Consider the following 141,148-nt stretch of genomic DNA (forward strand, 5'->3'; position numbering starts at 1 on the left):
TCTTTATCCTGCTGACACAATTGCTCCTTTGATCAAGAATTTGGCGATTGGTTAAAGCCACATCACACTTTAACACTTATATATATATATATATATATATATATATATATATATATATATATATATATATATATATATATATATATATATATATGTATATATATGTATATATATATATATATATATATATATATATATATATATATATATATATATATATATATATATATATATAATATGAATTTATATGAATTTTCTATTAAATTTAGGATTTTAAAAAAATGTGAGGAGAAGGCTTGTTGCAAAGGGCATCCTCACAAAACAAGACAAGATTTAGATTGAGCACCAATTTAGGGCGGCTGTAAAATATTCAAACTCTTACTTACTAAAACAACGTCTAAAATCCAAGTTCTACAGTATACATTGCACAATTGTACTTTCATCACACATTTCAGGTTGAGTTAAAAAAGCAAATATGAGAATGAAGCATGCAAAAGCATGATATCCAACACAAAAGCTTGTGTACCTACCAGCTCAAGAAAGGTATTCTCCAGGGATTTATACTCTGGGGAGCTCTTGTTGAACAGGCCATCAGAAAACATCATGTTAGTGACCCTCAAGCTAAAGAAAACCACTAACTCTTTGCCCTTATCCACTGCGGTTATCAGAGGGGTGCTGACTTGTCTCATAGCCGGTGCAGCCGTGGATTCATACGGGCCTTCGTCAGACTCTGAGGGGAATCCGCTTCCGCTCTCCTCTTCCAGAGGATTGATCACTTCCGTCGGGGTTGACCCTACATCATCTTGAATGTTTGGGTTCCCAGGAGGTAAGTCTGTTGAAAGCGGGGCTGCTCCACTGGTCCCTCCACTGGACTCATCTCTGTCTTCATGGGCTTTCCCGCTCTTCACAGAAGATTCACTCACATTTGATTCTGGTTCGAAGCCCTGGAACACATCCTCGTGAGATGATATTGTAGCGACTGGGACGTCCGCTTGTATTACCGATATCTCAGTCGCTGTGGGATCGTCAGACCCCGGCAGGTCCAGGTTAACCTCAACAGGTGCATCAGGAAGTACATCTTCTGGTTGGAAGCCGGAGGTTGCTAAAGGAAGGTCCTCGTTCTGTTGCTTTGGATGTTCCTCAGTCACCCCGTCAGCTGATACTTGTAAAATAAAACATATACAAAAACGTTATGACCAGACGGAGTTACACATTTTCGTGAGGGTACGGGCCTCATATAAGAATTTGAGTATTGTTGTTGTTCAGTACAGAGGTTGGGTCAGATTAGCCTGGAAGAAGAGGGAAACAGCCAGACAACAAGCGTCTCTGATACAAATTTACCCCCAACTCAGCTTGACAAACCGGGTACATTTCATCTACCTGGAAACACCACTCGACTTTCAAATGAAGGTCTGCAGGTTTGAACAAAGTTGGACTGCACAGCATGAGTTTGTAATGACTCGACCACCAGCAGGCGCTGCTCATATTGGATTTTAATATGGTGTATTGCCTCAGCAGGGAGCGTCTCCATGAGCAAAACCAAACCATCAAGTCTAATTGTACTTCCATTTCCATTTCCCATGAGAGATGAGCGTTTTGTGCACATAATGTATGTGTTAGTGAAAGTAAAAGTAAAAAATTGCATAGTTTAAGTTCAATCAATCAGATACATATAATTTAATTAATTAATTAATAATGTAATTGTTTCTCCATTCCCAATAAGTCACTTGGATCTTTTGTATTTTAGAGCTTTCTATTCAGACAATTAATAATTTATTTGGCATCAACAATTAAGATTAAGATATATTTCTCCCTCATACCTTGCTAGCCTGAGGATGTTTTTTTTTAATAAATCCTGAGTTCCTGATGCTGTGTCTCTACAGTCTCGACCGTAACAGCATCCTCCAACCACTTTCCCAGATCCTCAGAAGAATCCAGATTTAGAAACCAGAGTATGACAACAAAGTGTCGGCGAAGTTGTGGTTCGCTCATGAGATTCTTCTAGTTTTCTGTAAATAGCTCTAAATGGAGTCCAAACCTCAGTCTAACGTTTTGCAACTCAATAAAGCTTTGAAATAAAAAAAAAATGTGTCTCTGATTGAACTTCAACATCCTGTTTTGAAAACAACTTGTAGCCTGAAGTAGCCTTACTGTCTGTCACCGGTCCTTCAGGTTCAGCCTCACCTCCGTCCTCCTGCTCCGCTGGTACCTCCTCCACCTCGGGCTCTGTGACGGTTTCCAGTTTTGTGTCTGATTGTGTGACGTCACCGGGCTCCTCAGCAGAATCTTCTGTGGATTCTTCCTCTGCTGACGACATCAAAGGAGTTTCATCAGTGATGGCAGATGTGCTTTCTGGGAGGACATTCGGGATGAAAGGCACAAAGGTGTGTGTTTCTGGTTTGGTTGTCGAAGCTCCCAAAGAGTTTTCTAACACTGCCACAGTGGGGAGAAAACTTTGGGTGGGAGCGTTGTCCGCTGGCGGCGCCAGCGTGCCGTCGTCCCCAGAGACGGCTCCCTCGACCGGGTTTATGCCGAGCTCGGCAACTGAATACACCGTGGTTACTGAAAAGGAAGTTGAAACATTCCTACAGCTTTAAAATCGTATTCCGAGCACTTTGCTCCAATTTTTATTCAGTTATTGTGATATTATGCTCACCGGCCTCGAAGCTGAGCGTCTGTATGTCCAGCGGTAGTGACAGTCCCTGTTTTAAGGCCGTTGCAATAATGTGCTTCAGTTTAGGGGCATTTACATCCTCGTCTTCCTCCGGCTCCACGAGGCCGTCAGGTTGATCGTTGAGCTCCGTTGCTCCATTAAAGACCACAGCGCAACGCACAGACACGTCCTCTGAGCTGATGAACACAACAGATCATGTGAGAAACCCTCGTGACAGACACACCTGACTGGTAATGGACGTCTGAGTCGTATCCCAATGGAGGACATTTTTGGGGGTCTTATGGTTTCTCTAGAGACTTAATGATAAAACCAAAAAAAAGATTCAATTATAGTTACTTCAAGGGAAATGTAAATCATTTGTCTTTTTAAAAATCAAAATCAATCATTATTACAAAGCAAAATTACTGTCCCAAACCTTTAAGGAACCCTTCAATAAAACTAAACCCACCGAAATCCAAGAACACGAATCTCTTTAAATCCTGCGACGTTTTCAAACACACGAACCATCTAAAGAAATGAAAAACAAGAAATATGAAAGACAAATGAGCATTTATCCTCAATGTTCAGTAAAAAAAAAAATCAATATTTAAGGATCATTTAAGAATGAAAAAGCTGACATTTTACAGATGTGTTTTCATTGGACATTCACATATCAGCCAATAAAATCAGAAATCGACAGAAAATGAATGGCGATTATTCTAAGCAAATTGTCAAACATTTCCTTGTCCCATTGTCTCAAACAGGATTTTTTTAAAAATCTTTATGAATAATTGTTAAAAGGCAAGACACTTATAAATGCAGATACTCATGTTTCTTAGTCCAGCAAGCTGAGCAACAACAAAAATAAAAAAATAAAAAATAATGTTGTTTTCACACGTGACAATGAAGTTGAACCTGAACCTGAGGACTATCAGAGCACACTGTTCACATTTCTCAACATCAATTCATAGTGACATATTTTTGCCTTTTTGTAGTAGCGCGACCAACATTCAGTTCTTCATAAAAATATATAATCTACTAATGACTTTACACCAGTAGAAGTGATTCTTAACAGCTGTGTTTCGACTCCCAGTCGATGCCTTCTTAGTCAAAGATAATCTACATGATTAGATCTTACTATTTCAGGCTCGTGGTCATTTAGAAGTCTTAACTAAAGTCCCTTAAACATGTTACAATCAATCAGGGAGAGATTTACACGAAACAATACTATGCCGTAAAAGCTGTAAGTGAAATTGATCTCGTTGTAAGACATCCAAACTACGGCGACAGACAGGCAGAATAGTGGAATAGTCGTTTAGGCTGAGATAGAAAAGGTTTTAGTCCAACAGGTTGAAGGTGACTAAATATACAATGCAAATATCTAATTTGCTATTTCCCCAATATAATTTTGCCCTCAGAAATCTTTTGAAACACAGCGCTGCTATCGTGGGGCATTTTGTGTTTGTGGAGGGAAAACAGGCAGACCTCTAACGTTGGCTGTCGGCCTAGACTCACACTCTGCTCTCACCTTCTCTGTGAGCTCTCGTGTGATGTCGCTGTACCGCGCTGCCGGGTCCCTGAGCAGCTTGCTGAATCTCGGATCCACGATGGTGACACTGAACTCCACAATGTACTCCTCATAGTTCTCTTTTATCATATTCTGGTCTTCTTGGTTCTGGCAAAGAAAATGCAAACGGTATTGTTCGGCTGAAGCGCTTGAACTGTGAATGAATCCAAACGGTACATGTGAGTCTGAAAATTTGTGGGTGAACTTACGACGTCATCCTCCGTTGGTAGCAGAATCAATGGAGGTGTCCAGGTGCCTGAGACAAAACCAGGACTCACTATTCAATTTATAATGTTGTTATGATAATGTATTGATAGCTTTTAAGTTCATTAAGTCATTTAATTGCTTTCATTCAACAATATTTGTGCGGTAGTGTTCGACTCACAATCCCTTCCTGCCTCCGTGGTTTCAGCAATGACTCTAGAAATAAAACATCTTTGTTACAAATTCATTTGGATAGTTATCAATATTTGCTGAACTAAATGTGTGTGTTAGTCAGGAATCCTTACACTTTAAACCAATATTTATTTAGCCTAATATCCCAAATATACAATGTTCTGGCTATAGGCTGGCCATGGCTTAGTTGATCTGAATATCTTTTGAGCATGTTGAGCAGAGGTGCTAACAGTTCCTCTGATGTTTTTATTGCCTTCGGAGATGAAAACACTAATAATCATTTCCCACTTTGCTCTGTTGAAACCAGACAAAACAATTTTCCTTTGATCATACTTTAAATCACAGGAAACTCACATTTAACACAAAATGTAAGAAGAAAGTTTGAATATACCCTTCAATTTCAGCTTGCTCGGCGACTCTCTAGAAATAGGAAACAAGATAGAAACTATTACAGATTTACACCTAAAGATCTCAGTATGAACATTTGGCCATACGAGTGGTCGATAAGCTGTGTTCGGGGTGCTGGACTCACTCGGGCCACCATGTCCAGATGCTCCTGAGAGCTGCTGAAGTTCTGGGCCAAGTCGTCCATGCAGAGGTTCTCATGCTGGCAGGTGTAAAGCCAGGCACCGTACTCCTCTGAGTTTGGGACTCTGTCCAAGAAGATCCGAAACGCTTCCCATATCGCTTCCTGACAAACTGAAGAGATGTCCCATCATCAGCAGTTTTGTTTTTCTCAGAAAACGTGAAATTGGTATGAACACCATCTAATCATGTATTTAAAATAAGCCATAAAGAATAATTAGACATGGCATTATATATATATATATATTTGCAACACGGGCAGGATGGAAATTACAGCGTGGCAAACTCAAATGACTGAGGATAAAGACGATTACTGGTATTGATCTTGGCATCTCCGCATGTGGGGTTTGCTTTGATGGAGCGATTCAGGATTATTGTTCCCCTCAGAGAAACATTTCAGTGCAGCTTTGTGAATACACAGCACATAACAGTCTACAAAGGCACAGTGTTACAATGAATCATACAATATATTTAGCATTGTATAATTGGGAGAGCACAAAAAAATAGGGATGCCTGTTTTAGTAAATGTCAAACGGTACATTTAAATCTTCGCTTGTCCATGACCATTTTGTGAATATTAAAGTCATGAGCACAAAGACCCCCTGAAGCTTCAATATGTTTTATTTGCCTCTGTGGGGAAAAACACGCTGCACATTGTCTAATATCAAGATGCCTGTGGGAAATTTATTCTCTGACAAACTCATTTCTGGATCGAAGCGATTACCTTGGATACATCAAATTAATCTGCCTCATTTTAAAATCCTGCGTCGGAGCAGCTGTTGTGGAACAAGTTGTATTACTTTGCCATTGTAGCAACCAAGGTGGCTCTCTTCTCCTCTTAAATCATCCATAATTCATCTCTCTTGGACAAAGGATATTTGCATATAACTTCATTATGTCAAGTGCTTTACTTTGTGTATCCCTAAAACTGTAACAGTCGGTGGCGTTATGTAAATGTCACCAGGGAAATAACAAACACGTATATTGTCTCATATATGCTTATGCACATAAATTGCTCATATATAGAGAATCTGTTCAAGTGCTGTATTCAGATTTGACACAGAGTCAAATGTTTTGGCAAGCGTTAGATGTCATTATCCTGCATAAAGTTACACATCAAACAGTTTACCTCTGAGCTTGTAATACGCCCGATGGCTGCCGATGGCTGCTTTTATCGTCTCCTGGGGACACACACGGACCCCCGTGGAGAGGAGCGCCGACCTCTTCGTCCGGTGACCGTCTTGCTCGGCTCTGACATTTGTGGTGTGTCTGATTGGTCTGGAGGCTTCGAGAAAGTGTCGGTACTTCACATCCCTGAGTCCAGAAAAACCGTGGTCGTGCAGCTCTGCAAGAAAAAGTCAGTGACGTTGTAAGTTCAGGATGAAATGTAATCATTGGCACAGTATTCAGCACATATATCATATGTGGGAATGCGTCTCTTGTCATTTCTTGTTGGTGTGTCGCAGTTTGTGTAACAGACACGCAGTTCGCAATACTGCACATGCGAGGGCTTTCATCAGTGGGCCATAGGTTCCATCCCTACGGTGTTATCTCATTCTGCGATAGATTGTGACTTAACATTATGCAGATGTTTCCCTCGTCTTTCAGGTTCACATGTTCCTGCCACACTGAGTCAGTTCATGCTGCGGGAGGATAGTGTTGAATAATATAGACTGTAATCACGCGTAGTCATATGCTACCTCATCTCTGGCACTGCCATTCAATAATCCCATTGTTTTTACAAATCTGCTACTTTTGTAATGTATGTTATTGTATTGTGTTTTATTGTACTGTACATTGTTGTACTGTAGTGTTTTCTGTAGCGTTGTTCTGATATTAGGCCAGTAAATTGTAAAAACCTGCTCAGGGACTACAGAAGAAAATTGTTGATTAATGTTCACTGTCCCTGCTAAATGAAGGAAGCTATAAAAACAAACACATATATTTAAATCAAAATCTTGGAGATTATTAGTTTGTGTATGAAAAAATGTATTTTTTAAAGGTAAATTGTTTGTATTGGGAGATAGATGTTTGTTTTTAAAGCAACAGCAACATTAACAACTTCACAATTCAATTACTTGTTGTATAAATAAAGCAAACGTAAAATTGTGCAACTCATCTAAGACATTTGACCTTATGGACGAAAGCAAAACCACAATTGCAAATATTATTTGCTGGCAATATAACACACACAATGTGTATTGTAACGAGCAAAATAAAGAGTCTTTTTCAAACAGGGCACTTTACCAACTTTGCACACACACACACACACATCAGTTTAATTGTCGCAGGGAGTTGTACTTACTATGTGAAAAAGGCACATAGGCCCGAACTTGGCCGTGCATTAGTATGTATAATAAAACATTGCTAAGACACTACCTGTGTCAGTCTTCAGGCCGTTAACACCAACTACCACAGAGGAGCATTCAATTTGACAAGTTACCCAATGGCATCTGTCCAGCCTTCTTACTGTCAGCTAACTACTATCTGCTCTGCTGCTGCCAATCCTGTTAAGTAGCATCTGGTTTTGCAGTAAAACCTATATTATACCGAGGGTCCCTAGCAGTCTATTTTAGGACATCTTAACGAAATAAATATGAAAGCCTCTGTATAGGATATGTTCTTTCCCTTTAAGGTGCAATTTGTTACTTGAGGAGCTGGTTTGTGACTGAAAGGCTGTCCTATTGAAGGCAATGGAAGTGCACAGATGTGTAGAGAAAGCAAATAAGTAACACTCTTCTCCCGAAGGAGTATTGCCAAGATGCCCTTGGGCGACTTGCCCCATGTTGCATCACTGAAACTGCTCGGTGGTGAGGTTGTGCTGGGCAGCATCCAGCTGTGGATGTGCAGAAGTGCACGCATGAGGATTACAATTGAAAAAAGGAGGTGCGTGCAAAACAAAGAGATGTAAACAAAATACAGGTGGATACCCAGCTGATTTGAGTGGGTAACAATCACGCCACACAAACTAATTCAGGCTATATCAGCCGCAGACAGGACTATTTCCATGCATTGTGTCACTTTGATGCTGCAGCTATTATGAGGAAAACTGCCCAAATCACCTTAGTGAAAAAAACAAGCTCAGCCGCCCACATTACAGGAAGTAATTCCACACCACAAGCCAGTGTGCCAGTCAAATGTTTCATTCACAGTCAGTCCATTGAAGAAAACTATTTTAGAAGAAAGGAGCACATTGTGATGCCAGGTGGCAAACCTCAGAGGACTCTCTAAGACAATAAGCCAGGATTTATGAGCCCAAACACACAGATTTAGGGTCATCGGACCAATTAATGGGCTGTGCCTCCTCTAGATTAGGGAAGAGAAGAAAAGTAAAATATATATACAGCATATATAAATATATAAAAGCAAGTGAGTGTGATTAATATAATTACTATTACTTTTGCTTCTGACAGAGCTTCTGACTGCACTTTCATGAAGATAAACAAGACAAGTGGGGAATCTTTGTGTATTAATAACGCACCTTTAAGAGCCATTAGCCGTGCTTACCAAAGGTAGTATTGGTAGCATCCTGAACACTGGACCACAAGCAGAGGAAGAACAAAACAAAAAGAGCATGCTACGTGCATGTTCCATAAGTAGACACAATATTATTAACACTTGTATACAAGCTAATGCAACACATTGGCTCAGCTGCAACAACATTCATAGTGTATTTGGCTGTAAAACAAGAATGAAAATACAATATTGAATTAAATTAGGAAACCTTGAGCTATGGGATGGTGCTTTTTTAATTATATTTTAATCAAACAAAAAATAATCAACAACTAAAGTGATAATTTGTTGCAGACATTACACCAATGATATTAAAATAATAATTTTGATGATTGCTCCAGTTGAACAGATTGAATCTCCTGTTTGTGTCGTCATATTTGTTTTGACGTTACACGTCATTGGACTATGTTTATTATAAGACAACTGTTGTACCTCTCACACATTGTATTTTCATAATGTCGTGAATATGTGTTGCGGTGGAGGAGTTGACGTGAACGCTAACAAACGAACAACCTTTAAGAAGCTTAAAATGTGTCTCTGACAGAAACGTGTGTTCAACCCCGTGGCAAATTCTATACATGTATAGGTCAGAGGTTGTGGTGGTTGTTGCATTGTATTATACATGTAGGAATGTGTTGTTGCCATAACGTCCACCTCCTGTATGTTGTGTGGGATAACTGAAGTACGACTGTGCATGCCTCTGTACTACTTGTCATTGTTCAGGAATTAGAATTACACTTAGAATTAAAAAATATAAATACACAGCCATTCATTGATATTTTGCGTGACATAAATGGTAGCGCAAGAAAAGAAAAGAAAAACGGTTTTCACAGCATTACACGCATATAATAACTTCTACAATGACCAATATTGTTTTTCTCAAATCCAAATTTGGCTCAGCACCAAGAACATTCAAAGACTGCATGGGTGTTGACATTGCCGCCTGTAGCTTTGTGGGCAATATCCCCAGTTTAGTGTTTGACAGCCAGACTCATTCACCTGGCTAAGCTCCCACTTCCAAACATGTTAACAAGTCACAAGGTGGTCTGAAATGTAGTCGAATACATCGTGTGGGTTCCCATTATTAGCCACACCGGAAAAACAACATATAAATGTTTTTCGGGGATTCTGTAGGCTTGAAGCCTGACTTGCACATGCAGAGACACGAGGGCCTGAGTGAGAGAAGGGAGTGCTTGAACGGGCTTTAATGCCCAGTGCAGCCGCAAAAAGGCCTCACAGCAGAATTACAAGCCAGAAAAGATTAGCGTCCTGCGACACTGGGAACAGAATGGCTTTTGTTTCCTTCGGGATAATGAGCTCACCCGGGCACATCACACTGAACAAGACAACCAGTGCGGACGCATTTGCTATGACTGGTGAAATGATGCTATCTTTCTCTATTTATGACTATGCCCATTAAATTCATAGTGAATATGCATGACCTTAAAAGCGGCCCTCTGGTTGCTTGACATTTTTCAACAACAAAAAATATGAAAGATCTGTCTAAGGATGAGGTAACCCTTTATAGTTTGCAGAGAGAGCAACATAAATACATCCTATCACAAAAGATAAATAACAAAGTCACACACAAACTGTTGACCTTGAATAACCACCTTCAAGTCCCCTCATGCAGGACTGCATCGATAGGAAACCTGCAGGAAGATCTCCACGTCAAAGAATTATTTACAATTAACTAAACATAAAGTAATGTGAACAGTGATGTTTTTAATTGTTTCCTTCTTAACGGAGGTCTGTTGTGGAAATGAATTATTGCCTGACTACGTCATTTACAGATTTGCATCTGTATTTACTAAAAACGTCATTTTAAAAGAAGTTAGATTATAAAAACCTGCAAACCTTTCTCCAATCCCAAGACAAAGTCAAATTACTGAAAGAAAAATCTCAACTGCATTATCAGGAAGACCAGCCTCCCAACTGGATTCTTACCTTTGATTCGACTTGCTTGAAGGGTAAACAGACACAAAGTGAAGAATAGTCCCGACTTCAAAAGCATGATGGGCTAATTTATGTGGCTTTCAAACCCAAAGTTGTCATTTGTAAAGACAATCTCTTTATCTTGAGTCCAGAGTGTGCAAGAGTCTCCTCATCTGTGCTGACAAGGTCTTTAACTTGTTAGCACGTTCCAGAGGAGGGTGTCCAGTCCACTCCTATCAGTGCTGCAGCTCAGTTCTTCAGCAGCCGCTTAGTTTTTGGATACCGCTGGAGCCCTGTTGACAGCTGAGGTGGCTGCATGGGTGGATGAGCCGAGGGAGCGAGGAGAGATAGAGGAAGGACGGACAGTGCACGGGTGGTATTCCTGGCGAAAGAGTTTCCTTGTACACCGTCAGTGTGACAACAGTGACGAGGTTAAAAAAGCAGGCTCTGTTTTGAGTCTAATCCCTTTACCTTCTTCTTGCTGCTTGTAATCCCTGTGTGGCCACGTGGCCGCCTGGCCTCATCCTGTTAACCACCTTCTGGACCCTCATCCGCCAGCTAAACAAACTTGGGGATCCGCCAACCAGCATAGACCAGATAACTAGTTCCCAGAGTGGCCCCACGTTAATCACCCAAACACTTTGTGAGTTCTTATTGGCCTCGACATATCACTGACTGCCTAGCTCGTCCCCTTCTCTCTCTCGGTTCCTCCTTCTTGGTCACACAGCAAATCCCTGCCTCGCAGGCCAGCAATTTGGGGTGCCAATTGGGGTGAGAGTTGTAGTTTTGTTTGGTATTTTTCAGCCAGCTACCAGTCAAACAATGTGCGTCAGTCCTGCTCTTGTTGCACGGCCAAGTTCAGGCCTCTCTTCCTACTGTAAAGAGCAGTGTCTTACTCTAACCCTGCATTTGCCTTGTCTGTTGGAGATGCACCGGTTTGATCCTTCTCCTCTGTTACCTGTGAGATGACGGAACCAATTAACCCATCTGCACTTCCTGAGGTGTCTTTTTGATGCCCACTTATTCCATATTTGTCCTATACAAAGATATGTTTAATGTTGCTTCACAGAAAAAAAGAAGAAGAAAAAAAAATCAGGATAGTCTCTGTTCTTTTACATGTTCTCTTGTTCTCTCTGCAAGTTTGGGTGCTGGAGCTGCTGGCTGCGCTGACTGAAGCGAGTAGAGACAGTGAAGGCATGTGTGGCCTCTCCTGTTATGGTGTGTCAGGGTGGGAAGGCTCCATGTTGTTAGTCTCCACCCTCGCCTCATTCTGTGAAGAGGATTAGCTGCCCTTGTTGGTTGTTAACAATTTGCTGCAGTAAATAAGCCTCTTCAAGAGCAACATAATCCACCTAGGCTGTTTTCTGACACAGTAATCTAAACCTTTAACTAATGATTGAAGTGACACAATTTGGAGTAGCATTATTCATTTTTTGGCCACATGGAGGCAGAAGTTTTAAGTTGTCACCGTGTTTCTGCTGGTTTGTAATAATAATAAGTTATTATTATTACAAACCCTCTTGCAAAAATGACAAATCTCATTTCCCTACAGTTTAGCTTTAAAACTAGACACAAGCACTGATTCGAGATTGTGTGGTTATATTTCAAAGTCATATTCAATATCTAGGTGTGGTACTGTGTTTACTATTGGAGGATACATTTTGCTCACCTCTCTCCAATGCTTGGTCAGAGGTCAGGGTAATTACTGTCTGAAATTAATAGAATACCACCTTGATGATATACTGCTCCACTCATTGTCAAAAACTCCTTAAAGTACCTCTAGATGTGCTTTCATTAAGCAAAAAGTGCTGTAAACACATTTCATTTTGGACATGTATTTCAGTTGGAATTAAAAATGGATGATCAAAATGTAATATTTAAAACTGTTGTTACATGCAAGACCTTGACATTTTCAAATAATCAAACCCGACTGTTCCAGGTGACCCTGAACTAAATCCTTCGGCTTTGGGTCAGGGTCACAGATCAAGTCTTTGTCAAGCTGAAGTCAAACACTTTTGGCTCAGGGTGAGGATTAAGAATAAACTTCACGTTCACCCCAAAACAAAGTTTAAATCTAAAAAAAAGATGCCACTAATGCAACATCCTTGTTCAATGTTAGCATCATATATGCTTAAAAGCAGCCTAATCGTGTCGCTGAGGCTTGTAGATTAATAATGTATTCTCTGATTCGCTGTACATTCATGAGTCACTATCATATTTTTCCCATGGTAAACAAATCCTTGTCAGTCTTAAGGATTTCGGTCAGACAAGCTTGACCTTCTGCCGCTGGCTGATGACTTGAATCATTGTCCAATTAGAGGGGTCAGTTTAAATTATGCAGCAGAGGGAAAGTGGTACTTGCAATCTGTCAGGAGGGGTTATCTCATTAGGGACAGAGGCTAGGTGTTCCTGGCTGATGGCAGAGTCGGGCACAGCAAAAGACAACTCTGCTGTTCTATCTAGCTAGTACAGCACATATGTGTGCAGTAACATTTGAATTACTTTAGACAGATGCAAAACCCAAAAATGACTATTTGATATCAAGCGCTATTTCACCTTTCCACACTATTTAACACAGGTTCAAATCCCACTGGGCACACGTCGGTTCTCTTCAATTTTCTGTGATAACAATATTACGCAATTACTTGTTTGTATGCCATGTCAGTTTGGGCAGTTTTAGCTGTGTGAGCTTTGCAACAAGCCCAGATGTCATGCTTGGTAATCCATTTAGAAAAAACATAAAACACTATGGCAAACTGTTTTGGAGTGTAGGTGTATGATATTGTTGAAGAAACTCCTTATGAATAAATAAAATAACAGCTACCTTGAAAAATATCTGCTGTGTTCAATGTATTGTTCCATTGCTATGGCGGTGCAGTGAAAATAGTGCTTGTATATCACACCATGCTTGTTTGTAGAAGTTAGAAACACGATTTTATGTGTGAAAATTGCACACCGACAGAAATTTCATTTTCTAATTTCCCCCAATTATAAATGAGCAGTACATCCTTTTTAGGTTTTGGAAAATTTGAGAAATATATGTCTAAGCGTGGGAGATTCAGTAGAAATTATTGGTCTCATGGGAATAATCCTGTATGATTCAAAGATTTACAGTAATGATATGTGTACTGCATACTGCTGCATAAACTAGAACAATATGTAGAAATTTGTTTTGGGTCATCACTTACATCTTTGCCAGATGTTGTTGATATTCAGAGTTTATTTTTCATTCATTAAAAGACTCTCAGGCGATTTGATGATTGATGTGACGACCTCTTCATGTGCCCTCCTTGACTTTGATAGATCAGTTTCAGCTTCATTCCAGCAGGGTTGAATCAGTCTCTTTATTTCAAGGTTTACACTATTAATTTTCAATCGAGCCACAGAATTATATAATAATAATAATTAACAGCAGAAACCCAGGATATTTGATGTCATGCATCGCATTAATCCATAATTAGATGATTTTCAAAATTACTCAGCACCACGAAAGTCTCCCTTTATTCTGCTGCCAGAAGATGGGGACTCTACTTCTTATGTAATCAAAGCTGTAAATGAGAAATAAAATGCATGAATCTCTGAATGTCGGAAATGTAATTTGTAATTGTATTCTACAAAAATAAAATCCTGAGCTGTCCTCACAAAGCCAGCATGAAGCAAATAACTTCCACCCCAACTTTTGACTCTATTGAAATCCAAGCAATTTGGTGTGGTAAAGCTATATCATTAAATCACATACATGTATTTAATTATATTATTGTATATATGTTAAATATATAGGCCTACTTTAAAAAAAAAATCTAAAACCCTCTATTAATTTACAGTGAGGTCCCAGCTTTTAACCTTCCCTGGGAGAAGTACCAGAGACGAGCACCTCAGGGCTACAGTCTAATATTAGAGTCATGTTTGTCGTACCAAATCCACTCTGGGCTGATTATCGGTGTGATCCACTCTACTAGACCTGCAGCAGTGAAAGTGCCATTGCCAATGTGAAGTTTAAGGGTATGTGCCAACATCAACCCTGTGACCTGGTACTGCAGTTCATGCGAGAGGATGTTCTTATTCATCCATCATCTGTGACTTGTGAAGCCTTTGATCCCGTTCACATCATCAGATTGTACAGTGTACAGTGCCAGTGAAATGTGGAGGCTGAGATTCTCTTTGAGAAAAAGAGTGAGAAAATAATGTGTGATGTGTTTGCGTTTGGCAGGCAATTCCACTATCTTGCCCTGTCCTTTGGGAAGGTCAAGGTCATGCTGAGCAGATGGATTGAACCATTAAGCATGGCCCCTTGGCCACCAAATATCCCCTTTAGGAGGCCCACTGTGACCACCGAGATTAATCAGGCATCTATTGAGCATGAGGCTGTGTCTCAATGAGTGTACGCCGTCCGTGTCCTAACTGAATGTGACACAAGCTGGCGTCCGCTTCAAAATCTGTTTGATTGTATTATTTTCTATTGAAGTATCCTAACTGGCCGCGAGTGAAGCGGCGCTGCACAGTGTGCCGAAGCTTGATGCCCCGTTTGGATTTATTGTTGTCGCACACTTTGAAAGCACTGCAATGGAAGAGGAAAGCCTCTTTCGTGAATTGGAATAAGGAGTCTTCTTTGAGATAAATGCTTTCTTGTCGCCGATCCCTTAACGTTAGCTGTCAGACACCGATGAGTAGCATAGTCCTGCTTGGCTAGATGACAAGAGCTAACCGCTAACTTTAACAGAGGATGCATTGAGTCACATTCTGCGTTCAGGCTCTTGAGCAAAGACACATTCTACCATTATCACAATGGGTTCAATTGTTATCTTGTACATTTTAGTTTTTTCGAGAAACTAAAATAAATACAGTTTGAAGATGTTTACACAGCAATATAAAATAGATATTAAAGAGGGAATTTAATCTTTTAACTTGAACTAGCTCTAACAAGCCTATGATACAAAATGAAACTACTGATGATTGTTTATAATCAAAGAAAATGTTTATGTAAAAACTTTTAAATTGTATCTTTTGTAGTGCACGCTAAAGAGACTAAGAATATGTGTTTACAATTTAAATAACATATTTTCACACTGTTTCTGTCACAGTTTACAAGCAATTTCACATAAGATTACATCTGAGAATTCATATTCAGAAATAAACCTCCTATAAGCTATTTTTGATGAAAACACATGACCCACTCCCTTATCTAAACACTTGAGAAATGACATATTTTAGGAAAATTTGGAAATCAATGTTGTTTTTTTCAATTCATTTCATTGGATGGATTATGTAAAGGGAAAATCTGAAAGCACATGCGGGGATGAGGTAGTCAGGAACTTGAAGCAATGCATTTCAGTATTTCAATTCTCATGTAGTAAATTGCTTTTGGTATTATGGTGATTAATGATACGCATATACAATACATCCGTCCTTATCTTTCTGCTTGTTTTTCTTTCCTTTGAGAGTTAGTAATGGTTGACTCTCTTCCAGGGAAAGAGTGGGGAAATGACACGCAACAAAGGTGCATGTCTGGGAACATCACATATTTAGCATCTTACCCGGATCACCAGGATGTCCAAAGTTGCATCCATTCGGATGACCTAATGATTAACGGGTGTACTATAAACTATAATCACTTTTAAGGACCGCCATTTTACAAGGCCCACTCAAAATGTGTTTTGTATGTATTTTACTGAGCCATTTAAAAGCCACCGTTCACAACATTCTAATAATTCAAGTGATTATTTTGTCAGCATTACATTATTATTGTGAGGTAAAGCAGTGTGGACAAGTCAAACTGCACTCAGTGTACAGCACGGCCATGAAAACAAGTCTGACATAATGGTTATTGTGATGGATTACAAAGTGTGCAATAACGGCTGATTTTTATAATCAGAAATGTAATGGGAACCGAATGTTCTCCGGGATGTGAAATACACCCCACGCTTTGATTTGGAAAATCCTCAACACTATCAAAAGAGTATTTAATCAGAAGTAAACACTGTTAAACCTGCACTATAAATGACTGCCTGACCTGATACAACATTCAAATCCCTCCTAAAATGACTCTTCATGCAGGTAGTCTCAGTGTAAATAATGAATGCAATATATTCCATTTCACCACTTCGAACTGACAACTATGAGGGTCCTGCCATTCACGACACTTCCTCACAATGTTCTGCACATTTTATTGGAGGAACGAAAGAGTATCTCTGTGAACTAGTGGTTTAAGATGCTCACCATGTACATGCATACAGGGACACGGAGCAAAACAGATCCAGTTAAACTAAATCATTCATTGTATTGGCAAAATGCCATGTCAGTTTTGATTTGTCTCACTAAGCACTAATTTTATCTAAATGCATCCATGTGCATGTTTCATAACCCAAAACTCACTTATAGGTCCCATCACATCAAACCATTATCAAAAGGCATACCTGTTTAAAGCAACAGGGAACACCAAACGCTCATATGACAATGTCGCAGCAGGACATATCTTATAGGGGGAGACGTCAACCTGGCAGCTGGAGAACAACAATCACTGATTAGATTAAATATTGAAAGGCTGCAGTCCTGAAAAGACGTTGATGACTGAAGTCGTATCGCTCTCCTGAGAAGATATCTGCATATCATACATATGATTGACATTAGATTGAAGCAGATTTAAGATCAGTTTCAAAATGTCCTATTATAGATGTCACATTCAATCAGAGCTTAAAAAGAACCATCGTCTTGAGAGAAATGATAACCAAAGCTCTCTATAGTTGACAGGAAGTAAAGATTAATCGCTCATGTCTTTCTTCTGCGTGAGATGAGGAGGTGTAGATGCCCAGGAGGGTTTCCTCCAGCTGTCCAAGCTGAAGTGAAGTTAAAAGGCTGCGTTCCCATGCTGGTAGAAAGAAGATGGAACCGTGACTGCTGGTCTCCATTGAAATAGAGCCTGTTTGTCATGTTCCTCATGGGCAGGATTCATTTTATCTGGTAGGAATGGAGTAAAGCAGCATGAGAGACAGTGATAGAGGGCAGGAGCGGGAGGGAAGCTGAGAAAGACATGATGGAGGGGAGGCCGAGTGTGAGACAGACATGGAGGGAGGAGAAGATGGGAAAATAGTGAGATGAACCTGTAGAAACAGCACTGCATGGCAAGGGAACAAAGAGGGTGAGAATCTGAGAATGAGGTCAGGTCAATTGACAGGCCATCAGGGACGCGTTTGAATCCCGGCCATATTAATCCACACCTGTTTACAGCCCACAGCAGCACAGAGAGCACGGCTAAACCCACTGCAGAATATATACCTGTCAATAATACTTCAACCGCAGGCCGACACATGCATTACTGTCATGTTGCTGTGATTCTTCCCTGATGTTGTCCCCTCATATTTTTAGATTAGTCAAAGCAGACCATGGAGCACATACAAGATATAATGCCATGAAGGTTATCCACACTTTTGTTCATTTGCCTGTTTGTGTGTTTACTTTGAGACTAAGTGGATCAGACATTTTTAATCACGTCAGGGCGGCTTTGCTGAGAGTGGAGAGCTCTTGCTTTGTCTGAAGATTCAAAGCTTTCTCACTGCATTTAAATTCTGAAAGATGGAACGACAAATGTGGTTTTCCTCATTTATGGAAACCTGCAGATAAGCAAGAAAACACACGTACCTGTCAGAATGCAAAACTAACGGTGGCCCACGTCGTAACCTCTCACTGAACATTTAAACCATGTTTCATCGAAGCTTGCTGATTATCCACAGGGAGACTTAAGCTTTGTGACGAAAAGAGACCTTTTTTATATTTAGCTTTGGACAAAGATGACCAATCTTGCTCGTCTGCATATTTGGTTGTCAAAACTTGTTGGTTTTTCTGGTCGATTTGGAAGTCGTGTGGCTTGAATAATGACCGGGACCATTCAGTCAGGCGTCACAGAAGGAGTCACATGTTGACCTCAAACTGTTACAAGATATGCAACTCTACTTCAACTCAAGCCCCCAGGAGGAGTACAACCTTCAGAGGAATGAAGAGGAGCCTGATCCCAATGCTGGATCCAGTCTCTTAACACATCCATGCTTCTACTTCCTTCAAGGTCATTTCTTCTCGGCCAACCGGTTCACCCTGTCTATTTTAATAATGACAAATTGATTACCTAGTCACCAGTCATAGTCAGAAAATGTGTTATGTGGAGGAGCACCGGGGTCGGCCAGTTAAGATTGCAGCCATGCTGGCAACACCTCCGACCCCCCAGGACACCACCCTTGCTGGTAAATTGGGCTGAAATTAGTTTTCTCTGCAAGGTGAGCTCAACTCATTCTAATATGGAGTGACCTGCACCTCGAAAGTGAGACATATCAGTTAAGATGTTGTGGCGTCTGTTGGGATGATATTTATGGACTTTGTAAATGAGAGGAGGAAGTTGACCTGTACATGCAGCTGCAGATGGAGAGTAAATAAACCAGACAGATTTTATGCACACCCACCGAAGACACTGACATGATGTTTTTATATTACAATAGAGCATTTGAGGTGGTTGTATGGTCACCTCAGGTGTGCAGTGAGGGTGGGTTGTGAAATCTGTGGTTCAGTCACAGTCACCACAGTTTGAAATCCAGATTTAATGCGACTCTGAGTTCATGCAGCTGCACTTGCCTCAATAGATGCACAATTTCCATATGATCTCACACTGACAGCTATAAATCATGCTTCATTTAATGATTTTCCCAATAGAGCATTCAGTTGGCACCACGTGGAATAGCTGCAGGGAAACCGACTCAATTCTTATGATTTGATCCATGCAGGCTAAAAGAAATGGACTACATCGCTCAGAAAAGGGTCAATATTACAACTTCCTATTATAGCTGCATCTCCAGTAATGTCATACAGTTATTTTTGCCTTGAAAGAGACGTGTACAACATACATTGTATTGTGTTGCATTACATTAAATGTCAATATCAAATAGTAGTATTTTACATAAATCCCATTGTACGCTTACTAAAGGGGAATCCAATGCAAACAAGTTCATCAGCTGTCATACAAATGATGTGTCTCCATTGGACACAATAATGCATGCAACTCCTTCACATTACAAATAATGTAATCATATTCTCTGTGACTGGATTCATCTGCTTCCTTGTTTATTTTTTAGGAAAACAATAATTACCAAAAAGGTTTAGCAGAGGGTATAATTCAACTTCAGGAACCAGTTTGAGGGAAAAAGTTAGTAAATTCTAACTAACTGGATGTGGCTCTGTTGCTTTAACTGTGATTAGTTTGAGTTTGGATTTTAGTTGTGTTTTGTTTGTCTTTTCCTTGGAATCATACTATGGCATGAAAAAAAAAGTGAATAGACCAATAGCAAAAATCAATGTCAACCAGGCAGATTGTGGTCTCCATTTAATTTTGACTGAATGTGCTGCATTTTGTCTCTGTAGGCAAGATATTTCTGCCTAACTGTGGAGAACTGGATTTTCTTGAAGGGGACGATATGCTCAGCAATGTTCACCTTGAAGCATTGTTTTGAAAAGTGTGGACGCATTGCTCAACATCTTGACTGAGAAGAAAAATAAATGTTGCTCTTCCCTTTTACATCCCAGGAATTGTGACTGCCGCTTTAGAGCCTGTCTGCACCCTTTCCGGATCAAGACTTTAGCGGTGAATGTTAAAGGTTAACGTTAGCATACTCAAGATAAATTATTCCTGATCCTAAACACTAAACCTCTGCTGAAATGAGTGACATGAGCAGGAAGCTTGTTTAAAACGAGGTGGAGGTAAGCGAGGAGAAAGCTTCTTCTTAGAGTGACAAGAAGCTCGGGGGTTTGTAGACGAGGAAAAAAAAGACTGAATTAGGTTGTGTCAGGCAAATTTCATGCTAATAGCTTCAGTGACATTTTGTGTTGTTATTGCTTGTGAAAATAGAAAATTACAAACATGCTAGTCGTGTTTCCGTCTCATTGCACTTTCTCATGCTTAATATCAAAAGGTTAATAGACAATATGTAAATTATCCCTGAGGTGAGGTAAAAACCTCATTTATATTCGTCAAGGCTGTTAATGAAACATAAATCCATCTATGTGTGATGTTTTTATTCATGTGTATGTCACTTTATCGCAGAAATTGTACTTCCGACAAATTTTCCCATTGGTTCAGCCAAAGAGTTGTAACTCAAAAAACTACTTGTGTGTGACTGCATGTGCAACAATCACTTAGAAAACTCTTTTCATAGGAAACTAATGTATCATTTAATGAAAATATATTTGAGTGAGTGCTGGAGAAGGTGAGATAAACAGAAAAAAATGGCCTTGTGTTGAAATGTCATCTTCTCTGTTGTAGAAATCTCTGCACTTTGCCTTTTAACGAGGACTGGATAAAGTTTAGTGCACTTAACCTCTGAGTGGACATCTCAAATTCAGTCTAAATGTCAGCCAAGAACAAGACAACCCACACCCACTACCTGTTTATCGGACCACAGTTTTATTTATTTTTTATTACTTTTGATTTTGTGTGGGTTGAAAGTCTCACTAATGAAAAGCACAATTATTGACAGGGAATTTGTTAAAGGTAGCAAAATAAGCTTGGTAAAGATGTTCAGAGTAATTACGCGAATCAGACCTAATTTTGTCATGTTTTGTTGCTTGAAGGATTTTTTTTCCCTTGAAAGGAATATGCCATTATTTTAAAAAAAAAAGAGCTCAAACTGTTTGTCAGCCAATCACAAGCAGGTAGTTTGATAAGCTGGCAAGTTGCCCGAGTGGTCCTTCTTTCCAGTCACCGTCTGATCTTGAATCCAGCGGCAGTGTTCAAGCTCACACTCACATTCCTTCATTTTTTTTTTTACTTGTCATACAAGCTAATTCAAGAAACTGCTGCTTACCGTTGCTACCAATCCAGTTATGTAGCAGCATTGGCTGAGTAGTTAGCGTCTTTCCTCTTGCTAGCTTAGCGGCTAACTGCTACGCGATTGCAGGCTTGTGCAAACAAACAGAAATGTTCAGGCTCATTAACAGACATGCTTAAAGAGACGTGCATGTTGGTGCCTTCTGCTAATATTTGTTCGTCCTTTGCTCGACCTCCTTCTTGTGTCCAGCTCTGTTTTTGTTTTTTTTTTCTACCGGCCTCTTCCTGACCAATGACCAATTACGGCAGGTGGCACTGAGTGATGACCGGTACCCGCAGCAACCATCCAACACTGAAAGTCACAATTTGTTTTTACTGTTTATTTGAACTACTTTTACACCTTACTTTGTTTATGACTGAATGTTCCTTATCCCTCAGTAAACAATTGTCTTTCTTTATCTAACTAAATCTCTTGCAAACTGATTACTTCACAAAATAATTTTCATCGAACTTTATTTGAAAAAATGTCTGATTTCTAGAAAATACTGTAAAAAGACTTGTTTGCAGGATCAGTTTTAATGGAGTTTAGCAAGTCAAAGTAATCAAATGTTCTCTGTTGATTCATGATTAAACACAAAAAGACAAGGTACTCTGAGTTGTGAGGTTTTTCCATGACCAATATGCGGTTAAATGAAGGTCATTGTTCTTTCTTTATCTCGTATTTCATAATTTAATTGACCTGAATGCACATGCAGTATGGATAGATGGATCATTTAGAAGCATGCACACGTTCTCTCCCACCACTACATACGGTATATGCCTAATCTGGTGATATATTGCTTGTCAGGCCTGATTGGATGCTAAGTGTGATAGATTCACCAAAACCCAGTGACAGTCCCACAGGTGTAAACACAGTCAATTGGAGAGCCAGTATGGTGAGATGATTTTACTCAATTATTATGATTTTCTAGCAAAAGGCAAATACTACAGCATGCATTTTATTTGGTTTGCTGGGAAATCCCATTGTACGATTCAAATAAAGATATTAATAGACATGCAGGTGAGCTGAAGGAGAAGCTAATGCAAACTGCTGTAAGCCTTCAATCTAACCTACTTCAGAGAAACTGCTTGTGGCGATGGATCTGCTGCGAAGCACAGAAAGAACACGCATGGCTAAATGCTGTGGTTTAACAAAGTAACACATAGTGTGCACTTCTCAGTGAAAACCTCATTTACACATGAGCTGAGGTGCGTTTAGTGTTTGTGTATGAATAAGCACTGTCTTCAACTCCACTAACCAATTTAGCTCCATACATCTTGTTATCGCCAGGTATTGATGCAAGTAGAAGATGGATTTTTGGTTCTGCCAATTGGAAAGGATTACAATAGTTTTTATATAATGCATTGCCCCAATGTATCGGCTGTTATGTCAATTAACATGCCTACAATGCAAGTGGAGGGTCTTAGCCATAGAGGGCTATTCCTGATTAAAACTGTAATTAAATGGCCAATATTTTTAAATTACACATAATGTAAGAAAGTAAATCTCAAAAAGTTAATTTTTACAAAAGAAAACATACTGGCTATTATTTGTACCAACAGACGTTAGAAAATAGATGTAAATGATAAAAAGCTACATAATGCCACAACACCAGATCGGCTGTTTACAAGGGGATTGGTGACAGAATAAGAAAACTGACATCTAAATGTTATTCAACCTCAATTACCTTACCGCATTACGTTGCCTATTATGGGATTTGCTGACTTGTTTTTCTACCTGTCAAAGGCCAATTGTTATCACCTTGGTACGGTAATTCATCAAGAGCAGATGGGCCCTCGCGCCTCTATTTTTCAGATGATGAATCTGAGCCTTCTTCAACCAGAAAGGGTGAAACAATAAAGCTGTTAACCAAAACTACATTCAGCCACAGAATATTTTATAGGTTCATTATCCATGTGTTCAGCCTCACTAGTTGTTACATTAGCAATGTCCTTCAGTCCACAGCAGACCTGTGGCAGACCAGTAAAGCTGCACATTCAGCTAGCAGAAGAAAAGTGGTTGTATAATTGATGTATTTGCTCGCACAATGCAATCATCCCGTGTCAACAAAAAGATAATGTATACTGTTTTGCAGCTGGAGGTAAGACAGCAGTACGTACATGAGCCATGCAACACTTCTTTGGATACACAACATCCATAAACCCTATTGTTAAACATCAACAGTCTCTCTGCATTATCAATCTCTGCATGCATTTAGGAGGACTGTGTGACATCTACAGTACAAACACCTGTGCTATCCTGTTTGTGTAATGACATGGAATAAGATATTGAAGCTCAACACATCTTTAAGGGGAACTCCACCCCTAAAAATCTGTGTACAGGTCTTGAGGAGTTTAAAACTCTGTCTAAAGAATTTTGCCGCTCCAGAGGGAGCTGCATGAAATCTGACAAATTGCTCCGGTGATGTTAATTGAGTCATAAATCTAGTTAGCATTCAATAAAACGGTATGGCACACTTGTAACTTTCACACATGGACTGCTTTTGGCTTTTTGCTTCTCCGTTTCCTCGGAAAGAGTGCACAGATTTTGCTCTGCTGCGCTGAGAGAGGGGTGCTCTAAATAACCAAATGATGCATTCCAACAGCGCTACGGATTTACCAACGGTCCAGCTTGCAGACAGACAGCTCCGCCTACAATTAAGACATTAGATCACACAAGACATCATCCATTACCCCCAAAATAATTCACCATGCACAAATAAAACACATGATGTCCCAAAGAAATGACTGTGGACCATTAGTGCCACATTCATTTAGTATTTATAAACGGTATAAACTTTTAATAAATGCTTTGTGCTGTAGTTGTAAGCAGATGCAAGTGTTTATTTAGCTTAGTTTATTAAGCTAATAATGGAGACCACTTTCTAATTTGTATCACGTCGTGTATCATCTCAACATTGTAGCCATTTTTCCTCTCTTCTACAATAACCTGTCCATCACATTTGGCCGATATAGGCTACAGTGCTAACATGTTACATTATGTATTGTGAGCAAGTTCTATCTCAGACGGATGTTTGCCTGAAAAAGACCTTGGACCGCAGGTCAAAACATTGCATTAAAATTGTGTGAGCTTGAAAGTTTCAGTGTGCAGACACCCTCTTATTTTCCTTTGTTTGCTGGGTTTTATCTGCAACTGAATGTGCGCCTCACAATCCACCTTCTTTACACAAAAAAAGCAAAATATGAACTTAATATGAAGGGAGGAGGTCAGACACAGCTGAGCATTGTGTCACAGTTTGGTATGGCAACTGCTCTGCCGCAGACCGGAAAGCTCTGCAGAGGGCGGTGAAAACCGCCCAACGCATCACCGGTACTCCACTCCCTGCCATTGAGTCCATCCACCTCAAGCGTTGCCTGCGGACAGCGCACAGCATCGTCAAGGACCCACTCACCCCAGCCACGGACTGTTTGCCCTCCTCCTCTCTGGGAGGCGCTACAGAAACCTCCGTTCCAGGACTAGCAGGCTGAGGAACAGTTTCTTCTGGACAGATGCAAAGTACATTACGTTGTCACAGTGCTGCAATGACAATAAAGTTAAATTTGAATCTGAATCTGTGTTTTGTCAGGTGGCTGTAATTTGTTTTATTTTGTAGTGTCATTTAGGGAAAATATGTTTCTTTGTGAGCCTTTACAAATATTGTTCTCAGTAATACATTCTTTCTTAATGCAGATAACTAAGCATAAACTGTGTAATTATGTTCAAGAGCTCCTGTTTGCATACATATATACGTAAATGAGTTTAACCCTGAAATTCAAAATTCAACGTGTTAATAACTGCTGCAGAGAATGCAGGAAACGCTTTGAATGCCGACTCAGGTGCGCTCATATTTCATGCATGACGAGCCATATGAACATTCATATATGGAACGTGTGTGTGTTTGCATGCGTGCTGACAATATAAGTGGCCCCTGCAGTGTGTGTGAAGTACACCAGAAGAGCATATATAGCCCACCGTCACTCTCATGACTTATTGAACTGCGACAGCCGTTCACTAAGCAAAACGTGCCCTCCTCTGTCTGCAGGAAGGCCACAGAGAGACGGAGAGGACAGGAAGATGGCAGAAAGTTCAAACCTTAGTGAGAACCTCAGTCGGAACAGACTCTGGTCATGACATTAGAGGAACGTCAAGTGGAACTCATGTGAAATGACGCACATTCATCCAAATGAATTTGCATTGTTTAATGCTCTGCCACGTTCTCCAAGTGCCTCAAGAGGTTGTTGGATTTCGTTGTGGCATCATTGTGATACGCTGGGACCATTAAAGTCTTATTTCATTTCAAGGTAACACTTTTCAAAACAAGTAGTCTGGCAGAATCTGTGCTGCTTTCAACATGCCAACAATAATGAAAGACATTTTTTCACTGCTGACTTGGAGGTTTTGAAGAGACTTTAATTAAAACTGCATTAAAACTCCCACTCATAGGACAAAATAAATACTGTAAAGCCTTTATTGCACAGCGTCTCTGAATGTGAACAGATCAAATCTTAGAACAACATACTTTTATTTTATATAACGCTGACACATCCTCAGCATTATTTTTGGAGCTCCGCAGGCCAGTCTCTGTAGCCAGGAGGTGGCAAACCATTTCACACATGAACATTACATGCTGTAGATACAGATTTAATGTAGCAGCAAACAGACACACACAGTAAAACAAGGTGGTGTTTGTTCAGCAAAATTGAACTATAATCAGTTTCAGCTCTGCTGGGTAAATATTAGCTGCAGTTTCTTTGTTTGACACTGATATGAATCTTTTGTCTTTTTTTCAACTGCGAGTGTGCCTTTGTAAAGAACAAAAGACACCCATATAGGGTGGCAGCAAGCAGCCCATAATAGAAATGTATGCCACTGCTATCATTTCTCACAATACATAGATATATTGATGTAGTTTTCAAAATAAAACCACCATTTTTGAACACATAATTGTTTAATATATTCTTTACTTATCATGGCAAGATGTTATGATCTCTGCTGCTCCTCACATTAATCTGTCAGTCGTCGAAAAATAAGCACCGGTAAATACAAACAGGAATATACAGATGCAAACAACCATCACTGAATCAGCAGCACTGTATCACATTTGCTCTGAAGAGGAGCTTTATGGCACGTTTTAGTGACTGTGTGAGGTGCATAAAGTTTAATTTCTTCTCCTGCACTCTTTCAAAATAAAATCTTGTTTTATAATTGTAATAAGTTTGAGCTTTAAATCCATAGGGAACAATTTACTTTCTTTTTTACTAAAATGTGTCATTTTAAATCCGGACCAAATGAGAAAGATGGATGGTTGTTTGTTTTTTACTTTTTCCGACAGCTCTTATATACGAATCCCACCAGTTATAGTGTTTATTGCACTCTTACTATTCTATATTCTCATACATTTTTTGAACTTCATATCCAAAAATACATCAATCAAGCTTATTGGAGACTGAAGGAACATTCGTTTACGACCGGCAGCATCTGAAGCGCACAAGTTTATGGAAAGCTTTCTTGAAGTCCTCATTGGACATTGTGTATATGATCGGGTTGATAAGGGAGTTCAGATAGCCCAACCAGTTGAAAAAGTCAAACAACTCGGGGTTAAAACACGTGTCACACATGGCCACCACCAATGTGTAAATGAAAAACGGCAGCCAGCAAACGATATAAGCACCGAGGATTATCCCCAAAGTCTTGGTCGCTTTTCTCTCTCTGGCTGCTGAAATGCGTTTTTTCTCCAAAAGCGCATCCGACACCGTAACTTTCACCTGGTTCTCGCTCGTCGAAGACCCGGTGTCGCTGGACTGGGTGTCGTGTCTCCCGCACTGCAGAGAGGTTGTGGACGCCACGGATCCAGGGGAGTTGGTGACCAGGTGCGCCGAGGTGAGTCTCTTCCCCAACTTCTTGGGGGACTGCTTCAGGATCCGTTTCCGGGCCTCGACGTATATCCGTCCGTAGAGGACAATAAGCAGCAAGGTGGGGATGTAGAAAGCCCCGAAGGTGGAGTAGATGGTGTAGAAAATATGATCCGTGTTGACGCTGCAGCTGGTCAGCTCATCCGCCTTCACCTGCCTCCAGAAGAGAGGCGGCAGGGAGATGGAGATGGCGATGACCCAGGCTGTGGCCACCATCCCGGCTGCGCGCCCCGGCGTGCGCTTTTTGCAGTACTCCACCGCGTCCGTAATGGCCCAGTACCTATCCAAAGCAATTACGCACAGGTGCAGGATAGACGCCGTGCAACACGTTATGTCCGAGGAGAGCCAGATGTCGCAGACGATTTGCCCCAGCGTCCAGGTGTGGATGACCGTGTATAAGACGCAAATGGGCATCACCAGAATGGACACGAGCAGGTCGGTGATAGCCAGAGAGGCGATCAGAAAGTTCGCAGGAGTTTGCAATTTCTTCGACTGGGAGATAGTTGCTATGACGAACGCGTTGGATAAAGTTGTGGCGAGTGTAATAACGGAGAGAATCCCCGCCACACTGATCTGAAAGGCGAGACTCTCTGCGCTGAGATGCTCAATCGATGAATCTGTTATGAAACTGCCGTTCGTGGTGTTCACCGGCGGAGTTGGCTCGACTTGATCGGAGCGCTCCATCACTTTTAGTCACTTTTTCTCATATTTTGTGTCGCCCTCTGAGATGTCTGGCATTCAGGGTGTCGTTCCTCCTAATAGAAGTCTTCTTAACCGTTCCATCTGGTCAGATGACTGTCATAATCAGTCTGAAACATAAAAATAGATTCCTTTCAAGCTCATTGTGTTCTGCTGCATCAGGTTTGGGTGTGCAGATGCCACATTGTGGAAGCAGATATCCATTCCCCGCTATTTAAACTTTTCCTTTTTGTAGCCATAAAAGAAAACTTCTCAACTGTTGTAGACAAAATATAAAACAGAAAAGGTTTGTGTGTAAATATAAATGATGAGCAGAGCGTTCTGATGTCCCAACATCTGGGCAGATGTCACAGATAATCCGCATGTAGGGCAGAAGTTCTCCAGAGCTGTTTTTCCCCAGACCCCCTGTGGTTGAATGGTGAGCCAACCCCAAGTCTCACTTTTATACAGACTCTGACATCAACAAGCGCCACTGATCATCGCAGCCTTGTTTTTCCTCTCTCTGTGAAGAGTAGGCTATCTGCTGGGTCATAGTGCCCAGTGGCTCCTGTTTGTCACATGCACACCATAAAATACCGTTTTTTATGACACAGAATGCAGAATATACTTTCAAATAAGTCAACCTTTATAAATGGTTTGTGTAACTCCTGGTTTTGTTGCTGATGCTGGAGATTATTCATTATTAATCCTTGGGGGGATTAACTATTGAGTCTTTAACAGTCAAGTCATTAATAAAGTGTCACAACTTTCTACCTTTTCAATAAGCCATTAAGTCTCTGATTATTAATGTTAGTAAAGGATTAATAAAGGATGATAACATGTTTAATAACAGCATTATAAGGAATATATTAACATTCAATAAATTATTCATAACACAGTGATGTTGTTGTGCAAAGCATTGCGTAAAGAGGAATTGTTTAATAATGTACAGATTTTGTCAAAAAGTAAAACTTATCTAAAAGTGAAATATTCCATATGTGTGACTCATTACTTATTTATACAACGTCCTCAATTTATCGGTACCCACAGGAGTTGTTATTCACTCCTGTCTGCTTACAACTCATATTGTCTTTGTGTTTATATGTGTATATGTGCATTAATGCTAAATGAAGTGTTGCCATATTTTTTTACGAAAGCAGTTGGTACAGTTGTGTCAGTTTTCCATAATGAAAAGGTCTGAATTTAGAACATGATAAAGCATAATGCCATGAATTATGTCAACCTTTATAATGAGTGCTTTATGGAGAAGTGGAGCCACCATACTTGTGTATTAATTACATCATAGCAGTTAAACTTTGGCCAACCATCAAGGGAATCGCATCCCTGTATGATGGACTGCAGGTAAAAAACACAAAGACAGCCAACAACCACTAAGCAGCACGTTGAATGCACAAAATGCACACGACAAAAACAAGAGGCTGATCACACCGGAGCAAAACTTTGGCCAGACACCAAAAATGAATTAGTTTTGATTATTCCATTTATTGGGTTCATTGACCAGGAAATGCTTCAAATCCTTTTACATAATTATGTTGGGGGAAAGACTGAAAAATAATAAAAATTTAACTCCATAAAGTAAATATAATAAAATGTAAATAAAAAAAATACTGCAATAAGAGCCCATAAAGTACCCGCCAAGCATCAGCAGTTACATTAACCTTTGTTGTGAACTCCAGACAGCACTTAAAAAAAACAAAAACGGCAAGAGCATTTGTGTCGAACGGTTAGGCATTATTTAGAGTTTCATGTAGCTTGAAGGTATCTCACTGAGGTGCAAATTAACGACGCATTCATCTGCACTGGTTGGAGTTTAAACGAACAATCTGTAACACAAAAAGGTGGCGGTCCATTATAATCTCTAAACAAGGCGTGCTGCTGGACGGATCGAGTAATGTCACCCTGGAATAACAGCAGCAAGGGCTTTTTGAGGGAACAGATGCACGTCTTTGACCGATGTCTGTAACAGTGCATTCATGTGCAATTCAGTTTTCCTGCATTTCATTTTTACTTTATAAGCAGCTTACACCTGCACTCATACACACAGAAACACATTACAGACTTTTTTATTGACTCATATGTGACATAAATACCTTTGAAAGTCACATAAGCAATGAGCTTTCTCTCTGTTCCCAGATCATTGCTTTTGAGGGGAGACGGCCACCATCAACTTTGCATTTGAAATTGATCATATTGTATATTTTGGTCACGTTGGCCATCCCAAATTGCCAAGTCAGCAAAAACATAAGTAGAGTTATTTTATGTTTTGCGCTTGAATTCGAGTGACAGTGACAAACAGACATTTCTCTGCATCCGAGCTCAGCAGAGAGCACCGAGAGGCAGTGCTCAGTGAAACGGACCCTGCGAGGTCACGAGTGTCCCTTGACTGACCGTGACCGCCTGGCCCCGCTAATGCATTAATGCATGAAAACACAGCCCCCATTATCGCCGCTTACACAAAAACACACACTCTTTTTTTGGCCATTCTAATGTGATACTATGTTTTGGTTCCTAGTTGTGGTTTCCTGTGTGAAAAGGTGGCAGTGTGAGTGACCCAGTTCAGTGGCAGCAGCAGCAGCATGGGGACAATTTCTGTGAGTCTGTTTCTGTTATCTCCCCTCATCACACAACACGCTGCAGCGCAGCACAGTAGCTGTTCGGGGCCATATCCAATCTCCCACTGGCCCCGAACGTCCTATTTTTACTCCGGTAATAAGGTATCCAGCACGCCTTAAAGGCGATATAATACACCACATACAAGCACTGGACGATGTGGATGTTTTCAAGACAGTTTGTTTTTGTATGTGATGAATGTTGCTTGAATATTAAAACAAATGGGTACTCAAAGCTTTCGAGTAGGAGTATGCGTGCACATTTTAACTGAAGAGAGCAGGTGCCGAGCCAAAAGTTATTATGAAATAAACACATAATTAGCTAGATGTAATAAACGAGTTGGAGCCCTGCGGTGTGCAAACGAGTTATTTGTTTATGTCATCTGAGTTCCCCAGATAGTGAAATACAAAAAATATGTTTGTTTTATAATGAAACCATACATTTGTGTAAATTGATGTAATTTAGAAATGATAATCTGATTTTAAGAAGCTCACTTGTACTTCAGTTTACCCTCTTGATCTGACTCAAATTATAACTAAAACATAGTTTATACCTGACAGGGGAAATACGGTGTTATTTAAATACAAAATGTGTTTGGTCGGTTCATAAATGGATCAAGCCAAGAAGCTTCCACAAGAGAATAGTGGTATTCAATATAAACTGTAGTAGGTCTCCATTGTCCGCGATCCAAACCAAAACAATGAGTTGAAAGATGAGCTGAGAAAAACTGCAGAGTCAGGTGAGAAATATTTCACATGAAGTTACAGCAGCAAGAAATTAAGATTCACACACTTCACTTATTTACACTATTAAACTCTCTGACGGAAGTTTAATCAGCACCATGTGTCAGTGACCTTTTTGTTATTGTGGTCATCTATTTCTAGACCAAATAGGGCAAACCCAAAATCAGGGCAGATCCCTTGTTAAGAGATTCAACTGTCGCTCTCCACCAACCCAAATCCATCGCTGTAGGGAACGACTCCTTCTTATCCGAGTGTTTACGTGATGAGACACGGTAGAAATGACCAAGCGGAGCAGATCAGCCATGTAGTATTTCATGTGTACAGCCGTGTCTGCAGGAAATCTGCATTTAAAAAGCATTGAATCTATTTCTCTGTTTATTTACAATATTCTTAAGTTGTCCATTACAGTTAAAATGCTAGAATTATTTTCAAGAGAGTTAAATTATAGAGGTGAAGGGATCGGGACAATGAAAATATTCTGGTGTTCAAAATTGAGAAAGCACTGAGTTTACCAAACCTCTGTAGCCTCTAAAAAGTCAAATTGCATTGTGGGAAATGTAAGCACCTGGTTTCGAGAAGGAAGAGGAATAAATAAGATTTTGATCCTAGCTATAGCAACGCTAAATCAGTGAAGTAGACTAGTCTTTTAAATTGCTGCTTACACATCAATGAATGGTAATAACCATCCCATAATATACAACTGACACGGCTGTGCACCTGTTCCCCCCCTCCGCCCCTCCCCCGTCTGTTTGTATGTGTTGTGGTCACTCTCCCAGCTCCTGATTATTACGGCTCTCTCCCCTCACCTGTCCAGACGGCACAGCTGCGTTCCACCTGCTCATCAGCGCCGCGTCTACTGCGGCTCAACGTCCTCTCATCCCCAGATTGTTGTTTCAACTCTAGTGCTGGCGACTTGGGCTCAGGCCACTTAGTGATAGTTGTAACTGTAACGTATCCTTGTCTGTGCTTTGTTATTCACCTTTTTCTCCTTTTCTGCATCTGGTTGTATGCATTCGGTTGTATGCTTCTATTCTGACCCACAATCCGGATATATAGTCCGAGCAAAATGGTCTAAGTCGAAGGTGCAACGTAATGAGGAAGTATGATGTCCCAATTGAATGCAAACTGCATGCGACATGTTACTTTGTAAGGGCAGCTGCAGTATGTACAGAAAGTAAAGTGAAAAAAGATGTGATACGCAGTCCCTTTCTCTTAAAACCTCACTCCCTGTGTCTGGGTTTGAATCCTCACTTACTGAACACAACAATGACTTTTACTTCCTATACTTAAATACATTTTACAGTTAACACTTCTGTACTATTTTGTGGCATTTTAATGCCATCTGAAGGCTGCCTGACAATGAAAGAATCAAATATAGGCCACATCTTGAGTTGAATAACCGTCCCACTGCAGCGTGCCCCAGCCTGGGCTGGTGGCATATGGTGCCTCCTGCTCTGCCAATCAGCCCTCCAAGGCCCGCTGCTAAAAATGAATCGGGAGAGACATGCGCTCCTACTTACAACTGGAGGCTTTTTGGGGTTCTAACTTTCCCAAATGTGATGATCATATAAGGGAGCTGGTGGCACCACATGGGGAAGGGACTGTGCCACTGTTTGGGAGCTCCTTTCCTGTAAGTACTGTGTGGGTCACAGGGCTGCTCACGCATTTCAGCACACAGCTACCGGGAAGTAGAGGAGGGGAAAGTGTATCCTTAAATGCACTATATAGGTCAGAATGATATTCCCCGAAAGAAATCATGTGACAGGAAATGAATTAAGTGGTGATGATGGAAAACGGGTCTGTTTTTACTGCGGTCAGACTCATTTTGGCTTGAGTGGAAGTAGACGAGTCCATTTGGAGACTGCATGGTCAGATGGGAGACTGACTGCAGGCAGTTATGAGTTTTATCAGCATTTTTTTTAGAGCTGGAACCGGTCTACGCTTTGAATAGGAAAAGACGAAGCGTAGAATTGATTTATTAAGCCCTGCCGATGATGCTGCAGTGATTCCATTGTGTCAGTCACTGAGGTTTTGTTGCATAATGCATACCATTCACTCTCTAAATATTCACAGCATGCTGCTACAGTATCACAGATGGCCTCATTTGAACAATCAAAGGAAGATTACCCGCCGGTATAGATTGCAAACATTGTAATTGATATGGTCCTCTGTGATATGAGGAGAATAGGATTTGATTATGTGAGCATGAGATTGTGGCTCCTGGAGGTGCAAGCTGTCTGTCTATGTGTGTGAGCGTGTGTGTTTACTTATATACTGTATGTGTGAGGTTTGTGTGCAGGAAGAGACACAGGGCGCTAGTGAGAGGAGGCGACCAGCCTACTCCTGAGTGGGCGCACTAGTGCTAACAGAGCACATGGAGGTGGTGTGGGTGAGGGCTGGTGGAGTTTGAAAAGAAGAGGTTATTAAGCAGGACAGGCACCTGGTGGAAGTCAGGAACAAGCATCACTGAACTACATCACCCTGTCAGCAATATGGGAAAAATCCAGGCTGTGGATAATCCCTGAGAAACATTGATATGTAAGTAATGCACATGTGAATGCATACGTTAGAAATTAAAGGTTTAAAGAATGAAGCAGTGCAAGAACAGATGTTTTATTGACTTATTGGGTACACTTCTTGCCTCACTTCCCATGGAGAGATGAAATGAAAATGTTTTCTGTAGGCTTAAATTCAGAATACAGATGTATCCAAGCAGATTAAGTGCTTTGAGGAACCTGAGGCATGGAACAATGTCTACTATTACAGAGCCTGAGTTCATTGTAATGAAGGAACATTCAGTGCAACAGTGTAGCTCCTTGATGGCTCCAAAAATGACTACGCAAATGAAAATGTGTGTGTATGTGTGTGTGTGTGTGTGTGTGTGTGTGTGTGTGTGTGTGTGTGTGTGTGTGTGTGTGTGTGTGTGTGTGTGCGTGTGTGTGTGTGTAGTCAACCAGACAATCACAACATCACAGGTGTGTGTGTGTGTGTGCGTGTGTCTGTGTGTGTAGTCAACCAGACAATCACAACATCACAGGTGTGTGTGTGTGTGTGTGTGTGTGTGTGTGTGTGTGTGTGTGTGTGTGTGTGTGCATGTGTGTGTGTGTGTGTGTGTGTGTGTGTGTGTGTACACAATCGCCTCACAAGTACGAAGCCATCTGTGTAACTGTGTCAACTCCTGTGTCGTACTGCACCAGATGCAACCTTTAGCAGTTGATATGCACCAAACACCTTTTTCTTTTTTAATAGAGACTTTTAATATTTAATTCATGAGGAGAACACATTTCAAAGTCACAATGCTTCTCTTTGAGTAACCTTTTATTGGTTTAGTCCCAGTCTCTCCACTAAGGGGTGCTGCTGGGTGATGGTCACAAAGACATCGATCTCAAGGAATTTTCTCTTCAGATATTTTAGATATTACTACTTGGTAGCAAATATACAGACAATACTATACTGGATCAAGCTCCCTCAAGGAGGCTGGTGTCTAAATGACGCTAAATCTCGTCCATCTTATTCTCTTTTGGCATTGCTCACCTCTCGCTGACATATTAATCCAGAGAAAAACACCAAGAATACTTTTGTTCAAAATCAATTAAACACTGTTTTGTCATCACATCCAAGTCAAAGTCAACTTTCAAGTTCTTTTATATATTGCAAATTGTTGTTTTTTACACATTGATTAAGTAAATGGCATTGTGGAAACAACTAATCAAATGGGTTATAATAAATTAGGATGATGGTTCTATATATATATATATATATATATATATATATATATATATATATATATATATATATATATATATATATATATATATATATATATATTCTGACCGGTTTAGAATATGAAATGAAAGGCTGCCATTTCTTAGTGAATTGGTCATTACAGTTTTTTTAAGACTCAAGATAAACATTACATCCTAAAGCCAGGCAGACTGAGATGGTGAGTTTTGAGACTTTCAAGCAAGAAGTATTCTACGATGCGCCAGAAGAGCGGGAGAGGCAGTAATATCGTTCTCTTTGGTATGGGATGTGCTTGGCTGTGATTCCAAAGATTGCCAGAAGAGGGCATCGTTGTAATTTAAGTTAAGATATTAAAAACATAGCACTGTCCAAGTTTAGCACACGCCCAAAACATGTGTCATAAATCTGCTTGAAGATCACAACAGTTACATCCTGCGTCATGGCCCGGGAACATTTAGCTAGTCTGCTGTTACTACGACAATGTATTATTACATTGCTGAAATGATTGCTGAGATTATGACATATCAGATTATTTGGACTTTCTATCTCATAATTGTGGCTTTCTTATCTCATAATTATGACTTTTTATCTGATCATTTTTTCTTTTAGTGATGTAAATGGACTTCCATATGTGTGCATTCTATTGAACTAAATAAGATTAGTGTTCATTTACTCTGTAAAAGCTTTTATGTATTAAATGAAACATTCCCACATGCAGTCGCTCTAAATCATGAAAGCAGTTTGATTTGGACATCCACATTCTTTCAAATGTCTCTTATCAGCCTTTATCACCCAATAATCGCACAGTCAGCTAGCTATCGATGACTTAATAGATTATAGATCTTTCAAAACTTAAACAACATTGTGCCTGGACTCGGAAGCAGATCAAAGTATTTTCACAGTGACTCTTTTTCAAACTCGAGGTGTGGGAAGCTATAATGTGAGGCGAGCATATCCCAGTGGGAAATAGAAGAAACAAGTAACTCATCTTAAGTGTACTCTGTCAAACAGATGCAAACGTTGACATTGTTGACATTGATAGTGAAGACATTACACTGTTGTGTCATTTTTTTATTTCTATAATTTATTTTTGCTAAATAAATGATACATAAAGCATGAGAAGCCTTGTGTTCTGGCTCTGGCATCCAAGACAGTTACTGTACATGTGATCTATATATTAGTTTCAGGCAACCAAGTCTCTTCAGGCTTAGTTTTATTCCTAGAAAGCACGTCAGCTCATGTCCACTGAAGTCCATTTTACATCCACGGAGCCATCACAGACGCCTCCTTCTGCACCTGCTGAGGAAACAGACACAGCGTAAGCGCTAATAGGCGTTCCATTATATCAGTATGACTTTTTGAAGACAAATATACAATACAATGCATGTTCATATTATTCTGCTATTATTACGCAATACTTATGTTGAGAAATATCTAATTAATACAAACATTAACACTGTACATCAAAAAAGTGTTACATTTCAACAGCCACAAATATATCCAAACAATATACATTTTGAACCTCATAAATGTATAACTGAAGTATCGCATATACACTGACACAAATAAAATATGAAAGAAGATTTTAATCTATTGAATCACAAACTTTTTCCGTTGCCATTAGTTTCTGATTTATAGTAAGACACATTAAACAAATAACTCCCTGGTTGAAAAAACAGAACTCTATAACTCCATACGACCGTCTTCTGGCAAAAATATGCAAATATTGAATCACTTCAAGCTTATAATCGCAGTTAACTGCAGTCAATTATAATCTGAGTTATACAGACTTTAATTATTATTACCAAGTATACTTTTTATTATAACAATAATAATCTCTAAAAGTATGTCTGTCATTAGTCAGACATCATCATACATAGATAGATTTAGCTTATTCATTAATTCCAGGTGTGAAAAATGACCTTTACAGACATAATACAATTAATAATGTTTTGTCCAGAAATATTCCCCCTGCAACGCTGCAACCCTGCAAACATTAATCCAGCATAGATAATGTTTGGATGGGTGGATGTTCAGACTCTATCTTTCTGTAGAAACCAAGGCTAACATCTGTTTACCTTGTTTAGCTCGGGGAAAAGTTCTTGAATGGCGATGTCCAACAGCACATATGTCAGCTGGGGAGATATAAAGCATTAAAGGAATACTTTACCTACATTATTACCATTTGTAAATCATTTACTCAGCCTTTGTTACCTTTAATTGTTGAACAAAATACATTTTCTCGCATGCCTCCATCCAAATATGGAGATAATTCTTGATGAATTGAAGTAAATTGGGGTCAGATTTAACAACAGCAGAACTATATCAAAATATTCTTTGACAAACTTGTGCAGTCTAAGTTCCCGAACACATTTTATAACACGTCCACATCAACAGGTTTTGGCGAAGATGCATGTGTTTGGTCAGAACTGGGCCCTTTACTTTACTTCAATTCATCTATTTTTGTGTTTTTAGATTCCACCTACACTGCACGGCAATGCAAGAAAATTTAAAAAAAGAACTACAAACATGCTGGAAAAACAAAGACTGTCTTTTACATATCCACATAGAAGCATTCATTCTGCTTGATTAAAAACTTGGAAGAGTTATGTACCTGACTCTAAGAGTCATGTACCTGACTCTAAGAGTCATGTACCTGAATTCCCAAAAGGTTTGCAAAAAGTGTAATTGTCGCTACGCAGACCCTTTCATTGAGGAGGCTACATAACTTTCACTGAAAGTTAGTGAAGGATACTGCGTGTGTGTGTGTGTGTGTGTGTGTGTGTGTGTGTGTGTGTGTGTGTGTGTGTGTGTGTGTGTGTGTGTGCGTGTGTGTGTGTGTCCTTGTGTACCTGTTTGTTAAGAACTGGCTGTTGTAGTCCATCAAAGAGAAGACGCACCCCTTCATACTTGGCTTCTTCTCCAATACATTTCCCCAGAATGTCTGCAGATAAGTGGCTTGTGAGTTTCTTGCGAGTCCGCATGTTCTCAAAGCCGAACATTTGTGTCGTGAATTGAAATGTCAACAGTAAGTTGGTCTACAAATTACAAAACACTGCCTTGAAGAGCTGAATGCATACCTGGAATGTAGGTCTTCATCTCCTCGAACGTCTTCTTGGCCCTCCTCTGCTTGTCTTGGGGCGAGCGGGGTGTACTGCTCTCACAGAACACGGTGTCTGAAAGGGAAAAGATTTTGTAAATAAATTCACCTCATTAAATTAGCATGTTTGGAAAATACACGTCTTGAAAAGAAAATCCCCCCGCCCCCACCACCATTATACCTCTTAACAGGGTGATGAGCGAGACGAGCCGGTGCTCCTGGACCACCAGGTTTAGTTTGAGCTGGAGGTAATAATCTGTGTAGGCTTCCAGCGTGTTCTTGAACAGGATCCTGCCCGCCATCAGCAGGTGGTGCAGCCAGTCAGGAACGTGGAAGACAACTCGGCCTGACAATCGTAGAGAAAAAGGATAAGCGAGAGGAAGAAGTGAGTATCAGGGCTCCAGGGGAACATGAACAAAGCAACATTTGTCCTGTTTTATTTTGTTTTTGAACAGTGCTATATGGATATAGAAAGTATTACTAGATTAAACAAGTCTAAGTAATGTTCTAATACACATATAAAACACGTCATTATTACAATACAACTGACAAACAAACAAAATATCATAATAAAACTACATTTCATTGCCCTCGTACTAGTACCGTTCAATGACTATAAAATGTAATCTGAATAATCCCATTGCAGATGTCCCTTAAGGCTGGTTGTATAAATTGTGTCTTTGTGAAATCTGCTTATGTTTTTGTTGTAATGGTGGTGATATACTACATATATTCAAACTGCTCATAAAAGCTCCAGGTAAAGTTACTTACCCAAAAACATTAAGTAGTCATACAGCCCTTCAACAGTGATCATTTCCAGGAAATAGTTCTGATTGTGTCTCTTCTCCGTCATCTCCGATCGGTTGGCGTTGTTTTTGAAGAGGTCGTTGAAGAGCTGGGGAATTTGAGGATTTAGATCAGATTGAAGTCAATTCAAAACAATATGATCACAATCCTGAAAAAATCTTTCTTGATTTTAAAATGAATGACAGTCGGTTTCGCCCTGCATTTTGAGACAATGACACATTTGTTCTGAAGCTTAAGTTCAGTGCACGTTAATATTAAATCGGGCATAAATGGGCTGAATTGCTCTTAAGCAGGTCAAAACTTATGAAGCCTTTTATGATCTGATAGATTCAGCCTCTGGCAAGTTTTTATATTGAATACTCACAGCCTCTCTTTGCCAAAGTAGGTGGGATGCAGAGATGCCAGAGCAGATCACAATTTTGAGACCAATTTTAAATAGAAACTGTATTGAATGACTTGATTCTTTCCCGTGTGAATATGATAGAATACCATGTGCATAAAGCTCAAGTGGCAAGATGTCTCAAACTAAAACAACCACACTGGCTGTAAAGTTGAATTTCCATCTTTACTTCTTTAAAGTATTTCAGACTTTTATTTAAAAACAACCAGGCGAATGGACTGCATTTCAAAACAATTGTAAACGTGTTATTATCAATGACAATAAAGAAAAAGAACAACAGTTCCTACAGTGATGTGCAGCGGCCGATGCAAACCATAACTGTGTTCTGAAAACTCTCTAAAACATGGAACTGTACTCAATTGGATAGTGGGATTATCAACCAGAAAGTTGAGTATAAAATTAGAGGAAGGATAAACATTTGAATTCCCAACCTTTTTATCATTTTCCGAGGTGGGGCTGAGGATAGTGAGCTCAGGGCGGCTCGGTTTGGGTTTGGGAGATTCACAGGAGTTGAAGAAGGACTGGATGAAAGGCTCCAGATGCTGCCCTTTCTGACAGAGAGAGCACAGGATACAATATATCATACACAAGAAGTATTCACATGCTTTGGAGAAAATTTGGAGCGCTTCATTACAATGACAGTTTCTCTTATGTATCTGTTATATAACATGTTTTAATGCACGATTGAGATGAATAAATCTGGCCACACACTCACACCTGAGTAAATGCATTTCTTACCTCTTTTATGAGTTTGCTGGGAACTGACTTAATGATTTTCCCTGTGAAACATAAATACTTTATCTTAGTGATGCACGGGTCTGTCACATTTAGCCTCCGTCTGAAACTCAAATATATTTTCACTGCAAGCCAACGTCAGGCTCTCTTTTTAACATGTTCTGCTGTCCGAACATAATGCATCTCACTTTGTCACGGTCATACTGTACCCAGGTTCACATCCGGTAACATCTTGTCCAGGAACTGAGACTCCATACTATAAGGGGACAGGAAGTCGGCGAGAAGCTGACTGTTACTCAGCTCTGGGTGCTGCAGAAGTTTCTGCAAGAAAAACACATGTAAATATATTCTGTTGTTAATTTGTGTTCTTCTAAAATGGAACAACGGAGGATCTTAAATCAGTGCTGTGGCTTTTAAATATATGAAACATTAGAAGCAAAATTGAGTCAAAGCAGGGACAGTATATTGTTCAGGTTGCCGTGTGGACACAAAGTTTCTAGTTTTGTGCAGTTAGAAAGTCTTCCTGCTCCTCTTCAGGCGGTCCTTACAGTTTAATTCTGCATCCTCTTTCTTTGCACCTCACATTCCTGAGTGTGTCTCCGACTTTCTACCTCACTTTCAATCCCTCTGGAATAAACTCATGCATTACATTCAGTGTTTTTCAATAGTATACTTAAATACATTCTGTGTTACTTATTTGGCTTGACCTTTAGCCTGTAAACTCATAGTAATACTTAATAGCCAACACTAGGAGCACTGTTTAAACCTAGTTTTTTGTCTCACAGTAGCTTCTTCTGTCCATTCATGTATCTACCTGAAGGTACTCCTGAAACTCCTCCCGCTTCGATGTGAGGAACTCGTAATTCTTGGGACCGATGATTCTCTTCGAAGGCAACTGCGCATCTGGAAATGAGCCTGAAATAAATGAAAGAACAAGCTTCCTGTTACTTTGACAGGGGAAACAGTTGTGTGGTTTCCTAAAGGAGTTCCTAAATGATGCAGGGCCCTTAAACATACTTGACCCCTAAAGCTAAGGTTCACATGGAGGTAATGTTGTGTGAATCCTCTGGAATCTGTGAGAACATTTGGGTTTATTTCCACATAACAATAAATGTAAAAGAGATTAGTGCTCAGGCCCTCTAATGCAAACAGAAACCTTACCGTGAAACTCAGTGAGCTTTGATTCAAAGACATAAAACTCCAGATATCTTCTGTACATGGACCAGTGCTCAGTCTCATGTCCCACTGCAGAAAAGACAAACAGGGATAACAAACAGTACGTTTAATACGTTGGACGGGCAGTGAGGGGTAACTGCAGTCACTTATAGTTCACTCTTGTGTTTTTGGCAATAAGTTTGAGCAAGTAAACAAGTTCTGTCCAAGTAAAACTAAATCTTACCTGCCATCCTCAAAGATCACTGATTAGCGCGCCATTTGTTTAACGTGATAAAAATTGAATACAATTTTCTTTTAGTGTCTTTGATTATTTCTTTAAACAATAACTGACAATACTATCACACTTTATTGATAATCTTTATTATTATTGATCACACCCCCCCCACCCCCCCTCCTCAACGCCCTCCCCTCAGGTAACAGTGAGTCTGTCCCGCCTCACCTGCCTTCCGGTCGTTGCGTTCTACATCGATGCAGAACACAGGAATCCTCTCCCTCTTCACATCGTCGTCATAGAAATCAATGTACGGGATGGTGATGTTCCAGGCGGAGAGGTTTCGGGGGGTGCTTGGGGTGGAGGCCGCCTCCATGGGGGAGTCATCCTCCAGCACCATCATGGCTTCCTCCACCTTTAATGGAAGTAAGTGAGGTCAGGTAGAGTAAGCGTCTTCAGAAGAAATAGGTCATGGTAAAAACAGCTCCTGTTAGGGTGCAAAACACTGTGAACAATCTTAAGAGCTGAACTGGCTGGAGGCCTCACTCATTAATTCTCAGATGTTTTAGTTTTTTGTTCATTTTGTTCTGAATTGAATGGGGGAAAAAAGTTGGGACCGAGGAATTGCAGAAGCAAACACAGCAAATCCCCCATTAGGTCATTATTTAAGTTAATGTGTTGATTTTCCGATACATAATAATGTGTAAAACAGTAAGACACTTTCTACACAGAAAAAGGAGTCAGAACTGAGATAAGAAAACACACCGGTTACTCTCAACCAAAGCAGATGCTTAGTGAGTGTCATGAATCTTGTGTGTTTTCATGGGGATATACTTGCTCTTTGAAATCCACACAACCTTTTGTGAATTGAACATGCAAACTCATGCTGTGCAGACGAGCAATTGAATATATTGGAAAAGCTCCAGCGGAGCTTTAGATAACTAGATACTGTGTACTTCATGTATTTGACTGTGTGCAATCACTTTCTGAAAGAATGCAAATGTCTTGGGAATCTAGACAGCAGTGATCCAAGACTAAAACCTCTGATATCATCAAAACAGAAAACTCTACAGTTCACACAAGGGAGGCATATTCGGTGAGCCGTTTGGCTCATTTCTGTGCTCCCTAGCGTTGCTGTAGAGCGGCTCGTCTCTGGGCCAGGGCTCATTGTTGGGGCTCAGAGTGCCATCTAGTGGGCCACGAACATACTGCCAAATGGTTTGTATACATTTGACAATTTATAAAACTAGTTATTTTTTATATAAAGAATACTTCACATTTAAAATAAATACATATTAATTACAACAAAGCATAATTTCGATAAAGTTTGAATATCACAACTCAATCACAACACATCAGATAGACAAACGTTTTGCCACAGTTTGCTAGCCAACGTCCCCTCGGATACAGTGACATAAAATGGATCGTTTTTTTTAACAAAAAAGTGATGTTGGACCTTGTGATGAAGACATATGACCCTGAATACATTTCAGTTGGATTCATTAGGGCAGGCAGAGGTGAGTGAGGGGACGCAGGACATTTATTTTTGCACATTACGGGTGACAGTGACGCATATTTAAAGCACAGGGGTTGTTTTTTTTGTCTTTTTCATGATTCATTTGGGAAGGTGATCCTCAGAAGTAGTTTAACAGAAGTGGGCCTTAAGTTACAAAAGGCTGTGAACCCCTGTTGTACAGGACTGCTTTTGTCCTATTACTTTTGTAACTACTATTCGTTTGTTAGACTGTTTACACGAATCAGAGACATCTGAAACACACACAGGAAAATAGAATTTGTGTTTTAATCTAAACAATTATTGTGTTCGTATAATAACAAACACATTACATCATCTCAATGAAAAGAAAGAATCTTTTTAGCTCAGCCTCACCATATCATCCTCTCCCTCCACCAGCCCATAGGATGGCAGCATGGCTCCCTCCATTGTTGTGCTCTTGAAAACTCCTTTGATCTTACTGCCGATGCGGCTGATCCCGAAGGACTCGCCCCTCTTTGATGTGCTCCTACAGGACAAACAGCGAGGTTATTAAACGACGTGTGGCGCAGGAGATGTGCATGGCTTCAGCAAAAGCGAATGCAGCTTGAGAGGAGTGACATGGAAGGAACCGTAGCGGACAGGAGGCGAAGCACGGAGCAACGTATGGCATCGGTCTCACAACTGTACAACGGGGGGAGAAAAAAGCAACGGGAGCCAAAGCCACAGGCAAGATGGTCACTTCACAGCCATCTCACAGTGAAATGCCTGGTTTGTTGTAAAAGTGCTACGGGGCCAAAAGCAAACACGGCACGCCACAGTGATTTCATGAACAGGTGTCGAGTTTGATGGTGGATCACAAATTGGAATGATTTCAAAATATATTGTATAATCAGCTGCTACTGAACCAGACAATCACAACATCACAGGTGTGTGTGCAAATGCCTGTTATATTACGTTAAATAAAAAAAACAACATATAACACAACCCAATACACAAGAAACTGAACACTGAAAAGTCACTGCATTGTGAAAAACCACAGACGAGTCTTCAGCCTGAACAACACAACACAGTTGGAGGAAGGACAAATAAAAACAGGATTCCATGCATCAATCCCACCATGCAGGCGTCTGGCTGGGACTGGGGTCACGTAGGGGAAGGTGGACAGCATGACATCACACTGAGCGACCTGGGACACACGGATGGACCCCGACTTACTTGGGTGATGAGTGGCGGTGGGATAGCGAGCCGTATGGGAAAGTTGTGAACGTGGGCTGGGCATGGAGAGAGTTAAAGGATGCAGGTGAAGAGCTGCCAGAGGCGGTGAACAGTGAGGACGGGGACTCAGGGCTCCAGTCCCAGGAACTATAAGCAGAACAAGGTCACGTCCCCACAGGCAAGTGGAGGGAGAGGACCGTGGATCATACCGGGGCAGGCAGGATGGTAGTTACAGAATCAGATTGGACACACAGTCACAGACACAGCATGGAGGTAGCAATACATATATGGAGAAACAGGCGGACAGACAGGCAGAGTGGAAGGGGGTTACTGAATTGGAGACATGGAAGGAGTTCAGGCTCTTATGAGAATGCTAATGCCAGTGAGGCCCATTGTTTCTTATCTCATCTGTCTTCCTTTGGTGGCATAATTCATGCTGCTTTGAAAACTGCCTTCATAAAAAAAGATTGCTTTCTTAACTATGGGAAAAACTGAAACATAAAAATCAATCAACAGCCCTCATAAAATTCCTCAGATGTTTACTTTTGTCATTTCGGAAATTAAAAAAAAAAGTAGCAGGAAAATAATTACAAAATGAAGCCTCAACCTTGAAATCTAAGATTCTATATTGCAAGTGTTTAGCAGCAACACTCTTGATTAGCTTAATTAACATATGATTAATGATGACTCATGCTATGATTAATGTGATGAGCTGATTACGTTCACTTTTCTCCATCTTCTCTTATTTGCACTTACAGCACAGGCACCAAATAAAACATGTATTTATGGGTGATTAGATTAGCAGTACAATGATATATCATTCTCATATTATTGTCTACTGCTCAACTGAAGCCCTGGTTGCAGTGGGCCCAGAGCACAGTGACTTTGTTAAAGAGGTAGCATGTTTCTCTGTCGACCAATCAGGTCAGAATGAAGGTTTGAATCTTGCGTGCAGCAGCACTGCTCAGCCAGCCACTGTTTTGATCAGCACACCGATGCCTTATACTCACCGAATGTCATCCAAACTGAGGCTATTTCTGGAACAATATGCACAAGGAGTTAGTGGCAGGGCCTCGTGGCCACATACACACCGCACCCCGTGATAGAAACATGACAGTCGATCCCCTTCTCAGGTCACTTCACTTCTTATCTACGTAAGTATTTTTTTTTTTAAATGTGGATATACAGCTTTTTTTAGGCTGTGTAAGACATATTAAGATTTATATTTGTCGCAGCTGACCGACTATATTCTGCCTTCACACTACAACGGGTATTGGGATACAGGGAGTTGTGAACATTAAAGAAGTTTGTTAAATCATCAGTGAAATACAGACAGATTAAGGAATTTGGGTTGAATGCGGGTGACGATACAGAAAATGTTCGACCTCAAAATATAAACTACCAGTGAGGCACTCTGTTTTAACTAGATTGGCAAAAGTAATGTGTACCGGGTGCCAAACCGATGAATCAAAATACTGGTAAACATTATAGTTCAGCTTATATTGTGACACAAAAAGACAAATATTGGTAAAGTGAAAACTACCTGCTCATCCTGGAATTCCTGGCAGGGGACTCCGCCCCTCTCAGAAGCTGGCGGAAGTACTGGAGACATGCAAAGAGACCATTAAGGAGTATCAGTTTCAGGTCAATCAAACGTAGCAATTCACATCATAAACAACGTTTAAGGAAAATACTGATCTATGAATCAAGTGGCTTCGTTATGCCTTAACAATAATAATTATGACTGCACGGTTTATTTTTGGAGCAGGGACAGGAGGGGCAACAAAATATCAAATTGTATTAATGTTTTCCAGACACACTATTCATGCGAGGCAGTGAGCGGCCTGCTGTGGACAATGGCGGAGCGCTGGTCCACCCAGCTGTATTCAATGAAACAGCTCTGAGGGGTGAAATTGGGCTTGGCAGCTTGGCACGATGCCAGCGTCGAGCTCATTGGCCAGTCGCGCGTCTGGTATGGATGACACGGCCGATAGTGGTTGGTGGCGAAGAGATCGGAAGAGGATAGCGCATGAGAATAAATTCCAAATCAACTCTATATCCAGCATTTGGCAGACCCTTTTCTGATAAATATATGACGCAAACGAAATTCAAATGGTCGAGGATATTAAAGTTCAGTCTGTGCTAACACAAGCAGATTTTGAAAGGACCGTAATTAGAAATCAGAAGCATGACAGACGGATGCAACAGATATGAGAGAGGGGATTTATTAATCGGGTTGAGCCTCAGGCATGGGTTGTCAAGCTGGGTGACAGTGAGTGGAGTGATTTATTTGGCGGTGTGGACGCTAACCTCATCACTATGGCAGAACATGGGAGTGAAAACATTCTCCAGAAGGGACAGGACGTGCTCATAGGCCTCGAACAGACACCTCATGGTCTGCAGTTTCACCACCTCTGCATATGGGCCCTCTGCAACTGGGAATTTCAATTTAAAAAAAAATGCATTCATGTTTAATGCATACACGGTAATCATATGCTTTTCTTTGAGAAATTGTCATTTCAGTAGTTGACATACTGTTTCGTATTTCCTCCACGATGAAGGGGTCGAAGCGGATCTTGTCAACGCTCTCGTCCAAACAGTACGTCTCATAGATCTTCTTCACCTCCTCGTGAAGCATCATCTTCTCTGTGTCAGACAGCTCTGGGCACAGTATCCTGTCGTTGAATTCCTCTGAAAAGTTAAAAGAGTCAAACATCTCAGCCGCCAAAAGGACCTTTTGAGTTTTGCTGATGCTTCAGACTGCGAGAGGCTGAGAGGTGAGATGGCGGTTGGAGTAGGGTGCTTCTTTTAGACTCTGCTATAGAGCCAATGGTTGACATTACGAATCATAGGTAATTCAACCAAAAAAAGAAAAACAGGACACTTACTTGTCCTAAGTTACATCAATTATGTATATTTAAAGAGCATTTATACTTTAAAAGCTGGATTTCAGGTGATGTTTGTTCCTGTGGTGTGGCTTGACTGCCTCGTAGCGAGGTTACTTAATGCATGTCAGAGCAGCAAACGTATCGTATGAAGCCATCTGAATGTTCGGGGCACACTTACCGACTGCAAGACAGAACTGGAGCACATGAACAGCCCCTTCTTGCTTCAGGAAGTTCATAAAACGGAAGAGAAGGTCTTGCTGTTCTCTGATTTCCTTCAACTCCAACTTCAGCACCTTGTGAGAGAGAGAGAGAGATAGAGAGAGAGAGAGAGAGAGAGAGAGAGAGAGAGAGAGAGAGAGAGAGAGAGAGAGAGAGAGAGAGAGAGAGCAGAAATCACAGGTAAAAAAAAGGCAGTGCTCTTATAAACAGTTTGTCCAACGTTTTGTGAAGCTCGCTCAAAGTCTGCATATTGGGAAGACAGCACCACATCATAGCACACAGCCTCGAGTGGCTTGTTGGGAAGGTGGTACTTATATGTTTTGATAGGAGGAAACACTCACAGAGGGTTTTTTGCTGCGAATATCAGAGTACTTTTGCAGAAAAGGAACCAATGTTGAAGTGGCCTCTGTGGCTTCTTCGGGCTAGGGGGACAAAAATGATATCAAAAACATGTACACATTATGCCGCAATGTTTTAATGCACAGTATGTAAATAGCACTGCCTGTGCAGATGAAATCACAATTTAAGATGTACTTACAGGGGAGTTGTCGATGAATATTAAAAGTAAATGATTCACTGTGTCCTGAAATATGAAAAGAAAAAGCACGAAGTAAGTTCACAAAATGTAGAACATTGTAAGTATTTTGGATGTTCTGAAAAAGATCATCTTTATTCACCATTTGTGTGCTCTTGGTAAATAATGTGAGCTGACATGCTTACTGAAAACAAATCAAATGTAGTTGTGGACTGACAAACCGCATCCGCACAGGGTTTCAAGTCACAACAGAAAATCTGCCCTTAATGCGTCTACACTCACAGGATCAGCCAAGTAGTCCATTGAAGGAAGGAAGACAGAACCAGCCAATACTTCTCTTATCAGGAGAGTAAGAGATCTGAGAGAAGCGAAGAGATAAGGCCGCAGGAAATAAGAAAATGAGAGAGTAAAGACTGATCTGTATTTACTTTTGTGTAGTGTGTCAGACTTTTTCTTTGGGGGTCAATTATGTACATCGATGCTGTGATGTTTTGTGCTGCACTATGACAAACACATGGAGGCACTGCTTGTATTGTTACAGCACTAATTTACCTGCAGTCTGTCGCCTTGGGAGGCAGAATGTAGGGGAAGAGCATCTCAGTCAGCTTCCTGAGGTAGAGGAGCTCATCTCTGCGACTGCGAAGGGCGACATGGAGGTCCGGGCCGTATTCCTCCAGGGCAGCTTGTTGAAGATACTCTGCATTCTTTACTGCAGAGGGGAGAGGTTTGTTGCTTTCTTTTCATGGCGAACACAAAGAAACGACTCAATGAGTCATGCATATGAGCAATACCTTTCTGTCTGGCTTTGCCTATTATTTCAATGTGCTTCATGGAAACTTTAAGAAGCTTTTGTGTGATGAGGGATGCCACATCCACCTGAGCGGGAAGGATTTGATTAAATATAATGTTCAGTCAATCAGCATCCCAAGATTTGAACTCTGTGCAGTCAAATTTGTCACCTTCTGGGTTCGGCGGACCAAGACAGCTGCAAAGAAGCGCAAAGTCTCTCTGAGCTCGTCAACAAACGCTTCATCATCCGTGATGTCTCTGAAAAGAAACACTGTACCGTTACGTCGCTCACTAAATTGACCACATTATACCAACTCACTTTGGTTTCTGGCGTGATAAAAATACAGAAAATGGCTTACCTATACCAGGGATACACAAAATTTTCCAGAACGAGCTCCAGAATCTTGAAAAGAATGAAACAGAACTGGACTATGAGATGATTTGCTTCAATATTTATCTAATAGTAACTATATAACAACACATTTTTAATCCATGCATGCATTACCTCTGAAAGAGAAGCATCCACCTTAGAAGGAACTTTTAGGTCAAGCCATGGTTGATAGTTTTCCAGTAATAAAGTTGGTCTATCAGAAATTGAAAAAGCAAAGATATCACAGAGAAAATCATTAGAATACCTTCTGACCACTAGAGGGCAGTGTAACATCTTCCATAACTAGATGGTAAACAAGAGTGTATTAATGAGCACATTGAATGCATGTTGGCAAACCCAACACAATACATTCTGAATTATATAAAGTGTCTCTTCAATTAATCCAGATGACTCTTTTCTACAGTCTACTTTACTGTCTGCTTCCAAATTAATGACTTGATTTGTATCTTCATCCTTACTGAAACAACAAGATATGCAGTCGCATAACGTACAAAGTCACAGGTCTATGGAGTGAACTCTTAGTGCCCTTTTGTGTCCGTCTGCATTGAGAGTTTACCTACTCAGCATGTTGACACAAATGATAAGGTCATAAACAATCTGCAGCCACATCCTCGGCTACCATTGAAAATCAACATAACCAGATAACTCACCTATGCCTTTTGCATTTGATTTTTCCACAAACAGCACAGCTGTGGCCCAGTGGAAACAGCTCCTGTTGGTATAACTGCAAGAGAACGTTAACATACTGTGGACGTTCTGAGGTATGCTATACAAGTACTATTATACTACAATAATACTAATATTTCCCATCATTCACTGCAGCAGAAATTCCTTAATCTGAAATGGTGTGTCCAATCAATGAAATGTCAATTCATATCCAAAATGTCTTCAGAAATCACTCATAAACCTTAGATGTCTCATTTTTAAAAGCAGCAATGATATTTTCAAATTGATTATGACAATTATGACACATTTCAGTATCAGATTACTCTATTCAGCAGTTCTTGTTTTCCGGGGTACCTTGTTTTTTGATTTCATGGAGACCAAGACATTGGGCAGCAGCGACTCGGGCCCCAAAGAGCAGTAGAAAGTGACGACTCCAGCCAGAAAGGACCAAAACACCATCATAATGTGTATATATCTGTCAAAATAGAAGACAAAATATGGCCAGTGAATGAGTAAAAACATTTTTGGATACCAAGAGAATAGATGTCAGGGATGCCCTATATGAAGCAACATTGGTGGGAGTAATAACTACTGTTTAAGCCTCCTCGCCTGTTTAAAAGGGCAGTGGACAGCAGCAGGACCAGCAGCAGGAAGCAGAAGACCGGATACTGTCGACCCAGCTCTCTGAACCGGTCCAGCTTCACTGTGCGTCGTATTTTCTGCAGACAAGCCCTGATGCATCCCATCTTCCTCGCTTTGGGGAGCCTGTTTACGTGTAGCCTATTACATATTACTGAAAAAATAAAGAAGACATCATATGGCGACATGTCTATTAATAAATAACGGCGCGCATGAGCGATACATAACAACGTCACAGTTCAAAATCGTGTAATTTTATGCAGTTCATTCCGTTTACATATCAAGTTTGATGTAGTGTTTTTATTTATAGACTGCAGCACTTACTGTAAATGTACGGTGGATGTTAAGGGCCAGTTATCGTTGTAGTCCTGCAGCGACACCATCGTGAATTTGCAGAATGAATGCGCCGGTAGCAGCTGTTTACAGGATCAACGCTGAAGAGGCGAGGTGCCGCACACTGCTGAACGCCGCAGCTGGATTACAGGTAATTACGCAGCAACATCTGTGTACAGACGGTCCTAAAGCTGAGATGCCAGGCTCATGGCTGCTGTACTCTCGCTGTCATTTCCACGGCTGCTGCCTGGTCGTCAGCGCAGGAGACGCGTGATGTCACCTCCGCTGCTCGCAGCGTACTGGCTGCTCACTCATACTCACACTCTCACACACACTCTCACACTCACACACACACACACACACACACACACTAGATATAAATGGTTCATAACGTACCGTGAAGTGACCCAAGAAAACTACACACGGAAACGTGTACATGTTAACGTTGTTTTTTTACAACCTAACGTAGAATGTGCGGGTTAGCCGCCAATTAGCTCACAAGCGTTAATTTAACTGATTAATTAGTTCAGCTGAAGTCCCACGTGAGTCACTGATGTGACGAAGCAGGCGTTACACTGCTGAGCAGAACTGTAAACAAGGAGTTAACCTGATGCTGAAATTAAAAACGTTATTTAAAAAATCCTGGTCTGACAATATCATAAGAGGAAAAGTTGGTAGCAATATACACACTATATATACACACTGTAATATATATATATATATATATATATATATATATATATATATATATATATATATACACACTGTAATATATATATATATATATATATATATATATATACACACTGTAATATATATATATATATATATATATATATATATATATATATATATATATACACACTGTAATATATATATATATATATATATATATATATATATATATATATATATATATATATATATATATATATATATATATATATATAATTTCTTTTTTGTAGATGTAGTGATTACGGTTTATTTATATTAGTTTGTTGGTTCACTTTCTCTCTGGTGTGCACTTTACCCATTTTGCTGCTGTAATCTTGTATATTTCTCCACTTCAAGTAATGATCATTTTACTTTCGTCAATTTAGCTTTGACAGTTTCAGACCTGACAGTTTTAGGCATGGCTTTTTGGAACACTTGAAGTGGAACAGATCTAAATGGGTGACCACAAATCTACAGTTTCCTTTAATGAATGCAAGTACTGGTCTGTTTATTAGCTAAAGGCCTGATACGTGTGCTATACATATATTCTTTGGTCTAAACTGATCAGTGATCTTTTGCCTTTATAAGTCAAAATACAAAAATAGGACAGCTTGCACCAAGCATTTCATGAAGATTTTATCCAAAGACTAAGACACAGATAGAAATCAAAAACTTTATTACAAAAATAAGTTACACTCACCTCCATTTTACAGTATAAAACAATTTATTTGCAGGAATGCAAAAAACGTTGTTGGCCACCAACAATAGTTTAAAACTGCTAACATCTTTTTTTCAAAAGGTGGTTGTTATGATTTTATTGAGGGAGTTAACTGTAGAAAACTGGGATTGAAGAGCAGTTTCCTTTTTGCTATACCCGGGAAGTAGAAATCCTTCACTGCAGTATCCCTTCTACCACTATGGGACTATGACCCCTCACCAATCAGAACAGCTAACGTTAGGCACACATGCTCACTGGCTGGGCAATATGGCAATTCAGTCATCCATCAAGATTAACTCGAAATATCTTTTACAAAGTTGCCGTCTTGGGAGCTGGGAAGGGATCATTCAAGATTAACATGATTTTATATGATGACGGATTGGATCAGGTTGTTTTACATGATTCTGACGATGTTTGAAAATCCATTGGTATCAATATAAAAACAAACCCACTGGAATAATACAGTGGCACAAAAGGGACACTGCAGGGCTTTAGTTTTGTTTAAATTTTTTTTTAATCAAAGGCAGTTGGATGCCTGTGATGTTGAAGCCTTTACAAAAGTAACATTTTATTCCGAAAAACTATACAACCAGTAACTACATACTCTGAAGAAGCAAGGCAGCTAATTCAGTTCAAAATAGGATAAAAGCAGGGCTTGTTCAGACTCATCATATGAGATTGTTTTGCATGCCCAGTTTGACTGTTTGCAGTGTCAGAGCTGCCGCTAGAATGACTATATTACATTAAGTACATTGTTTTTCGCACTGCAGCTCTTGTGCATATTTTGTATGAAAACAAGCCCTGCTTTCATCAATATAGTTTCCCTATTTACAGTACAGGCCGGGTAGTTTAGTCCTCTGTACTGAGGTAGTCAACCAACCCTTTAAAGACAAGTTCTAAAAAGAACCACTTTCCTGGAATGCCTGACTTATCCATGCCAGGTGGGTACACCCTAAAAACCTGCAAATGTTCTTTGTCAAACATCCAGATCAAACGATTAAGAACATGGATATTCCGACAATAAAAATTGCGATTAGCACAAAAATATACAATAGCATCAAGCTCCTTTGAGCCACTTCAAACCCAAGAACTTAAAAAAGTGCAATTTCTTCAATAATTATTTAAAAATGGCATGTTCAGGGACAGGGAAGGGGGAGATTGTAAGGGCAATACATAGTTCCCTGTAAACCAGGGCTGGGTACAGGGGCTAGGGGCAAAGAGGCTGTGGAGAGTATTTAGAATCCTCCAGTCATCTTTTTAAGGTGGCAGTTTTAGAAACAAATGAAAATAAAAAAACATGGGGAGGGGAGATGCTTCTTCTGTAAGGCTGGAATATCATTGGACCTTTTTTTCGTGCTCTTTTTTGTTTCAACATCCATTGCAGCTAACGGTGTAACCCCACACATCAAGTCAGTATCCAATGTGACAGGTCAGGACCGTCCTCTGCCTCGTTTCCCTGCTGGTCCAATAAGAAGATCAAATTAGAACAGACTTTTTTTAAAAGACAAATCAGACATCCGTGTTGAACACATTCCCCATCAATGAGCACACTGATAGATTAATTAAATTCCACAAGTTGTAGACTGAAGACAGCTTTGCTTTTAAACCTACAATTTAAAAGTTCTACAATTGAAAAAAACAAATTATGAAGTAGTTTTATATCGATATTAGTTTTGGTAACTTATTAGATACGCAACCGTAAGTGCAGATCAAATTAGATTGAAATTGTCTGTTTAGTGTCCAGTCAGATCTTAGCGGTAAGCCATCATGGTAACGTGAGTCACTCCAGCATAGTAAAAATAAGGTCATCATTTGGACATGAACAGCAAATGCTTAAAACTAAATTGTTAAAGCTTCATCAAGCGCTGTCTTATAATTACTACCAATAGCCTTTTGAGAATCAATACTCTTGCTGTAGGTCATCCTCAGCTTCTTCCTTCTACAGCTGCTAATCTACTATACAGCTGACATCCTGACCATATAAACTATGTAGACATCAGCTCAGTAGTCGTTTTTCCTGAGATATTCAAGACTTGTAAAAAGACCTACTCAAAATAAACGGAGACCTGGCAAGTTATTTTTCGCAAGTGAGTAGTAATTATCTTAGTGACTTTTTTGATTTTACCCACTTTGAAACTAACAGTGTCAAACAGAAAACTGTAATGTACCTCTGCTTGTTCCAGGGCCTCCTCGTTGGGAGAAGCCCACTCGGCCCCTCGGTGCGACGCCACCGCGGCCCCTGGTCTGACTGGCACCACCACGAACTCCTCCCCTAGTTCCTCGTACTCTCCCAGACCCCTGGAAGTCATCATACCCGTAGTACGGGTCATCGTAACCGCCCCGGTAGTTGTGGTAGTCGTATCCATAGTAATCATAATAGTCTTCATAGCCATAATAGTCAGGGGGGTAAGAATAACCTCCCCTCCCACCTCGGCCTCTGCCTCTCGTGGGTGGGGGCATGTGGGGAGGCCCGTAATAATAGTATTCATCATACCTGAAAGATGATACAGACTTAACGTAAACATTGTATTCTGCTTTAGATTAAAACAAATGTTTTTGCTAACTGAATGACTAAAGGTTACATTGTTCTCTTACATGTGTGTTTTAGCAGCTTGCCTCTGGGCTTTGCGCTCTTTCCTCTTCTGGTCAGGGGGCTTGGCGAAGACTATTTCAATGTGCTCTCCCTCGAGGTCTTTGCCATTGAGATCAGCCAAAGCCTGTGAAATTTATCAATGAAAGTATGTTTTCACTGCAAAAATAACAAATTTAAGATTAAGTTGATCCATGTCAGTCCAGTGACAAAGGTTTTTTCTTCCATACCTTCACAGCACCATCTCTTTCCTCGAAGTGGATAAAGGCATAGTCTTTCAATTTTTTCACCCGCTCCAGCTTGCCAAACTGACTGAAGGACTTTTCAAGTATCTCTTCTGTAACGGTGCTCGCCAAGTTCCTCACAAACAGCACCTTGACCTGATAACAGAAAACAAAAGCTTCTGTATATTTTTGCTCAAAAAAGAAAAAAAGAGGAACAAACACAAGTGCAGCAGACAGTCATAGAAAGTAAACCAATTTTGGTCACAGATTAACAATATGTGACCAACGACCGCTGGCCCTGCGCCTTACCTTGGCCATGACCTCTGGGTCTGGGTCCTCAATGGGGTCAGCCCACTCCACAGTGACCACATTTCCCCACACCTTCACCTTTCCGCTCATCAGTCGGCGGCGGGCCTGAGCGGCTGTCTTGTGGTCTTCATACTCAAGGAAGCAAAAGCCCCGATTCTTCTTCTTGTCGTCTGGCTGGTGGTACAATATGACATCATTTAGACCCTCTGTTGAGACAAGAAACATGGAGAAGTGGAAAAAAGCACGGGTTAATAGGCTTTAATCAACTGAAATCACAGTTCGATCAATAGCCTACCAACAAACCTTGAGAAAAGAAAGCCTACAATTTCAAATGTTTATGATTAAGGAACAAATTCTGGAATATTTTCAATAAATTGATAATAGTTTTAGTAACTCTTTAGATATGCAACCCAAAGTGCAGAATTTCTATTTTAGAAAAATGTCTGTTCAGTGTCCAGTCAGATCTTAGCGGTAAACATGCATGGTAACGTGAGTCACTCCAGCATAGTAAAAATAACTTCATCATTTGGACATAAACAGCAAATGCTTAAAACAAAATTGTCGAAGTTTCTTTCCTCACAGATTTGTAGCGCAAATATAATCAAAATCAAACAGTGCATAAAGAAAATTGAGGAATGAAGCTGTTGAATGAATATTTCACAGATTAATATTCAGAAAAATAAATCAAGGGATGGTGCGGACATACCTGTGACTTTTGCAAATTCTTCAACAATCTGCTCTTTTGTTTTACTCTTGGGGATAGAGCCAACAAACAGTCTATTATTGGCCACAGAGATGCACACGCCAATGTGTTTACCCGGCCGAATTTCATTGTTGTTGCACTGCGAAAGTACAGAAGAAACGTTGCTTACTTGATTGACCAATACAAAGATCTGCAATGTAACCAACAATTTCATCACCCTTTCTAGTTATATTTTCAGTAGAGTAAACATACCAATTTGACCGCCTGCTGTGCAGCTTCTTTAGTGCAGAAAGTGACAAAGGCGTAGCCTCTGTTGAGGCCACTGAGAGGATCCATCATCAGGCGCAAATCCCAGATGGGGCCAGCTTTCTCAAACAGCGGAACCAGCTCATCCTCAAAGAGGTCTCTGGGGATTTTGCCTACAAATATCTGTCAAGTTGAGAGGAAAGGAAAATATGGTGCATAAGAGCAACTGTGACTTGTCATGAGGTTAAAACATAGATGGCTTTCGGATAAAAAGGGTGTCCATTCAGGTCTTAGCGGTAAACTATCATTGTAACCATAGTTACTACAGATAATTACAAAAATGTTTCATCATTTAGACACCATCAATGCTCTTGTTTCACAACTTTAAAACAACCAACTCAACAGAGTGAGTCAATTAAAGTGTATAATTTTTGCATCTTTGATTCATGCTACAACTTTTTTTTAAAACATGTTCTGTACCTCTGTACCGATGGTAGGCTGTGCTCCTGAGTGAGCAGACTCTGGTGGGGGCCCTCCATACTTCCGCTGGCCTGTTGTTACATCGAGTGTGTAGCTAGTCCTCTCCAGCAAAGCCTAATCATAAGAAAACATGGAAAAAAAAGAAGATACGGTTTGACAGTCATAGAGAAAATTTAAGTAAAAGTGTTCTACAGTTAAAGAAGAAATTATGAAATAGTTTCAGTATATTGATAATAGTTTTGGTAACTCATTAGATAAGTGCAAAAGAAAATAAAAAATAGATTGAAAATTGTCCGTTTAGTGTCCAGTCAGATCTTAGCGGTAAACTATCATGGTAACGCGAGTCACTCCAGCATAGTAAAAATAAGGTCATCATTTGGACAAACAGCAAATGTTATAGAAATCATTTAAATAAAACCCAAGGTACTCTTGGGATCAACCATATTGAAGAAAGGCATGCGAAACATTCATATTTAAAACTTTTTCTTTATTCAAACAGCATCCTGTTTATGGAAATTAACTCCATTTTCACACTAAAAAGCATTGCATCAGCATTCACATATTTTTCTCCAAGCATTACATTGGATACTATCTGAACTCTGGATTACTTCTCACTTTGATTTTGGCTTCATCTGGTCCTTTATTGGTGTCTGACACTTTGGTCCCTTGTTTCTCCCTCTGTCTGTACGTCTTCATCACGCCACAAAGAAAGGCACTTTTGTTCTGAAAGAAGAAAAACATAGGGAATACTGTCAAACTATAATTATGTAAATAAAATATGTCAAGATCATTAAGACAACTTCTGATTCTTAGTTACACACAAAATTAATAAGCAGTTACACGAGACAGAAAAAATAGAAATAAAAAGCGGCCTTTTATATGACAGCTAAGGGCTAATTTGTAACCACAATTTAACTACATCCACAAAGCACACAGAACAATCATCCACTGCATGAACACATTAGAAATGTAAATGTTATCTAAACAACCCATCCACATACCTGAACATGTGAGAGGTCGCTGTCCTTAAATTGCAAAAGGACTTGCAGAGCACCTTCCTCGTTGAATTCTTTAAGAGCCTCAATCGCTCGATCATCTAAGTCACTATGTGACACCAAACCTGGAGAAGGGGGGGACAAGACAAGAGGAAAAAATGAACAACCAACCAGACTGAGAAAAGTTATTATTTAATTACTACCTTGTCATTAAAGTACGAAATTGAGTCATTTACTAAAAAGTATTAAATATTTTCATGTGAATATTTATGCATAACATATATATTAAATTGTGTAATGGATTACTAATGATTACTACAATTAGAAGGGAGGAGCAGGACCAGGCAAATCTACGAGCGCTGTATTCAGTAGTGAGGCTACATTTTACTCTCCGACCAGCAAGTTTTTGCAGAACTAATCACAACAGATGTGACAATGCAACTTGATATGCCAGTGCCCCTCTATACTGTAGCTGGGAGTTTCTAATGAGCTGGTCTGCATTCTCCTCTATGGAGGGCCCGTCACCTGTCCAAGGCAGCCACACACCAGGCAGCTGCCGCCATTGTTTCCGTCTCGGTTCCATCTGGCTGAAAAGGCCAGACCAATCATTTTCTAGATCTGACCGACCAAACTATGTCCTAAAATGACCCCCCAACTTTGCACTGCAGCTCACCCCATACAAACTGGTAAAGATCTGACCAATGCAACAGATATCAAAGCTGTGACTGACATACTTAGACCAATTCATCCATCTGCAAATATTTTATGAAATGCGGAGAAACGTCACTAAAATGAATGGAGACTGAACAGGCTTACCAAGACACTCCCAGGGAGAGGACAATTAATTTGCCCTGACACAAGTGATCATGCAACCATGTTGGGAATGCAAATGCTGCAATCATTGACACATTTTCACATTGGTAATGTGTAATTATATATTTTGTAGCACTGCAGTACCCATTTTGGTAGGAAACCACAAAAAGTTGCTTCATGATCCCAATTCCCCCATTCAAAAAGGTGATAAAATGACAGTACATGCAAGAAATTAATAAACATAAAAAAAATTGCATATTTGAATATGCAAGTATATTCTTTGTGCCTTACCTGCTATGTAAATTTCATCTAGTTTTTCAGCAACTTTCTGTGGTAAACCAGCTTCTAATAAAGTCTGGAAGTGCTCAGAATGGGTAACTGCAGCAGAGTTGTCCATTGGTTCTTCTGGACCATTTCCATTAATATGTTCTGTGGCCATGTCTCCAGAAATCTGTGTAAATGCAATGAGCCAAATTAATCCTGGTCAATGGCAAGACTTGGGACGTGTTCAGAAGAGTGCAAAGTCTCAAACTTGTCAGGAAAAAAGGGGTTTACAATTTTTTTAATCTTGGATACAGTGATTTTTTTTGTATTAATAAGCACAAACGATCAATAAACAGGAGTGTCGCTGTGTACAAAAGAAGTTATTATGGTTGTGTGGTCCTGTACAGGCTGTAGACTTTGCACTATCCTGACATAAGACTTGCAGCTTTCAGCTTGCATGAGGTAGAAGCCCAGAAATCTGTATATAGGCAGTTGACAGATGTTGGAACATTGCAAGCAAGACAGACAATCCACATACCAAAATCCCCCCCAAAAAATCTATTGAAAGACATCTTGTAAAAACGGTTTAACTGCTGAGTTTGTGCCCATGTGGCAGTTTTTTTCTTCCATTCTGGTTTGTTCTGGGTTACGAAGTTTTTGCAAACGGTTCCAAGTTAACTTGTTAACGCCTGTATCACAGTCCTCTTGGTCACTGCTTGTGTAGACTCCTCGTCTGATTTAGTCTCTAAATTACATGTTAACTTACCTTCCCACTGCTGACTTCAGCACAGGCTAGATAGCTGATACACGTGTTCCATCAGAGTGAGACACTGTTTCCGGTAGCTGACCAAAGAGCAAAGATGCACCCTTTAGCATGTATGTCACTTTGGCAACACATATTGTGTCACAAAGGAAAATACTTATATTGTCACATTAATGATCAATCCAGCCATTTTGTTTAGTTTCGACAAATACGGAGCCGTAAAACTGTTGCAAACAGCAACCTACCTCATTACTATATCGGCCAACGCTGAACTGAGCAAAACGTGGACAGTAATCTTCCGCTTCAGCCTCACATTAAGTTAGCCAACGTTACACTAAGCCAATATGGGCGTACATATCGCTGTGTCTGTTAAATCAATCTCATTATATAGCACGTGCTTTCTGTGGTTAGAAATATTTCTGCAACGTTAAAAGTAACTATAACTTGCACGTATCGTGCAAATCAGCCTCGGGTCTGAAATGGAAAAAAGGTGAATGAACGCGTTTCGAAAAGGTGTGTATGATAACGTTAGATTTATCGTTAGCGGGGAGGAGACTGGCTCGCACACGTTGAGGCTGGCTAGCTAGCGGGCTAGTTTGCACAGCTAATGCTACAGCTATCGAGCCAAGTAGGAACCTTCAGTGGGACAATAACAAGACGCACCAATGTGCATCTTATAACAGTGCATCTGTGTCGATTGTCGTAAAACATGAGACAAAGCATACGTCAGCTTGTACGGTAGTTACGCGGGAAAGCAATTTATTGGCAGGCTTTCACCAGCTAGCTGCCGTTAGCACACGATGACAATGAGCGTGTCAATTCCATGATCTGTCAAAATAGGCTAGCTTAAGATAGCATGCTAACTCGAACGGGATTTCGGCGAGGCCATTGTTACAACGGCTTTTGTCGCTCAGGACTTCACCAGTTGCCTAAAGTATATCTTGTAAAAGTAATTCGATTTACCGAGGCCTAGAGGTTTAGACTGCTAGACGCGTGGTTTGTCAACGTGCCGCCATATAGGAAGAGTCCATTTTCAAAAAGCCGGTCTGGAGAAGTCGTTCCCACACAAACAGCAGTTCCCACATTGTTTGAAACAGCGCCGTACGATTTAGACCTTTTAAGCAATAAATTAAGCAACCATAACGTTACCAAAGAGTATCATTCGCCCTACCTGCCGCTGGATCACCAACGTGTATGGTGTTGATTATTTAGGAAGATAAATGTGATATTTAAAAGACAGAAAAAGTGTAAAACTCCCGGCACTGATCCGGCTTCAGTCATTCACTCTTGATGATGTAAAATGGCTGCCACGTTCACGCCTCGAGTTTTGTCTCGTCGAAGGGGTTTCTTGGACAGCCCTGCACGGGCTTGCCTTGTATGCATTTTACAGAGGAGCAGCAGGTCGTTCAAAGCATCCATCATAACTACTAATGATGGCTAACGACGAGTAATTTCACGACAACAGTAATACTATTTATTTGAAGGGTTTATTAATTGTGCTGACGAAAAGAACAGTGAAAATATTTAGTACAGAAAACTAACATTTAACTTAACTATACAAGTCAACACTAATGAGATGAAAAAATAAGTGTAACAATGAAATTAATTAGCCTATCATTAATAATTTACTAATAATCTACCACCACCAATACTACAAACACTAACAATAATAATAACAAAATATTTTAGAGATGGTCAGTATTTTGGGGTAAAATTGTATCAAATGCCAGTCCTTATATATTTAAATCTAAAACAAGATGCGTGACATTAACAGACCAGTGGGCTTCAGGTCTGACAATATTTAAAAAATAAAAATAAAAAAAAAAGAGAGCGCTTGACTGGAAGTATGGAAGGAGGTCCCACTTTCCACCACACTGTGTCACTCTTCTCATTGATTAAATGTTCACCTTCTCCATGAACAAAAGAATAGGTCAGAGTATGTGTATAGAGACCTCTATGACATTTATTTGATGTTTAAAGACACAATAAGGTGCAATAGTTTGCACTACTGAAGAGTTATTAATTTATGTTATCCCAAAACTATGTAGCAGTTATTATTGGTTTGGAAAAAGATTCTCTGCAACAACATGGCAGGAAAGAAAAGTTGTACTTGGGATTGTGTGTGTATTTCAATCCAATTTAAAAGTTGTTACTTACGTCTTGGTTTATTGCAGAAAATATAGTTCTTATTTGTTCTCACTATGGGGTTGAAAAGTGAGAATCAATGGCAAAATTGCAAGTAAAAAAAATGGTTGAATTAGATTTTGGGGTTTATATTTCTGGGTTTACATATTTGTACAGTCTAAGGTTGATACATGCCTTACTACTGAAAAGTACTTGTCAGTGTTGATCCTTGACAAATTCAAATACATTGCAGTCACAATACAATGCACAGTATAAATTTGGGATTTGTCCATCTGCTATTTTTATCACAGTGAATCATGGGTTGCTCATGGCTGAAATAATAAAACTTTAGCAGGTAACTCCTACAGGTAGGGCATTAACAGCTGGAGTAGAATGGCTGGAATATTTTAAGGAATAACTTACGCAGCTGTTGAGGAACAGAGCAACAGAATGATTTCCTGGTGCAAATTCCGAATCAGTAACAATGTTTTACAAAGCAATGCAAATTACTTAACAAAAACATTTTGAATGACACAAGATAAGACAGATAAAAAAGAACAATATTAAAGCATAACAAAGTCACTCTTATCAAAACTAATCAATACTTCCTGAAACACTAGGCTTTGTCTTCCTTGTCTTATCCATATGTTACACAAGTAAAACCCTACAGGTGGAGTTTTTATGGTTCTACAATACATTTATTGCTCATGCCTGTGAAAACTCCTGAGAGAACAAACAAAGCTCAGACAGATATTTGAATGCCAAAAAGTTGGTTCAGGCAGTTGATTCAGTGTATTCAGCCTTAAAACAATATGCAGCACAGGCTGAGATTGTGGAAGAGGTCTTCTGTATACGTTTTCAGGGATTAGCCAAAACTGAACCGCTTGAACTGGGGAAAGTAAAACTTTTTTTGCCATAAAAACTCAAATGAACATCCAGTTTCTGACGTCAATTGGTATTCGGTATTACGAAGATAATAATGTAAAACGAGGTCTGGGATAAATCTTAGTTTAAAATCATTAGGTTTCAGTCAGTAACTTCTGACATATCACAATAACCATATTAACAAGCTCTTTATTGACATGAAAATGTCCTGTTTGACTATTTCATAACAAGCTGACGTAGTGGTAGGTTTTGGTGTATTTCTTTCTTTTTATTCCATTAATATGACCATCTTAAAGCATCCTATGAGAACCATAGACTATAAGAGGTAAGAAGCATTAACGGTCTGTTTTTTGGCAATGGCTGCTTTGTTTCTGTTACCAGTATAAGAGCCTCTGATGCAGCAGAACCACTATTTTATGGCCCTTGAATAAGATGAATGGCCCATAACTGTATACAGGCCTGTAACAGATCTCTCATGCCACCGTGTGGAGAGACTGTCACAAACAAAATTGTCTTATTCCTACGCTACTTAGCAAAACCTAATTTCATCGCTTTTAGGCTTTGTTTTCCTTTCAGCATTGCAGCATCCTTGCTCTCATGTTTATAAAAGGAGGATAAATGTGTATGCCCACCTGCACTCCGTGTACTTACTCAGATACATTGTTAGTTATATTCCATCAAAATGGTTTGAGGAAAACAATGAAATATTTTCCAAAGAAAATTATTTTGTATAGCTGCAGCAAATAAGATTACATGCAGTGCAACATTGGAAAATTTGCAAGGGCAAGTAAATGGGCATTTTTGGGGTTAGTTTAACAGACTGAATATGCTTTAAATATACCAAAGTCAGTCTGCTGTGACTCTCTGCTTTACAATCCTTTGATTTAATGAATATCTTAAGTTGTTTGCTTGGTCTTTATATCAATCATTATTCTCTTTACTGCTTCACCCAATACGCTCATTTGTATCATAGCCCAGAAAACTACAGGTCGCAGCTAGTTTCTTCAGTTGTTGTCTGCTGTCTCTGACTTATTTATGTCATTGAGAGTACCATGGCTTTGAACTGAGACATGACCTGCTAACCTCCCTGTGTCTCCCATGCTCTCTCCTCTGCAGCAACAGTGACAGCATTGACACCGGAGCCCCTGAGAATATATCTGACTAGTATTTCACCGAGCGTGACCGTGTAGGCTGCAGAATGTACTCTACACCTGGGGCTTTCCACATCTCTGTGATTCTCATCCTCATCCAGCCAGATCACTGTAGTTTACACAGAGAGAGTCTGAGCCACATGCAGAACATAAGAAACTCAGCACCGCTCCTTATTTCATAAATCAGGAGGCCATGAAGCATGTTAATGCCAGAATTCAAGAGAGGGAATTTGCTCATTGTTCTCAAACTAATCCTCTGTGCTTTTATTCTCACACGGATGCCTTTTTTGTGTGTGTCAGTGAACTGTTGTTGGGTTTTAATGCACAGCAGCACCCTCTTCTATTTCTCATACCATCTCATCCCTCATATATGAGCTTCATGATTATTTTACACTCCTGCAAATAGCCTTGTGTGTTTTTTATTTGATTAAAATGTGTTAGATCGTAGCTTTTGTGATTTTACACATTTTTACGGGTTAATGTTTGAGATTATATTGTTATAGAACATATATATTTCAGTAGTAAATAGGCCAATGTACTCAAATAATTGTACTAGTGTATATTTCATTGTCGTTAATAAACTTACTCGTGTATGCACAAGATTTGTTATGAATAGATATATTTCTAGTTATTACATTATTATGTACAAAACATTTGTTAAAAATGCTGTGATAGAAGCCAAAATACAGCCTTAAACATCTCTGTGATAAGAAACATCTCGTCTTCAACGCTTATTGAATTACTAGTCCAAGGCCACGGATTTATCACCAGCACAACCAAGGACACAGGACATGGATACTTAAGTAAACAGACAGACGAAGTACAAAATAAATTCATATTCATCCTTGACATTTTGGATGTGGGAGGCGGACAGATGGAGACTCCTTAGCAACTATCAGATATCTCTCCATTTATTCATAACTTTGAGTTTTGCCTCAATATAAAACTACATGGATACAAATAATACACCAGAAATATATGCTGTGATGTTTTATTGAAGTTTACTTATATTTGTCATTAATTTTGTTTTAATGAAATCTGTTAAGAAATAAGATGCAGGCAGTATTCCATTTTAAAACACTTGTGATTATATAACAGGGAACTAATGTGTATTACATAATTTATGAACAGTATACGTCAGACTACATGTCGGGCATGCATAATATACATTGAATAATAACTTTCATCATGGTTATTGTGCACAAAGAAAGAGTACATCTATTTTCAATTAAGTGATTAATTGTATAGTCAATTAAAATACCATCCACATCATCAAATCTATTTTTTGTCTGACCAAAAGTCCAAAACCCAACTATATGTAATTTACATTCATATAAGACAAATAAAATCTGCAAATCATCACATTTCAGAAGTTGGAACAACAAGGATATTTGACAGGTTTCAGCTTATCTTTGCAAAAAGAAAAAGAAAAATCTGAACATTTATCAATTATCTCAATTGTTTTGACTTATCAATTTGTCAATTAATTAATTGAGGCAATTTCTGTTTGAAAATGGCAGAGAAATACTAAACTTGTTATTGTCAAGGAAATATTTTGACAATATAGCAAACTATGCCATGAACACTGAAGAGACAAATAGATCCAACAACTGAGATGCAGCAAAGACATTGCTTAAAAAAATGATATTTCAGAATCACACGTTTACAATTATAATAAAAACACTTTTAGGCCAGTTGGTCTTTCTGCATTGAACCGAAACTCAACTAATGACCCTCCTTTTGCTGTGACAAATAATAACATCCCCCAGTTAACAAAAACCCAGGGATTAAATGCAGCATCCATAGTCAGGATAGAAGGTTGATGGAAAGTATGTTTTGACTTTCCACGATTTGTTCTTATCATTTTGTCCTTTAAGGGGATTATGAGAAAGGTAGCGAAGTGGCCAGTAAGTCAGTGAGATCGTTGATAAGGTTGGTAGGATTTATCTAATCCAGGAAGGGGCCACAGACTGAGGGACACGGTATAAAACGACATTGTAGGGAAGCAGAAGTCCTCAATAAAAAGCCGTCCTGCACAGATGCACAATGAAGAAGAAACTTTCTTTCAACACGGTAATACTCTGTCTCGGACTTACTCATGCTTCCATTCAAAAGACCATTGATTGACCATTTTCTTTTGTCTCTGTATCATTAGGTAACCACCATGGGCTCGGTGAAATCCGCTGGACTGTCTCTGCTTCTGATGTCTTTTCTTATTTACATAGCAGATTCTAACCCCAACCATGATTTATCAAACCGTAAGATGTCCTTTTATTTCCAGTCCTAAGTACTCTCCTCTGAAATCTATACACAATCCAAGGATTTACTTCAGTAGATTAGCACCATTTGATTGTATTTTTTCTCTCGTCATAAAGACACTGTGCTTTTAATCTCAGATCTCAAATGTCCCTGATAACGAGCTGTCAATGATCAATAGTCTCGTCTTTCTCCAGCGGGCTGTGAGGAGTGCTCCCTGAAAAGGAACGTTCTTTTCTTGAGGGAACCTCCGATCTACCAGTGCAGCGGCTGCTGCTTCTCCAGAGCGTACCCAACACCTCTCAAGACCATGAAGACAATGACGAACCCGAAGAACATCACCTCGGAGGCAACATGCTGTGTCGCTAAGCACAGCTACAAGGTACAAGTACAAGTACAGGTACAGGTGATGAGTATGGAAAGGAGTGTGAGTGGGAAACTATAGGCTTATGACTAAATATTTTCCCAAATCTGCAGATGAAATATTCTGAAATAAGAAGCTCCATGTTGGAAATTTTTTGGTCATGTAGTGAAAATAATCTAAGGACATTTAATTGAGTACAATTTTGAGGTATATGTTAAATCATTCAATTGCATGTTTTATACTACCCCAAAATTCCGAGGAAAATGTTGTATACCAGAAAAAAAATCACGCTAACATTGTATTGTTAAAGATTTTCCCTTTAAATTATAGTGTATATTAGTTGTTTGCAGTTTTACGAAAGAGACATTTACCATCAAACTTTTAAAATAGCTCACCGTTTGACATTCAAAGAGATACAATTATTCAAGACTTACAATATTGATAAAGATTTGGGAAGAAAAACTTTTTTTTTTCTTTTCTCTTTTAATCAAACCATGGGGGCGCCAGTCCCAAGACTGGGAACCATCCTGTGATATATGATCAGTCACAGGGGCAACGTTCTGCAGAATGAGTATATTAGTACTCATTTTTGATTTATTGGGATAGGGTCATATTTGTTCAACAATACTTGAAAGACTCCTTTGTGATTACAATGAACATTTAGCTAATAATACTTAATACTTGATTAAGACACTATAATACACTTTAACTTAAGTAGAACTTTAAATGCAATTTTTGTACATATATTTAGATATTTATTTTACATTCAAAGGACTTAATAACGTCTAATCATTTTTACAGATGCTTAGTTTTAATTTGGTTTGCAGTTTAATTCTGGGTTCTGTTGTTCAAAGGTGAAAATTTCAACTGCTAAAAAGAGCATTTTGATCTTAGAAAAATACTGCTGTTGATTCAGTGTGTTAATAATCCCTCTTGTTTCTCCTCATCTGTGCCTCTTTCAGACAAAAGTGGACCGCATAGATGTGAGAAACCACACAGAGTGCCACTGCAGCACCTGCTATTTTCACAAGATATGAAGACGTGAACTGGAGACCATTCTGCAGCACCCAGCTTGGCAATGAATTATGTTTCTTTTAATTTGTACTCGCTTATTTATGTTGTAAATGTCTGTTCAGATGTTGCCAGATCATATTTTTGTAGCAATTGTATGTTTGCGTGATTAGCCTATATTTGCATTGGTATATGTATATGATTCATTGATTAGTAGATTGAAAAGCAATTAAAATGTGCAACCACGAAGTTGCATTTTCATGAATTTCTCTTACAGTGAAATGCATGGGATTGTGATATGTGTGTAACAAATCATTAAGTTACTTTGGACACCTGGGTCGGTTAAAGCATTTAAATGTGAGGACTAGTAACACAAGTAACTGTCTGAAAGGGAAATGGGGCTTTGAAGTTGATAACAGCATTTTGCAATCAGAAATTGAAGCCAAAATCAAGTATCTGACCAGAACTGAAATTAAAGCCAACATCACAGAGAAGTCATTCAAAAACCCAAAAAGGAAAATCCATGGTGATTTTATACTTGACAACTCCAGGACAACTGCAAAAATCTCATCTTCTGGAGATTGTGTGAATAAAATAAATAATTCAAATCCTTCTAAAACTAAATTCTTAATTCATTCATAGTTTGTAGATAAGTAGACTAACTAATCAGTTTATTTTGTAAAAAAAATTTTAGTCACATTTGTAGGACAAATTGAAATAGAAGAAGTAGTTACTATACAATAAGCAGAGATGTTTCGGCATCATGCTAAAAGGTTGTTTTATATTCCCTATAATTTCCAAACATAATCATAAGTTACATGTTGCCTTTTCAGCCTTGTAATTAACAAGGAGTTTTTCAACTCACTGACTCTTATTAAAAGACATGTGCCCTGATGAAATATCCCTGACAAAGTCACACTGCACACCGGGGATGTTGTGGAAGCTGACCCTTGTGCGTACACTCAAAGACAAGAATATCATGCCTTTTGGCGATATTGAAGGTTGAATTAAACGTTTGTGAAAATATTAATGACGCTTGCTTCATGTTTGAGGTTGTTTGTCGAAGGATGCTGTGCCTGGAGGTCATATCGGACCTGCAGTGTCTTCGCATGGATGGTAATAACGTGGAATCGGGGGAATCCAGCAGTCCAATCTTTCTTAGACGAGCTGTTAAGTAAACCTTTCACGTCCAGTCTGTGTGCAGAGTGTGATCACTGTAAGGCCATGGATGCTTTGTTGACATCAGGGGTATGTGTATGTGGAGCACACTGTGTGCTCTCCCTTCCCCCTCTGCGTGCGCGTGCGTGTGCGAGTCTGGCAGCGTAACATCTGTGCGTACGCGGTCGTGATTGTTGTGAAGATGGCGGAGGGGGAGACAGAGAAGGAATATGACACACGGAAAGCTCTCGAGGAGCTCCGAGAGCGGTTCCAGGGTCTGACCACAGCGTTGAAAGAGAGCTCGCAGTCTTCGTTGGAAGCTTCTCTGCATTTCTGCCAGGAGTTTTGCCAGGTTAGCCCGTTCTCCTGCTGCTCATCCCGGGCAGCCTGCAGCCCCTCTGGCTTCCTGGCCGAGGATGCGCGTCTACGTTTGCTACAACAATGTAGCTAAGGCGCTAGCTGCCTGGCTAGCTTCCTGGCATTTCGAGATGGGGGAAAAAAACTCCTGCGTGATTTTCCGCCATTATTTCCAGGATGTTTGTCGGTGGCATGAACTTATTTGCAAAGTCTCACTATCCACGCGGCGCCGAGTCACACCAACGTGTTCGCGCCGTGCACGCATTACTCGTATTTTCCAGGCCAGATAGCTAATGGCAGATGAATGTTGCTAGCTGGTATGCAGGGTCCCCCTGTCCTGTGCAGTGGTCATGCTGTGCAAAAAAAAAAAAAATGGGTTGCTACGTTAGCGAGATTTTCCGAACCGATTGCATTGATATGCACTGAATTATACGTCTGTGTTCCCCGTTGAAAATATTATTCAAACTTTATAACGCTGCATCTCCTCGCTGGTTTAGATTTCCGCTTGGTGTGAAAAAGGGGGTTACTTTGGGAAAGCTGTTTTATTGTACGGAAAGATCAATGCTTTTTTTCCAAGGTGCTAGCCCAGGCCTTTTGCACTAATTAATCCAGCTAACTACACCAGCGGGATGTTTATTACAGCCGTATAGCCGGCTCCAGCGAAAGATGCGGGGTTGATGTCAATGTTATAGCAGCCGATCCGCCTGCAGCTGACTAAGACAGTGATTTAAAAGGGAAAGTGTGGCAGTGGTCACTGACTCCATTACACATCCTCCTCATTAATTTGCCCTGGCCACGAAAATATCATGCGAGGTCTCCATTTAGCTGCTATCCCACTGATACAGCGAGGATGGCTCTCATTGCACCAAATTAGTTTGGGTTTATTGGTTTGGTTCCTATATCGCTTTAACCGGCGGTGAGGAATTCATTCAACTTAAACGGTATTTGAGCAAAAGGGGACGAGCCTCCGGCTGCAAGTGGTAGTTTGGATGAGTTCAAGCCATGATGGAGATTTATCTCGCAAGAGTCTGACTGTAGGAAGGAAGGATGGGACATTAATTGGCGTCTGTGAATATGTGTGTGTGGAAGAAATGGAGGGAGTTTTCATTGATGAAGGTGAGGCGTTACTTGAGCTGGGTTATAAGGGAGAAAGGGGGAGGATACAAAAGTTTGCAAAGCCACGCATGACTTTGGTGCTTTGTTGTCTTAGGTGTCTACATCTTGGCTGTATTATGTAATCCGAATGTAATAGCAGCATTTTTTCATCCTTGATAGTTTGTGAGGGTATGACTTTTTTTTCTCTTCGTCTGTAAGTTAGTTGTGGCTTTTTGAAATTAAAGCAAAATCATGAAGTTCAAAATGTGTTTTTTACATTGAATCTAACATGCAATCACATCTTTGTATTTAGTCCCAGAACAGAAGAATTAGTATATTTTTTTCTGTTTGATTTTTATACTGTCATAATTATGAAGCATACATCTTGCCCTTAGTACCAAGGCCAAAGTTGTCTTGTCTCTTATTGATGAAGGAGTATACCTAAGCATTAGTTCTCTATATGTAATTACACAACTGCTGTTAGAAAGTATAAACATGGACAAAAACGGAAGGGAATATAAGAAATACAGGCTTGAAAGCCATATTTGGTATATGTTCTTATACTATTAGCATTTCTAGCTATGTTTTTTTGCATTCTTAAGTTTATTGTAATTCTGTGTGGCAGGCGGACCGAGCAAAATAAGTTTTTCATTGTACGGAGTAACTCTGTTATCTGTGTATATGACAATACAAATATCTTCAAATAATATTTTCATTATTGATTTGTTTAATGCATAATTTATTATTTACTAAATGTAAGACAATAGTAAATAGTTTCTTTAAATTGTTTTATTTGTGCAAGGTAATCTAAATATTTCTTTTCCTCCCAACAGTTGCCCAAAAAAAATCAAATATAATTTGAAATTAATTGATGAAACAGATAAAAGTAGCAATCCTCACATTTAAAAAGGTAGCCACAGAGGGTGTTCTGCATGTTTTGCCTAATGCTTGATGAAGGACTAATTGTTTAACAGTCAAAAAATATGTTAGCGATATAAAATACACATTGTTATCCAAATATGTTTTTACCCTGATATAATATACTAGGATGCCTTATAAAAAGCAATCACTCTGTCGGTGGCTTTTTTGTAATTATAGTATTTTTCCGTTTTCCAGGTCCTTGTGGAAAATGCTGGCCGTTGGAAAACTGATGAGGATCCACTGCCTTTACTGGAGGTCTACACTGTGGCCATCCTCAGCTTTGCTAAGGCTGCTTCCTGTCTCTCCTCCGAATGTGAAAACGTGCCACTCCTACTTGAAAAGTTAGCACTGTGAGTCTGAACTCTGACATGGGCGTCACCACGATCCCGTATTATAATGTTATGCTTCCTAGCTTCCATTTTCCTTATTAATTTGATATGTGTTACACGCTATTGACACATAATGCTCAAATTGTATGTATCTTAAATCATCTGCATTAAGTCTTTCTTGTAGTATCTTAAAGTTGATGTGGCAAAGAATGCGTTACTGGTTTTGGTTGTGCACATGACATTACACCTAACATTTGCTCTGCTGTTCCACTGGTGTAGTTTTGTCTTTGGCTGGCTCCTCAATAGTGAATACTAGAAAGACACTGATCTTCCACAAAAAGATGCACAATATTTGACAATTACAATAAAATATAACACACCCAAATGCCAAAGTAAGTTTATATATGAAAAGTTTTGAAATTCTATTCAAACAGTATCCGAGAACTAGACCGATTTTCACACAATGTTCTCTCAAAGCAAAGTCCTTGAGGCTGTAATTTAAATAGAAATGTAGGCTAGCTCTTTGAAAGCTTTGACATATTTTGGATGAGCAAAAGACGCTTTGCACATGGAGATGCACACTCAAACATAAAGGCAACAATTAATAATGTCGAGGTTACTTTTTTTTTGGTAATTTATTGATCACAATTACTGATCTGATCACTCTGAGCTGTTTTTCATTACTGCCATATGAAAAACCACAGGGACTATTTCATAACACCTACACCCATATTGATCCATGCAACTAAAGTGTTTCACTGCTGTTGTTTTACACCTGTTTGTCATCTTTATAATATTTCCAAAATGCCAAATTGACTTCACAGCCCAACACGAGTGATTCTTGTACATCTCCCCTTAATTTGTGGGGTGTGTGTGTGCACAGCCTTGACCTAAATGTGGCTTTACCAAATGACTGTTGGCTTCACAGGAGCTGTGCGGAGCTGCTGCTCTTAATGCCCCAGCATATCCCTGGTGCCTTATGGGAGGAGTTTCAGTCCTCCATGAAGGTCAGTATTTCCAGGGACTTTTTCTGAGGCTTATCTTTGCAGTGATAAGCAATGAAAGTTGTTTAGTTATTATAATGCATTTGGTTTAGCTCATCATTGAAAAGTAGTAAACACATGTGATCGCAATGTGTGGATCTGTGAGAATCTCTTTACACAAACGACATTTCATGGAATGCTCTGTTCGCTGCTGCTTTTCAAGAAATGTAAACTGTTGAATTGTGACACATTCACCACAGTAACATGTCTAACGTCATTATGATTCACTGAAGCGTTAGTAATTTAGTCACAACATCTTTATTTATCTTCTGTTGCAGTTGGCACACGGCCTCTTACAAGAAAGTGGGAGCACGCAGCTTTGCGTGCTCTCAGTTATGGCGCAACAGGATGGCGTCTGGTCTAACAACACACTAAGCAGCATCCTGTCCAATCAAATCCCTCAAACTGAGCAAGGTCAGTTCTTATTGCATTTGAGGATGCTCCGCGCTGACTTGCACCGCTGTCGTTACATGAAATTATAATTGTTAAATGTGTGTATTGTACTTGTAAGCGGTTTCTTACTTTTTGTCTCTGTCTTTTTAAACTTTTTGTTTCATAGTTCATGAGTATCTTGAGTTGGAAGGTGCCACGCTTCTGAACATGAGGATAAAGCATCTAATCAAAATGGAGAGTGTTGATAAAGCTGCTGTGCTCGCAAAGATGTGCTCAGAGTATCCGGGATATGAAGGAAAAGGAAACTTCAAGCAAACCTACTTGCTTTGCATCTGCATGACAAAAAGTCAGGAGCAGCTGATGGAAGAGGCAAGAAACGACACAGTGTGACACAGTTACTTGTACACACAAAGTCATTACCTTCACATCTTATTTTTTTCTCTTTATTCTGAACAGATTGCATCAATAGACTGTAAAGATGCTCTTGAAATGATCTGCAACTTGGAGTCGGAGGGCGAGGAGAAAGGAGCTCTTTGCTTATGTTCTGCCTTTCTCAAGCGACAGCTACTTCAAGGGGATGTTTATTGTGCCTGGTGAGTGTTCCTGTTTTTTCAAAGTAGTAGTCTTGGATCACTTACTGATCCAACCTAAAGCAATATCTCACAACCATATGCACAAAGATACCCTCACTGTTGAGCATGTTGCTGAGACAGAATTTGGTTCATGTCTCTTAATCGCTTAATACTTGAGGAAAGATAGGCCAACTGTGAATGAATGACTCACACTCTTTAATCTCTTTAATACAGCAACAGTTGAAAGTAAATTATGCAGTACACTTTTAGAATTGTGGTAAATCTATGTTGTTGTTTTTTCATTTTAAATAGAGTAATCAGACAAATAATTGAAAGATGTATCAGTAATGAAAACCCTCGTTAGTTGTTTATAACAGTTGTGTTTGTGATGTTTTGCAGGGAGCTCACACTGTTCTGGAGTAAGCTACTTATGCGTTTAGAGTCGTCATCTGATGCGTTTCTTGGACACGGCAAAGCGATGGCTCTTCTCTGTAGAAGCGTCTGTCATATTCTGTTCCTAATCAAAGTAATCCAAAACGAGGTAAGAGAAATAGTCTACACATTTGTAGCTGATAGGAACCATCAGACTTAATCTTTCACGGCAAGTTCTGTTAAAGGGCCTGAAAAATAAAACCCTTTGCATTTATGTTTCTTTTTAATTCCGTAGGTCGGAGAGGTGGGGCTTCCGGTGTGCGTAGAAATGTGCATCCAAGCTCTGAAAATGACATCCAGCGACCATAAAGATAGCAAGTCCACCATGTGCAAGACTATTTCCTGCCTCTTGCCAACTGATCTCGAGGTTAAGCGTGCATGCCAGTTGACAGAGTTCCTCCTCCAGCCTACCGTTGACTCGTATTATGCTGTGGAGTCACTGTACAACGAACCCGACCAAAAGCCTGAGGAGGACGAGAGTCTACCCGTGCCCAATTCATTACGTTGCGAGTTATTGCTGGCCTTCAAGACACAGTGGCCTTTTGATCCAGAGTTCTGGGACTGGAAAACACTGAAACGCAACTGCTTGGCACTGATGGGAGAGGAGGCAGCTATTGTGTCATCTATTGACACACTCAATGACACAGATGACCAGGAGGTGGAAAGTGCCCTTGGCAAACTCCCCGAATACAGAGACTTGGAGGATTTTCTGCTAACCACTACAAACGAACTCAATGAAATCACGGATGAAAGAGAAAAAAACAGAGAAGCTAAAAAACTTCGGGAGCAGGGTTTTGTGTCTGCCCGGTTCAGAAATTGGCGAGCCTACATGCAGTATTGTGTTTTGTGTGACAAGGAGTTCTTAGGTCACAGAATTGTTCGCCATGCGCAGAAGCACTTCAAAGACGGAGTGTATCTTTGTCCCATTTGTGCTGACAGTTTTGAAACTAGGGAGATTTTAGAGCCACATGTAGCATCACATGTAAAGCAATCTTGCAAAGAGAGACTAGCTGCAATGAAAGCTGCTCGGAAGGTAAGCAAGCCACCCCAGTCCCCTAAAAGTCCATCAAACATGTCAAAAGTTGCTCCTGTTAAAATTGAATCTCATATTGGTGACCAATTGGTGTCTCCTGTTAAGATTGAACAAACTACATCTGACACACATATAAGTCAAGACTGTTTCTGTCCCGTCAAAAACTGTTCTAAGGCTTTCAAGTTTTTCCGCAACCTCATGGCTCACGTCAGATCTCACAAGGACGACGAAGAGGCCATGAGGTTTTTAGAGATACAAAAACAGAAAGTGGTGTGCCAGTATTGCAGACGGCAATTTGTAAATGTCAGACATCTTAATGATCATTTGCAGATGCACTGTGGCAGCAAACCATACATCTGCATTCAGTTGGATTGTAAGGCCAACTTTAACTCCAATTCTGAGCTTCTAATGCATAGAAAAACACATCCTGAATTTAAGGCACAGTGCATGTTCCCTAACTGCGGCCAAGTTTTCAGCGAGGCATACCTGTTGTATGATCACGAGGCTCAGCATTACCTTACATACACCTGCCAAACAGAAAACTGTGGCAAAATATTCTACTCACAGTCTCAATTCCTGTCTCACCAAGAGATTCACAGTACAAACAATGCAGTCAACAGTTTTCCCAGCCCAAATCAAAACACTCCTGATACTGCAAAAGTAGAACCACCACCCGAGGGCACCCAGGGCAATGAAAACAGCTGCTCTGCAGTTGTCTACATCGAAAGGATGAATACAAGCGAATACATGGTGGAGGCATCAAGTTCAAACTCCTCACCAGGCAGATTACCTGATCCTGCTAAAGAACCTATTCCTGTGAGAGTTAAACACTCGATTGAAAGCATGCTGAATTCTGTGGCAAACGCTGAAATGACAGAGCCAGAGAAATGCTACACTCCGTTAACCAACTCCACTCCAGCACCTTCTGATGTGAAACCCACACCGGAGGCTCCTTGTGCACATGTGGCTGAGCATGGTGAGTCCCCTCTAGTAAATCCTGTACAAAGTGCAACAAACCCTGTGGCAAGTCAACATGGAGAGGGGCTTGATAATGTACAAGGCAATGAACACACAAAAGCAATTCCACAAATAATTTCTCCAAGTCAAATCAAGACAGAAATTCCTTCTTCACTGCAAGGATATCCTTCCAGCTTGCCTGCTGTAGCTGCTGGCAATGACGAGAACCTGCATTGCTGCCCATACAACGACTGTACAAGGGCATACAGTACAAACAAAAGTCTGTCCAGGCACGTGAAGAAGCAACACCCTGAAATATTTGAAGATTGGAAATTGGCAAAGAAATATAACAAAGTAGCCAAAATTACAGCAAAAAAAGCACCATGTGGGCCCACTTCCCCTATTCAGTCTCAGAACCAGGGTAACAGGCCGTCAACTCAGCCAGGAATACTATGCAACAAACCTGGGATGCAGCAAATGGATTACTCAATGGGATCTTCAACCTCACCTGCCCACTGTTATCCTGGTTCAATGGAGCCTGTGCCTATCACGCCAATGGTGAACCCCACACTGTACCCATCATGGGGAAACCCAAATAATTCCTCCGAAATGATGCAGTCAGACACGTCACAGTCATGGTCTTCACCTCAAATGAATAACTGCTATCCAGATGCCTTCAACATGAACGAGTACCCCCCTCGGAGCTATCCTCAATGGCAGGCAGACTCTTGTCAAACCACAGCATCACTCCCGTCTGATAGAGATCATTCAATGGCAGCTATACATGGGCCTTCTGTGTCACAAGCTCCTTCCGTTTCAAGTTTGATGTCTCAGTATGTGTCCAGTTCTCTGATGCTTGACAATGGAGCGCAAATTCATAACGGAGGGAATCAGTATGGATTAATGCATCCAGAGGGCAGTGGAGACAGCGAGGATGTGGGGAGAAGCAGTGCAAGTATGACGAGCCAGTTGGATAATGGAAACAGTATCTCAACATTTGATAGCCTCCCTGAAGGAAGTTACCAGACTCCATATGCCCAGAGTGAAAACTCTTGTCTCACTCAAGACTCGTCAGTTGATATTCCCATGAAATGTTTGAGCCCAGAGGCCCAAGTAGCATTAAAAGCTACACATGACATCATCAAAACAGAGAATGTGGCCACTCCATGTTATGAACAGATGGACAACTCTGTGGATGGCATGCTCAGTCCAAACAGTGTCATTCACACAGATTTCCCTTACGATGAGGACTGCCCCAGTGCTGACTGTGAGGCTACCACCGCAGATGAGAAGGTCTGCGATTCTGACATTCAGAAAGGAAAACGCGGCAGGTTGAGCAAGAGAACCAAATGGCCAGCCATCATTAAGGACGGCAAAGTCATCTGCAGAAGATGCTTCAGAGAGTTCACAAGCACCAAGTCTCTCGGGGGTCACTTGTCTAAACGATCCCAGTGCAGACCTGTAGAGGAAATTGACCTAACCGCTGATCTGCCATCATCTTTCCTTGATTTTCTCAATGACCCCGCTGTCCCTGATAACGGAGCAATATTCAACATGCCAAATGGGGATTTCTCACAGGAATCTTGTAGCCTGACCACTTTGACTTCACCCATGGTGTTGAAACAGGAGCCCCAAAGTACAAATATAATGGACTGTTCAAACTCCGTATGCGTTTCCCCTGAAAACCAGCAACAGAAAGCCGGAGAGTTGGCTAATCCGGCCCTTCCTGTGCATCATCAAGAGGATCACTTGATGGAAATTTCACATGCCTTTCAAAGGCTGGATTTGATTGAGGCTGCACAAGTGAAGATGCGTAGTGCTCTGTTGTTGGAGCAAAATGTCAGTCATTGTGATACAGCCCGTGTCATTGAAAAAAGTAAGATACCAAGTAAAAGTGACGACAAGCTCCATGAAAAGATCCCCAAACCTTTTAAATGTGACCAGGATGAGTGTGAGTACTCATTCATGACAAAGGAGGCGTTATTCAAACACTTAACTAAAATGCACGATTACACTCATGAAATGATAGAAGATCTGAAAAAAACCCCATCCAAACTCTCTCCATATCCTTGCCAGATTTGTCCCAAAACCTTCACGAGAACGACAGGTTTGAGGATTCACTATGAAAAAGTCCACCGATTATCAAAGGCAGACATACAGAAGCTAAAGATCAGTGCTCGAAACAGGCGTGCATTTAGACTGAACAAAGATGACGTGTTTATTAGCCGTGTGACCACTGATGCTAATTCCGGTCACACAACACAGTCTTCAGTTGTATTACCCGTCATCAAACAAGAACCACTTGACTTTGCAATTGCACCTCAAACAGACAATGAGAACAATCCACAAGCTCCTCACATGACTTCACCTGGAGATGCCGTTAAAGAGGGCTTCATGCCTGAAGTATCAACTGTTGCACAACTACCACCACCTCAAAACTATATGACTGAGAGGTCGTTTTGTGAAGTAGAACCATCAGGTCACGAAAGAGCCCCAGAGCAACCTAAAGTGGCTGTTGTAGACAAGAGTCCGGATGTGAAGCAGAAATCCTGTGGACAAGAGAAACTCAGTCCGCTCGGCAAAACAAAGAAGCAGCACGGACGATCAGATGCATCCTTTAGCAAAGTGGAGACAATGTCCAGCCCTTCCACTGCATCTGCTTCATCCTCCCCAGAGAAAGCCAGCAGCTCCAAAAACACACCGACGAAGGATGAAGCCCAGAGGAAAGAGAAAGCTCTGAAAAGGTTGAGCCTCAAAATGTGTGAAACAGACGCTTACAGTCCATATAGACCATATCGCTGTGTTCATGAAGGATGCACTGCTGCATTCACCATCCAGCAAAATTTGATTCTACATTACAGGGCTATGCATCAGGCATCGCTGCCCACGAGCAAAGCTGAACCCGACACTGAGATGACAAGTGTTGAGAATGGAGGGGAGAGCCATCAGAGCATAGACAACGAAGATGAAGTCAGGTGTCAGGTAAAAAACTGCTCGAGGGTGTTCATGGGAATCACAAGGTTAGTGCAGCACTACCTCTTACTCCACAAGTTCAGTCGTGACAAAGCTACCGCCATGATGGCCAGCATGACCATCGGGATATTCAACTGTGACCGGCCAGAGTGCGCTCTCCCCTTCAACTCTGTGGAAAAGTACATTGAGCACATTAAGAATTACCACAAGGAAATCGCTATCTCTGAGAGCGGCTCAGTTGATCAAACTTTCAAGTGTGAGTTTGAGACATGCGACCGGGTTTACACTACAAAATCAAACCTCTTACGTCACCTAATAAAAAAGCATGAATATGTTTATGATCCCAAAACAAGTGATGGAAGAAGGACTAAATCAATGGGGCTCTTCCTGGGGGGTAATGGGAAAGAGAATGTTGAAAACAAATTCAAAATGAAGAAGAAAAACACTAAAAAGAAGGATGGGAAGTCCATTGAACACTGGACTAGTTTTGGAAAGCCTACGTTAAAATCACATGATGAGGCATCAGCCATGTGCACCAAGAAGTCTGCACTGCAGTACCCATGCATGATAATAGGCTGCGATACAGTGGAGCGGGCTGAAAGAAGTATTTTTAAACATTACACAACCCATGGTCTCACAGAGAGATACATTGAAGACCACAGGAGCCAGTTCATTTTCTGCAAAAAGTACTCACGCTCCAGATTCAAAGATTCAAGCAAATCTGAGGGCGCATCTAGCTCATCTTCTGAAGAGACGGAGCCCGATGACGCCGAAAAGGCCGGTGAGCAGAAATCAGATGAGCTCGAGGATCGAATAGGCCAAGATGACAGCAAGCTGTCCAACGATGACAGTGCAGAATCGCATGCTTCCACTGGGACAGAAGGAGGAACCAAAAGAGGCCGTCCCAAAAAGCCTGCTCATCCTACACCTGCTTGTCCGGAGAGGATGCAGACCCTTAGGACTCGTTCGACTGTTAACAGTTCAAGAGAGAACTCAAATCCTGGTACCCCTACAGCCCAAGAACAACGTGACGACGGGGTTTTGCCAGGGTCTTTCAAGCCTTTGGGACTTGAGGACTCTTTCCTTAAGTTCTTGGAGACCTCAGAGTCAACCCACTCTTCCAAACGCAAATTAAATGACAAATCTAGTGCTGAACTGCCGTCCAAAAGACAACAAACTCACAAACAGAAATCTGCAATGAAAAGTAAAATAACAGGCTGTGAAAATCTAGTAGACTTCAGAAATCCACTTAATCTCAAATCAGTGAGCAATGTCAAGATTGTTGTCGATAAAACATTTTCAGAAGGTGCTGATCTTTTGCTAAAACAGCTTCAAGATATGAAGCCCATAGTCATAATAAAAAAGTGGCTTTACAGCGGATCATAGCGATGTTTTGTTTTCAACTCGATCTCACTCAGGATTTGAGAAGTTATGCTGCAGAATGGTTTGTTAAAGCAGATTTCCAACTGGTTAACAGTAATGGTCGCAGTTAAAGATTAAATGGCCTATTTTGTACTTAATGAAAACATGTCTTGGATGATTTTAAGTATGTATGTTAGTTATAATAACCAGGTAATCTATAGGGCATAGATTTTAGAAACATGTTTGTATTTATGCTTAGTACTGAAGATGTTTTTTTTTTCTTTTGCTAAATGGAGACTTTTAAAGAAAAACTATGTTTTTATATATCCCTATGGGATTTCAAGTTATGTTTGTATTTATTTCATCCTTTTTCAACACTAGTAGACCTATCTGTAATATTTACATGTCTTCCACAAAGTGTTTAATAAAATGTTACTGTTTCTTTTTGTAAAATATTGCCTGCAGACCTTTTTTGTGTTGCAGTTTATATATATATACAAATTTCCTGGGTTTAATGCACAGTTTTTTGTATATGGAAAATAGAAAAATAATGCCTAGCATGTCATAATAAGCTTGATCATTGTTGAATTTTAGACAAAACATTAGAGCAAGATCATTTAAAATAATCTTCTTGTCTGCTGAGTTTCCTAACACAAATTACACATTTACTGGACTTAAATTTGCATACAAATAAATGCCTTTTTTTTCTACCATTTCGTTTTTTTTATTTTGTCATTTGCATAGAACCACCAGAAATGTATAAAATGACATTATTTTACTAGAGCATTCAGAACTATTGAAAACACTACAAATCAAAGTAAAAACATGATTTCTTACAGAAAAACAAGCATATAGTGATGGACACCCAACAGTATACAATATGCATGATGCTAACTAAAGATAGTTAATATTAGTAAGGACAAAATAAAGCCCTGTCAAGGTCCCTGTTTTTATGAGATGAATAAAACCATGCAAAATAAACTGCATCCTGATATGTTTCAAATGAAATACTATTCCTTATAGTACGGCTATTGTGTATATAATTACGTTATTAGTAGTGTAAAGGAGAATACTTGTTACATGCTTGTCATCTCTAAATATGAATATTAAACACTGCAACAGGACACGTTTGCAGGCAGAGGCCTCAACAGGGAAACCAGGGATTCGCTAAAAGGGTCAGGGGTGTTCAAGAGCAGCACTGTTTAACGAGAACCCACCGCGATTAAAACTAAGGTGGAAATAATATAAGTAAACCAAAAGGATGCAGAAAACTTTAGAGTGACATTAGTCATTTAAATGTATTCATGAAAGCGTTAATCATGCTGGATAACTTAAAACTTGACCAAGCACGTGAAAACAAGCACGTGACCGTGTATGAGCTGAACGCAACGCTTTCCGTAAACGTCACATTGGCGGGAGGTAGTCGCGAGTTTGTTTGCAGCTCATGCAGATTTCCATTACACGTATTTCTCTTCTATCCGGACGGCAGCGCTGTCCAACAAATCCAGATGTCTACTTCATCTGTGTCGAAGGTAACGTACTATTCTGACGTCTTGTTACAGATAACGTGGAGCTTCAGAAACCTCAGGAAACTCTCTGTGCAGTCGTGACACAACATGGCCAATATCACAGTCTAGTGTCTCTGTTTAATTTCACGGCTAACTGTCTCTTTCTGTAACTTACGGCCGATATTTCAGGGCTGCTTTGTGTTCAAGCCGAGTGCGAAGAAGAAGAAGACGACCACGCTCCGTTTGGGTGCGTTGTGTTCATGTTTCAAGTGAAAGCATCCTGACTTGAGAGGTCATGACGTCACACTCACGTATGTTTTGAACTTTTCTCTACAGAGGATCACTTCATCCAGGGCTGTGAAGGTGCTGAGAACAGGGAGCTACGATTCAAACTGTGTCATGATCTGTGGGACAAAATTAAAACTGACACAGAGGTAAGAACACGTATTCAACATTGTGGTCATTCAATGTACAATTAAATGTTAATGAGTGTAACAATAGAAGTGGATTCATTCAGAAAATATCTTTTCTCAAATATACTTTTACATACATTATGAGCATGACACTGACTGTTTTGGAGACACTCACTGAGTGTCTCCAAAACAACCAGATGTGAGACACACAACCCCAGCGGGCGCTTTTCACTGCAGCCAGTTTGTCATGTCATTTGTAGGTTAAACACAGGTGTATATCTTAACTTTAATTAAGGCCCTGTTGCATTTTGGGGGCCAGGGACCTGGTATTGTGCATGCTGGCTCATTGAAATGACACACTCGATAGAATAGGAGCATAATTAATTTGATCTGTTGCACCTGTGTTCACCTTGCTATGTATGACATGACATTAAACATGTCTGAACAAAACTCAACAGTATATTCTTTTGAACAAAACCATCTAAAGGCTTTCCACGTGATTTTGAGTGTGGAAAGCCTTAAAATGTCTGAGTCTCCTAAACAATTTAGGAGTTTGAATTCGGTAGAGAAAATAAGACTTTCAAGTTGAAAGTCTTATTTGAAAGTTTCAACAAATACATATGTACATTTTCTGCTGTATGTAAGGCGTTACAGGATGAACTCAACAGGAACATCTTGGACAGCCTGCTGGACTTCACGAGGAAGTGCTCTTCCACTCGCCAACACAGTGACTGGGCTTCACAGATGAGGGCCAGTGAGATTCCCACAGCGGCTCTTGTGCTCGGTATGTTTTAAAAGGCAGTTGCATGTGATATTTGTTTGACTATCCAGACAACCAATTTAATAAAAACATCGATGTTGTGAGGGGTTAATACTAATCATACATTGAATTATACATTTTGTCTGCCATCTTCTTTTTGATATCGTCTGTAGGTGTGAATGTCCCGGACCATGACATGACTTTCCAGAGTCTGTCTGACCTGCTCCAGCAGTCTGTCACTCCCTATGTGGCCTCTGTACAGGCCAAAGAGTGCGGAGGTAAAGGACCCAAAAGATCACTAGGTCTTCCATTTTGAAGAAATGTATCCATAAATAGTGATGGTAGCAGCTTAATATTTATTTTTGTCATGCACAATCATTTCAGTTTATGTTGTTTGCGTTATCATTTCAGCATTGAAGCACTTGATGAAGAGGGTCCTGGAGAGGTTAATGGACACTGTTGTGACTGTGGATGATGAGGAAGAGGAGGATGCTGAGCAGACCAGTGCTCAGCTCAACAAAAGTGTGCACTGCTCCCTCAGTACACTCAGTGCTTGGTACAATGCAAAAACAAAGGTGTGGCAGTGCAGCATAACTAGTGTACATAATTTGCAACTGGGGTCACAAAAAGAGTTTGATCACCTGACCTCACATTTTTATTTCAGAAATCCAACACTGGAACTCCTGGAAAAAAGCGTAGTTCTCCTGTCGGAGATGATCCGCAGCCCCTTGTGATTATTTTCAAAGATTTGGAGGCTTTCAACCCAAGAGTTCTTCAGGACTTCATCCTGATCTGCAGGTAACTAGAAACTTTGAGCTCATCAACTTCACTGTTGTGTTGCAATTCTGTTCCCCCCTTTTTTTTTTTTAAATTGATTTTTACGGAATCTCAACAACATATTCAGCAAACTTTGAAATGACTCTACATTAGTTTCCACCTTCACCTACACTGGAACTAAAGTGAAACAAGGTGAGGGATGAAGTTTTCATCCCTCACCTTGTTTAGAACGTTGTGTCTTTAATGGATCAAGGTTTGATTCCACTTTGTAACTTAAAATGTAAAAACATTATTTCCGTAAACATGTTCTCCATTCCACAGCCGGTACATTGAGCGTCTTCCGCTGATGTTCATCTTCGGTATCGCCACATCACCCAGCACCATCCAACACATGCTGCCCCACTCCGTGTCCTCCCTGCTGTGTATAGAGCTCTTCCAGTCTCTCTCCTGTACACAGCACCTGGCCACAGTCATAGACAAGGTAGTTTTTCATTCTCACAGACGGTATAGAATAAATACATTCAGTAAACATGGTGTAAAGTAAAATCATGTCTTCCATCCAATTGTGTACTATTATAGTGTTAAAATCTGTCGTATTTGAGGTAATCATGCAGGAACTGCATTGTAAAATACGGCATATTATTATGATCCACTGCACAAAAAAAGATTTTTCCCATTATTTCTTTACTCCATCATCGTGTTTCCTTTTTCAATGAAATACCCGGAAGTTCATTTTATTTTATTTTGGTCTTGTCTATATTTCCAGTTGATCCTCACGCCTCAGTTCCCTTTTAAGCTCAACGGTAAAGTGATGCAGGTGCTGATCAGCATCTTCCTCTACCACGATTTCTCAGTGAGAAACTTCATCAAGGGCATTCAGGTACAGAGAAGCTTGTTGAACGCGTCCTCCAATATAATATGCGTCTTATCATTGTATCCTCTGTTTTCACCGGTTGTCTGTCTGTAAAAGTAATTCAGATCTGCACGTGCTAAACAAACTTTCTGCTCTGTCGTGGTGCAGCTGGCCCTGCTGGAGCACTTTCACTCTCAGCCTCTCAGTGTCCTGTGCTGTAAAAAGAAAACGGCTCTGCTGAATGTGATGCAGCTTGGTGACCAAGACTTGGAGAGGATCAGGCAGCTGCAATCGTTCAAGAGGTACACACATACGCACAACAGTCGCAATTTTGGTTTTCACATGTGCATTGACTCCAAGTGGACTCGTGATTATACCACTTAGTTTGGAGGCAAGCAGTGAAAGCACATGTAACTAAGCTTTTCTTGTGGGTTGGTAGCTTGTTGTTTGGTTATCTTTTCAAAGGTAAAACTAAGCCTTTAAATCAAGTCCAACCTGTGTTTCCTCAGGTATGTAGAGAAGCAGGAACCTCAGGAACAAGTCCATCTGTTAACGGATGGCGCTCATTTAAAGGTACATTCTTTGGTTTATTGCTGCACCTGACACATTTGGCCGTTAATGAGTGCACATACCTCAGCAGAATCTAATGCTTAAAGTTTTTCTTTTTTCTTTTTTAAAGGAGGTGTGTCAGAAGCTGATAAAGGTCCTTCGCAAATATCACAAGAACTATTATCCGGTCCTGAGATGTCTCCATACTCTGACCTCGCCACTACCTCGATATCCTCTCGGAAAACAGGCAAGAAATGACTGCTTTGTAAGTGTACAGAACAAAAGTTTGAAACAGATAATCACAGGACTATCTGTGTGTTGCAGATCAGAGAGCTTCATTTAATTTGTCTGGAAAAGAACATATGGGAGAATGAGGACTACCAGTCTGCCATGAAGCTTCTGAAGTAAGTCTGGATATTTAATCTGTAGGACTAACAAATGGAAGATAATAATTCTTCGCTGTAGGCCCTTTTTAAACTGTGCCCACTGTTTGGAGATTCAGTACTCCTAAAGTCTTACAGTTGTGAGGTGTTATTGTAATCACAACTTATTTGGAGTAATGTACAGTTGTACTTAGCCAACTTAATTTTACATTTTACTACTAGATAATAAGGTAGTTAAGGCTATTTAGATAGGTGTTGCTCCTGTTGATGGCCAAATGGCCATTAATAAATAGTATTACAGAACTGTACCTTTTTTTTTTTTTTGGCTTTTATTGAGAACAAACCAGCCATTAGTCCGTAAACAACCCAGTCCGAAGTTGGCCCTTTGGGGTGCCACAAGGCCACACATTTGTAAACCTCCTGTACTTTTGCCTCCAGGATGCTGGCTAAAGAGCAGCTGATTGCTCTGCTACTGAGGTGTGGGGAGATCCTGCAGGCTGCCAAGTCAAAGAAGATAAAGTTGGCTCTTGTCCAGCTGGAAGACATGCTCGCCAAATTTAAGCAGTTGGACAGTAAGTTGTAAATATTAAGCGGGGCACCCACATGCCGCTGTTCTGTTCAGAGATTCCTCCACTCCTTCATTTTGCATTCACCCTGGGACAATTTCTGTTCTCAAATAATTATTACTTTGGTGAATGAATTAGCAACACGCCATTAAATTATTTTCCCGTGTTCCTAATAGCAGTAGCTGCTGAACCTCCCCCCATTGTGGAAGACTGCATCACTTTTCCGGTGAAAAATCTGCAAAAGAAAACAGATCTGTTCCAGCTGCAGAAGGTTTGTTTGGTTTTATAAGGAATATTTTCTTCACGACTTTTCTGTGAACAGATTTTCCACCTTGTTATTGTTTTTGATTCATAAATTGACTGACTAGTAATTCTCATGTATTCTAGACGTTGCTGGAGATGAACGAGTCTCGTAGATCCAAGAAACTGAGTCCGTTTGAGGCTCTGCGAAATGAAGCGCTTGAGTTTATCGACAGCTTAGTGAAGTGAGACATATTACCTTATTTCTCTGCTGAAAGTGTAACAATCATTAATTACATAACTGTGATAGTAATTCATCATCGCTTCCTCCCACCCAGGAGTCACCTGTCTCCGCCAGAGTCTCAGACGCTGAATGAAGTTTACTACTACTCTTCCTCTGCCACTGTGAGACGCCACCTTAATGCAACACCTCGCACCTCCATCCAGGCTGCACTCAACAGTCCCTACTATTATCTTCAGGTACCCGTGCCTCTTCATCTTATCAAGTGTGTGGCTATCTTAACACGAGCAAATAGAAGTACTCATCGGAGCCTCTTCCAGAATGATCGCCTAAAGACCGAGGATGGGATTGTCTCTAATGCTGCTCCTGATATCTGCATCGTGTTCAAACTCCATCTGGAGTGCGGCAGGCTGATAAACCTCTTTGACTGGCTGGAGGTTAGTTTGTGTACAGAATATAATTTTTGTCTAATAGGGTGATTTAAAATACACCAACCAACATCTTTAATGACATCAAGAGATGAACAAACTTTGATGGTTGAAAGTTTGGTTTTCATTCTCATGAGGTGTATAGATCTCAAGGTTCAATGTTTCACATTATTGATCTCAAAAGTATTGGCCCAGAATGACCAGACACTGACATGAAAGAAACCTGTTTCTTTGTTTTCAGGCCTATTCCACTGTGGTTTCTGCTGCCGAGGGTAATGAGCCGGGTTCTGCCAACTTTGGAAAAGTGGATGACGTCAAACAGTATCCTTCATCTACAAACACGTTATTACTTATTGTTGTGTAGAATTTGACAAAACATTGTAATTGTTTGCGCTAGGGATATTACACAATGAGAACTGAGCACTTGTTCCTTAGCATGTTCTCCAGCGCCCGTTTCATCAGAGCTGTGTCTGAGCTCGAATTTCTGGGCTTCATTAAGTCCACAAAACAGAAGACTGACCACGTGGCTCGACTCACATGGGGAGGTTGCTGACCAAGAGATCAGACTCCTTTCATTTAAGCTTTTGAACATGGATGTATCCCTTAATAAAAATATGAGAGTAGTGACTGATAATCATGGTGCCATGTTTATTTTTACTCATAGCTGTGTATTAAGCAAAACATCTATGATATAGTACAGAGATCATTTCAGTTTCCACAAGATGTTTATAGTAGTACCAGCAGTGAGTCTTGAAAAGGCTGAGCAAACTTTCCTATACTGAAGGCACAGCTCAAATACAGATGCATAGTATAAGTTACTTGACAAATTGTTGGTGAAATTGAACTAATATTCTTACAAAAAAGACAAGATCAGTTAACCAAAACAGCAGTACCATAATGTCTTAACATGCATCAAAACAATTCAACTCTTAAGATTTATTTTTATTTTTTCCAATAAGTACATTGGTTTCAAAGTGATACCAGCAAAACAAGTCAAAATAAATAAAACACTGGTAGGGAGAACAAAAAAAAATCACTTTATGCTCAATTTAAAAAGCAATGAACAGAGGACAACCTGCAAACACATTCGCTCTGTTCTGCTGTTTCCTCCCCTTCCTCTCAGATTGACCAGCAAACCTTAAGTAAAACTCTTGCACTGCTTTATCATATTTACATGTAACAAACAGAAAACAAGTGACAAAGCCTGGAATGCTGGGAATCATTACAAAAGTGAGATAACTGTAGATACACGTACAGCAGGAGGAACATAGGCCACTGGTAGAGATAGGGTCCATTAATTTACATAAGGAAGCACCTAGTTGCTAACAACAGAGTGGTAACAACTGACAACAGCTTCATATAAACCTTTGCCCAAAGACAGAAATATGGCACAGTAAGAAAAGTTTCATTTAAACTAGCTAAACTGAATCTCTTACAATGATGAGCTTTTTTTTCTTCTTTCTTGAGATCTCACATGATAGCTTGCAGCAAGAGAAGGACGTCTTGCAAAAGATTTCTGGGCCACACTCAGGAAACATCTGTTGAGGAGGGAGATGAAACAAAATCCAAAAACCAGACGTGTTACTTTAAACTACAAAAGGCAGAGCTCAAATCAAGATCAAAGACTATCTGAAAGTATTGCTAGAGACGGGAATGTGGAAATGATGAAATTAAATAACTCACAACTTGCAGGTTGCTCCCCGAACCGTCGCATCAACTGATCATGTGTGAACTTCACAAAAGTGTCATATTGTTCTGAAATGTATATGAAAATGATAATTACTATTATGCAGCGATGCATGAAAACGTGCGTACATTATTGGAATTAGTCATAATTTCCGTATTGGGGGTTAAACATTGACTGGTCGGGAATCAATTCAATTCTCGCTTTGGGAAAACAAAAACACACTTGCATGTTATGTCACAATTTTGAGGATTTGTTTACTTCATAAGGTAATGTCACAACTTTAGTTTGTTTTAAACAGCTGGTCAGTAAAGTACCATCGGCAATTACAATTTTAGTTTAAATTTAGTTAAATACCCTGATTCTTAATAAGTGTATGACCGATGAAAATGAAATGGACCAGCAATTTTGCTTGCCAACTACTCCCAGCAACGGCAAACATTTGCTCGTTCCGGCTTTGAGTGTGAAAATGTGAAATGTTTCAGTCTTACACTGATTGTCGTTCTGAGTCACAACAGCTTGCTCAATGTGCACCAACCTGCCAGTTTTGAAGTCATGGTCTCCTCGTACTCCTCCCGCACCTTCTCTTCCTTTTCTTTCAGCAGGCGTTCACAGATCATTCCAACTTGTCTGAGGGTGAATAATGGCTGTTCTTTTCTAGTAGGAGAAACGCCTCCAGTGGATGTCCCTGTACAAATAAAACAAAAACGTAAGAATCATGGCATGTATTGTATTTCAATTTGCCCAAGTACATGTCACAGTGACTCTGGAGCAGCCTTCTGTGTAGGCAGTGCGTTACTCAACTAACCTGGCATGCTGGACACATTCATAGTAGACGACTGGGATGGGGACCCTGGAGAATAGCAGCACTCTGACTGTTGGTAGCCGGCATCTAGATGCTTCCTCTTCTGAATGCGTTTGTACTCCTGCTTGATGCTGTTGAGGATTTGTTCTAGTGGGACAAAAGAAAGTACAAAAGACAGAGATCAGTGAGGATAAAAACCGCTGACATGTTAGGATACGACAACTAAACTTTAGTAAGCTTATCTGTCCTGGCTGGTCAACAAGCAGGCCAACATTACCTGCACTAAGCCTCGACGACGACTCCCCAAATGGCGAGGGCTCCATGCTAAGATACTTCCTAGGGGATGAGGACGAGGACGACTGGGCCACCGGGATACATCTTCGTCTTTTAGGGGACGTAGGACTCATCAGAGGATCGAAATCCATGCTCCTCTTGAGAGTGGCTCCACACGCCATGACTTCAGAGTTTTAAAAGGGGAGATGTGGGTGCAAAACAACGAAACAGAACATTAATGAAGCGATCACATCTGTTAGTTCAGATAACTGTTCACCATACCTATTCTCGTTACAGTGCGACTTGTTCTGCTAACACCAGATTCCTTCTCCGAGCAGTACACGCTAACCACACTGGGGCTTTTTAAATATTTGCTAGCAAGCTAAAGCTAGCTGCGCTTGCTAGCAAATAATCAAAAAGAAAACAAAGCTAACGTTAGCTTTGGCCGCCGCTGGTGGAGCAGAGCGCCCCGGTGTTTTTTTAATAAAACCGTTTATTACCTTTAATGTGGAAGGTAGTCCGTCAAAACTGCAGTCAACAACTCGTGTTGTTCTAAAAGTTGCTTCCCAAAAGTTGAGGTGACGATCCGCCGGCTGCGGGCCAACTGTCTGCTGTTACACGGGGGAGCTAGCCGACGCAACTTAGCTGCTTGTTTTTGATATGGAGCTGTCGGCTTCTCTCGCTCGTAGCGTCACGTGCGAAATGCGTCACAATGCATTCTGGGTAATGTAGTGTCACTTATTAACATGAAATGAAAGGTGAACGTCGTCCTCATTACAGCCCACTTGACGCAGTCTCCATACATCATGCAAAATACACGTGTTTGGTTTCATTTCGTTATATTTTAGCTTTGTTATGCTGAAACCCCATTCATCCGTATGATCAGTACATGGGAAATAATACAAACAATGGATGGATGTGTATCATTTTACTCCACAGGAGGGCAGTGTTACATAAAACAAATATAATTCTTTCCACATTATGACCATGGCCTGTGAGAAGAAAAAAACGATAGTCAATGCTTCGTGAATCAATAGTGATTGGCCGCACCTGTACTTATTCCTGCACTTTATATTTGTCCTACTGTAACTGGTGCCCATGTTCATACTGTATATATCTTAGTGTGTTCATATCTAGCCCTTAGCCTGCTGAATATTTGATATATTACCACTATAGATGTGTACATTACTCTCTGCACTTTACCGCTTATTGCACTTCTGGTTGATGCTAAACCACATATCGCTGTCTACTTGTACGCTAATTTAATCAATAAAATTTAATCTAATTGAATCAAACCAAATCAATCTAGCCGAAAAGATTTGGCCTACAACTATGAACACATATCCTCATAATATTAGCTGCAGGTGAGGATGTGACGATTTTGCTGATAATTTATTGTTTTATTGAAAAGAGGCACCTGATATGTTGATACAATTATAATAAAAATAGACAAATTTTGTATATTTATTGAACTCATGTCTCTGCTTATACACACTGTTATGAGACACAATGGCACAATGGATGCTTCACAGAAATACCAAAGTGTAGCTCCTCACAAAATGCTGTAACTGTTTCACAAGCAAGTATATTACATTCTCAAATCACGACAGACTAGTTTTGATTTGATCAAAAAGCTCTTCTTATTTAAAAGTATGACTCACCATTTTGCTTTTCAACGTAATAGTAAAAAAATGCAATAAATAAAACAGAATAACAATGAAATGCTCAATGTCAAAATAGCATGGTCTTCATCAATAGCTGATTTCAAATCACTAATGAGATGCTAATTGTACTTACAAAGCAATGTGCTGTCATTCAAAACTGACATTTTGCATTAAGGTAGACACAGTTTCATCTTGTATTAATGCCACTATGATGTAATGTTCAAAAAGAAAGAACAAAATGGACGCCATATTTGTCTACCCTAAATCTGTAACGTAATGCATATTCAAACAGCAAAGGTGACAGAGCAGAGTGTTGCGAGTGTAACAGTTGATGCAGAAAAAAATGGTTCTTGTGAATACCACTATATTGTTTACTGACATTTTTTTTATCCAATTGGCATCATCACCATCCGACTTGTGTAACGTAAAAAAACATTTGTCAACAACAGAGTAAAGAGATAATGCACATGTTTTTAGATTATCATTGCACCCCACCAAACAACTATAATAATATATTACAGATTTAAGCTTGAAAGCAACAGAATCTTGATATCCAGTTCTGTAATCTAAGTCATTTTTTGGCACATTTCACAGTTACAGAGCAGTGCACGATGGATTGGGGCTATTCTACAATAACTTCACAGTTGTTTCAGAGCGAGGCAGCTTCTCTTTTAGACCGGCTCTGCAGTAGAAGTCATTCCAGAAACGGTAACTTGGGCTACTTTTACTCGAGGCTTTCCACAGCCGGCTCCATCTTTCCCTGCCCCGCCTGCTGTGCCTCTCACACTCCTGCTGTTCCAGTCACTCTCAGCGCTGTTGTCCAGAGGCTGCGTCGCTCCCTGGCACACATGGCAGATGTTGAGGAAGGCCCTGCGCAGGTCCTTGCTCCTCATGGCGTAGATCACAGGGTTCACGGTGGAGTTGAGCAGAGTGAGCATGCTGCAAAAAGCAAACACCGTCTTGATGAAGTCATTCACCTTCCCAAAGAGGTCATACACCATGATTGCTAGAAGTGGGCCCCAGCAGATGATAAGGGCCACCAGGATCAGAACCAGGGTTTTAGCCAAGCGCAGGTCCATCCGGGCCTGCTCGGGCCTCACCGTCTGCACTTTAGTCCCCTCTGCAGTGTAGACAATCACACTCCTTTGGGAGCTACGGCTCAGCATACGGACAGCATGGTGGTGGGATTTCCAGAGGATGAACATGTAGGCGTAAATGATGAAGAGGACCAATATAGTTGTCATCCCGATCCAGAACATCAGGTACTTCTGGTCGATTAGAGGGAAAATGTCGGAGCAGACAGAGTTGAGACGCTTGCAGTTCCACCCCAGCAGCGGCAGCAGAGAGAAGACGATAGAGATGGCCCACATCACACTGAAGGCAATGACTGCTTTCGTCTTTGTGACTATGCGTTTGTACGACATTGGCCTGTGGATGGAGATGAAGCGGTCGATCGCAGTGAGAAACAGACTGCCTACAGAGGCAGTGAAGGAGGCAATGACCCCGGCCAGCTTGAAGAGGAAAATATTGGGGCTGTCCTTCCTGTGGAGGACATGGAAATCCAGGAAGCTGTAGACAAAAATGATGCTGCCGATCAGATCAGCCACAGCCAGGCTGCCTATGAAGTGGTAGGATGGCCGAGATCGAAGCGTCTGGGAGTGCAGGATCACGCACAGCACCATGAGGTTCTCCAGCACTGTAAATGTTCCCAGGGTGAGCGCCAAGATGGCGACTGCAAGCTGCTGACTGGGAGTCAGAATCATAAAACACTCCATGTTGTCCACAAAGTCTTCCCCACACTGTGTCACCCCTCCACTTCCCATAGAGGTGCTATTGTTTAAGAGAAAGTCTGATACATTGGTGGGGAAAATGGGAGGGAGGCCGCTATAAATGACCTCTTTATTTACAGGGACGAGTCCGGGGAAGGAGTTACTAACTGAGACCGAGTGAGGCTTCTCAAAGTGGAATCGGTTCTTGATTAGAGTCGAGTCAATGGAGGTGTCGTCATAGCCGGCGTCGTTGGAGCCGAGATACTGGACACCTGTTGTTAATGCACTCATCGTGGTGCCTGCTATCCGGTGCAAAGCCAGCTTCATGGTTAGTTTGTGGCTGTAGAGATGCTCAGTGGAGAGGAGTGTGGTGTAACAGCATTAGATCCGTGCAAAAGGACATCTATGAAGAAAAAAATTGATTTATTTATATAAGTAATACAATACTTTTACGTAAAAATCACTTAATACATTTTATAACATTTAATTTATAAATTAATATTAAAATATTTGAATGTAACAGCAGTGGTTATTATACTCGGAAATATATTAGTTGCTGGGAGATATTGGGAGAATATGCCTATCAGCCAGCTGACTCCAGAACAGATGCATCCCAGACAATAGTGGGAAACTGAACAGTTGATGACAAACCTGTGCAGCCTCGGGGGAAATCATGCATTAAGTATGTACAGACAGGCTTTCTTATTAATTAAACCAGGTCAATCAGAATTGAGCTGTTCTCTTTATAATTGCTGGATTAATTAGGCATCAAGGGAGAAACAAGATAAAGACTACATATATCTCCAATGATCCTTTTACATTTTGATGCCAGTAATTATGATATCAATTATCAACAGTTAAGTTTGCATGAGTAAGACTTGAAAAAGGGCAGAGACAGTGATGGCTAACAATTGCACACTGTTTAATGATATGTAATGCCAAACCAGTTTGGAACAAAGCTTTGCGAATATATTTGCCAATAATGCAACAATTTCACGTTAAGAACCTCAAAAGAAATTAAAATAGAAACGATAAATTTGCGCAAAAAAACCTACCTTGATTTCGAAAGAAAAAACATATTTCCACGATCCATGATGAAAAGAAGAATTAATTAAACTGGGAGTGAACCAGTCTGTTGTCTTCACTCTCTTCACAAACAGTTGCAGCAACTCCACAAATAACCGGAAGCCAGAGTGAGAAATTACGATTGTTGTTGTTTTTCTGATTTGCCGGGGGAATTATCGTTTGCTGACAATGCCAAATACAGTAAAGTCGGGCAGGCAGCGGGTGGAGAGAGTGCGTGTGTTTGTGGAAGCGGGCGATGTTCAGGCTCCTTTTTGTGCGCCTGCTGGTCACGTGGTCTGAGGTGTTTGAGCGCAGTCGAAAGTGCATCCCTGAGCATCATCCACACCTATTTATACAAGAGCTGACCAGCTGCTGCAGGCGAGACAAGGAAACCAGCGCATTTGTTTCACAGTTCACTGTCGAAATTATAATATTTATATCAACATTTAATTATAATATTTATATGCAACATGTACCATTACTCTTTCAATGCCTTTTTTTGCTTGTCCTCTGACCAAACCCAATTTGTATAGAAATGCCAGACCTAAGGTTATTCAACATTACCCTAATGTTGAATACCCTTCTATTTACCACAATTCTGATAAGTCATATATATATTTTTGATTTTGCATCAAACAGGACACATTTTATGCTCTGTCTATGATATATGGGCTATGCATGAATACATACTTATTTTGTCATGCATAGTCAAACAAATATATAGTATGTAATCCCACACAGTATGTAATCCCACACATATTTTTGGGTTGTCAGTTTTATCAAATTTATTGTAGGAAGAACATCACACGTGAATCAATGTTTCTGTAAATGTGCCAGTGTTAGCCAGCTGGTTCATTCTCAAATGCTGGTGAGATGTTCTAAAAACCACTGAAGTGACAAACCAAGAAATACAGTTTAACCCCCTGTTTGATTTGTTAAGAACAGACTGTCCAATAACAGAAATACTCTTGTTTTGTGGATTTGGGGAAAAGGACTATATTAAAAGTACTATCAAAATCAGACAGATATTGAGCGTTTGAAAATCAATTGGATTTAACAAGGATTTACAGCAAATATTAATAATGCACTACTCATGTTTGTAAATCTGAAAGAAACCATTGAATATCAATATGAAGACTTTATTGTACTTTTAAAGTTTTTTTGGCATTACAAACATAGCTGTAACATGACAACATTACCATGTTCTTCACATGTTGATGCATCAGTAAAAAATTAAACCAGTAATATGAAACACATCATAATACCACTCAGAATAGTCATGTTGCTGATACTCCAACGTGTAACATAATAACTTGAGCTGATTTTAATTCAGTAAAATATATGGATTCCTCTTACCGCTTTGGTAATATGAATGTTACAGTAATCTCATGATACTATTATTAAACAAAAAGATACCGTACAGTGTCATTTTACTGCAATTATAAAGCCACAGTGCTATTAAAAGTACTTATTGAATTTCATCCACCATTAATCTATTTTTTTCTTCTTCTTTTTACTACACATGAGGGTCACATGCACACTATTAAGAGCCCTTTTCCTGTCCTGCGCAGCTGGGCAATTATTTCCACTATGCACTCCCAGCAGAGCTATCTCCCAAATTACATGTATCTTGTTGTGGAAAATACATGACATTTGGCGATGCAACATCATGGGAAAACAATGAAAGACTGCGCACATGATGCCAGTGCATCCAGTTTTGGCAGAACAGAAGAGGCTGAGGAGTCATCCAACTAATTACTGAACACTTGTTATGCTGCGTTTGAGGCAGCTTCAAGCAGCTATTGATTACTTGTGGCAGAACAGTACATCTAACATGAAGCTAGTTTACCCAGACAAAGCAAGTGAAATGTCTTGTAAATGACTGTTTCATTTCATTGAGATATGTGTGAAGCGACTTCGGTTTCGTTGCTCATTGGCATCTTTCTTGTCATCAGGATAAAGTTTTTAATGTGGCTTTGGATTGAAAGCTGCATCTATTATCTCTCGGAGCAGGGGGAGGGTACTGCAATCCGCATCCATCATAACAATTATCATCAATATTTCAGTGTCATTCTCACCAAGGCATCAGTGAGCGAGGGAGAGATTTCAAAGACAAAGCTGTCTGCAATGACAAAAGGCCCCAACACGACCGTTACAGCAATTTGTAGAAGTTCAATTTTTCCAAATCCTCGTCCACCATGTGGACCCTACAGTTATGGGAGGCTTCTGCTATTGTTTCACGTCCATCTGTCTTGGTGCTGAATATTGCAAGTGATTTGGAGTGATTGATTTTCAACAGGATTCCTTTAGAAAAACATCATAATGCATCTCATTTAGTATTGATCCTTCTCCATTTACAGTCAGTTGTTATTTGTGTGGCCGCCTTCATTATATAATCATTACTTTGAGTCCACACAGGCTCTTTTCCTTCAAAATAGACATATTCAAGCATTATACTTGCATGCAAAAACATGTGAATCAAAGTATATTTTTATTTAATGTTCTTTAAGCTATTGCACAAGGTTGTTCTTTACTTCCTGAGGGAGCGAGAAGTATTTTACACACGCAGCATGTTACAAGACAAGACTCTAAAACAGGCTGTCTCTGATGTGTTCCTGTCGAAGGGTTGGGAGATGGGAGCGAGTGGGGGGAGAGAGAGGCGGAGGGAGGGCGAGAAGGGAAGGGGAGGAGGTCGTGGTTGAAATTGACAGTTGCCTAATCTGCCACTTCTATATTCTGTTCCTCCCCAGCTGGAGGCACTTCATACTGTAGCCAATCTCAATTCAGTTTATTTCAGCAGAAAGAAAACGACTCAAATGTGATGTTTACTAAATGTATTCAATATCGTTTTACATGTTTCTCATGTGCATCATTTCCTTTCTCCTTTAAGTCATCAGCTGTCTGGTCCTCATTAACCACTTCATCAAACAATTTATTTCTGTATCAACCGGGCTTCATAAGGCAAATCATAGGTGTATGTAGATTTGGCACAACACTTTTAATTGAACAAACGACTCCCGACCCAGGAAACAACATCAAAGAAATAAACAGGGAGTATGTTAAGTACAGAACTCCCCAATAATGTTTCTATCCTGCATCAGATTATCAGGACAGATTAAAGCACAGCAAAGAGGATGAAAAAGTTTTATGTTAATACCTTGTATAACTTTTGTTACTGTCTGTATAAAAACACCCAAACCAATACAATATTTAAAAAAAACAACTATATATATATATATATATATATATATATATATATATATATATATATATATATATATATATATATATATATATATATATATACATATATACATGTATTATAAAGTTCAATGCACTTCTTTTATTTTAAGCTTGTCGATCACCTGAAATGCAGGACTTCCTGTTGCAGTAGTGGTGGATTTAGACAGACTAACAACGTAATGATCAGTGGGTAGAATCCCCTTCATGCACCATTTAATCCTATAAAGACCTTTTTTAGGCTATCTCAGTAGAACACAGTGGTAATCACAAAGATTTAGCAGGTGGTTCAGTGAGTGCTCACTTGCGCAAACACTATGCAAATGAACGCTACAGGCAGAGATAAATTACTCAGGCAGCAGAGCTCCAATTCACAGCCCAGTTGAACTGTTTTTTTTTTCCAGTGTTATTCTCATAGTTTTCGGGAGGACGAGTGCTTTGGTAGCTACAGTAGTAGCCCCGTGGCTTCAGAGGAACAAACCCCAAATAGCAAGAGCATGATCTGGACCTTGCAGTGTCATTGTCTGATTCAGAGCCAGAGACTCATGTATTTGCCCTTCGTCCAGCTGCAGAGCTGCACAGAGACTGACGAGAACCCCGAATGGACCTGACTGCCATGAGACCAACAGTCACCTGTAATCACATGAGGAAGAAGAGTTGTGAAATTAAATGTATTTTTAGCTGTTCGCTGCCTAATTCCTTCCATACGCATCCTAATTGATCCTAACATTCAGTTCTTTTCAATACTTTAACACAAGCCCTTTAATAAGTATTTCAACATGCATTAACTGGTTCTTTTGGCCACTTGAGGGCTTTGGAAACAAGCCGTGAATACGTTGACACTTTATTACATTTGGGTTGATAAGGCTTGTTTGTCGATTGCCTATTTGACATCCCGCAGATAAGGACTGACACAAGCTGTCATTTGGAGTCATATTTAGTCTTCTTTTAGCTCTGATTTGGTCTCAACCACCTTAAATTATTAACAAAATACTAAATGAGGAATTTAAGGGACATTGGAAATCACTAACCATTACTTTTACAGATATATATGTATTGTATAGAAATAGAAAATGCATTACAGGCGTGTTTATGAACATATTGTATTTAGATTGCAGCACAGTGGTCAAGCTGACACTCATATGTTGCATCATCTTCAAGAATCACAGTTTGAGCTCGATTCATACACTGCACATGCATGAAAACGGTTCACGCTCGCCACAGTGTTCATACATTCTCATTCTGCTCCCTCCATCATGGTTATTCACCCATTACTGGCAAATGCATCCAGCACAGGATTTCAGAGTGTCCTCACATCCCAGAGGAAGTTCTTTCATCGCAGAGTTACTTTGTGTATCAGCTCTTAGCTTCATCACAAGATGAAGAGATTGCAACACAAACAAGCTGACATCAGAACAAAGAGTTTAAAATTGGGTTGAGACTATTTTTCTTGTGGTTCTCATTTCATGGAGTTATAGCATCCATTTATTGCATTTATTACATTTTTGCTCACTGGTTTCACTGCAGTCAGATGAATTTAGCGTAAAGGTTTATCATATAAATATGCACAAAATATTCTTCTGGTGCACGCATGCACATTTTGCAGGAAAAGCTCAATATTTCAAGTCCAGTAGACATTGTAGATCAGTCAAAATGCATTTGTGGTAAGCACTAAAGAGCGGTTTAACTTAGTTGGTCGATCTTGATGGATGTTAGCAAGTGTTTTGCATTTAATTGCACATGAGGCATTACTGTTGTATTGACTGTTAGTAAGATGTGGGTTGTGTGTGATCTCATCAGCATTGAGAGAACAAAACCAAAATTGACTAATGAAGCAAAAAAAAAGGCTCCATCTGATGCTGATGACCGTTTCTCTTCTCTCCTTTTGATATTTGTCATTCTCCCTTGAACTCTCTATTGCTGTGTGCCCACTTTCATATCTAAAAGCGTGTTTGGCACATTTTGATTTATTGTGCACTCAATGATGATCTAATACTCTTTTATTCAAACAGTCTTTTGGGCAATGCAGCATATCCACAGGAGGTTGAATAAAGTCTCAGTCCTGATGGCACTATCGCATACTGCATGCCAAGACCTTCTTGATAAAAGGCTCGGGTCAAAGATGAACATTAGTGACAGATGGCATTTTAACTCCCAATGACTTTCAATTGCTGTGACAAGATTCTCTATGTTGTATTGTACAAGTCAAACACATCCAAATCCAGTCAGGAAAGTATTTTCTGCTACACCACCAAAGAACAACACCACAGAGGAAATCATACAAGTGTCAGCAGAGTGTAAATTGTTTGAGCGTTGTGGTCATGAGCATTTTATTGGCATAAACTCTTTGGCACAAATTTTTTTCCACGTTCTGTCGTGGTCTTGGGATTTGGTTGTAGTTTGTTTCCTATTTTATTCTGAAAGTCATTTCCATCTCGGGTCCTGTCTTTTTTTACCCGCCTGTCTGCCGCGCCCTTACGACTTTCACCTGCCCATTGTTTTCTTACTCCTTTCATTGTGTATTTAGTCTCTGTGTCTGTCTTGGACTCTTGGTTTTGTATGATTTTGCTTCATTGAATAATGAAATAAAAGTATTTTCCTTGAATCAGCCCTCGAGTCTGCATTGGGTCATACCTGCCTGTGCGTCCCACCATGGACACAAAGTTACAAATTACATCCATTCTTGGAAAGTACTTAAAAATCATGAGGAATTGTTCTTAAATTTTATAGTTGCCCACAAAATCATCAACGTTAATAAATCAAGAGAGTGGTGGGAGGCTCTAGAGGAATACTTTAAACAAAACCCAGGTGCTGATTGATTTGTTGTGTCTTAGTTCATTGCAGTGCCGTGGATACATCAAATACATGCAGGACTATAAAGATTGCTTATTGTAAGATTGTTTGTGTATTATATACATTCCTCCACGTCTTGGTATATTGCAGGTCACCAGTTGATAATGAGCTGATTATTACCAAAATACAGATTTTACAACGTAATAGCACATAAAGACAGATTTGATCAAAATCCCCGTCAGGTAGAGCTCATCTCTCCCCCTCCTACAGCAATCACAGCCATCTGGGCTGGAAAATAGATTGATGGCTACAGAGCATAAACAACCCTGCTGGCAGCCAGCCATCAGCCATCATGCTGAACTTGGCGAGCAGAGACGATTCCTTCGCTTCATACCTACATCACCTCCCCACTTCTCATCACTTCACAGCTTGTGGCCTAATCGACTTCAGACTTATACGTATGTGGCTAAACCTTGAATCATCTGTGGATATTATGCACCAGGGCAGAGTCGCACAGAACAAGTTTCAGCAATGAAAATAAAGTACAGACACTCCTGTGGAAGTTTTAAAAGCCTTTCCCTTTTCACGATCCTCCCCTGCTTCTGAAATGTAATTTGTCTGCGGTTACTTTTGCCAAATTTAAGGAATATTTTTCAGGCTGCTTTAAATTCCAATTTTTCTCTCCTTTCACTGATTTGTTTGGTTCTTGCATCGATATTTGTGTTTATTCTCATCCATCCCTCAAGTAATAACAGCGAAGACCTGCAGAAAACAATTCTTCTGCGTCTAGACAAGAACAATTATCAAGATTCTTTCTGATTTACAAGCAAAGAGGATTATATAAACTGTACTGAGTCTTTGTAAGCATTTCAGGTGCATCACCATGGATACACTGCTGCTCCATGACTGCACAAGGTCGCCTGGCTTACACCAGTGAGTGAGTGAGTGTGTGTGTCTGTGTGTGTGTGTGTGTGCTTCTGTGTGTACATTTCTGTGTTCAACTCTGCAGGGACTTCAAGACGGCACAAAAGAAGTAATCCAAAGTTGGTTTGATGTGTTCGTATTTGAAAAGCAGTGGCTGTTGAACGTGTCGTGTTCGTGTTCTGTTGTGATTTGGGTCTATCAACACGTCAGGCTTGTTGTGATCCTTCAGGCTGGACTGCTTTTTCTTTCCTGATTGATGCTGTGTGTCTGTACCTTTTTTTAGGGGTACGGGAGAGTGACAGATCAAATTGTCATCAGTCTGTGTGGTTTCATCGAAGGGTCACTACTCGGGGTCGCGGTGACTCACTGCTTTAAGAATGTGCTCTCACGGAAATGTATCCCAACATTTCAGTGTGAACTTCTTCGTATCTTTCCGATCATTACTTGTATTGCGAGCCCACAACTTCACTGTCTGGTTCACTCGCACAGTTCTAATCGCATCTTCATTTCAATAAGAAGATTTCTAAAAGCCTGCTCAGCACCGAGCAGCAGACCGACACAGTTAGTGACCAGCTGGTTAACGTAGCAGAACATTTAGCAGCTAAAGAAGAGCCAGAATGTGTCCTCCGTTAGACCAAATCAGAGCTCAAATGGAGGATGAAAATTCGAGAAAAGGGAAAGAATTTACATTCTCCAGTCGAACAAAACTTCTAATATGGCCCCGAGCGGCCAAAAAGACACATCTGGTTTAAAGAAACGGTGAAGTTAACCAACAGGAGTTGGTTTGTTTGAGATTATTTTCTGCAACATATTTGGTGCTCGAGTGAGTATTTATTGCATCATGTGGAATTAAATCCAACTGACAGTCCCCAGGTTCATCGTATTAAAAGAACACTCCCGCCGTGCAATATTGTGGTTCATTGTTGTGTTACTAACAATGGAGCTCTGGGCTCAGAAGAAAAAAGCAGGTTTTGGCTATATACTTGTCCGTGATTGAGTCATTATTGGTTCAGTTTTCATGGCAATTGTTAACGATAAGAAAATTGTAATACACTTATCCTTTCATTTGGGTTATAAGTCACAACACAAAACATGTTTCTCACAGATGAATACCCTGCAGCCCTGTTTGTATTTGCAGGTTTCTTGCACCTCTTTTCTGAAGATGTGTAACATCAGCAAGCGTGTGAGATCAGTTTTGGCTCAGCGGTTTGAACAAGCTTTGGGTTCATGCAGGTTCAACCCTCATCAGTCTTTTTCAAATACATGTTTGTGGATGAGGTCAAAGGTCATGACCACTAGACTCAGGAGTTCATTGTTAAGTTTTGATTGATTGATGATGTGTCACGCAACAACACCTGTTCCTACAAAGAATTTTGCATTTTATCAATTTTATGTTCTAATGATTTCCAAATTCAAATTCACTGAATGTGAGACTTTCTGTGCATTTCACAGTTTCCTTTGCCAAGTGTGTGTGTGTCTGTCAGAGAGAGAGGGAGGGAGAAAGAGAGAGACAGAAAGAGAGTGGTCTGTGGCGTCAGAGGAGGTGTCTACATTATTTCTTTGATGTATGAGCTCTGGGAGCTTGGGACAGACAGCCTGATATTACATTGTTAAAGCCGAAAGGTTTTGGCTATAATCATTTGAGGAAGTAAATGTATTAGTAGCGATTTGTTTTTCATCTTGTCTTTGAGGTGTCATTACTGTCCGATGAGCCATCTGGTTCTGTTCAAAAAAGCTACCATTAACACTATGTGCATATTAAAGGATAAAGTATGTCTTTCAGTTTCATAAAATATCAGGGACATCTACAAAAAAAACCTTTAAAAGCTTTCTGTCCTCCTCGTTTTATTTGTTCCTGTGTGACTTTGCGTGCTACCTCTGCTATTCAGTTCAGTTTATTTTGTATAGCCCAAAATCGGAGGGCTTTACAATCTGTACACATACGACATACCTGTCCTGGGACCTCACATCAGATCAGGAGAAACCTTCGGGAGAGCAACAGAGGAGGATCCCTCTCTACGGATCCCTCTCTTTGGACAGAAGCAAGAGATGTCATGTGTACAGAATGAACAACGTAACAGTTACAGCACATGCTAGCATACTTCTATTTCTATCAATACTGCATTGTATTCCTCCCAAAGAGTTTTATTTTGTGTTAATAATATTCAAACTAATAGATATGTCAACAGTATTACATTAAAAAAAAGAGGACACCTATCTCTCTCTTGAAAAATAGCCTAATGAAAAGAGAGAAATACAGGGGAGTTGAAACTAGAGTAGCAGGAGGTTGGATGGAGTGGTTTAATGGAAGGTAGTTCGAAAGCATCACCGTTATCTTCTGTTCGTCTCTGTTTTGTTTTGTAAGTTGTTTTACCTTGAAGCTGAAAGCAAACAAGAAATAAGGGACAGCCTCTAAGAAATGCAAAATTCAATTATCTGAAAAAAAGCCGCACCAGAATGTTCATTCCACACCAGAATACAAAGAACACGGTTTTGCTATTCAAGCCAAGACACACTCAGATTGAGTCGTTTATCTGCTGCTGTGGGATCATTCAAATCTAAAGGATTCGTCTCCTCTGGAGCAGGAATGTGCTGTGAATGATCTCTTATTTAGTGGGCGATGCAAGGCCGATGTTACAAAAGACGGCAATAGAATGCAGAATGTAAGTATTGTAAATGTTTCATCCGTTGATCGGCCTCACATGCTTCCAGTGCATTTTAGTGCATTCAAGCGTGTTAAAGTTGATGACGCCGTCCCAACCAACAGTGTCACTAAGGAAGCGCAGCACCCAGCCTCCGGTTCCCCTCAGCTAAACACTGTTAGCTCTGTCAGCATATTTGCCGTAGTTCGCACTGTTAGCGTTGTCAGCGCCGTTAGCAATGTGCCACATTCTCGGATGTTGCACCTTAATAATCATGTTCAGTAGTAGAAACCTACCAAGAACATCCCATAAATATATCGCTGCAACAAAGCGGATATAAATTAAAATAGAATAATATTGAGAGAAAATTGAAAAGTAAGACTTGAGAGTTGAGAATAAAATAGATAGAACGCTGAGGGTCTTAACTGGACACATTTCATGGCAATGTTGTCTTTTTTTAATTTATTTTTTAAGTAAGCTGTTATTACACAGTTTTTTTGGAGGGATAATCAGTGATTATCCAAAAGCAGGAAACTCTTTTCACAACAGGCTCTATATCTGACACTGCTGCTTCCCATTTTAATCAGGCTGTGAATCGTCCCGTGGTGATTAACCCTTTCTGCACATCCTGCATGATGATTGTTTGATTGTTTCGAGCAGAGAGAGTAATCAAATGACTGTTGAGTGAGACTTAGTATGTAATTTATATTTTAATTATTGTGGTCTTCATCTTTATTACACAACAGGTTATCTATCGCAATTTTAAAAAAATATTTAAAGCCAATATAATTTTGACACATTTTCTGACCACGTATGATTAGCTGTAGTTGTAACAGGGTCAACATTTAGAAATTCACTTCATAAAAACTTAAATCGTGCTTGTAAGGTAAAAAATCAATATAGTGGTATGGCGTGCATATTAAAGTCATTGTCTGTTGATACATGTAATTGATTCATGTTGTTTGAAAATAATAATAAGATTAATTTCTCAGTTACGCCATATCACTCACACACATCAGGTGTAATCGGCATCAAACATAATATCAAAACAAATGAAAAAGTCTTGTGCGGATTAGTCTCTTGTGACACTAATCTTCTACAAAATCAAATTAGACAAAAGCAATTTCATGAGCGCACATTATCTCACTTTAGCTATTGGTGTAATTGATGCGTGCCCAGATCTCACTTTTCAGCTTCAGAAATATAACCTCTGGACCCGCAGGCAGCAAGAGATATATTATAAAGTAAGTACAATCTTTGTAGAATGAATTAATGGATTTTGTTAAACTGTTACAATCACACCACTGAGACAATCAAAGGAGCTTGATCGATGAGATTGAGGTTAAAACACCAACTACAGTATGTGAACTGTCGTCTGAGTTCAGCCTCAAATATTAATTGTGTGCTTGCCAGAAGGATATTATCAAGATCAGCCATTACTGATAGAGCTCATTTAAAAGAACATTTAGGAAAATATGAGTTCAGATATTACTACATATTTACTGTGCAGACATCTTTTCTTTAACACATTACTAGTGTCAGAAGAGGGTACACTGGTTTCATTTAACCCTGCAACATCAGAAAAACACCATCCCATTGTGTCTGTTGTAGGACAATAAATCCAGTTGTGTCAGCTGGGGTCACATTTTTTCATCGCAAAATATCATTCACGCACAACAGGTCACAAGAGTCTGAAAAGAATACTAAGCATGTTCATTATTCGGGAGTAGCTATGAATTTGAGAGAGCCGTGGCAATCACATTAGCCGATAAACACAGAGGACAAGAAAGACGCCTACAAGTTCCCGTGGGAGAGCTTCCAATTAACACTTAAGCTTTCTCTCTCTGACATGACGGCCCGCTCAAGACTGTGAAGAGATGCACATGCAGAGAGAGAGAGAGAGAGACAGAAAGAGAGGGGTAGCCATACACACAGGGAGGGAAAGTGTTCATTTGTAAAGGTGAAAATATGTACTGTGAGAATTATGGTCTTTAGAAAACATGTGCACCCTGTGAATCTTGTCTTTGAAATAAACAAGAACTATGTTCATGGCTTTATTGACCTTTCTTTCTATTTCTCTTACTGAATGTTTCTTTCTATTTCTCTTACTAAGTGTTTTTTCACCCGTCTGCTTGCAGCATGGATGGGAATGTCGGTCTGCCCGTCCTCCACTGTAAGAGTATCTCAACAACTATTAAATTGATAGTTGTTACATTTTGTATAGACATTCATGATGCCCAGAGTATAAATCCTAATTATTTGAGGGGAGCCTTCATTTTTCCTTTAGTGTCAACATGAGATTGTCATTTGTGTTTTTTTAGTCAAAACTATTGAAAGTATTTCCATTCGTTAAAAATGTTACATAAACAACCCCTGAGGATGAATTTTAGTTGTCCGGCATCATCAGGTCAAAATCTGTATTTGTCCAACACAAAAACTGTTTTACGCTTGTTAGCCAATGTTAATATGCTAGATTTAGCCAGAGCTACCAACTCTCACGGTTTCGCCGTGTGACACAGGCTTTTGCATGTTTTCACACACACTTAAGGCTGATTTATAATCGGGTTTTACGCAGAAACGCTAGCACGCAAGACACGCATGGCCGACCTTGCGTGGTCAAATCGGCCATTTTGCGTGCGTCACCCCAAATTTCTGACTATCCGTAGAAGATACGCGAGCCGTACGCAGCCCGGAAGGCTGTGATTGGTCCGGTTTCATAGCATAATACCGCTGTTTTTAAAAGCCATAGCAGAAACACGAACAATAGATCCTGTTGAAGAATGTTTGGCTGAAGAGGTCCGCAAATCTGAGCATTTATATAACTCGTCTGACGGAGTATAAGGACACGCAGATGGACGTGAATTCCTGGAGGGAGATATCTGTGAACGTCGGTGTGCAGGTCGACTCGGCACACCAGTCGTTGCGCCACCTACTGTTCTGGAGTATGGAACGCAGGGGAACTAAAAATCAAAACGAGTCAGTCAATCCGACTGCGTGGCCAGTCGTAGTTGTAGTTGCAGAAGTATAATTCAGCCTTCACGCCACACAACCAATTTCTGACAGCAAAAAAAAATCAGATTTTGGGCCAAGGAGCGTTGGTTCCTTTTCAAACTCCCCGACAATATATGGCGCTAAGGAGCGCATCTGTAAACCTATTAGCTGCATTGACATCCTATTTACCCCAAAGAGTCCCGAAGTCAGCAACAGAAGACACAACCACGGGAGAAACTCAGGAGCAGCAGAGAGGCTAAAGGTATCAAGGAATGAATTATTAGTTTTTCTCTGCATCAATGTTGTATCTTTATTATTTTATTTTGAAAAATGCAAATGTGAAAGCTCCAAAGCGGTAGTTCTGACACCTCGATACAGTCATTGTTGGCTTGTTCGGTGGCGGTGCGGCTAACGCCCTCGCCTGTCACACCAGAGGTCACGGGTTCAACGCGGGCTCGTGGCAGCTTACCCTGTCGAGTATTCTCAGGAGCATTCCCCGGAGTCCATGCTCAAAGGGGGTTGCACTCGGTGTGTGGAGTAGCTTTCCCGGGCAAGGTGGGTTTCCCAGTCGCCAGGACGAGCTTTCCTCCCACAAGTTGGTCAATCAACCGGGTGATTGACCAATCAACTAGGTTGGCACCTGGACCATGTGTACATATGTAAAGCTAATCACTGTATACTACTAGTATACCAGGGGGTAATAAGACAACAACCCTAAAAACAACCCTAAAACGATCCTCATCACCAGGTTTAGTGAATTCAATGTCGACACCTTCCTCAGCATTTATCATATAATATGGAAAAGGGAAATTGCAGGAACTTGTGCCATTTTGCATCTTGAGAGGTTGTATTGCAATATTTACGCATTTAAAAAAAACAACCTTCATCTCTTGTTGAGTCCTTCACAATGTGTGTTTCTCCTTAAAACCAGAAATGTGGGGTTTTCTTTTGGGCATTGTACTCCAGCTTTGCAACTACCGGCTATTGGGGTCTGTATAACATACAGAGCTGGTCTAAAACAGGAAAACGGTTGTGTGTCGCAAAGTAACAATACTTAGTGAGACACACATTCCTAATGTGCGCTATGTCCAAAGAATGTTCCTAAAAAAACAGAATAATATATGCAAATCCCACACGTCTTTATCGGAAAATGCTCCTTTCAGAATACGACTTAATTTGAAAACCCCAGAAAGAATATGATGAGCCTATCAAATTCTTAATATTGTTCCATTTGGAATAATAGTCAAATATAAGTGCATGAAAACATAGTCAATCACGACCCTTGCAGGTGCCACAAGCTTAAATCAAGCTTAGCATTACTCTGTCAAGAATTTAAAAAATACAGACATCACTGTAATATTCTTTCTGACGAATATTATAATTTATTTTGGTGTAATCTTGGTCATGGTTGTGCACTGACTTAATATATTTCATAGAAAATTATAATAAATGTTTTGTACTTTTAGTCTTCTTGTGACAAAAATGCCTCATGCAAGGTCCTCTTTATCCTCCTGTATCTCCTCCACAGCAGCTCTTGGGTTTTGCTTCACAAAGACTGTCAAACCTGCCGGTGGGCGGGTCTATTCTGATGCAGCAGTTTCCCTCATGTCCCTTTGAAATGGTTGAAAGAAAATGTATCTTGTGTCATCTCAGACCTTTTTAGAGACAAACACTGAACCCTAATTGATCCCCCATCCTCTCTTCAGACTCTGTCCACCCCCCCCCCCTCCCCCGAAGTTGCCTGGCATCGAACCACTCAATGTTTTATTTAAACGGTTTGTGCTTGTGGCAATTATCAGAGCCGGGGTATCCTCTGAAGAGAAGGAGGTGTTTCTTCCCTCCTTTGGAGCAGAAAACTGAAATTAATCCTGCCCCCTCAGGAACTCACAGACTGAATTTTGGAGACATGCAGCTTACAGTGGACCAGGAGAGTGTCAAACCATTGAAACGCAATACATGTGGGTTGTATGAAAATCAGGCTAAGCTGTGGTCTGTTCTGCACAAACAACTGTCTCTAGGCGTAACAATTATTTTGAACAACTCGCTTCCTGATGTAAAAAGAGGTGTTACCTACAAGAAAATTGTAATATTGATTTATCTGCTTGGTGTTTTTTGAAGAACAAAGCTTTTCAGATTTCTTACCTCTGGTTTATTTGCTGTAATAATAAAAGACCGTCGAGCACAACAACTTAGTAAAGTCGACACTTCAGATCCACTTTGCACACCACACCCTGTTGTCTTACTGCAACCCCTCTGTTGAGGGACTCCTCGCACTCCCACTGTTCTACACACTGCCCACAAAGGTTGATGTTATGGGGGCAGACAGCAGCCTTTTCAGCGTTGCAGCGCAAATAAAGGGCACTGCTAGCTGTGCATACAGACAAGAAAACATACGATTCAGACTGAAGACAGGGAAAATGTGTTCTGTTCAAACAGCAATCTAGATTTTGTATTTTAATTAGACATTTTCACTTCGCACTGTGATGTTTTTGCACTGTGTGGATATCACTATGAGCTCTTTATCCAAATCTACCATTGTATTTTGTGCTCCTTTCTTCCACAGCTATCATGGCTTCTGGTGCCTGTGCAGACTATTAAGTTCATCCTCCATCCATTACAAACAAATCATTTCCTGTCTGTTGCAACCCGAGAAGAGAAAATGTGTCACTATCAGTGTGCCAGAGGATTTGTTTTTCTGACAAGGGTGTTGGGAACTGCAAATGTAAAACCTTTTTTTTCTTTTTTCTTTCACTGAAAATGACCTGAAGCACTGAAGCAGTGATAAACTGTTTAATTCAGAATCAACAAGGACAATAATGTATGGACAATGTGGATTACAGCTCTCAATGAGCCACTATTTAACAGAGTTCACATGCAAATTCCCTGACAATGGAAACAATTGTTGTTTTCTGTAGGTTTACATTATTCAAAGATCAGGCTGAACCTTCATTCAATCATTAACAATCACTAAAACAAGAACAAATGCTGTACGGCGCCATCCAACCCCCACTCCACCGCCTGAAGATGCAGGACGACTTGATAAACCGAGGTGCTAATGTATTCCAGCTCGGAGAACGCAGAGGCACACTGTGTGCACTGATGTGACATTAATGACAGAAACGGGACTGTCAAGTAGCACATGCACCCACACATGCACACTTATATTTCTGAGGCCCTCGGGTGATATTTTCCAACTACCGAGCAGCTTGCTGTGTGATATTGAACGTTGCAGGCTGAATTTCCGGGGGACTCCTCTAAGGGTGCATTTTGTTAGGTAGTGATGCTGACAGGACAGAGCAAGCACGACTGACACGCTGTCAGTTTCCTTCAGTCAGCTGGAACCTCATGTTTAAAATCAGGCTCATCAGTGACTTGTCAGGGTTTAAATTTGTCTGTTGGAAATAATATGAACTTATATAGTTGAGGCTGATACAGTAGCCTATTTATGCGTAAAAGAATGAAGACAACATGGTTTTATTAAAAATATGTAAATGCTCATGGTGTACCAAAATGTGTAGTTTGTAATTCAGTATGTTTTCATACACAGAAGCACATGGTTTGCAGCATAAGGAGGTCATGTAAAGTCTATATCGATCAGTGGTTCCAAACTTGCATGAAAGTTATGTTATTGTTTTTTCAGACTTTCCTGTTTTTGTTGTTGTGGGGTTTTTTTTGTAAATTGTAAGTTCCATCTTTATCTGGTTTCACACCACAGCGCAATTTTGGGAAACTGGTATATGTATGTTATGAAGAAGGGACTAAGATGAACTGGAAATACTTAAAGTACCATACAGTACATAATGTAGTATCAGTAACATGACTGCTAGGAAAATATTTGCTTGTAGCAACAATATTTAATTGGGGTTGTCATACCATGATGCCAGAGATATCAGACTATCAATATGTTAAAACTGTTGCTGTACAAATGGTCACCCCATCTCTCCTTGTCAAAATAATAATTATAAATTAATAAAAAAAAGACAAGATCATTTCTTACCATGCGTTTGGATTTTATTCATGATATACTTTTTTGTTGGCTTGGGCTTCTGTTGAAGGAAAATATCCACAACACTTCCATACTTTGAGGCTAAAGCAGTGGCACAAATACATTAACATGTGGACCACACTCTGTGATGTGGCCACAGACACACAAACACACAAAAGCAAAGTCTGTTTGTTTCATCTCCCATTTCAGGGACTGAGTGTCATCGGGAGCACATCCGTTGAAGGCTATCAAACCAGCCTTCATGCTGTTGTGACGCATATATCACAACTCATGCATCACTCTCGCTTGGCGTGATGCCTAGTGGCTCAACCTAAAATATCTATGCTGGTTGAAAAATTCAACGCTTATTCAGGCATGTATCATGAACGCAAAGTGTCATGAGGTTTTATTTATTGCATCAGTCAGTGGATCAAGCAATCGCTTTTACTTTTGTCTTTAGGGCAGTTGACTTTCCTCCTGCAACTATGTTATCATGAGGATTTAGGGCTGAACTATTTGGAGACAACTATCTTGCAATGAATTAAAACAGTCTAAAATTAACATTGACGCACAAGATCTCAGGTTTCGTGGAAGCACTGCTCAAAAACAAGTGTAATCATGTGAAATTAACCACATGGGGCAAATCCCTGAATACGACAATGGAGTGACACATGGATGCTTCCCTTCGATGTCACTTAATTGATACACAATGGAGAGTGTCGGCATCACCGGCGGGGCGTAAAGTAAGCTGACAGACAGGCCATGTCAGATGTCAGCTTGCTCAGCGCTGTTCAACATGTCTCCTCCTGTGACTGACAACCGCCCCCAATTAACCTCCAACTCCAATACAGACAGAAAACACATACAAGTACACCTGCTCTTTCTCACACACTCTCACACACTGTCTCTCTCTCTCACACACACACACACGCACACACACACAAATTGGGTGTGTGACAGCTGTAGAGCTTTGTCTTTATTCATTCAGCGCTAATTGCCCTTATTTACAAGGCTCTCCTCCGTTAGTTACTCTTCAGCAAGGCAGCATTGTATACGTCTGAGTTTCTAGAGGCAATACATTAATTAATTAATGTAACAGTAATTGAATGTTGTCATGGTTTTTCTATTCATTGAAATGTTCAAGGTGAAAATGTGAAACACAGAATGTACTTGCATTTTCACTGCTCACTAAATGCAGAACCGTGTGCAGAGGGAGCGTCCTATACCAAAGTGTGTCACTCTGGGTCCCTCTAGTGTGGTAACAGGCAGATGGGAGAAGGAGTTTAATCCCAGCCTACTACTGTCAAAGCTGAAACAGTACAGCACATAGGCGTGTTAGAAGGCTAATTTTATTTGACTAACATTGAATATATGTGCTTTGGTTTGTCTCAAGTTATGGTCAACAGCACCTCTTACTGCAGCCTCCAAAATACAGTTTGCATGTGAAATAAAACAGTTTCAACCAAAGCTGGACTCCATCACCTTCATGAAGGGAGTATTTATTACAGGCAGTGGTGTAATAACAAGTATATTTACTCAAGTACTAAGTATGGTTAAGTTCAGTTTTGAGGTCCTCGTACTTGAATTATTTAAATGTGATGTTACTCAATGCTGCTTCTACAATTTCCCACTATAATTTGGAGGCAAATATTGTACTTTGTGTTCCACTATATTTGTGTGACACATTAAGCTATCAGTTAATTTGTATACTACGATTAACACAAAACTAACTCATACATTATGATATACTGTTAGAGATAAAACTACTAAGCAGAATAGCTGAAATTGTGCAGTAAAACATAACCCACTTATTCTTACTTAGTTGTATAGGTTTTGCTCATTATCTTGCTCAAAGCTGCATTAATGGTATAGTGAAAAATACTGAGTCGCTCGTGCAGTTCTGGGCAAATCTAGTACTCATACTGATCCAGTACTGGGTGAAGCTTGCCCAGTTACCATGAGCATAGAAACCACAACATCACCAATCACACCCAAAACATATATTCATTTAGTAGAATATGTGTCAGATTTACATTTCCTTTAGGTTTGAAACTAAAGCCAAAAGGGTGGTTAGTATTACCTGGTGCTCTTGTTAGTTTTAATATTTATATTGTGTCAACAACAAGAAGTTGTTCGCTTTAGAAAAACAACAAGATATGTATATCTATGTCTACCTAAATCACCTCATCATCTTTACCTGTTGCAACTTAACAGCTTTCAAACGCACATTTGGGGGAAACTACTTCAGGCTCCACCCACTCTTAGATGGTCTGACTAGTAGTGCAAAAAAAAAAATGTCTCCGGGACAATTAGCCGATCGATCATTGCACCAACAACCCTGAAGTGTCAGGCAGAGTGAACTTGAACAATAATTCATGCAACGCGGAGTCACGTGTGACGCCAGGTTGCGCGTTTTGGAGCGTCGCACTTCCCCTCGCCGCACGAGCAGCCGACATGGGGCCGCAGCAGCGGATGAAAGATGCGCTGCAGCGGTGCATCGACGGGCACGAGGACGAGCTGCACGGTCTAAGTCGGGACATTTGGAGCCGTCCTGAACTCTCCGGAGTCGAGACATACGCGCACGACAGACTGGTCCGCTTCTTCTCTCAGGAGGAGGCATGGACGGTCGAAGCCCACTACAAGCTGCCGACCGCCTTCCGGGCCAGCTGGGGCCCGCTGCTCGGTGGCGGGCAGGGAGAGCCGCCGGTGCTCAACGTGGGCTTCCTGTGCGAGTACGACGCACTTCCGGGTATCGGGCACGCGTGCGGTCACAACCTGATCGCGGAGGTGGGAGCCGCCGCAGCTCTGGGGCTGAAAGCTGCTTTAGAGAGCCAGACTGAAGTCCCTCAACCAGTGAAGGTAACCAGGAAGTGCAGATGTCTCAACAACACACTACAGGTCAAGCATCGACGTCCCAGTGGCATGCCTATCTGTCTATGAACCCACAGACAATCATAATTTCCACTTTCAAAGTGCAAATAATGCACTTGTTTGCACTTTGGAAGTGCAAATAAGTGCTTTTCGTTTGTAGAAAAGTGTGTGTATGTATGTATATATATATATTATATATATATATATATATATATATATATATATATATATATATATATATATATATATATATATATATATTGTTGTTATATGTAAGACATGACAGAATCAAATGTTTGCATCTATGTAGTCCAAAATAAGTCAAAAACATAAACATATTCCCAATGTATTCTATATATTGTTTTCCTATTCATGGCTTCACTATTCCTCAGCCATGTTCATCACTGAGCAAAAACATCCCGAAAAATCCTTCACAGAGTCATATTCCTCATTTATGCGCACATACTTGGCAGATAAAGGATTTTGATTCAAGTCTTTCTGTCTTTTTCGAGCTTTCGACTGCATTAATTGACACGAGGATGTCAAATGACTGAATTGAACACTTTCTATACCAGATCACAGTTCTGGGAACTCCTGCAGAGGAAGATCTAGGAGGAAAGATTGACTTGATCAGGGCAGGCGCCTTTGCTGACGTCGACCTCGTCTTCATGGCTCACCCAGCTCAACAAGATGCGTCATTCATGCCCTGTGTCGCACTCGATGAGTAAGTTCCTGTTTACAGCATGCATTCACAATGTTACATTTGACCTCTTCGTATTTCAGATCACCCTTAAGCCGCTATATATGTTGATGTTACACAGAGTGTCAGTGAAGTACCACGGGAAGGAATCTCATGCCTCTGCATACCCTTGGGAGGGAGTGAATGCCCTGGATGCTGCTGTGCTGGCCTACAACAATCTCTCTGCACTCAGACAGCAACTCAAGCCAGAGTGGAGGCTTCACGGTGAGGAACGGGCTGATACTGTGATCAAGTGAGCCTCCAAGTTAGTTCAAAACAATCTCACCTCCCCAAAGTCCCTTTATTGATTTAACCGACATGGATGAGAAGTCCTTAGTGGACCGGGAAACTCTATCTGCTGATGGAGAATGTGTTATGTGACTAAAAAAATGAGCATTTCATAATTTTTGCAAACTTGTACAACCTTGTGTGGTCTTCATATCACTGTAAAGGTATAACTAACAATTGAAAACTAATTAAATGAGTAGAGCAATAGTAGATATCTATGTTAAGCAATTTCTCCAAGTAGCTGTAACATATTTTGTTTTCCCCCCCTAATAGTAATCAGAAATGACACACAGTCCAACCTAGATAACATGTGCAGTAGTTCAGTGTTATGGTACATCCCATCATCCTCTATTGTTTCCACTACAGGTATCATCAAACATGGAGGGGAGAAGCCCAACATTATCCCTGCCTACACTGAGTTACAGTTTTATCTGCGCACGCCGCAGGTCAAGGATCTGTGTGACCTGAAGGCTAAAACGGAGGCTTGCTTTAGGGCAGCTGCTGTTGCCACCGGCTGCCAAGTAAGATTACCTAAAAATGTTGTCTTCCCTCTGGCAGCGCTGTAGGAACAAACTGTGTATGTAGATATAGCTGAGCAATGCAACGCCGGAGTTGACGCTTCTGTTATATAACGTTGCCCTTTTTAATCATAGCCCTGTTATTATGCTCTGAGTGTTGTTCTACTGTAACATAATTCACCGTTTCTCCAGGCTGCTTTTCTCCTACGTCTGCACTTGCTTCAGGCCGGTTAAACTCAGATAACAGAGCATGCATGGGGCTCCATATTCTCTTGATGTATTATAGTAATCTTTGTTGTTGCACCCTTCGTTTTATGAATGACGACGTACTTGTGTTTCCTTCAGGTGGAGATAATCTACCCAAGCCACGGCTATTGTAACATTCTGCCTAATGCCACACTGGCAAACCTGTATGAAAATAATGGAAGAGCTTTAGGGATTCAGTTTCAAAATCAGTCCGCTGACTTCTCTGGTATGTGAAAATGAAAAAAGAAGAATTACGGAAACAGACATTATTTACACTTGGGAATATCTTTCTTCACCTGCTTTGTGCAGAATAAATGTGGATAAATATGACAGCAGAACAGCAATTTCCACAGATAGTCTTTATTGTTCTTCACTTAATCGCCAAAGAATCGTCCTCACAGAGTATTTATAATTATTTGGCAGGTTCTACAGACTTTGGCAACGTATCATTCATCGTCCCAGGTATCCATCCTTTCTTCTACATCTGCACCGACGCGTTTAACCACACCGAGGAATACACCGCAGCAGCAGGTACCGCAGCGCGGGTCTACTGGGGGCAGATGTTGTTTCTTGTGCTGAAATTGGATTGTACTACGATCAGACGATTTCAGACATCATCGTCATCATCTTTCCAGGTCACTTGTTTTGTCTGTTAAGTTTCGATTTGCTTAGATGCTTTATTTTCCTCCTCTGCTCTTCCCCCCTGTGCCAGGAGCTGAAGAGGCCCAGTTGTTCACCCTGAGGACAGCCAAAGTGCTGGCGATGACAGCTGTAGATGTCGTGTGCTGCCCTGCTCTGCTGAGGCAAGTGAGGGAGGACTTCCGCCTGGCCAAACTGAAACAGGAGACATAACTTGAAGGCAGTAATACAGCCTTGACGGCTCCATAAATACAATTACTTTAATGATTATTGTAGGACAGTTTATGTACGGTTAAGGTTGAAGGACAGAACCGTAAAACTACAACTGGTTTTCAGCTGTGACTCTGGGGATGGAGAAGTCCGCTGTTTGGTTGGTCCACTTTGGTCCAGACTGAAATATTTATGATATCCAGATATATAATCATAGCTGGATGACTGAAGATGATTGAGGACACATTCATGCTGAAGTGCCGTGCCACCATCAAGTTGACATCTTTTATTTATTTATTTTTATTATCTCCTGACAATGTTTGGATGGATTTCTGTCTGTTTTATGATCAAAATATCTGCAAAAATAATCACATTCATCTAATAATCAGCTGTAGTTCTCATTCAGTTCTGATAAACAAATGTTGACATGCTAAACTACGATGTGCAAAGCCAATTATTATTTAGGTGAATATGAAAAGTATTGTATTGTATTACTCCTAAACTATTGCACGCCAAAGTACTTAGACATACGCAATTCAACTATATAGCTACATACTGTGTACTTCTACTTTATAGGAAAACATTAGCACTTTACTTAACTGAGAAATGTTGCAGATTTATTCTTATGATTAAATAAACTATCCTGCATCATATCAGAATTGAAAGCTCCACCTTGAACATAGTAAAGTAAATTGTGGAGTAAATTGAGACGGTTTCTCTTGAATTCACTTGAATAAAAGTTTGAATGCAGGGTGATTACTGTGCATTTTTAATAGTTTTACTATTAATAGCTAATAGTATTAATTCAGATTATATTTTTTTGCAAAGGTCTACTTCTATCACTGCCAGTGTCAACATTTCCAGTGAGAGAGGGTGGAAAGTAAAGCTGATCCCTAAATCCACCTTTGACAAACACAACCAAGTTGCTGTTTCCTACAGTTAGGAACTTTGGTGAAATACACTGAGCAGAGGTACTTTTAGAAGAATTGATCTCTTTCTATGACATAACCACCGCAGTTTTAAAGTAGAGCGTGGATTTAATTCGCGGAGGTATTTTTCTAGCAGTATCATTATTAGTGACTTACTCGAGGTATAGAAACACCGGTGAATGCACTCTGGTTCAATTCTGCTTTCAGTTGGCGTTCTGTTCGTGTTGACACCAGGGAAGTGAAGAGGAGCATGGCTGTAACTTTAATTATCCTGCGTCCATGACACATTGAACATCCAGCAGCAAAAGGGAACTGCAGAGCTGCTATCTACAAAGGCCAGCTGCAGACAACATGCTCGACTCAGGCTGCAGAGCCCTGAAGCCTGCTCCCGCTGCTTAACAGAGCACGTGTTTATTAATATTGAACGTGTCGTGGCATATTTTGTCCGAGCACACCCTTGGGTCCCCAGCAATACAACCACCAAGTGTGAAGGATTGGATGAGGAGTTTTTGAGATATGCGAAGGACTAATCCATATACATGAATACAAAAACAGACAGAGAGAGATGCCACGCTTTATAATCATTTCCACTCATGACTTTTCATTAATTTAGATTTCCAGGCATGCCTTCCCCAGCACACAGGATGATTCAAAACCTCGGCTTCCCTTGACAGGTCACATCACGTTCTGGGCATCTTTTTGATGCTTTATCCTTTTCATGTCTTTCAACTGCAGCAATGCCTTTGTTCAAGTTCCTTTGAGGGATGACGATGCACAAAGTTTGAATTGTCAACTTTCTCTTTATACAAAGAAAAGTTAAAAAGAAAAAAAGAGAAAAGTAAGAAACATTCTTCAACATACTCCACATGTTTGGCTGGGAGAAATCTGGAAATTGGTCTAATATATCCCTTCACGACATGTGTGAGCAGTTAATGGTATTACAAAACATGCAGTTTATATGATTTGGTGTGAAAGCTCATCAGTAATCGGAAACCTGTTCTATAGAAAGGAGAGCAGCTGGTGGCAATCCAATGCATAATAACTGTAAAATCCTATTCTCCAGCACTGTTTAAATATTCTTCATAAGAGAGCAGGAAATATGATGAAAATTTGGTGCCAAGACTTCAGAGGTCGTACCAGAAAAATGTTTTAGCAGATTTTAATTGATGTCTGCAGAAGCTATATTCAGAAAAAGCAATATTCAGCCATGCATTTCAATCAATTTATATTCGTACATCCTAAATGTATTACATGGAGATTTAAAATGTGAAGTATTGTGTTGTTCAACACTGGAGCTCTGTTCAAATAATGTTCACATTTTCAGAAAAACATAACATTTATTAAACATTTTCCCATACATAACATTTTTCCAGAGATTTATTTAACATGTGTATGTTCGCTCATTAAATTTTTATGAACCAACAAAATATATTTTTATATATCTTTTGCCAAACAAAGTATAAATGTTTTAAGCTGAAAAAGACAATAAAACTAGCAACTAACAGGTCACATGAACCTCAAAGCCCCACAACACCAAACAGAGGAGATGAGCTTCAGTTGTATCAAAAAAGAAGAAAAGGACTTTTTTTTAAAAAGTGTATACCATAATTACTGTTTGGGATTTACTTAACATATATTTTTACATTTGTGTTTTTAATAGATAGCATTAGTTTGCCTTTTTACTAAACTTTATAGAATCACAAATGCAACGCAGTAAGTAGCTTGAGAGCAAAACAATCGCATTGATACAAAGATCACAAGAAAATGTAGTGCATACTGAATCCTACCAACAAAAGAAAAATCAAACTTTAAGAATAATCAGATTTGTTTTCTCAGCCAAGTGTCAGGTAAGAGGATTGATACCGCTCTTGTGTCTGATCAAATTTACCACCAGGAAACAAATAAGCCAAACTATGTCTTAAAGTATTTTTAGTTTGCCATTGATTGTCAAGTATAGTTCATATGTAAAGAAGAAGGATTCTGTCCGTGCCTTGGCAATGTTAGAAATCCGTTTTCAGTTCACATTGTTGGTTTTGAAATGTGGTCAAAGAGTCACTGCATCGGGAACTGAAATGGCTCTGACACACACAGTTACACAGGCTAATATGTCTCTGTGCAGTCAGCCGAAACATCTTTATATCAACAGCATTATAGTTACAACATGGAACCACATCGATTTGATCCACTGACAAAACCAGCAACGACATCGATTGTCCTGTTTGTCAGTAGCTCGTTTATAAACTCTTCAGTTTTAAGTGGCCGGGTCGAGAAGGCAATGGTCACCAATCTGTCAGACGTCCCCAAGCATCTTAACAGCAGTTTCTGTCTGAAAAGCATCATATGCAATGTTTGTTTTTTTTCTTCTTCCTGCTCTTTGACAAATGAGCCAAGCTCCTGGAGTCTGTTTCTTCATTCCGGGTTACGAGTAGATGGACCAATAGATGATGTTAAAGAGGATGTACGCTCCAGGGAACAAAACCCTCGAGTACTTGTCTATGGCGTGGGTGTCTATCCAGATGTTCACGTAGCCTCTGGACGGCCTAACCTGGCCTGTGATCTGCTGGTCATTCAGGGAAACCTGGGCGCACATTCGATCCTGGCGACCGCCGTTCTCCGGCATCCCATAATTCCCTGTGGTGTTGACATCCATGGAACCGTAGCCAGTGATCTGGGGGTCGATCATCATGTCGTCTGGGTTGCCAATGCCGCATGTACACGGCAGCTAGAAGGGCGTGAAGAAAACAAAGTCATTTTTACACTTTGTCATCAGTTTATTGTCAACGCTGCGTCCTGTAAAGTGATAGATTAAAACAAGGTTATAAATGCATTAGTTGAGTAAATGTTTAGCAATTTTACGCACACTCAGGGCCTTTAAATAACTTCTGCATGAAACATTTATGGAAGGATGTTTGTGATAGAAATAGTCCTCGGGGTACGTGGGCAATTTGGCTCCATATGCTGCAGCATTTGGCAGATGAAGAATAACAATATAGTACACAAGCTGTAGTCCCAGAAATAATTTGCCATGGCCTCGAGAGCGGTTAAAAGTGAGCCAATTCAGAAAAATATTCATCTGTTCATTAGAAATGCACATTAAGTATTAATTCATGTTTCTAGGTGTTTAGAAATGTATTAATGTGTATAATATTTCAATGTAAAATCAGGTCAGCCTTGTCCTGTGTTGACTTAGAGCGAGATGTTGATGTGTCTGGTTCACTTCATCTGTCTCCTTCCTTGCTTTTGATGAGAATATCTTGTATGCAGCTATTACAGAGTGTAACTAAAGTTTTATCAGTTAACAGTTCAAGGAAATTCAAATCATCCCATTGGGAGATTTAAATTATATGAGCTTCACTGTAAATTAGTATGAAATTGTATTTCACTTCTAAACCACTTAGAACTGTAACAGTCATGATGTCCTCTGCACAGATCCAAATCTCTGTGGCGCAGAAAATGTTTGTTTCACAGTCAAACGGTCGTAATTAATTATTTATAAAAGCATCACAGTGTTTAATTGCTTATTGAGGAAAAGTAGATCACACATTAATTATTTACATCCTGTATGAAAAGAAATGTGATTTCATCATTTAGCAAAACTAAAGCCATTTTTACTGTTATTCAAATGTTGTAAATCAACATTTTCGAGGTTAACTGTGTTTTTAACTGCAGGCGTAGAACAACCACAAAGAGAAGTCACATTAAATAACACTTACTCTCTCCCTCAGTTTCCTCTCTTTCCTCTCCTGTACGGTGGAGAGGTAGTTGACTGCCGCGTACTCTATCACCGACAGGAAGACAAAGACAAAACTGACCCAGAGGTAAATGTCCACTGCCTTGATGTAGGAGACCCGCGGCATGGAGGCGTTGACCCCGGTAATGATGGTGGACATGGTCAGCACTGTGGTGATGCCTGGGGTGAAAAACACAGTTTAGTCATGCTAGTGAAGCTAAAACACTATGCTAAATATCATAGAAAGGGCTGTGCAAGATACATTTATATTTTGTTTCATTTTGTGACCGATTTATTGAATTACTTTCTCAGTACACAACAATCTGCAGGTCGGGAACCCGTGAAGGATTCACAGGGAAAATATGAAGGATCAACAGGTGTTAAATAGATAGAGGGCAAAACAAGAAACATATTTCTCAGATGTTATTCTTGTAAAATAACACAAAGTATTTAAATATACAACCAGGAATGGAGTATACTCATAGCTCAGAAAACGTATGACAAGTTGCTGTAAGTTGACGCTGCTTCAGTTTTAAGAGATACTTTTACAATTTGGGAAATACGGTAATCTGCTTTCTTGCTGAGAGTCAAGTCTGAAGATTAGATATGAAGTCCGCCAGCAGCCAGTTAGCTTAGCTCAGCCCCATGACTGAAAAAGAGGGAAAACAGCCAGCCCTGCGCTGTCCAAAGGTACCAAATCAGCCTACCAGCTCTTTTAAAGATTATTCCTTTTAATGTAATGTAATAATTACATAAACTAAAATGCAAAACGTGTGATTTTATGTGCCAGATAAGCTGTCTCCAACTACTTTCTGTCTTTGGCTAAGCTGAGCTAACCATCTCCTGGAAAGAAATCCCTGCAGCACTTCTAAAGCTCACTAATTAAAATTGTATATCTCATTTGATTAAGTGTACAAAAAAAAAAAAAAAATTAGCGTTTTTTTTTCAGGTTTTGTGCCTGTCTTTGCTTGAGACTAACTTCCTGGAATCTCATCCAGTTGCCTGGCAGCAAAATTAGATATTTAATGAGCTCGACAGGCCGGTTTTGTTCCCTTTGGACTGACCCAGACTAGTTGTTTCCGCCTGTTTCCAGTCTTCATGCTAAGCTAAGCTAGTATTCCTTTACGGTAGAGTTGAGACTGGTGTTGATCTGGCATTTAACTCTGCAAGAAAACAGTGTAGAGACTTTTCCTAAGTTTAGGTTCACTAAGAGGTCGGAAACCACTGCACCCAGATTAAATCGTCATTGCTCATAATAACATGCTTTTTGCAAAGCTAGTTTTTTTTGCTCAGGCTGTGCCATGGAGAGGAAACTATCCTACCGAGTGGCACCCTGGCGGGGACGGCCCGGCGGTCAATCCAGAAGGACACCCAGGACAGCATGACCATCAGAGTAGCAGGAAAGTAGGTCTGCAGCAGGAAGAAGAAGATGTGTCGCCGCAGGGTGAAGTGGATGTACAAACGATTGTACCAGCCTGGGAAGAAGAAATATCACCATTACATCATCATGTGTTAGCTGCCGATACACTGTACAAACACTCAAAGCCGAGGTTCCCAGCTATTGTGGCATTGAGAGATAAGACTCAAAATCCTTTCCGTGCTTCAGGGTGCTCTTGGGAGCTAGAAAGTGTCATGTGGTTATAGGATGCTGCACGGCTCACACTGGCTTTCCAGCAGAGTACAAGTGGTTGGCAGTAGTTTGATTCAGTTTGTTTCGCTGGAAGGATTAAATATTTGTACATTATTCTTGGTGTGACGTTCAAAGGCCCTTTCAAAAAGACTTGATCCTTTAGTTGAAAAAGGCTTGTAAAATAAAATAATATTCAATAAAGTTGTAATTCAATTGTGATCTAGATTTTTCAAGTATGATGGATCATTTGCATAATGAGTTCAGTTTACTGGATAAGAAGCGCTTATGTTGTGGATTACAGTACCTGTGCTGCTGTAGAAAGCCAGCTTGGTGGTGGTGTGAAATTTCTGAATGAGGAACTGGGACAGAGATATTCTGTCGTCGGTGTTCAGGGATTCGTTGCCTTTCTTCCAGTACAACATCAGGTCATCGTCTGTGTACGCATCTGCAGGGGAAAGAAGTCAAAGTAAGCAAATCTGTCAGATTTAGTATGAACTTTATTGGATGTTAATGTGAACAAAATGTGTGATGATATAACAAGACTGCATTTCTAAAGCACCGCTGAACGGTAATGGCTATTGGCATGTTGCATGGAGATATTTGGTGGACAAACTTGACATTTTGGAGCACAAGGAAAAAGCTTATATAATATCCACAAAATGGAAATGGAAATGGAAAACGTGTGCGTGTGCTCAGTAGCCTATGTGAAACGTTTTTTCCTTTTCCACTTACAGCTCTCGATCTCCAGCGAGCAGGTTTGAGTGTCCAGAGGAAAGCGACTGAGGTCCATGTTGCACATGGCGGTGACAGTGACTCTGCAGGGAAGACAGACCCAAAGGAAAACAATCACTGTAATTCAACTTCCTCAAGTAACAACAATTTACAAATATCTGTATAGGCTGCTATGTTAATCTACCCAAAACAAAAGATTAGTTTTTTATCATATGTATGATGTTATATATAAATATACAAAGAAAGTGAGGAGGATCAATCTCTCTCTCTCTCTCTCTCTCTCTCTCTCTCTCTCTCTCTCTCTCTCTCTCTCTCTCTCTCTCTCTCTCTCTCTCTATATATATATATATATATATATATATATATATATATATATATACATACATAGATATACATACATAGATAGATGTTATAAACCATGTTAATAAATGGCATCACCTGCTGTGAAAATTAAAGGATATCATCAAAGACCTTTATAATTTCTAATTACTGCTATTTTATCTTTTTATGTTACATATTTTTGTTAAAACTGTTTGTATTGTGATGTTTTTTTTTGTTTTATTTGCAGTACATACAAATTAACCTTTACCTTTATATTTTAGTGATGAATGACCAATATCTTTATTTTAAATTGTCTTTTTATAGATATACAAATGGCTCGTGGAAGCGTCTGGATCTCCATGTATGACTTAGTCCCCCTTGGCTCAGTTAGGACTCCTCCGTGAGTTTACCTGAGGCTGTAGAGGACGTTGCCGTCAGGGTAAACCCTCAGCATGACGTTATCGGTGGTGGTGTCGTGGATAAAAGAGCGCTTGGAGTGGACGAAGAACATGTCAGGAACCCAAATCTTCTTCACCAGGCGACTGTCAAAGGTCATGCTCTGGTTGTTGTTGCTCGGGAAAGACAGACGCTCGTCCTTCCAGTAGTGACGCAGGTACAGTGTCATGGTAAAGTCCTATAGGAGGCAAAGTATCTGGGGCTCAAATGCTTTACTTTAGTAAAAGTACCAACACAACAATGTACAATACTCCATGACAAGTTTTAACTTTACCTCCATTCATAATGTTACTCAAATATAAGTGCAGTACTATCAGCATACCATACATAAGAAAGTAAAACTATAAGGGATGTGACGAAGAGCTAGTTTATCTACTTTATATGAAGTTATGAGGTTTAGGTTCCCATATGGGTCGATCCCCTCAACAGGAGCTTAAGCTGAATCTCCGTCAACGTGAGATGATTATGAGAGGGGAAAGAGGAAGAAATACAGTTCTTATAGACAGCTTTGTCTTTCTCTTTTACCATTTTCTCTAATCTTTAGTTTTTTGTGAACTATTGGATGTTTTGAAACCATTTGAGAGATTTGGTGGAATTGTCTGAAATGTGATAAATACTTCTGCCCCAACGAGACAATGTTTTTATTCACAAGCCAAAACCGGAAGCTAATATTAATCGGTTTATCTTTTCCATTCTATTGTGTTTTATTATCATATATTTTTTTATCTTGTCTTCAAATGAATGAAGTGAAATATAAGTAGGGTGTTTTATATTGTAATTTGTACTACATCATTTTAAAATGTATACCAACTGGCTATTTTATACTTACCATATCCACCTCGGAGATGGTGTCCAGACTTTCAACCTGAACATCCACTCCAACGGGAATTGGAGGACCTAAAATAAAATGGACTTGGGTCAAATATGCATAAAATAAAAATAAAAAAGAGATTTGTTGCTGCATAGAAGCTTGCCGAGCTCTGCCTGATTTTGGATGTAACATTGGGTGAAACAGTCAAGGTGACCAACAGAGGCTGTTTGAGCCTTTTGTTTTAAAAATCACGTTTCTAAAAAGAACAATGACTCACAGAAATGTAGAGCAACTGCTATGTCGGTCTGGCTCGGATTCTACTTTTGACCTATTTCAGCCCTTCTACTCCGCATTATCATCCACCAATAGTACACAAAGACAATTAGGTCACAATAATGGATCAAAGATGATGCAGCGATGGATGAAAACTAGCTCTCTTTTCCACTTCCAGCTGAGACGCGCTTGATGTATGAAATCAAACACATGAAGCATTCTGTGAGGGTCACTCGGTGTGTTTTCAGCAGCACATTGTCGTGTGATTGAAAGTAGTCGTGGTCTAAAAGAAACAGCATGTATCAAGGCTGAGTTTTTGTGTACTCAAATACAACTCTCGTGTTTTTTAAATGATTAAAAAAAGACATCTAAACGGCTTTTTTAATTATATATATATATATATATATATATATATATATATATATATATATATATATATATATATATATATATATATATTTCATTACAATCTTCTAGTTTAACAAAAGCCTGTGTGCCATTTTGACATCAAATCCCTTTTAAAACATAGTGATGGTGTTAAAAAAAGAAGTGAATTCAACCTCAAGGTATGTAAAGACCTGCGCTGCAGTCAGAAACCTCAGCACAGCTCGCACTGATTGTGTCCTTATGATCTCTAAGAGCTTAATGCTCATGGGATTGGTTGGCTCTATGACCACCGCTCACATCTTTTCCTGAACCTGCGGCGTCTAGCGTGCACTCAACACTTCTGAGCTACGAATAAAAACCCTTTTGTTCAAAAGCACTGAACTAAGATTCATTTTCTGACCTCCAAATGCCGGCCTCATGGTGAAATCATGGTCGTCAATTCTCAGGAGTTGCTCGGATTTTGTCATCAGAGTTTTGGTCATGTCTGGACTTCGTTTGTAAATTGGGCTGTAACACAAGAAAAGAAAGACGTGCGGTCACAATGAGCCTCCATGGGAGACCAAATGAATTCGCTAAAGAATCAAAACAATTTTGATAAGAACTCACTTTCCAGATTTTTGACCTCCAGCTCCATCCATTCTGGTCTCTCTCCGCGACCTGATGAGTTCACAACAATAAAAAATTAAATAATGAGAACCTCAGTCCCATGGCAGCAATATGATGCAAAGTAGTTTCTAGTAAAATCACATTTGTGACTTTCTTTCCAAAGTTTTTGATTTGCAGTTGTAATATATGAAGAGCTCCGACAATTTAACGGAGTAATTGATTAGTTTTGATCCATGGAAATTAAACACGCAGCTATTTTGATAATTAAATGATCATTTTAGTAACATTTCTGGTTCCTGCTTCTAGAATGAGAGGGTTTGATGCTTTTCTTTGTCGTACGTGAGACTTAGCTGAATATCTTTGGGCTTTGGACTGTTGGTTGGAATAAAACAATCAATTTAAATATTGCTTTATGAGAAATGATACTGGTCACAGTAGATTTAAAACTATTAATTAAAGATTATATCAATTAAATGATGCAGACCAACGACCATTACCTGACGCTTCTCACTTCCTAAGAAGGTGTACATCCAGACACATCACACATTTTATCCACAAACCTCAACATGGTCAAAAGAGCATTTCCTCATCATATCCTATATAGAGGAAGCCAGCTCCACTCTGGTGTCACTTTCCATGAGTTTTGCCTATATATCCTTATCTTTCAGGCAGCCTTTTTTTTCATTTCACGAACAGAGAGAGAAGGAGAAAAAAAAGATTTCCTAAAACCCTAAAATGGATTATTAGAGTAGAGCACGCTGTGACAGACAGGGACAAATCCCTATGCCTATACATGCATTAAGGAAATACCACAGAGGAAGTGGGGGTGAGTGAGAGAGAAGAGGGGGGGGGGGGGAATGAATGGTGACCATCAACACAGAAGAAAAAAATTGCTAAATGAAACGGTAAGAAGAGAGTCTCTATAGCTGCAGAGCTCTGATGGGCAATGGGTGCTACTCGTCCGTGTCCATCCAGCAGCTGGTTCCTAATCCTCTTGGCAGAAATGCTTCTCCAATCCCCCTCTGCCTGCCTACGCCACACAGCAGACCGCCTGCTCTGCTCGCTGTTCCTGCTCGGCAGCTTTAGGACCTGCATGTCGACATCACTGCAGGGGCTGCGCAGGGTTGATGGGCCAGATTGCTCTCGAGATCACTCTGGACACACGAGTGTATGCAGAGAGCAAGTTGAGGAGAAGGGAATTAAAGTATAGGCTGCCTGGGCTATATGATATAAAAGATGAAAAGGGTGTAATGTTTTGATTTTATGTGTTTTTAAAAAAACGTTTTTATACAATCATGGGGGTCGAAAGTAACTGAAGTATTATTACGTACAATTTTGAGGTACTTTGAGGTTTTTACTCCAACATTAGTGATCTAACAGGTTACAAGTTATTCTACATAGTCACTGTGCAGATTCTTGAGATGACTTGATCTTTTGAATGGAAGACTTGTTTATCCACTGTGATATTGCCAATTTTACTACAGTTGGGGTTGTTTCTTCAAAAAAAATGTTTTGTTATATCTGTTGAATTTCCTAAAAAAAAAAAAAAAAAAGCCCCATAGCAATCAATAAGTTAAATGCTCTGACAACAACAAATCTGTAGCCCCTGCAGGACTGTAACCGTCCAATCTGATTGGCGGAAACCGGCCTGTCTACCTGCACACACTGTGCTCGAGCGCTCATTGGCTGTCATCCGGACTCTTCCTCAGACTGATAGATTTTCTTCTGTGAGTACTAGTAATAGCCATATGTTTTGCGTTTTTAATTCTCCATGAATGGATTTAGCTGTTGCCTGAGGGCTCATGAATTAAATTACTATTGATGTATTACAAATAAATATATATTCAAAGAAAAAGAAAAATCAACAAGTAAGATTTCGATGTTCAAAGAAATGAATCTTATTATAAGACCATTGACAAATCCCAAGAAAAGTTCACTGGTTCAGAGCACAATGTAAAAGTGGAGCAGCTGAACGTGAGTTATCTGCACAACAGTTCCTCCTGACAAATTATGTAAAAACGTAGTGAGGCCGGAAAACACATGCAAACTATCTCACCAAACGGCTCAGCGTAGTAAGCTTAAATTTAGGATAATTGGCACTCAGTCAGTAAAAACCCTCGCTTTAGATGTGGAGGTGTGAAAAAATGATCAAAAGTATAGGGAAATGAGCAAAAAAAAGCTGTTTTTTTCATCATAATGTGTTTTTCTGTCTCAATAATCATCAAGCCACCATTCAAAATGATTTTTAAAACGCATGAGGGGGTTTCTCCTCTGATGTTTTCCTGTGTGGGACTCTGCTATCCTCCACTTATCCCCCTCCCCACTTCCTTCACAAGGCAGCAAAAAAGGAAACCATAAGTAATATAGTGAAAACTCCCACTACACGAGCCAGCAGCGTCCAGCCGCTTTCTCAATTTCACACTCAAAGAGAAGTGTGAAGGAGGGGTGTGATGAGAAACAGGGAGAGGAAATGTTGGACTTCTGCATCACTATATGATTTGTATTTCTTCCTCCTGCTGGAATAGGAATGAAAGATTTAGATTTGATTTGTATTCTCAGACTGTGTGTCAGCAGAGAAACATAACGTGGGAGGACTTTTAACTGGTTGGAGGGAAAGAGCTGATTGGATAACAAGGCAACACTGGTGTTCAGAGATTACAATGCAGCTCTGAGCCACTTGTGCTTTCTGTCTTTTGAAGATTTTCCACAGATGATTACGATTGTGCTCCTCTTATATTTAATGATCATCTTAATCACCTTAGGGCTGAGATGATCACTTTAAATGAGGATTGTTTGGATTTTAAAAGACAGCTTGAACTCTTTAGCAGATATTCAACAAATTAAGATTTGCCCTGTCTGGCGCTCTGAAGAACCCGCAAGTGTGTAACGTCAAACCCATTTATTTCACTCAAACGGATGGGAATCTTAATAGCAGACTGCTGTTTGACGTCTCCTCTGTTCTATAAATAACAACAGTTACAGCATGACAAGTGATACTGTATCTAAAGGCAGAGGGATTATATGATTTGACAGGGTTTGCTGAGTATATTAAGTGGATGCAAATTATTCAACGCAGATTGCATCATGATGCGTACGGCGCTGTACTTTCCCTGCTTGGGAAAATCTTATCACGTCTCACTGGAGAACCTCAGGATATAGTTGAGCTATTTGCTGATATTGCTACAAGAGAATTGTTAAGTGTGTAGATATAAATGGTGGAAAAGAGTCCAGTCTGTGCTGGTTATTTATGGCATTTCATAAACGGGACCATTTGCATTTTTCAGTTTGTTTTTTTTATGTCGGATTTTAAAGCCATCTGAAACAGCTGACTTCATACTTCAGCTGAAAAGATTAGTCGATTAATCAATTAGTAGATTGACAAAGTGAATCAGCAAATATTTGGATGACAGAAAAACATTTGCTGGCGCCATCTGATCAAATGTCAAAATGTTTTGCTCTTCTTTTTGTGACAGTATTGAACATCACTGGGCTGTTGTTCGGCTAAAACAAGACCTTTGAATACATCAATTTGGGCTTTCGCAAAATGTGAAGGGCATTTTCAACACATTTATCGGTAATGACAATAATCATAGTTGCATCCTCACTGAGCTATTTTTCACTTGACAGGTGTTCAAAGCCTTCTGAGGATGTTATCTAAATTCCTTCTGACAATTTTGTTGTGCATGTAAACATTCATCTTTTGAATACCTCACAGCTGTTTAGTATGCTTCAAACTGTCCTCCAAACGTAACTGACTCACTGAAATGATTACATTTGCATTTCTAATGTACGTCAGAATAAGATGCTTTATTTTGTTTTGTAGAGTGAAAGTCAGATTTCTTCCGCTGCAAGTATGTGAAGCTGCACCTCCACATGCTGCTCCCTACACTGAACAGCCGTGATAAAACATGTAATATTAGTATTAGAGCTCAAATGGTTAGTCCATTGACAGAATTATTCTTTTAGTAATCAACATTTTTTGATATATCATTTGTCAATTTTATTCAGTAATCAGTTTCTAGCCTCTCAAACGTGAACATGTGCTGGTTTTCTTTGTCTTATAAGATCGTGCACTGAATATCTTTGGGTTTGGAACTGCTGGTCGGACTAAACAAGTCAGTGTAAGATGCCACTTTTGGCGCTGGAAACATTTGAAGGGCATGTTTTTGTACATTTTATAAACCAAAAGATTAATCAGGGGAAATAGTCAGAAAATTCATCAATTTTGAAAATAGCTGGTATTTGCGTCCCTTTGTATACAGCAGTATTAAACATTATGATAATAAGACCCAATAAGACCTATTTACACAAAATACACATTTCACATAGTTTCATCATACTCTAAATTTAACTGAATCGTGGAAATAAGGATCTATTTTAAATAACCAGCATCAAGTTATCATCATGTCTAATGTGACTGAAATAAGAGTAAGATGCCAATAGCTTGTTTTTTAGTGCAAATGGGACATTTCTTCCACCAGAGATATGTCAGACGGCCCCTCCACATACTGCTCGCTGCACTTAACAACAGCGACACAACTTTTCATGAACAAATAAATACAAATCGTTCTATTTAAATCCCTTCCAATATTATCAACCGATAATGTGTTTATTGATTGATGTGCTTTAACAATTCCTAGATCTAGTTCAGTCGCAGACTAAAACGTCTAATCCACATAGGATGCATTAACAAGGCAGCAATTAGCCTAAATAATCACCTGGAAGTGACATTGCCTACAACTGCTGTCAGTGAGGAAAACAGTCAATAACTTGCCTGCAGCATTTGTGGGGCAAGAGAACACAACATTCACTACATAAATAGAAGTGAGGATTTAGGTCTCCCTCTCTCTCTCTCTCCGCTCTCCAATCTGCCGTCTCAATAAGTCTGTTTTCAGAGGGGCAGGGATCAGCACAGGTGACACAGGAAACACTGGACATCATGTAAACCTCAAAAAACATCTCTGAGAACATAATGAAGCCCTTATGGGGAGCAGAGCTTTAACAAAAGAACGTGTGCAACACATTCATCCATTTAAAACTGGCATACATACTGTTGAGACAATAAAAAAAAAGGCATTCCAGTGTCAATAACTGCTTTGACATTACCTGCTCTGCTTGTAGGTCTCCAGCTTGTGACCCTTCGACTGGGGCATCCTCCCAGCTGCACCTGCGAGCCATACACAGAAGAGAACAAGGACAGCATCCACCTGCATGGTTCACATTCCCCAGAGGACGGACCTCTCCTGTCAGTCAGAATCTACTCCCCTCAAGGGTTCGGAGCACTCTGCCGTGCTGAGACATTCCCTTCTCCAGCGCCGGAGCCGATAAGAGGGAGGAAAAACAGCAGCAGCAGCCACACTGAGCTATTCTACGGCCTGAGTGGAAAACATCCTACGGTGCTTAATCTCCACAGTGGGAAAAGCAATTTTGACTAAACCCATAAATCCTTGAGCGTCAGATGGTACAGATTTGATCCCTCCAGCGGCGGATGTGCCTGCCTCTCTGTGCTCTGCTCTGTTCAGATATCCTGCACTCTGATGTGCTCTTCTCCACTTTGCACCGCCCAGAAACACCAATTCTCACAATGATGCGGCGCATTCATTTGTAAGGTCAACGGTTTAGAGATGCAGACTCACAGAGGCTGAGAGGGAGCTCTGTGTCTGATGTGAAAGGCTTCTCGGCTCCTTCTGATGCAGGAGCCTTGTGTCTCGCATGTCAAAATACATCTCTGCCTTGACTGTGAATAGGGGGTTCTGAATGTGCAGTTATTTTCATGTCTGTCCGCTGTTTTTTCACAGGGGATTCACATCTGGGAGTATTTTTGGATGCTCCAAATAAAAAAATATTATCACACAGGTTGACGTGTTGGCAAATCCAGCAGAAAAAAAGGACAACTGAATTTGTCAAACAACAGACAACAGAAATCTACATCATCTAGAAGCTGTAGAATGGGATATTAAGCCATTAAAGTGCATAAATATATTTATATTTGCCTAATCATAGCTTTGTTCCTCCGTTTTGTCAGATGATTGATACCTAGGTACAGGACTACATTCATTTGGTTCCAACAGACTGATCGTCACACGGCCATCAACCTGCTTCAACAAGCTGAAGCGGATAAATAACGGGTGTATTTCCAATTTAGCAACGCGCTAGAGGCTGCACCACTATTTCTCTGTCAAGGCGTGCTGTCCATCTGCATAAGCTAATCAAAAAACGTCTCAGTGCGTCACCGGCCATGTGGCCTCCTTTTTTTTTTAGCAGACTGAACAGTTGGATTATAAGATCATGAATTTGGGTTAGCTCCATAGACGTCAATCTGAAAATTGGTGTAAGTAACGTTGGGAATTGTTTTTGTTTCAGATCCATCTTTCCAGCAGTCCTGCTGACCGAGCAAATAACAGCTCTCAAATTCACAAACTAACAAACAATGTATGATTCATACAATGATCTTTTTGTTATTATACAGTGGCGTTAAAATAGAACGTGACAAGGTCATTATTAGAGCCTGACTGATACTGGACTTTAAAGGGTAACTTCAACATACAGCAAAAAACACATCATAACACTAGTATTAGTATTACTAATATTTACTTAATTAGCATTTGTTTTATTAGTAAGTAACATTTATTGGAAAAGACAGTTTGTCTTGTATATCTAGCAGACAATATTTCATAGAATAAAGAGCCCTATATATATATATATATATATATATATATATATATATATATATATATATATATATATATATATATATATATATATATATATATAATCTGATTACATTGGCCATGACAACATATCGATCAAGTTCTAATAATTATGAGATACATAATTATCTGACTTCCTATCCATAATCAATTTTTGATTGATTATGGATTGATTATTGATTTTCTTCTTCTTCTTCTCCTGAGTCGAATGGGATATTACTGACTATTCCCTATAAACAGAACTATCCCTGAGTACAGCAAAGCAAACATCGGCTTCAGATGGCAACCTTCTACCTTTTTGGCTAACACCAAACCACGAGAAGGTTTCTCTTGAACATACCCTTCTCTTTGTTTCCATGTAGAACAACGTCACGCTCTGGCATCAGCCAATGAACGGTACTCATTGGAGAGTTGTATGTTATTTGCCCCGACCTTTGTCTGTCAGACAGACAGGCACTGTCTCAGCTGTCTGCAGGACACAATCCACAGAATCGTTAACAAATTCTACACGGCATTTTTAAGTGCTAAAATGTCGTGATAATAGAGGTTGAGGGCAGTGTTGAACACACGACTTTATATTCCAGGCGGGATTTTATGAGCCTTTATCAGCCAGACGGGATGTGTGCCTGAGAGGCCGAGATCGGGGCACACTTAACCCACCTCAGTCATTGGCTTGCGCAATACTGGCGGGGCTTTGCAAAGTTGACGGAGGACCGAAAGCTGGAGCAAATGGATGTTTACTGAAGAGTTTCCCTGGTCGCACCATTTGCTGAGACGTTAAACACGATCGGTTACGTGAATGACAGGGAGGACATTCACTGACGTAGAAATGTCAGAATACGTGGAAGTAAAGTAAAAAATAAGTTGTTTGGTTAGCTCATTTAGGATTTTCCAGCTGGGTGTCGTCCAGCTCGCTAAGCTACACGCGCTGCGGCTCGTTCACCCACCAGGGCCGAGTCACGATGAGCTCCACACGGGAGATTAAACGTACGTTTTGATTCACGCGGTTGGTACATGGCGCTTGTTTTACCAGGGTTGTTGTGTGATTGTTTCCACTGTTGACGTGTGGTTGTACTCTGCAGAGCTGCAGAAAGCGAAGAGCAAAGCGCAGAGCAGCAACAATCTGCGGGAGGAAGCGAACATCTGCAATCAGCTCGGAGAGCTGCTGTCCAGGAGTGGTTCGTATTATTCACCATATTGCATTTACTGTTAAATGAAGAACTGTATTACAGTAAGAATCTGGATAGGTAGATGCATACAAACATACATAGATACACACATACACATTCATCCACAGGGAGACAGGGAGTTTGTGGCAGCAAGCAAGTTATATAGTAAATAGAACTATTTAGTATGGGAAATACTCAATATATACAATAAAATAGCAGAACGTATTGGTTTAAGAAAATTAAATAATAAAGAAAATGCAAGTGTATACAGTGAATTAGAAGTATATACAGAAACAGCGATGTTATATGCTATACTAAATATAATATAAGGCCAGAGTGATACAATACAAATATACAAGGACACAGATCAAGTTTTCTTTCAGACTTGATAGCAATGTCTGATAGAAATGTCTAAATACTGCTGATTATACAAGTTAGTTAGTTAAACGGCTCCTTGTGTGAAATAAAGTAGTTTTAATCACTTCAGTTGTCCCTGCAAATCTGCAATCATTTCTAGTGTCTCTGTCACGTGCTGCGTGCATGTTACACACTCTTTCTGTCACTCTGCACATAACCACATGAAAACAAAGTGCACTTCGACATTACCGTCCTCTTTTTAATCTACTCTTTCAGCCACCCTCCTGTTTGTTGTATCTTAGGTGACTATGAGGCTGCCATTAGGGAGCACCAGCAGGAGTTGTCTTTCTCCGAGGTGCTAAACGATGTGATCGGACGAGCTGTGGCCAATCGTAAGATAGGAGAATGCTACGCCGAGATGGGAAACATTGAAGCTGCTTTGAAAGTGAGTAGCCTGGTCTCCTGCATACAGAGGGTTTTTCTGTGGCCATTAAACCAATTCTTAAAACTTTTAATATTAGTGCCATAGGGATGCAAACCGAGTGGACAACATGTCGGCTCGTATGAAAACACTCTATAGGCGTTAAGAAAGCATTTATGGGGGCGTATTTGTTTTTCCTTCTTCAGCACCAGCGATGTCACCTGGATTTAGCTCGCTCCGTCAGAGATCACGCTGAGGAGCAAAGGGCGCTCGCCACTATTGGGCGAACCTACCTCTTCCGTTTTGAATCGGATCAATCGAGGAACAGTTTGGAGCAAGCGGAGGATGCCTTCAGGAAGAGCCTGGCCATTGTAGATGACCGTCTTGAAGGTCTGCACTGTTTTTATGTACTCGTTCATATCCTCAGGGCGGGTTTGAATGTTGTGTGTTAAGTTTCTATAATGTTTGTTTTTTTGTACAATATTTTTCTTTCTTCCAGGGTCTGTGCCAGAGCGAGAGATTAGAGAGATGAAGGCACGCCTCTTCCTCAATCTCGGTCTGGTCTGTGATCATCTCGGGGAGCACAAACGCTGCAGCGAGTTTATCAGACGAAGTGTCTTCATCGCAGAGTAAGAACCTCCTGAACTATAGTTCAATTTTTTCATACTCTTCAGTTACCGTCCACAACTGAGATTTATAATAAGTGTTTCACGATTACCATATAGTATTGGTAATTCTGCTTTCTACATTCTCACCCTATACAGGAAGAGTAACCTGCTGGAGGATCTCTACCGGGCAAATTTTAACCTGGGCAACATTTTCTTCCGTCACGGTCAGCAGTCTAATGCTGTGCGCTGCCTTGAACAGGCCAAAGAGTGTGCAAGGAAGATGAAAGACAAGTTCAGTGAGAGCGAGTGCTTTCACTGCATTGGCAAGGTATAAACCCTCTCTTGAGAACGCTTTAGCAAAAATAGTCAAATTGCATTCAACCAAGTATCCCGTTTTCTGTTGTTGTGGCTGCACATTTGGTAACCGGTGCGTCTCCATGACGTGTATCCACAGGTGCAGCTGTCTCTGGCTGATTTCGTAGCAGCGAGACGATCTCTGAAGAAAGCCGTCCTTCTGGGTTCCCAGCAGCCGCAGGACAGGCAAACAGTGAAGAAAGTTTTTAAATACGGTATAAGAGCAAGTTTGTTTATCCACTCAGTCTTGTTGATTATTTGTATTTGGGTTCATTTTTCTCAAAGATAACTGAGTTGCGTGCATGGTTTGTTTGAATTTCATAGCGGACAAGGGTTGTAAACTGGAGGAAGAGTTGGGGGAGGATCAGGGCCAAAGACTTAACTCCCATCAGGCCGTGGGGCTGGCGGAGCAGCTGGGGGACCTGTACTGTAAGGTTGGCTGTTACAGGAAAGCTCTGGATGCGTACCAAGCTCAGGTAAAGCACATTTCAATGTTTACTTCAATATGGCGCGGTGGTGATGGTTTATGTTAAGTAGTGTTTTCTATGTGTTGCAGTTGAAGGGCGCTGAAGCGTTGGGAAAGCCTGCAAGAGAGCTGGCTGTCATCCACGTGTCCCTGGCTGCGACCCACACAGACCTCAGGCAGCACAGCCAGGCAGTGGAGCACTACAGACAGGAGCTGGCTCTACGGCAGGGCAGCTTTACGGAGGTACACATGAGCTACATGTGTCCTCACCCAACACTACTCTTTGTTTTGTGACATACCCATGATCCTATGATCATAATTATATATGTTTGTTTTTTTTACTCACTTTTTATTTAGATTTTGACCATATATTGCATACACGAATTTAGAATTTAATGTTTTATGTGACATGTGATTTCTGGGTTTCATGACTTCAAGTTAATCATCTATAAATAATGTATATAATATGTAGTATAAGATCATTTTTAAGTACATAAAACAATCACAGCTGAATTTAGCTTTATGATTTTGGGAGATGCACTGCTTAGTTATTGATTAGTGATGTTACTTTAAACTGTCCACATGATGTATAATAATCTAACAATCAGTACTACCTGTAGTTGAATCACTTGTTTGTGTCCACACCAGGAGTGTAGTACCTGGCTGAACATCGCAGCAGCTCAGGAGGAGAGCGGCTGTGCCTTTGAGGAAACAGACAGCAGCTACAGTTCAGCCTCACACTGCGCTCAGAAGTCTGGCCAGACCAGACTACAGGTGAGCTGGAAAGAGCAGCTGATAGTTGGGGCGATGAATTGGATGAGAGAAAGTCAAATTGGATTTCCAAGGTGGATTTCATAAGTTTTTATACATAGTCACCCTTTTAAATAGCTGCCAATCCATATATTACGTTAAAATAATAATGCTTTCTAAAGGATCTAAAAGCAGATGCTGTGTAAAAACACCTCTCTCCGACAGAAACGCGTGTTGAGGCTCTGGCTGGCGGCGCAGAGACGACACGGCTCATCAAAGATTGACGACACTGAGGCGAGGCTGCAGGAGCTGTGTGCTGCCGAGGGCTGGAGCCCAGATGGGAGTGATGGGGAGGATGATGAAGAGGAGGAGATGGACAACAGTGAACCTCTGGATGACAGCGATGTCGTTCTCTCAGACTCGGGTAGAAGTGACATTCTGCCCCTGCCGACATCGCTAGACAAATTATAATGTTTCCCAAAGTTATGTCTCATATTGCTTTTCGTGTGGCTTCTAGATGATGATTTAGAAGGTTATGACAAGATGGTATCAGGAAGGAGGAAGACAGGACGGGTGAGTGATTAGATCTGTTGTAATTTCCCCGAGCAATCGTCTCATCTTTGTACTATATGTCCTACCCTCTTCGGTGTTTCACCCTCTGCTCTTTCTGGATGCTTTTTCAGTGGAACAAGAGGAACGAGAAGGGCGAGACGACTCTGCACAGAGCTTGTATCGACGGAAACCTGAAGCAGGTCCAGTATCTGGTGGAACAGGTGTGGAAAACTAGATTTGTCATTTTTGGAAAAAGAAAAGAGTTTAAAGAACAACCTGGATTGTATAATAACTAACGATGCTCTGCTTGTCTATCAGGGTCACCCAGTGAACCCAAGAGATTATTGTGGCTGGACTCCTCTTCATGAGGCCTGCAACCATGGCCACTATGGTAACGGATTTCATATTAACTTAATGTAATCTTGTTTAAATGTTTTTGTTGTGTCAAAAAGAGCAACTTTTGCATCCTCTTTCTCTCACGCAGACATTGTACCGGTGCTTCTGGACCACGGCGCTAACATTAATGATCCTGGCGGACCCTCGTGTGAAGGAGTGACGCCTCTACATGATGCCCTCTCTTGTGGCAATTTCAGAGTTGCAAGACTCTTGGTGGAACGAGGGGCTTCTGTCACCCAACGCAACTCTAAGGTGTGTGTTTGTGTGTCATTTTAGCCTCTGGTTAATTACAGGAGCCGGTTCTGTAATCGTAATATTTACCAATGATTATTTAACTGTATCATACAAACTGTATAATCCCAAGACCGTTGCAAACTACTTTTGCAATTAGTTCTGCATTAGACTGCTTTTACAGTGACAAAGAAACTGATTTTTGCAATAATATGTAACAAAATATCATCAGTTACACCATGTGCTACACCATGTGCTGAGTTGATGAAACACAGGGCAATGCATAAGAAGTCAGAGAGACACTTTTTAAAAAAAAATACAATGTGTTTCTTGTAGTTAAAAAGTCCTGTACACATGTCTGTCTTATGTAATGGATGTGATTACTATGACTTAAGTTAATGTATATATTTGTTTTTCATACTGAAACCATTAATTCCATCTTTCATCTCATTCCCTGTTAGCGTAAATGTAATTTGCTCCACAGTTTAAATGTTCCCTATTATTTATTTCCAGTCATGGAGGTCTGGACATGATTCCTGAAACCATAATCCAGTTATAAGTTTCACAGCAGAAACACTTTAATTGTAGAAGGTTCACTATACGACATTCATACCATTATTCTTGCAGCGGCTATTTGCAATGCAGCTACGACGTCCTGAGCAGAGCATGAAGTCACTCCCACTGTGTGTTGTAATCCGAGCCGCGCTTGTTTGTTTTGGTAGCCGGGCCGGTGTGTCCCTCCGGCTAAATAGTTTCCGCCCCTATGCTTTGTTTTAATACCGCAGTTACCGCTGATAACGGTGACCCATCAACCAAATGTATTCCGATGGGTCTTACTTTATGTGTGCGTCTGTCTCATGCTTCCTCTGTCAGGGTAACACCGCCCTGGACACCCTGCAGCAGTGGCAGAGGACGTACAGCAGAGAGTTGGACAAGGAAGCCAAGCAGGAGTGCATCGCTACAGAGAGACTGCTCAGGAAGGCGCTTGCAGGGGGAGGTGAGGCCTTTACATCATCAACAGTTTAGCCTCGGTTTTTCCTTTTTTTTAAAATATCCTTTCAGACACTGTTTCTCCCCCCCCCTCCCCCCCACTTATCTCTCTCTAACACAGTGCCCGCTGCTCCGGCCCCAGCCAAGTCTTTTGATGCACTGCAGGACAGCCAGCTGTTTGATGCTGAGATCTCAGAGCCGCTGTTGTCCTCTGACGGGGGCTGCTCCACCAGCCAAGACAGGCCCCGCACCAGCAGGAGCTCAGAGGTGAGGGCAGGACCTGCCAGCCCCAAACGGTGGAAGAGCAACGGCTCAGCACAGCGACACAAAGCCAGAGGAACAGAGGCTGCTGTCCTGTACGGGGTAACCTCTGCCAAATGGCTCTTTATATGAAGATACAAATATTTAATCACTCCTGGTTTTCCATCATACTTTCATACTTTGGATGGTGAAACATATTAAATAGCATGCTTTGTTGTCAGAAAAAAATCCTAAATTACCTTGGTTGTCGCTTGAGAAACCATGCCACTAAAAGTGAATTCTTTAGATCTACAACTACTGTACGTGATTTGTTTGCATGTCTTCCTCAGAATAACAGCAGCTCCTCAGAAGACAGCGACTCTGACTGCCCGGTGAGTCCTCTCCGTCCCGTCCGCCCTCGACACAGTTCCCCAGCAGCCCCGAGTCAAAAGGAAGTCCCTGCAAACAGGGAGACCAACCTGATTCCCAACTCCGGTCGAGAAAGTCTCAGGGCGGCTCCCCCGCCATCTGTCTTTGCACGAGAGGAGTACCACAGTGCCATTCGAAGCTTAGGCAGCGCCAAAACTCTTCTCCAGGGTCTGTCACAGCCTCAGTTTTCCAGCACACCAGCTGTTTCATCCAGCAACAAATCAGCCCTGGTTCCTGAGGAGGAGTATCTGGCTGATGACTGGCTGGAGGATGATTTGGGGGAAATCCAGCCAAAAAAGAAGAGGAGGCTTGGAGTGGATCAGAGTGGGATGAGAGGAGAGGACTCTGCCTTGTCCTCAGCAAGAGGCCAACACAGCCTCTTAAACTCTGACACAGCCTGCAGAAGTAATGACTTGACTTGTTTGTCTCATTTTTATTTTTCTCCACGTCTTTGTTTATTTTACCGTCATTATATGCTCAATCTTTTCTTTCGTGTTATGCAGTTCCTTCGTCCTCCAGCAGGGGTCTCCCTCTGAGAAGGAACAGCTCCCTGAAGCCTCACCAGGTCAAAATGACTCAGATGCCGGGGATGGTCAGGTTGGGTAGACGAGAGGTCAACAGGTCACACAGCCCCACAGCTACAGACGATGAGGACATGAGACCTGAAACACCAGCGTACCCGCAAACATTCATGCAGGTGAGAAAGAATGTGCATCATATCATGCTCTGTTTTCTGATGATTTAGAGATGCAGTCAGTTCTACTGTCAAATGGACAAATACTGCATTCAGGCGGGCAGGCGGACGACACCTTCTGGACAGGAAGAAGAAAAAACAACAATTCAACGACAAAAGAGAGAGAGAGACTAATTTCATGTCATGAACAGTGCAGTTCTTAAAGAGATTTCACATTCATCAGTACAACTTTGACTACAGTCAGACAATTATATTTTATATTCAGCATCACAAGGGGCCGTAAGTGTTACATCATCTGTCAGGAATCTATCTTTTATATTGATTTACTTTAGACAGTGATGAATGAGAGAAATGATCAAGAAGGTAGAGACACTGCTGCTACATGAATACCTTCATATGAATGAATGAAAAGTACTTTATTAATCTCCAAGGAGAAATTTTTACCGTCATCTAAACTGACTGTGTTTTACATCATAGCTTTGCATCAGTCACGCTGCACAGTTTCAGTATTTGCAGATCTTAATTTGGATCTGACTTCCAGATTTGTTGGCGCTCCTCTTTTCAAGAAGCCAATCTGCTTTGCTAATGTTTGTGTTGTTTCTTTTATTTGTCAATTTATTTCAGCATCCAGCTCAATGTGTTGCTGCTCCCATGCCGAGGTCACTGCCTCCACCGATCAGAATGAGGGTCAGAGTTCAGGAAGATGTTTTCCTCATCCCAGTTCCGCAAAGGTTGGTGTAAATGTAACTTTTGAATGATATGAATCAATGACCTCAGTCATGCATTTCTGCACAAGCATTGTCGTGTGTG

At 40.3% G+C, this 141,148-nt stretch overlaps 12 protein-coding genes across 23 annotated transcripts in view; 5 read left to right on the plus strand and 7 right to left on the minus strand.

Annotated features, from left to right (window-relative positions):
* Positions 1–10,728, minus strand: part of impg1b (interphotoreceptor matrix proteoglycan 1b) — an 18,838-nt gene extending 8,110 nt beyond the window's left edge. Inside the window, exons 1-11 of the mRNA XM_068580817.1 lie at positions 10,662–10,728; positions 6,331–6,546; positions 5,149–5,315; positions 5,008–5,036; positions 4,606–4,640; positions 4,430–4,476; positions 4,182–4,328; positions 3,123–3,181; positions 2,657–2,850; positions 2,185–2,562; positions 531–1,162 (exon numbers count right to left, since the gene is read on the minus strand). Coding sequence (XP_068436918.1) covers positions 531–1,162; positions 2,185–2,562; positions 2,657–2,850; positions 3,123–3,181; positions 4,182–4,328; positions 4,430–4,476; positions 4,606–4,640; positions 5,008–5,036; positions 5,149–5,315; positions 6,331–6,546; positions 10,662–10,728 — 1,971 coding nt within the window. The remainder of the gene's footprint in view (positions 1–530; positions 1,163–2,184; positions 2,563–2,656; positions 2,851–3,122; positions 3,182–4,181; positions 4,329–4,429; positions 4,477–4,605; positions 4,641–5,007; positions 5,037–5,148; positions 5,316–6,330; positions 6,547–10,661) is intronic.
* A 16,015-nt stretch (positions 10,729–26,743) lies between these two features.
* Positions 26,744–28,493, minus strand: htr1b (5-hydroxytryptamine (serotonin) receptor 1B). The gene has a single exon (XM_068580383.1). The coding sequence runs from the start codon at positions 28,084–28,086 to the stop codon at positions 26,953–26,955; it is 1,134 nt and encodes a 377-aa protein (XP_068436484.1). The 5' UTR covers positions 28,087–28,493; the 3' UTR covers positions 26,744–26,952.
* A 7,773-nt stretch (positions 28,494–36,266) lies between these two features.
* On the minus strand, positions 36,267–51,059 carry LOC137787559 (sorting nexin-14-like). 7 transcript variants are annotated; one of them, XM_068580137.1, is made up of 31 exons: positions 50,789–51,059; positions 50,435–50,618; positions 50,180–50,300; positions 49,810–49,883; positions 49,274–49,352; positions 49,128–49,171; positions 48,939–49,026; positions 48,771–48,855; positions 48,532–48,688; positions 48,262–48,337; positions 47,983–48,027; positions 47,786–47,866; positions 47,404–47,518; positions 46,873–47,028; positions 46,648–46,772; positions 45,881–45,939; positions 45,348–45,374; positions 44,338–44,484; positions 43,516–43,648; positions 41,856–42,042; positions 41,402–41,485; positions 41,055–41,155; positions 40,450–40,561; positions 40,244–40,284; positions 39,937–40,056; positions 39,070–39,193; positions 38,480–38,644; positions 38,279–38,374; positions 38,051–38,142; positions 37,277–37,333; positions 36,267–36,494 (listed from the first exon to the last, which is right to left on the minus strand). In XM_068580137.1, exons 2-31 carry the CDS (start codon positions 50,569–50,571, stop codon positions 36,456–36,458), a joined length of 2,967 nt encoding a protein of 988 aa, XP_068436238.1. In that variant the 5' UTR covers positions 50,572–50,618; positions 50,789–51,059; the 3' UTR covers positions 36,267–36,455. The 7 variants fall into 7 exon arrangements, with proteins under 7 accessions (XP_068436238.1, XP_068436237.1, XP_068436239.1 ...); XM_068580136.1 differs by having other exon boundaries at positions 36,267–36,497; positions 50,789–51,058; XM_068580138.1 differs by lacking the exon at positions 45,348–45,374 and having other exon boundaries at positions 36,267–36,497; positions 50,789–51,058.
* Positions 51,060–52,170: 1,111 nt separating this feature from the next.
* Positions 52,171–60,927, minus strand: LOC137787561 (heterogeneous nuclear ribonucleoprotein Q). Of its 4 annotated transcripts, none has more exons than XM_068580145.1 (12): positions 60,788–60,916; positions 58,881–59,040; positions 57,783–57,901; positions 57,397–57,504; positions 56,782–56,895; positions 56,308–56,484; positions 56,059–56,194; positions 55,353–55,558; positions 55,050–55,199; positions 54,825–54,946; positions 54,398–54,723; positions 52,171–53,685 (listed from the first exon to the last, which is right to left on the minus strand). In XM_068580145.1, the coding sequence occupies exons 2-12, from the start codon at positions 59,026–59,028 to the stop codon at positions 53,660–53,662; spliced, it is 1,632 nt and encodes a 543-aa protein (XP_068436246.1). In that variant the 5' UTR covers positions 59,029–59,040; positions 60,788–60,916; the 3' UTR covers positions 52,171–53,659. The 4 variants fall into 4 exon arrangements, with proteins under 4 accessions (XP_068436246.1, XP_068436245.1, XP_068436248.1 ...); XM_068580144.1 differs by having other exon boundaries at positions 52,171–53,688; XM_068580147.1 differs by lacking the exon at positions 58,881–59,040 and adding an exon at positions 59,620–59,696 and having other exon boundaries at positions 52,171–53,688; positions 60,788–60,910.
* cga (glycoprotein hormones, alpha polypeptide) lies at positions 60,033–67,723 on the plus strand. The gene is made up of 4 exons (XM_068580148.1): positions 60,033–60,129; positions 65,932–66,034; positions 66,230–66,414; positions 67,359–67,723. Exons 2-4 carry the CDS (start codon positions 65,941–65,943, stop codon positions 67,431–67,433), a joined length of 354 nt encoding a protein of 117 aa, XP_068436249.1. The 5' UTR covers positions 60,033–60,129; positions 65,932–65,940; the 3' UTR covers positions 67,434–67,723.
* Positions 67,724–68,734: 1,011 nt separating this feature from the next.
* znf292a (zinc finger protein 292a) lies at positions 68,735–80,697 on the plus strand. Its single transcript, XM_068580403.1, has 8 exons — positions 68,735–68,917; positions 71,134–71,288; positions 72,196–72,274; positions 72,589–72,724; positions 72,870–73,072; positions 73,160–73,296; positions 73,675–73,816; positions 73,943–80,697. The coding sequence occupies exons 1-8, from the start codon at positions 68,768–68,770 to the stop codon at positions 80,054–80,056; spliced, it is 7,116 nt and encodes a 2,371-aa protein (XP_068436504.1). The 5' UTR covers positions 68,735–68,767; the 3' UTR covers positions 80,057–80,697.
* Positions 80,698–81,457: 760 nt separating this feature from the next.
* orc3 (origin recognition complex, subunit 3) lies at positions 81,458–87,384 on the plus strand. Of its 2 annotated transcripts, none has more exons than XM_068580569.1 (20): positions 81,458–81,564; positions 81,730–81,787; positions 81,877–81,974; positions 82,599–82,737; positions 82,887–82,991; positions 83,125–83,288; positions 83,378–83,511; positions 83,812–83,971; positions 84,257–84,370; positions 84,512–84,645; positions 84,853–84,916; positions 85,023–85,139; positions 85,217–85,296; positions 85,714–85,847; positions 86,018–86,112; positions 86,229–86,326; positions 86,420–86,561; positions 86,643–86,759; positions 86,992–87,071; positions 87,198–87,384. In XM_068580569.1, the coding sequence occupies exons 1-20, from the start codon at positions 81,541–81,543 to the stop codon at positions 87,301–87,303; spliced, it is 2,163 nt and encodes a 720-aa protein (XP_068436670.1). In that variant the 5' UTR covers positions 81,458–81,540; the 3' UTR covers positions 87,304–87,384. The 2 variants fall into 2 exon arrangements, with proteins under 2 accessions (XP_068436670.1, XP_068436671.1); XM_068580570.1 differs by having other exon boundaries at positions 86,024–86,112.
* Positions 87,375–90,156, minus strand: LOC137787832 (akirin-2-like). Its single transcript, XM_068580571.1, has 6 exons — positions 90,013–90,156; positions 89,517–89,696; positions 89,243–89,386; positions 88,973–89,122; positions 88,434–88,505; positions 87,375–88,288 (listed from the first exon to the last, which is right to left on the minus strand). Exons 2-6 carry the CDS (start codon positions 89,692–89,694, stop codon positions 88,278–88,280), a joined length of 555 nt encoding a protein of 184 aa, XP_068436672.1. The 5' UTR covers positions 89,695–89,696; positions 90,013–90,156; the 3' UTR covers positions 87,375–88,277.
* Positions 90,157–90,942: 786 nt separating this feature from the next.
* LOC137787926 (cannabinoid receptor type 1B-like) lies at positions 90,943–94,217 on the minus strand. Its single transcript, XM_068580699.1, has 2 exons — positions 94,001–94,217; positions 90,943–93,348 (listed from the first exon to the last, which is right to left on the minus strand). Exon 2 carries the CDS (start codon positions 93,270–93,272, stop codon positions 91,848–91,850), a length of 1,425 nt encoding a protein of 474 aa, XP_068436800.1. The 5' UTR covers positions 93,273–93,348; positions 94,001–94,217; the 3' UTR covers positions 90,943–91,847.
* Positions 94,218–112,938: 18,721 nt separating this feature from the next.
* Positions 112,939–118,370, plus strand: LOC137787774 (peptidase M20 domain-containing protein 2-like). Of its 2 annotated transcripts, none has more exons than XM_068580507.1 (7): positions 112,939–113,483; positions 114,032–114,180; positions 114,278–114,420; positions 114,850–115,004; positions 115,347–115,473; positions 115,671–115,778; positions 115,960–118,370. In XM_068580507.1, exons 1-7 carry the CDS (start codon positions 113,040–113,042, stop codon positions 116,097–116,099), a joined length of 1,266 nt encoding a protein of 421 aa, XP_068436608.1. In that variant the 5' UTR covers positions 112,939–113,039; the 3' UTR covers positions 116,100–118,370. The 2 variants fall into 2 exon arrangements, with proteins under 2 accessions (XP_068436608.1, XP_068436609.1); XM_068580508.1 differs by having other exon boundaries at positions 112,939–113,444.
* LOC137787773 (gamma-aminobutyric acid receptor subunit rho-1-like) lies at positions 117,927–131,466 on the minus strand. Its single transcript, XM_068580506.1, has 10 exons — positions 131,078–131,466; positions 125,972–126,022; positions 125,766–125,872; positions 124,724–124,791; positions 123,849–124,072; positions 123,118–123,200; positions 122,690–122,830; positions 122,078–122,230; positions 120,739–120,935; positions 117,927–119,747 (listed from the first exon to the last, which is right to left on the minus strand). The coding sequence occupies exons 1-10, from the start codon at positions 131,182–131,184 to the stop codon at positions 119,445–119,447; spliced, it is 1,434 nt and encodes a 477-aa protein (XP_068436607.1). The 5' UTR covers positions 131,185–131,466; the 3' UTR covers positions 117,927–119,444.
* Positions 131,467–133,382: 1,916 nt separating this feature from the next.
* tonsl (tonsoku-like, DNA repair protein) overlaps positions 133,383–141,148 on the plus strand; it is a 12,188-nt gene continuing 4,422 nt past the window's right edge. Inside the window, exons 1-20 of the mRNA XM_068580461.1 lie at positions 133,383–133,668; positions 133,764–133,859; positions 134,510–134,652; positions 134,835–135,018; positions 135,128–135,257; positions 135,393–135,564; positions 135,691–135,805; positions 135,915–136,066; positions 136,147–136,299; positions 136,705–136,830; positions 137,032–137,230; positions 137,324–137,379; positions 137,490–137,579; positions 137,677–137,749; positions 137,843–138,006; positions 138,859–138,982; positions 139,097–139,338; positions 139,566–140,049; positions 140,148–140,341; positions 140,963–141,069. Coding sequence (XP_068436562.1) covers positions 133,644–133,668; positions 133,764–133,859; positions 134,510–134,652; positions 134,835–135,018; positions 135,128–135,257; positions 135,393–135,564; positions 135,691–135,805; positions 135,915–136,066; positions 136,147–136,299; positions 136,705–136,830; positions 137,032–137,230; positions 137,324–137,379; positions 137,490–137,579; positions 137,677–137,749; positions 137,843–138,006; positions 138,859–138,982; positions 139,097–139,338; positions 139,566–140,049; positions 140,148–140,341; positions 140,963–141,069 — 3,029 coding nt within the window. The 5' untranslated portion in view covers positions 133,383–133,643. The remainder of the gene's footprint in view (positions 133,669–133,763; positions 133,860–134,509; positions 134,653–134,834; positions 135,019–135,127; positions 135,258–135,392; positions 135,565–135,690; positions 135,806–135,914; positions 136,067–136,146; positions 136,300–136,704; positions 136,831–137,031; positions 137,231–137,323; positions 137,380–137,489; positions 137,580–137,676; positions 137,750–137,842; positions 138,007–138,858; positions 138,983–139,096; positions 139,339–139,565; positions 140,050–140,147; positions 140,342–140,962; positions 141,070–141,148) is intronic.

The sequence above is a fragment of the Clinocottus analis genome, unplaced genomic scaffold (assembly GCF_023055335.1).
Source record: "Clinocottus analis isolate CAN_PGR_092001 unplaced genomic scaffold, fCliAna1.0.p SCAF_17, whole genome shotgun sequence".
Lineage (NCBI taxonomy): Eukaryota > Metazoa > Chordata > Actinopteri > Perciformes > Cottidae > Clinocottus > Clinocottus analis.

What these genes read in the sequence shown, in the direction of transcription:
- htr1b (XM_068580383.1), bottom strand. Translation starts at nt 28,086, where the DNA reads ATGGAGCGCTCCGATCAAGTCGAGCCAACTCCGCCGGTGAACACCACG.
- LOC137787559 (XM_068580136.1), bottom strand. Translation starts at nt 50,571, where the DNA reads ATGGGATGCATCAGGGCTTGTCTGCAGAAAATACGACGCACAGTGAAG. An exon ending in TGGATGCTTCTCTTTCAGAG is followed by an intron (nt 49,172 to 49,273) that starts GTAATGCATGCA and finishes ATTCTTTTCAAG; the next exon opens with ATTCTGGAGCTCGTTCTGGA. An exon ending in TATTCATCGACAACTCCCCT is followed by an intron (nt 47,867 to 47,982) that starts GTAAGTACATCT and finishes TTGTCCCCCTAG; the next exon opens with CCCGAAGAAGCCACAGAGGC.
- LOC137787561 (XM_068580144.1), bottom strand. Translation starts at nt 59,028, where the DNA reads ATGGCCACAGAACATATTAATGGAAATGGTCCAGAAGAACCAATGGAC. An exon ending in CAGATGAAGCCAAAATCAAA is followed by an intron (nt 56,896 to 57,396) that starts GTGAGAAGTAAT and finishes TCTTATGATTAG; the next exon opens with GCTTTGCTGGAGAGGACTAG. An exon ending in CAAGCTGCTAAAACACACAT is followed by an intron (nt 54,724 to 54,824) that starts GTAAGAGAACAA and finishes ATCATCTTTCAG; the next exon opens with GTATGATGAATACTATTATT.
- cga (XM_068580148.1), top strand. Translation starts at nt 65,941, where the DNA reads ATGGGCTCGGTGAAATCCGCTGGACTGTCTCTGCTTCTGATGTCTTTT. An exon ending in CAACCATGATTTATCAAACC is followed by an intron (nt 66,035 to 66,229) that starts GTAAGATGTCCT and finishes GTCTTTCTCCAG; the next exon opens with CGGGCTGTGAGGAGTGCTCC. An exon ending in TCGCTAAGCACAGCTACAAG is followed by an intron (nt 66,415 to 67,358) that starts GTACAAGTACAA and finishes TGCCTCTTTCAG; the next exon opens with ACAAAAGTGGACCGCATAGA.
- znf292a (XM_068580403.1), top strand. Translation starts at nt 68,768, where the DNA reads ATGGCGGAGGGGGAGACAGAGAAGGAATATGACACACGGAAAGCTCTC. An exon ending in AATCCCTCAAACTGAGCAAG is followed by an intron (nt 72,725 to 72,869) that starts GTCAGTTCTTAT and finishes TTTGTTTCATAG; the next exon opens with TTCATGAGTATCTTGAGTTG. An exon ending in AGGAGCAGCTGATGGAAGAG is followed by an intron (nt 73,073 to 73,159) that starts GCAAGAAACGAC and finishes TATTCTGAACAG; the next exon opens with ATTGCATCAATAGACTGTAA.
- orc3 (XM_068580569.1), top strand. Translation starts at nt 81,541, where the DNA reads ATGTCTACTTCATCTGTGTCGAAG. An exon ending in TCTGCCATGAAGCTTCTGAA is followed by an intron (nt 85,297 to 85,713) that starts GTAAGTCTGGAT and finishes TTTTGCCTCCAG; the next exon opens with GATGCTGGCTAAAGAGCAGC. An exon ending in CAAATTTAAGCAGTTGGACA is followed by an intron (nt 85,848 to 86,017) that starts GTAAGTTGTAAA and finishes TGTTCCTAATAG; the next exon opens with CAGTAGCTGCTGAACCTCCC.
- LOC137787832 (XM_068580571.1), bottom strand. Translation starts at nt 89,694, where the DNA reads ATGGCGTGTGGAGCCACTCTCAAGAGGAGCATGGATTTCGATCCTCTG. An exon ending in GAATGTGTCCAGCATGCCAG is followed by an intron (nt 89,123 to 89,242) that starts GTTAGTTGAGTA and finishes TTATTTGTACAG; the next exon opens with GGACATCCACTGGAGGCGTT. An exon ending in CATGACTTCAAAACTGGCAG is followed by an intron (nt 88,506 to 88,972) that starts GTTGGTGCACAT and finishes TATACATTTCAG; the next exon opens with AACAATATGACACTTTTGTG.
- LOC137787926 (XM_068580699.1), bottom strand. Translation starts at nt 93,272, where the DNA reads ATGAAGCTGGCTTTGCACCGGATAGCAGGCACCACGATGAGTGCATTA.
- LOC137787774 (XM_068580507.1), top strand. Translation starts at nt 113,040, where the DNA reads ATGGGGCCGCAGCAGCGGATGAAAGATGCGCTGCAGCGGTGCATCGAC. An exon ending in CTGTTGCCACCGGCTGCCAA is followed by an intron (nt 115,005 to 115,346) that starts GTAAGATTACCT and finishes TGTTTCCTTCAG; the next exon opens with GTGGAGATAATCTACCCAAG. An exon ending in GGAATACACCGCAGCAGCAG is followed by an intron (nt 115,779 to 115,959) that starts GTACCGCAGCGC and finishes CCCCTGTGCCAG; the next exon opens with GAGCTGAAGAGGCCCAGTTG.
- LOC137787773 (XM_068580506.1), bottom strand. Translation starts at nt 131,184, where the DNA reads ATGCAGGTGGATGCTGTCCTTGTTCTCTTCTGTGTATGGCTCGCAGGT. An exon ending in GAGACCTACAAGCAGAGCAG is followed by an intron (nt 126,023 to 131,077) that starts GTAATGTCAAAG and finishes TGAACTCATCAG; the next exon opens with GTCGCGGAGAGAGACCAGAA. An exon ending in CATGAGGCCGGCATTTGGAG is followed by an intron (nt 124,792 to 125,765) that starts GTCAGAAAATGA and finishes ATTTTATTTTAG; the next exon opens with GTCCTCCAATTCCCGTTGGA.